General features: G+C 28.6%; 2 protein-coding genes and 10 non-coding genes across 19 annotated transcripts; 5 read left to right on the forward strand and 7 right to left on the reverse strand.

Moving 5' to 3' along the window:
* Positions 1 to 8,589: 8,589 nt before the first annotated feature.
* On the forward strand, positions 8,590 to 51,376 carry LOC132929643 (uncharacterized). Its single transcript, XM_060995142.1, has 3 exons — positions 8,590 to 9,091; positions 42,494 to 42,732; positions 50,494 to 51,376. The coding sequence occupies exons 1-3, from the start codon at positions 9,004 to 9,006 to the stop codon at positions 51,049 to 51,051; spliced, it is 885 nt and encodes a 294-aa protein (XP_060851125.1). The 5' UTR covers positions 8,590 to 9,003; the 3' UTR covers positions 51,052 to 51,376.
* Positions 12,474 to 12,544, reverse strand: Trnag-gcc (transfer RNA glycine (anticodon GCC)). Its single transcript has one exon. It is a non-coding gene; the product is annotated as a tRNA-Gly (tRNA).
* Positions 14,815 to 14,885, reverse strand: Trnag-gcc (transfer RNA glycine (anticodon GCC)). Its single transcript has one exon. It is a non-coding gene; the product is annotated as a tRNA-Gly (tRNA).
* On the reverse strand, positions 18,060 to 18,130 carry Trnag-gcc (transfer RNA glycine (anticodon GCC)). Its single transcript has one exon. It is a non-coding gene; the product is annotated as a tRNA-Gly (tRNA).
* Trnag-gcc (transfer RNA glycine (anticodon GCC)) lies at positions 19,525 to 19,595 on the reverse strand. The gene has a single exon. It is a non-coding gene; the product is annotated as a tRNA-Gly (tRNA).
* Trnag-gcc (transfer RNA glycine (anticodon GCC)) lies at positions 20,182 to 20,252 on the reverse strand. The gene has a single exon. It is a non-coding gene; the product is annotated as a tRNA-Gly (tRNA).
* Trnag-gcc (transfer RNA glycine (anticodon GCC)) lies at positions 44,092 to 44,162 on the forward strand. Its single transcript has one exon. It is a non-coding gene; the product is annotated as a tRNA-Gly (tRNA).
* Trnae-uuc (transfer RNA glutamic acid (anticodon UUC)) lies at positions 46,400 to 46,471 on the reverse strand. Its single transcript has one exon. It is a non-coding gene; the product is annotated as a tRNA-Glu (tRNA).
* Positions 51,377 to 51,571: 195 nt separating the features above from the next.
* Positions 51,572 to 111,861, reverse strand: LOC132929641 (NAD kinase-like). Of its 8 annotated transcripts, none has more exons than XM_060995136.1 (9): positions 111,356 to 111,861; positions 55,906 to 55,989; positions 55,711 to 55,840; positions 55,436 to 55,630; positions 55,068 to 55,359; positions 54,627 to 54,784; positions 52,440 to 52,522; positions 51,858 to 52,060; positions 51,572 to 51,790 (listed from the first exon to the last, which is right to left on the reverse strand). In XM_060995136.1, exons 1-9 carry the CDS (start codon positions 111,493 to 111,495, stop codon positions 51,786 to 51,788), a joined length of 1,290 nt encoding a protein of 429 aa, XP_060851119.1. In that variant the 5' UTR covers positions 111,496 to 111,861; the 3' UTR covers positions 51,572 to 51,785. The 8 variants fall into 8 exon arrangements, with proteins under 8 accessions (XP_060851119.1, XP_060851120.1, XP_060851122.1 ...); XM_060995137.1 differs by lacking the exon at positions 111,356 to 111,861 and adding an exon at positions 87,139 to 87,512; XM_060995139.1 differs by lacking the exon at positions 111,356 to 111,861 and adding an exon at positions 83,771 to 84,110.
* On the forward strand, positions 82,710 to 82,780 carry Trnag-ccc (transfer RNA glycine (anticodon CCC)). Its single transcript has one exon. It is a non-coding gene; the product is annotated as a tRNA-Gly (tRNA).
* Trnad-guc (transfer RNA aspartic acid (anticodon GUC)) lies at positions 92,210 to 92,281 on the forward strand. Its single transcript has one exon. It is a non-coding gene; the product is annotated as a tRNA-Asp (tRNA).
* Positions 93,741 to 93,831, forward strand: Trnay-gua (transfer RNA tyrosine (anticodon GUA)). Its single transcript is given in 2 exon segments — positions 93,741 to 93,777; positions 93,796 to 93,831. It is a non-coding gene; the product is annotated as a tRNA-Tyr (tRNA).
* Positions 111,862 to 117,274: the final 5,413 nt, after the last annotated feature.

Below are 117,274 nucleotides of genomic sequence, written 5' to 3' on the forward strand. Positions count from 1 at the left end.
CATAGGGGACCGAGCTTACAGCGGTTACCTGCAAAACGCAGGCTTATAGAATTTCACTGTGGAATTTGTGAATGGATAATATTATGTTTGGAAAGTTGGCACTGAGATATTTATTGGCGAAATCCAGCGAGGTTCTAAACCGGCGCGTTTCGACCGTGGTATATATAAGCATCACTGCTGAAGTGACCGCCGACCGTATCATTTACGGTATACTTGCAACGACCGGGTAACCGCAATATTTTCCGTCAGTCTGTAAGTCGCCGCGACCGTTTTCACGGAGACCGTCTGTCTCCGCCGTCCGAATCGTCGTTTCTGTGTTTTATTTTTCGTTTTTCACGGTCGCGTGTTTGGTTGTGCAGTGGTGAAACGGGTCTTGATCGCTCCCGACGCGACACGTGCTACCCGTTTCACGAAGATTGCCCGCTGGACATCGAGTCAACGTAAACGATGCTTGGATGCGAAAAATCGCCTCCAAGCGTAATTTATATTATTACCATTTATTATTCTCACGTTTCTTCTGTAGGAGCTGAAAATTGCATGCGGCTTACATACGTATATCTGTATATGCTGTATGATCTAGTGTTCGGGTATTCAGGTATTTAATTTATTATAATGAGCTAATAACAAAACATGAAAAATGATTCAGGATTATAAATCTATTCCTATTATAATATGAATCCAATTAAAAATTTCTAAAAATGTATATATTTATTAATTTTTATGTAAACACAAACAATAAGATGTCAAATTCTGACAGTTGTTCAAAATATTTTAATATTGTCGTGCTCAAAGTTCACTATATCCAAATGAAGGGAATTTCCCGTCATATTACTTTGTGATCTTATACAGTGTATTCAATATTCAAACAACGTACCCAGTAACAATATGTCTATTAAGTTGTTGGCACTGAAAAATTACAACAATAAAAGTTATAACTAAATTTGATATATTATGTTGCTAGGCCAGTTTTAGATTTTTAGGTTTTGCTACTCGCTAGTTACTCCGAGACTTAAACTTTGCAAATTAACAAACGTCGAGAATATGTATAGCCGGTACTACACTTCTACCATTGCGGGCGTGTCAACACTGTGCAGTAAATTCAAAAATAATTTAATAAAATGTACATACTCGAACGTTTAATTTTGCTAAGTAAATTTTGGAATTTTCTAGGATATCTGGCGCCTTCCAAGAGAAGTTTAAAATTTTGTCTATGTCAACTTGACGGGCATAGTATAATAATATAACAATATATTATTAGGATTTACGTACATTTTTAAATAAACACAATTATTCTTTCAAGCGAGGTCTGCGACTATTTTTTTTACAGGTATATTACCACTATTAGTATCTTAAAGGGGTCCATGACCCTAAAAATATTAAGATCTATATAAATGCATTAATGTCCATATAGTATATATTTATATATACATAGTGTTTCGCGGAATAATTTTTTTTTACACCGCTTCTTAGTACATTCACATTTATGGTATCCGTTTATTTTATACGTTTTCTATTATATGCATATTGTACTAAACGCATACAGAATAACGCATAAATCGTAAATCTTTTATTTACCGACAGTAAGTCGTTAATACTAAACCATACGGCGTAAGTGCATGTCGGCATATATTATTATAATTTATAACAATACGACCATTTTGACGGTGAAATCGAATACTGTTTCAATAAGAATGTTTAAACTTTAAAAAAACTGTTAAGTAACTGCTGCGGCTCCGTACAATTGAGGTGTCTTATGCTTACCTAGTGCGTTTATTTAGTTTCTCCGTGACATCGACAAATTAAAATGCTGTCCGGCAATGAAGATATTTGTGAACAAATTTAAAAAGACGATCAGTAGCGTTAAAATCTCCCTTTTATCGTATATTATGAAGTGATGATTTCAAATTGCAATAACTTTATCTAGATAAAAAAGATAATTGTAAATATTTTATATTTATTAGTTATCTAGATACAGCTAATCTGCAATCAAATTTTCATCTGGATTGATTGAATTTCTTTTGATTCATAAAAAGTTATTGATGATTTTGTTTTATATATTGACATAGATTTATGTAAATTGACTACTTTTAAAATTACAATTTAAATCTAATATTTTCTTAAAATGTTTACTATATGATAAGAGCATGAGATCAAAGTGAGTATGAACTCTTCCAATTCTGACCTAATGAGTTGGCCTGATTGTATCGTATCCAATAAATTTAATATTATCAATTATGATGAACGCAGATAAATATATTCATCATTTTTAAGCTGTAAAATATTATAAAGTCGTTGCGAAGAAACGAATCAACAATCCGCCATCTGCTGCGTGTTAGTTGAAGGGGATGAGGGTGTTTATATAACTATATGGGTAAATTTTATTTAATAAAACGCATATTGTTTTCGTACTAGATTAATATCAGGTAGGAAACTCACAGTGTATTCGTAAATTTCATATGACGTTCAGCGTGTCGCCTCACTCCTTTCATCGCCAAATGCACGATAATTAAGCGATCCTTTGAGGAGTGCAATACGCGTATTATATTATATTATATTATATTATAGATACCTGTGGTGTATGTGCATTTCATCACTTTATGTACTGATTTATAATACAATACGGTGAATACACACGAGCAATCATTCGACGTATAATATGACTGTATAGTGTATAGACTCTTGAGATTTTAAATTTTAGATTCTAAGTGGAGCGATGAATGTGTTGATTTTATAGTGTGTGTGTTGTGTGTGTGTGTGTGTGTGTGTGTGTGTGTGTGTGTGTGTGTGTGTGTGTGTGTGTGTGTGTGATTAGTGTTTTTACCTTTTAATTGTACTTCTCATGACTTAATGAGTCATAACATTTAATTTTAATAATTTTAATTATTTAAAATAATAATATTTGTATTTTACTTTTAGTATATATATTATACGTATTTATTTACTTAAACTAATTTTACTTCAAACAGTATCCACTATGTACAGTCGTAGATAAGTATCTGAAATTAATTTTTCTAACATGGTTTTAAGTTTTAACAAGGTTTTCTACTCATAAATCATTTTTCGAATTCAAAAAATGTTCATTTTATTATTATTTATTTTCGTTTCCACGATCCCACAATAGTTACGATAAACCTGTTGCACTATATCTTACACTGTCTGTATTATAAATTATAATAGTCTATAATTTCATGAGTTGTGTACAGGCAGATCAAATAATAATATTATTATAACAAAAAATCGATTATTTTGATTTTTTGAAAATTGGACAACATAATATACCTACTATACCTACAGTAATACATATAACGTGATATATACGCCTAAAAATCGTACACACAATGTCGACTGTCTAGAATATATTGATGTACATAATAAATTACTTGTAAAGTTAATACATTATCTATATACAGTCGTAAAAAACAGTTAAAACTGCCAAAGAGGGCTTATATTTATTTATATATATGTATGTATAAGTATAACTGCGCAGTTGTCATATAATACAATATAAACTGGCCGCGGAGTGCAGACACAAAGACCACGTAAAATCAAAATCTGTTTTATTGTCGATAAAACACGAGTAGGTAGAGATGCACTATAATAATAGGTGGTTTATATATTGACGGACAAGGCCATACCGCCATGCCTTGCTTTAAGAGGGTTCACCTTATACACTGAAACCTATGCTAAGGTACCTACCTTAAAATTTATAATAGAATACCTATTCTAAACGTGTATATGATTATTATAATATTGTTAGTTTTCAAATGTATGTAATTAGTAAGGCTGTGATTTCAAAGCTTTGTATTTTGGATTTTTTCTAATGATATTACATATGGTACTCGTTTTGGTATTAATTTGTTTGATAATGTCTTATTGAATAAATATACCGAATTTTATTTTGCATGCTTTGAAAATTTCCCTTTTTAAGGGAATTTTTTCATTATTATATAGTTGTTAGGTCATTTTTTTATATTATATATTCTACTATCAACGCAAATAATTAATCAATAAAACTTCAGGCTTAATCTTGGAGAAACCATTTATGACCAAACATTATAAAAAAAATAAATTAAATGCCTTTAGGCTTTAATATAAAGCCATGTGAATTAAGTAGGATGTTTATCAGACATTACCATACAATGAAAATGGTCAAGTTAGTTGTAAACACCAACTATATAATATACATACTCAATTACTTTAATAGTTTAATATAAGGCTATTACAGAATCTTTTTAACCCTAGTAAGAATGTAATAAAAAATGTTATTATTATTGTTTATAATGTTTGAAATGTTTGAAATAATCAAAAATATGTATAAAAAAAACTGAAAATCTGAAATGATATAACTGAAAAATATATAAAATGTATTTTTAAGAGAAAACAAAATAAGTGATCCAGTCGACCAGGAGTCCTATTTTCAAAAACAATCCGTAAGAAGCCGATTGATTTTATCGTAGTAATATAATATAATAGGTTGTAATAATTGTTGCCATCATGTCTGTAATTCATACATACTCCTAAATCCGAATTAAAAAAATCGCCACGTGACCACGCGTTTACAGAACCTATTTCTACTGTGACAGGGTACAGCAGTTTATTCGCCACTCTATATTCACAGGTTTCATTACTGTAAACAATATAAATATAATATGATTTATATTGTCGTCATCAAATGTATATGATGCATATATGAATATGATATATACACTGTAAGTATACATGATATGCTTATATATGCATATATACGTGTGTGGATAGTGCAGTACGGAGGATAGCGACGGGATATCATATCTGAGCGGCTGTGCTCGCCCGGCGAGACTGTCAGTTCGCGTTATCCTCGTGAACGGTTTTCCATCTGATAGAAAAAAAAAACGTCATTTGATACGGTGATGACTATAGGACCCAACCCTCATCGGATGATGGTAGCGGCGGTACACCTCCAATGCATACATATAACACACGTCGTATATATTTTGATATAATATTTTATATTTTATATACACACTTGCATAAACTACTTAAAATATAGTTATTTAATATTCACACACGTATACGAGTAAGTACTCAACTGTTCATACGGTCGTTATTACACAGGAATACAGGATGCGACAGTGAAATAGAGAAGCGACTAATTGATAAAAATGATTAATAAATAATTAATTTTAATAGGAGATGAAAATCATGCACGAACATTTTTTTAGGGTGGATGGGAGGCAGACAAGTATACACTTTGCAACCAATTTTTGTATCCTCTCTAATTAAAAAAAATCTGAGAATACCACTATGGGCACTGAGACTCATAGCACATTTTATTATATTATATAATGTACACATTAGTTTTGCGACGTATAATAATAGTAAGAGTGTACATGACTAGCTGTCTAAGAACGATTGTAACAAATTATTTACTTCTTTAAAAAAAATTAATTATTGTAGAGCTTTGGCCGAATTTTAGTTCGAAAAAAATCGATGAGATCCGCTGCGCATGCCTCATTGCCTCTATATAATGCGCATAATGACGAACACACGACACGCGACGATGACGTTCGTCGTCGGAAAAAAGAGAAAAGGATTAAACCTTTGTGCCGTCCCTTAAAACCACCCATTGTCAGAGTCGCACGTTGGTCCGAAGTTTTAATCGGCTCGTGTCTGCGTAGGTAATAATGCTTGGGTTTTCTTTTGATATGAGATTTCCACAAGAATGGCATTTCATTTTGAGTTTTATTTGCTTTTGAGTGATTATACGTTGAGTTTATAATATATAGGTACTAATATTATATAATATACGCGAGATGGGGTTTGGCCAAAAAGTTAAACTGTAATCCGGACTCACAGATTGTTCTTTTACCATCTACCTTAATTCTTATGACCTTATACTTACAGGCCCGCTGATGATATCTTCTCAATGATATATAGGTAAAGTAGTATATACCTATGAGTGCTACGACTCGTTTATGGGATTTATGTATGTATTCATGTATACGTTTTATAATATCTACGGGCAATCGTTTTCACCAAATGTGTATTTCTTTCTCTTTTCCATCAAACGAAATAATGTTTAATTGATTCCAGTTCCATCACAACAATTTTTATATTTATAAATATTAAATTTAGTATTATAAACATTTAATTGAAATCATGTAGGTATATACTGCAATAATTTTTAAGCGTTTTTTTTTTAAATTTTGAGTGATCTTAATTTAATGTAATTTAAAAAAAGTTTTTCTGTGTCGTTCTTCTTGATTGAAATAAGAATGAGTAACCTTATCAACAAAATTTGAAAATTCAAACTATATAATTTATACAATAACCCGTAAATTGTTTACATTATCTAAATGATTTTTGCATACTTATGCATTAGAATGAACATCAATTCATTAAATTGTATAGACAAAATACCATACGAATAACGAACTAATTAGAATTTGTTTTTCTTTATTTTAATTTATTATTTCATACTATAGTTTATAATATAATAATATTATTATACTATGATAGAATTTATTAACTGAAAATAACTGGTGACTACTAATATAGTTACACGTAATCAAATATATTGCCTATACAAAACTCCTTAAAAATAAACAAAATTTACAAGTTCTTAATAACAGATTATACTCAAAAATAGTATCAACAAAATAAAATCTAAAATTAATAAGCAAATAAGCATCAGTTAGTTGCTAAATAAAAGTTTTCACATATAATTCATTTTAGTTGAAAAAGTTGTAAAAATAAAATATTTATCTATTATATAAAATTCATTGATTTTAAATTGTTAGTTGTTATACATTTTCAAAGTTCAAGAGTGTAATTTTTTAAACGTATTTCGTAATGCGATCCTCCACTCTGGATTATTTTTCAGATAATTTATAAGGGATAACATATCATTATTATATACCCCCCCCCCACCGTCTAAATTATCAAAATAGCAAAATATTTTTTACTAATAAAATATTTATGTACAATACAATATGTATTTTGAGTTCATTAAAATTTGGTTAATTGGCACAAATAGTTTTTTAATATTGAACGGTTTTCAATTGGATTATAGCAAAGTACATTAGTTTCATGAAACTTAACTAATTAAATGAGTCAATTTGTACAAGTTTCGTATTATGTATAAGCGCTATTTTAGAAATTTTCCACCACCTGACCTCAGTAATAATAGTGATATGTTTTATTGTTTTAAAATATGGAGTGATGTTCTTTCATATATTTTAGCGTATTTGTAGAAGTTTCACAACCAACTTATAAAAAGATGTAAGATAAGTTTTTTTCAAAAAACCGTTAACAGGTAACAGTGGACCATATAAAAAAAATTGTAACTTTTTTACGTTTTTATATGCGTATATTGTTTTGGTGTCACAAATATAAAATAGTCGTAGATGTGAAGTTTTGAAATCTAAAACCTACCTTTTCAATCATATGTCTAAAATTAAATTAGAATTGTTCTACTTTTATATTGCAATAAATAATTGTTTATAATGAAAATTAATAAGCAATAACCTATTTTAACTATTATTTATCACATACTTTTTTTTTATTTGTCACAGGATAATTAAATGGTTTTTCTTACACAAAATAAGCCAAATAATGTATTAAATAAAATAAAATAAAAAAATTGTTATTATTTAAAATTTTGGGTACTTAGAATAGTTTTAGCTTTTATGTATAGGTCTAAACCAATCATCACACGAACAACAGGAAATGGTATTCGTATTTCTGTCAAACCTACTGTATAATACTTGGCGTGACAAACTATACTGCTTTTATGGAGTCACTATGGTGGAATAAAAACAATTAACTAAAAACTGTTATAAATTTAAACTTTAAATTGATTTGAATGATGTTTCTATAATAGTCTTAGACAAGAATAAAAGGAAAAACTTTTCTCTTGGTATTTTAATTTGAAAAAGTAATAGACCAAAGTCGATTTATGGAATGCCTTGTAGAAATGATAGGCTGTACCATCAATTATATCTTATACTTTAAATCTCAGTAAACATTTTTTTTTTAAATAAGTAATTTCGAAAATATCACTAATAAAAGTTAAAAAATTAGATTTATTTTGTGAAAACATTTCGTTATAATCATTTCAAGAAGTATAAAATTGTCTTAATTAAAAATTACAAAAAAAAAAATCAATAATGAAATGATAACTAATTAGTATCACGAGTAAAACGGATCGCATAATATATATATATATAAGTTTATAAACGCAAATAATAATTGTTTTTATAAAATATTGATTAATCTAAAGCAGTTTTCACACGACCCCTCTGTATAATAATATATACTAATTATTATTATTATAATACTATGTGATGATAAGAAAAACTAATAATAACTCTGCACATTATGTGGTTATTATATTACAATAAATACTATATAATATGTAAAGTAATACGTATATAGGTACACATACAATATAATGTAGCAACTGCATGCTGCAATTCACTACTCGTGTGGTAGGTTACGGCCAGGAGAGTGGGATCTTTGGCATCGAGAAGGACGTTCGACCGACCGCCACACCGGTGGAAGAAAACAACGCAAAAATAATAATAAATACATGCCTAAAGTGTTTTTAATTATTTTTCATCGTGCACATGGCACGCGGTTTTCGCGGGCATCAGTCGGACGTCGGGTTGGCGCTGCAATAGCACGATCACGCGCGCGCCGTCCGGTTTACAATCGTGTTTTTTCGTGTTTTTATTATTATTAATTTTACCATTCGCGTTCCGTTTCCCCACGACCACGTTTATAATACCGTTTATGGCGTGTCGCGATAAATATCTTAAATCGTATATTAAATTCGTTGTAGGTACCCATATATATTATATTTTGATACGTTTTTGAATCTTATTCCTGATGTGCCACCAAAACACTGTGACAAAATCATCACCGCTGTGTACACAATAATATACACTAAATCTGTTATACTATTGTAGTATATAGGCACCGCTGTTGTTGATCAATCGCGACTCCCGAGACTTTTCCGCAACAATGACCGAAAAGCCTAGGGTCGTGTCAGCGTGCATGAAACGTATCATTCGGACCAACGGACGGGCGCAACAGAGACCTTTGATATCAGGTATCTACGAATATAAAATATATATTTTATACGACCATGTAGTATCGATCGCCATTTAATATCTATTATTGTGGCACACAATAAAGTATAACTTATTTTATAATAGTTTTTTAATCAATATATAATTATAGTATATTAATATGAACGTTTAAAATATAATGAACAAAGAATAAAAATCGTTTAGGATTGTTAGGTCGGGTTTTGTGATATAATAATCGTACATCACAATACCTATGTACTGCATAATATTAGGTATAATACCTAATCAATTTTACGTTGTATTTCTTGAATGTGCGCTTACAGCGTTAGAGAGTTTCATGATAAAATAATGAATTTTTAAAAAAGACGATTGGTTGTAATAATATTGTTTGACTAGTATTGAATTAAATTTAAATAACTTTTTTGTATTTTGTATGCATAATCAAATCCGTCAACCTCATAATATAGTAGATTACTAATTTTCAGTTTTGTTTTTACATTATAAAAAATGACTGAAATTGAAATTTAACTGCAAAGAAAGTATGTATTTGTTCGATAATATGGCATTTCCTGTAGTTTCATTATGTTTACATTTTATGAAATATAAATATTGTAGAGAATAAATTCAATTTGTTCTAAAAAAAATAATTCTAGACTTTGAAAGTACTACACATTAGTGGCCTACAGTAGGTAATTAGAGCATATACCTAGGTATAATATTATGTTTAAAATATATAATAATATACGTATAATATAATATTAACACTTTTTAAATTATGAGAAGGAATGGCACTATTAGAAACACGTTGTTAGGTTAATACACTTTTAATGTTTTGAGATCCTATTTATTTCCATTTCTTTGCACATTTAAAAAATAAAAGCAATTAACAGCAAATTCTTGTATACTAATATATAATATTACGTAGATATATATTTTTTTTAATATAGTTTATACTTCATATAAATATTAGTTACAGTAAGGTTCCTATGTATTATGTTTATGTGTATAGAAATTTAAGTTTTTAGAATAATACTTTAAACATTTAAATTATCCAATATATTTAAGATTGTTAAAATTATAATATCGTATACTTGGGATACAATCGGCTAAAGAGTATAATTCGATCAGCATATTATATTAAGTAATATAATTTATATTAATAGAATAATACTAATACCTACCTTTATCTTTCAAGAAATATCATATAATTTCAACATCCAATTTACTATATATAGTTATAGTCCGATCAAATAGTCAAAAACTTTATTATTATTGTTTTAGGTAAAAATTAAATTTTTATAAACTTTATTTTTGCTAAAATGATATTTTAATCAAACTTTTTTCAAACATTTGAATTTTTTAAGGGGTAATTTAAATTGAATGAAACATTTAAATTATATTGTAATAAAAACTAAAAATTAAGTGCGGTGCCCTATGAACAAAAAACAAAAATGTAAAAAAGTATAAAATTAAATAATATATATTGTATAATTAATTAGGTAATTTTGATTTTTTTAAGAGAGTATATATATTATATATAACACAAACAATTAATATAGTATTATGTAGATTCTGCATTATAAATATTATAACTTATAAGTTGTAAGTCAAATATGTTCGGATACAATCAACAAAACTTTTTATTTTGTTACTAGATAGTTTATAGTATATACCTAATAATTAATAGCATTATAGCTATGCAAACATACCTAAGGAGGTATAGATTTCGCGTAATTGATTTATCACCATCACATATACATAATACAATATATAACCATACGGGAAATATGTATTTTAGTATTTGAGTTCGTTTTAAATGTATGTAAAATATATTACGTATAATGTATATACATATTTATATTTATAATATGAAGCAGTTAATTTAATTACAGTATCGAGTATATTCAAATCTGAATATAAAATAAACGACAATGTAACGCGCAATAGAAATTATTTGATTTTAAAAAACTAATTTGCCTCAGCTGTAGTTGGGAATACCCATCAAATTAAAATAATTAAACCAAGTACCAATAAGTATCAACATAGTATAAAATCGTAAAAATTCGGTAATTTATTAGTAAATAGATACATAGATTCACGTTATTTTAAGCGGCCACAACGAATATTTTATTATTGTGACTGGCAACTAAAAAAAGTTTGACGAAAAAAACAAACAAAATTCCAAGTTTAAATATTTTTTTACTTATATTATTTAAGTACTTATAATATGTTCAGATATATTTGAAATGCACATTTATTATTAATGGGTATTTTGACATACCTATACGGCTGTAAGTAATTTCAATTGTTGTTTTTGTTGTTGAACTTAATTATTTCATATAAAATAACGTAAAATACGTTTCGAGTTTACTCTTGGTTTGTTTGACATGTCCTTTGAGTTGAAGTGTGTGCGCATATTAGTATATACCTATATAGACGCAAGTATATAATAGCAAATTCTGTACATAATATTATGTACGCATAATATGATATATCACTAACCTTGTCCTTCAATATCAAGTTCTATTGTAGATTTTACTTTTTATGTATAATATTATAATACTACATAGAAGTTAGCATTATGTCATAGCCCTGCAGGTGGAAGATATTTATAATTCCTAAACTTCATACATGCTTCGCATTACCTGCAACTTGCAAGTATTGATGAACGCAATGCTCATATTATCCATTTATGAATGTATGATTTATAACACGTGCACATTTATATTAAACAAATTAAAAATAACACACATGAGTTAAATCTGTACATTGTACAATATATAATATAATAAGTAAAGATACCACAAAAACGGTTTATTGTGTATTATTAATTCACATTAAAGAAGTAAAAATATATAAGTGCGTAATGGATTTTTTTTTTTTAATTGTCAGCGCAAATAATTAGTATATTTGGCTATAAACGCGTGTATTATTTCCCACGCATAATGATATTTTATAACTATATTACCTGTTACTATATACACTTATTCATACGTGTCTTTGTTTTCGAGTAAAATTGTAAAAATAAATATACATAATTGGGCCCATAAGAATAATATTATGTTACTCGGGTTGAAAGGCCGATGACATCTTTCAAAAAGTTATCGAAATTATAGAGTTGGAAAGGGAAACTCAGATTATTATCTAGGCATTATAATTTATAGATGCTCGCAATTCGTATAAATTGCCTGCATACAATGCATAAATAACAATGTTATTTTTCACAATAAAAACTATTATTGTTTTTTTTTTTTTTTTTTGTATTAAAATGGGATTTATTCGTTTTTAATTCGCGCAACAAAGAATATTGTACAAAATAAAAAGTAGGTATTAAATATCATAAAAAATAATCGTCTAAATGTTAGTAAAAGGTAAAAAGGTAAAAAAGGTAAAAAAAGTAACTGCATCAGCCGGGAATCGAACCCGGGCCGCCCGCGTGGCAGGCGAGCATTCTACCACTGAACCACTGATGCTGATGCTAAACTCATCAAATTTCGATACTCTCTAACCGCAGGAACATAGATGCACATCGAGTTCAAATTAAGGTGACAAAATGTCTGTATTTTACTGCTGAATAATATTAAATTATTACAAAAACAATATGATTTTAATAAATAAAAAACCAATTCTGTAAATTCAATTGACATTCATCAATAAATAATAATATACATATGTAGATACCTATCGTACCTATAAAAGTTCTAAAATAACTTACATTCGGTTTGTACTAATATATTTTTTTTCATACTTATATATTTTTATTTTTAACATCCCAACTATGAACAATTTTTAATTTTTTTTTTTTCTTAATAAAACTGAAGTCCATTGACCAGCTGCATATGAAATTGTGTTATAAATTATAATTATAGGTTAAAATATATTTATATATAATACAAATACCTTTAAATACCTATAATACAGGTAGTAACTTTAGAATAGATACCTGACATGATCAAAATCGGGTGATCTACTTTTCCGCCAAAATCGACCTTTCCGTTTACCGCCAGTACGATAATATATATTTCCTTTTTCCGCCACCACAAATTTCAGTTTCTATATTTTGGTAACCCCTGATTGAAAGAATTAAAATATTATATACCAACGGCATCAGTATACAGAATTTATAAGGGATTCTATATTACTGATCTTATAGTTAAATTGCCTTCCTTTCGTCATTTAACAAATGATCAGCCCCCTCCCCTAAACAAAATTCTAACTACACCGTTGACCTATATGTATAGTGTATACATGACAACGTTTGTGCATGTTTTGGTGGAGCCAATAATTTGAATATTTAATGTTAAAATATAACTTATAATACCATTAAAAATTTAAAAATGTGTATCCACTTAATACATGCAGCCTATTACTCAGACTATAACAGTCCGCATTTTGTTAGTTTTATTATTAATGCCTATAATATAAACCTATAACCTATATATCAATATCAATATAAGTAATATAAATATATGATGCGTACCTAACTGTCATAACTAGGTACGGTTTTAAACTGAAATTACACTTTAATATGAAAAATATTTGTTATATGTCCTGCAGCATATAAAGGCTACTAATATAAGCAATCTAATAGTCTGCATATAATATGTGTATTTGTATATTATATAGGGCAGCAGCATATTTCTAGGCCGTGCTCAAATATCAGCTAGATCATACGAGTAGCACGTATAAATTTATATCACTTAAACCTACCTACCTACAATTATATTTTTAAGTTGCACAGAAAATAAATTGCAATGTAACATTGAAACTATTATTTTGACTTCGAAATTATTAAAATCAAGTTTGCAGACCGTGCAAAGTGTCAAGGATTGAGAACGTCACGAATGTCAAAGCGCTATCTAATTATTATTATTTTTCCATGTGATATAATAATACAATTGTGTATTACCTGTATGCTACACAGGCCACAGGGAGTGTTTAAAAATCAACATTTATGTTTCGAATATAATATAATATAACCTAACTAGGGGTCCTGACGGTCCTGTAGACGTATAATGTAGTTATATTACCTACACATTTTTAATAAATAATTTCGGCGAAGGAAGGGTTTCATTATTTTTTTCGTTAATCATCTAGCTAAAGCTATAGCTCTATAGAGAGGCAAACGTTTTGACTGCATGGTTAAGCTGCCCAATTCCCAAGACCCCTCAACTTAGTATCTTACACTCTTACGTGTCTATAATTCCAAAGTAGGTTTTTATTTAACTATATACGTATATTTAACTATTTAAGTTTATTTTGTTTGTTTATACAGTATCTTATGCTTTATATATTCTTATATTATGTTTTCAATAATAATTATACTTATTTTTCTAGCTTATGAATTCCAACATTTTTTTTTTTAATTCACCACAAAATACTGATCAATCAAACTTCTGAATTTTGCTTGACACGTTCAACGCAGGCAACGTGTTTATATGTCTTAAAAGTATTCTTTTTCAATGGGCTACTGACTCGTTTATGCATTAATTTCTTATATATTTCAGTCGTATAATAAAATATGTAGCTTTTTTTTTGTAAATATCTGAAATATTGAAGGTGCCGGCCATAAGAAACAGACATAAAAAATTGGTTTATTTTTAAATTTGAAGAATGGATAAAAAATGTTATAATACAAATAAAAATAACTCGATTCAATATTGTAATAAAAAATTAATTAAATAAGATTAGGGAAAAACAACAAAAATATCCAACATATACAAAAAGATATAATAAAAATTTCTGCATCAGCCGGGAATCGAACCCGGGCCGCCCGCGTGGCAGGCGAGCATTCTACCACTGAACCACTGATGCTTGTACTAGTACGTGTGAAAATCACTTTATTTTAAATACATATACAAACATTTATTGATATTAAAATAAATAACTAATTATTGTTATAAAATATAAATTTATATTATTGTTGAAGTTTAATTATTTACTTGCAGGACTGAGAATGGCCATAAATTAATAAAATATGAAAAATGTTTATATTGTAGTTACATACATTAACCTATTATGTTTATTATTTATTAAAATATTAACACATTGACATTACTTTATCCATCTTGTCAGTCGTCATCAGGGCTGGGTTTACGCCTAGGGCGGCAAATTTGGTAAGAAATGGAAAAAAAATCATAAAAATATTTTACGCATTTATGTAACTGCGTAAATTAAAATTATATAATATTTAATAAATGTATTTAAAAAACATAAGTAAATCCATGAATTTGACACAGGTTTATTGTTTATTAGAATTTATAATTACTTTTTTTGTTTATAATGACTACTGACCGAATTTCTTTAAAATGAAATAAATTTATTAGAAATAAACATCACTACATTTTTTTTCCTGGGGTAGGGGTGGCATATTTAAAAGAGCCTAGGGTGGCACCTGTTCTAAATCTGGTACTGGTTGTCATTAAACTCGCTTTGAAATTGTTTTAATCAACTATAATAAAAGTACAAGTACTTTTAAAAAATTAACACATATTAAAAAAAAATGTATTCATTTATTCTGAACGGACGTTTATTCACGTCAAAAATAATTTTTTTTTACCGAATATAGCTGTAAAAGCTATATATTAAAATAGATACAAATATATTATAACATTCTATGCTACGCCGTATATTTACTAAGCGCAGCAGCAAACCAAACGTCGGAAAAACTTTTTGGTCCGTTTCCAAAAAGATCCTCGTTTATTTTTAACGATTGTTGGTGTCGCTTCATACGGATCGTCGGCCGAAATTTGCATTTCTATTTTGATAGGCGTTGCACTTATCGAAATATCCGACAAGGAAACAGATAGCCTCCCTGGCAGTCCAGTCACTTCAACGGGGCTCACCACATCCCCGTTGCCTTCGTTATGCGGATCATCGTCGGGATGCTGCCGTAACGACGACGCGGGAGTCTGCGATTTAGCTTCTACGGCTGGCGCCATCACACCGGCGTTTACGATCGCGATTATTCGCAGCATCTGTGGCCCTGCATAAATGGCCAGCAGGATTGGCGATGGACGATATTTGAGTGGCGTGTCTGCAGGATTCTGTTACGATTCATCGGAATCGCCATTGCCGCCAGACGTCATTATGTTTATGTTGGGCATCGATTTAAAGAACGGTTTAGCGATTAAACCCGAGAATTCCGAGTTTTCAGAAATTTGAGTGGTCCGAGAGTTTTTGCGACTTTTTCACAATAGGAACCATCGAAGCCGATTCGATCGTAATATTATTATTATACTTCTGAACCCCTAAAGTACCAACTAGATTTATTTTCCTTTTCAAAGAGGGGCCGAAGTTAAAAATTATAGCACTATTACTACTCCAAAACGTGATGACAAACAAAAAAAAACCATACATAATAATCATAATATACATCATTATAAAACCAATACATTCATCATTCCGTTCATAATCTAAAAACGTATTAATTTATTTTGAAAAATTGCATAGGTACTTATATTATTTGATAATTATTATGATATAATTCCATGTATTACTAATAAGTAATAACTATTATATAATTTACTAATATTATACATTTATAGTTTATATTTTAATTTGAAAAATCTATACACAATTTTTTTTTAAATGTTGCCCACATAATTTTCATTATTTTTAAATCTCTAAAATTACAACTTATGAAGAATTTTATTTTAAATTTTTAAGCTTTTTGACTGGGCAAAAAAAGTTTGATTCACATTTATAGAAAAAAAAAAATAAAAATATTCAAAATGTATATGTCAATAAATAGTTCTAAATTAATCAAAATATTTTGAAAATTTCATTGCATTGTTTATAGAATATTATAGTTTAAAATTTATTTAATTAATAGTGGGAAATGTTTCAAGTATCTCCAATTTATGTTTTTTTAACATCAATAAATAAATCATTGAGGATAATTCTTTATTAAACATCTGTCGTTCGTGTTCAGATATTTGAATTATAATCACTAAAGTAAAGTATTTTTATTGCTCTAAGAGGTGACAAACGATAAAAAAGTATTAAAATTACACATCACATATAACACGTATAACAAATATATTCATCGTTATGTCAGAGTCAAAATTCATCATTTTAATTATATATTGACAAAGAATGAGGTCGTGAAGAACATATAGTCAATACAATCGATATATTATTATAATAGCGTATTATATAATTTATAGATAGCTAATCAGAAATTTAGAGCTTAAAAACTATTATTACATACTTCGTTTAATAATATCAATAAATAAAAATGCTTTGTGTTATTTAACTGTATACACCTAACAAAACCTGGAAGAGCGAAATTATAACTTTGCCGTCTTAGTAAAACTACTAACATACAATTTCGCCAGCCTCTTCGCTGTGCGTGATTTCATATTTATGCTATTGTTCAACAGCCAACGCTATATTATTATTTATTATAAATTATATTATGTGAGTATGCACTCGTTTAATTTGGTGATGTAGTGTTGTTTGCTCACAGCAGCTGATAGTGATGACTATTAATGAACATTATTCTATAAGCCGTGACCGATTATTTGTATTGAAAAAATGGAAACATCGGAAACAGTCTCTTTTAATAAAGATTATACATTTAGAGTCTAGACATTAAAATATGTCATTAGCCATTAGGTATACATTAAGTATTACAGAAGATTAAAAATTCCAGAATTGCTGATTTCTGTAATACTATTTATAATCAATGGTAATACTCAGTAAAACTATGGTTCACATATTGTCTGCAGTAATTGTGTTTAATCTGAGTGTTACAGTCGTATAGATTTATCTAATTGTACCTATTTGTTTATCACAAAAATTTAATTCTCATTTATGTACAGTTTGTAATATACGATTTAGTAAGTCGTGTGTTTATATACAAGTACTATTTGAAATAGGTAGGTATACCAAAATAATATTAAACATATAAAAATATATATTTTAAACAAAAAACATACATAGTTTAGACATTGGATCGCGTTTAAAAAGATTGGAAAAAATATATGCATCAGCCGGGAATCGAACCCGGGCCGCCCGCGTGGCAGGCGAGCATTCTACCACTGAACCACTGATGCTGATGCTGAACTCATCAAATTTCGATACTCTCTAACCGCAGGAACATAGATGTACATCGAGTTCAAATTCAGGGGGTAAAAAATTATTGGAGTTTCATATTATTAAATAAAAGACCCACGAGAGCTTCCCGCCCACCACTGATATTGTAGATACGGAAAAATTACTATTATAATTTATAACAAATAAATAGGTTAATGACTAGGCTAAATTAACTTTAATAATATTGTGTTTTAAAATTTTTTTGAATTAAAAACTAAAAACAAATATTTATATTCGTAAAAATAAGTTAATTCGACATATAAAAAGAGAAAAATAAGTTATATAATTATACAGTGGCGTGCTCAACTTTTTTGAAAGAGGGAATATTCATTTTTGACTTATCACAGACCTTAATTTTTTTTTCCATGTGGATAATAATATATCATTACAAAAAAATCCAAAAGGGGATATAACACACTGACCCACCCTGTGAGCACGTCACTGTTACTATACACTATACAGTATACCTCGTCATTAAGTAAATCATTATTGTAATATAATATGTGTTAAATTTGAATTCAATGATAAATCATTACATTCGAAAATTCGATTTTGAATTAATACTGTCTGTTATAACCTATATATATATTAGTTTATTACTTAGTAAGTTTTTTATCCACATTCATTGAAAAAAATTAAAATATAATAAAATCAAAAATTTCTCTAGCCTAAAAATAGCTCAAAAGAGACATAATAATTTGAAAATTATATTAAATTTATAAAATGCAGACATGCAGTTTTAAAAATCTGATGTAAAGTTTAGTATAGTAGGTATATCTACAGTTATTCGTTTATGAATTATGAGTTACACAAAAAAACAAAATCGATTTCGTCAAAAACTGTTGTACAGTAAATATTCCCGTTTTCCCTAATTGTTTGTTTGTATATCTCGATTGTTTTGAAAAATATTAATACATTTGGACTTGACAAATGTATAAAATATACCTATAAATCCAATTCCATTAAAAACACAGTCAAAGTTGAAGATCGAAGCATTTTTTACCAATTACTTATATTGTATACAACCACAAAAAATGTAAACATCTTCGAGTGTAACAAGCATCGGTTTTCAGTATACCCAATCCTCTTAATATAAACATAAATGTATATTTAATTCGTATAAATATTTATGTGTCTTAAAAAACTACGTGAGTTGGCCGGTTGTCTATAAACCGCATCAGTCATCACCGGCTGAAATCAATAGCAGACTAGGTACTACAGTGGAATCAAGCTTAAAAAAAAGTTGATTATTAAAATTAGTAATAGAAATCTGAAATTGTATAATAACCTGAAAAACTAATGATAAAAAAGTAAAAAAAATGGTATAAAATTAAGTAAAAACAATAATAATGACTGCATCAGCCGGGAATCGAACCCGGGCCGCCCGCGTGGCAGGCGAGCATTCTACCACTGAACCACTGATGCTGATGCTGAACTCATCAAATTTCGATACTCTCTAACCGCAGGAATATAGTCACATATTAAATTTAAATTCAAGGGATGCAAAATTATAAAAGCACCCATAGAAGACAGACCCACAAGGGCTTCCCATTTCACTCACGATTATGCTAATATTGAAAAATAATTTACACCTTATAGGTTTATTTACATTTTGAAATATTTAGTTACAGCTTATAAAGTAAAAATTAAAAAAATATATTGGTATTCGTTAAAAAAATCAATTCAACATAAAAAAAATTTTTGTGAAAATCTTGAATTGCACCGAAAATTGGTAGGTATTTATTTTTTTTTAATCATAAAAAAACCACGTGGGTCACTTAATTCTAATTTCTAGTCTATAAAAGTATAAACCACAACAGTCGCATCACCGGTAGTCCACGACGCTGGAACCGGCTGAGATCTACAGTTGCGGATTTACTATTTAGCATAAAAATATAGTTAATTATTAATATAAATAATAGTAGCTATAACAAAAAACAAAAATACTAATGAGGAAAACGGATAAAACAAAAATTTAATAATCGTAAAATAAGAATAAAACAATATTAAATGCATCAGCCGGGAATCGAACCCGGGCCGCCCGCGTGGCAGGCGAGCATTCTACCACTGAACCACTGATGCTGATGAAAACCCTTTTCAGTTTTGATGAAATTTAACCAAAGTGGAGTAAACGTGTTATAGAGGTAAGCAGTATTGTTACGCACGAAAAAATAAGTTAACTATATGCGTTGAACGTATTATATTTTAATTTAAGTCAATGTCGAGTGACATTATCGCAGTAACGTAATATGACTAGAATTAAATATATATATAATAGTATTACAATGCCATATTATATAATGCTAACAATAATTATTATTCATTATTTCATTATAATATTAAAATATTTTAGCCGCAAGTAACTAACGGTTATTCTTGTATGACTAGCGTACTGTGAAAATTGTCTAGAATCATAGTTTTGTGCCACTAAATGTAGGTAAAAATATAAATTTAAATCAGCGAACAAGGGCTGACGTATAAAATATAAATTGTATAGGTATCGGTTGTAGTGACTGTACTGACGGTACCCCATAATTAGGTAGATATAGTTTTAACGGATGACGGATGTGTTAAATTTTAATTCAATGATCAATCATTGATGAAAAAACGGTCCTTGATCGGAAACGGTCTATCATACTATAATATAGGTTCCTACTATATATTTTGCTATCCTTTTATTTTTCTTTGAGTAATTAGATTGGTTGAACAAATTTTTGTCAAAAAAACCTCATATATATTATATAATATTATTTCATAAAATATAACTTGTAATAACTTGTATATAAGTCAATTCCGATGTACCATTTAACGGTGTCTGTGTAAATGGGTTAGTTAAATAAATTTGAATATTTTGAAAATGTCATTGTATTTAGTAAATAATATTATATACTCGTATACGTAGTAGGTAACGGAATAATGCTTCAAGTCCCTATAAATAATAATTTAAAGATAAACCAAGATCGTTATGTTCCGGCTTTAAAATATTTTTAAATAAAAATCATACCTATATGTATTTTCAATATTTTTAAATAGGTTTGAGAAAAATGTATATGATACCGTATGTTATATTTTTTAAATATTTTTAATGAGCTTAAACTTGTTTATAACTTTTTGTTTATATTAAAAGCACAGAAAATATTCAAAATATTTTGAAAATTATGTCAATTATAAACAATTTAAAAATTCCCGTTTTACTTATTTTTTTTTTTTTATTGTTTTTCTCTATTATTTCTAAAAATACTGGAAAATATTTATTTTTGATTACTCAGTATGTTTAATTTTCCAATTTAATGACAGTCATACAAAACACACTTTATTATAAAATCGAATAGTATCGTTCAGAATTTAAAATGTAAATATTTATTACAGTCTATAATCTTTACTCTATATTATACCTTAGAAATAGTATGTTCTTTAAGTGGCTGTAGCACCAAGATTAGTTTTCTCCGTCTATCTCCCATCACATAATATAGGAACAAAGATATATTCCGTATTTTCACGATTACGACTCTCTGGTTTAGTTTAGGGTAAAAGCACTTATTAATTATTATACATATTTTATAAAGAAGAATATTTCCTGAGCATTGGCCGGATACATTTTTAATATTTATATTTTTGAATATCTTATGAATGGTTAAAAAAATCAAATTTATTTACATAATGCTTATATTTATAAAAAATGTAAATAAACGTTAAACATATTTATTATTGCGCTTTAGTAAAATCAACTAATCACTTTATTCATTTTAATTTTAATCTATTTTAAGTCTGAAAACATTTTTTGATTTTTAAATAAAAATGTAAGTAGTTGTTATAATGCTAAACTAATTTGACCTTATATAGTTATAAGAAGTAATCACTAATCCAAAATCAACAAGTGATATTAAGTGAGGGTGACCATAGTGTAGTTACAATATTGTTTCTACATAAATTTGGATGGTTATAAAATTATAATCTACATATACGATATACCTACTATTAATTCAAACGAACTGTACGATTCATATTTTTATTAATATAACTTATTTTTAGATTATTCAATACACATATTTTATGGAGACGAACATCAGGGAGTTAGGAATGTAATTAGTAATTACCTTTATCATATTATAGCATTTTAATTTTAATTTTTAACGTTCGCTAGTTTATTTTTTCGACGACTATCGTCAATTGTGTCTAGTTAACATTATTGTATATTTTATTACTCTTTATATGAAACTATGCGCATGATGTTTATTTAATTTTAAATATGACATCATTTTCAAGGCTGGGAGTAAACGACTTAAAAAGTTAAAGTTTAGTTACTTTTAACTAAGTATAGTTAGCTAAACGAGCTACACTTTTTTTTAGGTAACTTAACAATAAGTATATTTTTTCCCGTGATATGCACTATATGCAGTTACTAATCAATTATTGATTAATTTTATAGTCACGTTTCTTTTCCTATGTAAATCCCATAGATTTAAAAAATATTAGAAAAATTTGTTGCTTAAAATTTTTTTTCTTATAGAATAATTATATTAATAATTTATTAATTTAGTATATTATAATATATTGTAAGTAGGTACTAAATTGTAAATTGTCGAAGTGTGAATGCGCTATTTTTAAATTTTAATAGAAATCGTAAAAAATAACGTAAATATCTATAATAACAAATTTTACTATCTTGCCTAAACCTATACATATTAAATCTCCCAAGCACAACAATATCATTACTAGTATAGTATATTTGCTCGACTTTATTAATTTCTAACGCATTAAAAGAATATTTAAATAAATCTTTTCAACTAGATTAATCATTTGTTTAATATGATTATATTTTTTATAACGTATATTGTATATGTTACTTTGTGTACTAGTTTATCAATATGTAAACATTATATGAGTCATCTACTTTCCATTAAAATATACTATCTAGATAAAATCCAATATATTTATGTTATTGTTAAAATAAATGATAAAAATTTGTGATATATACTTTTGATGATAAGATATTCGTATTGTATGTATGAATAATATATCGATTTATTTGGATATTTTAATGAGTGTGATTAATAATCACTGATTATAAAATCTTAATATTATATATTGCTCAATTGACAATTATTAGTTATTACCTAATAAATTATTTTTGCATATTATTAATTATTATCATAGACAGCAGAGTGCACACGGGTTTTTATCATCATAGGGCTCACCATTGCGGGCTGACTATCTTTTTAGTTTTCATTTTGATCAGTTAACGATTGATATTCATTTTTAGTTTCAAATTTCAGTTTTCTAAAATAATTTCAATCAATTTATTCTAATGTTGAACATATTATATGTGCAAATATGAAATTGGCCAGTAGAAAATAAGAAAAGTTGTATAGGTACATAAAACAATAATGCAATACACTATGCACTCCATAAACAGATAGAAAACATGAGTAATTTTTAGGTATTTTTTTGATTCTAAAGGAATACGATACCGCCAATACCACTGGTTTTCAACCACTATATGTATAGAGACATTATGAAAACTAAGATAGTATTTCTAATTTCTATATTGTATCAAAATATTTGTTGAAATAAAGTTTGAGTATTAATAACTTTAATGACACAGCACTACAGCATTATTATAATATTTTAATGATTTTGTCTACTTTTGACTAAAAACTATTATTTTGTTGGTAGGTATATTACCATATCGTATATTATATAGGACCTATTATGTACATGCACATACATTTCAATTATATCATAGATTCATATATATAATCAATTATATTAAGTTTTAAATTGTTTTAATTAATATCACAATATCTTGTATGTTTTCCCGACAATAATTATTATGAAAATAAAATATTGGAAATGTGTTGGTTAATAGAAATCAAAATACATCAACATATTATTTCAAATTAGTTTATCTTGAAAAATGACGGATAACAGACAACTGTAGTTATTGGTAATAAATGTAAAAGCCTTCGCTTGTCTATAATAGCTTCAACTTCGTATAATATAATATATATACTTAGTAAATATATACAGACATGCAGTATATGTACGGAGTAACGTCATGGTGTCAAGTAAGGCAAATTACGTTATGTTTATGCAGTATACGAGTATATTGTCGCATTTGAAGTTTTGTGTCACGGGAAATATCAGCAATTCGACCTCGTTCAAAAATCGTTTGATGGCAATGGTACACCTGCAGGCGTCTGACAATAATATATTACAATATTATATGATATATAATATAATATATAATTGAGAGAGAAAATCGCATTACAATCGTAAATTACGTTTTGGAGTGTATTCGACACGTATATATCGCAGGACCCGACCCGGCGAGGTCGGTGAAACGCGTATTTTTCTGTTCACAGCATAAGTACCTACGCATAATAACTAAAATGACGAACATCATATAGTGTTATAGGCAGTAGAAGGCACTTATTCTATTCGAGGACGGCCATGTGTATATAGATGTAGAGATATTTAGTCGCGTTCATTGGATGAGAAATTTTGGCATTTGTCGAGAGACTTAGGAAAAATTTTGATGGGCTTAGCTCGTGATAAACTCCTCGATCTACATTTGTGGTTATATTTCAATTAAAAAATATATGCTATATTATTATTACGCACACCTATTATAATAGGTAAAATATAGTGCTGGTATTCATTCAAAATTTGTTAATATTTTATAAAAAGAAAATTAATCGAACAATACAGGAAAATACTGTATAGGTACATTCGAATTTTGTTTAACCGCTCATACTTTTTCCATTATATGATTGATACATATTTTTAAATTTAATATTGCTCCTACTCTGTTCTTATCCAAAAAATGATGGAACTAGCCACATAATTTAATAAGCTAAAGAATATGAAATAAACATTTTTTTGACGATTACGAAATGCTTAGATTTTTCATAATAATATATGATTTAATTTTATACGCAAAATAGGTAGGTGCCTTGCATATTTTAAATAGAAATATCAGATTTGAATAGACTGAATTTTTAAAGTCATTTTGATCTATTAAATATGGCTCTAAAATCAAAATTGACACAATTACAACGGATTAAAGTTTAAATTTAAATCTGACTAAAATAACGTGTTAGTAAATTAATGCATTTTTACAGGACATTTTCCAAGTATGATACTTGAAGTATCCTTTTATTTTTAACTTAACTTTAATTATTTGTATTTCAGTCAATTTTGGTTTTAGAACCATGGTTAAAGATCAAAATGACTTTAAAATTTGTCTATACAAATCGTGTTGCTATTAAAAAAAGTGCATGTTGTATAGTCCGCAATGAAAATAAGGCTATCTAAATACTTCAAAATCGCTAACAAATGTGCATTTCAGTGTTTCCTGTATAGTTTTTCTCAAAAACCCTATTTTTATTCGATGTCACTTGATGAAAATATATCATATTATGATACGAAATACAATGAAACTGCAGTTTATTATATATACACATTTGATATATTTTGAATATATACATGATGGTGCAGTAGCTATAATAACACTAAAATAATAACGTCTCGGTACATATGGTACAGAAGTGCAGCGATAAGACACCCAATGCAGTTATAATGATTATACATGTGTATCACAGTCTACTTGGCGAAGATCGCGCGTAATTGGCGCATAAACTCGTGTGATGCATGCGGCTTGGACCAACATCTGCACGCGTCGTATTTAATAATTAAATTAATGAACTATATATTATGTAAATATCAACATTTAACATAAAGCGTATGTAGGTCCGTAAATAACGGTTCAAGAGGAAATTGTTCATAATTGTAGGCATAAGGTCTTTTTCCTACACACTCGTTTAGGTTACGGTGCTTATATAATATAATATGTATACTGTATAGGTAATCGTAAGTAATCGTATATTACTATTGTTTATTATTAAATATATACTAAGTATTAGAAAAATGTTGGTTCAAAATTTGTTTTTACTAAATTCCTAATTATCCGCATTTTATATTTATGTTATTATATTCAGCATTCTTGTTTTAATTTATATTTTAATAGTCTATATTACCTATACAAAATATAAACAATTAAGATTAACTAAAATGGTTTTAATAGCTTATAAAAGTTGTTTTATTATTTTATTATTTATATACAAGTATATATAATTTTTTTTTAATTGTTCGATTCGTTCGCCCGCCAACGAATTATTAAAAAAAAAAAAAAAAATATTCTGCTATTTTTTTTTAAATTGCACATTTTTAAGTTAAAATAACATTTTAACAATAACTGTATTACAAAAGAGCTAAAACAGTAACCACGATGAAATAAATATGAGTAAATTGATTAAATGTGAATCATTTCAAAATATTATAATATAATTTATAACCATTATTAATCTTCAACCGGATGTTTCAGTTGATATTATAGGTAGAAATCTTACACAAAGAATGCATTTGGCCATTTGGGTAAATGATTTAAAAAAAAAACAATAAAACTAGGTACTAATATTACCAAATATTCGACAAAAAAACATTTTAAACCATTCACCACAAACAAGAATTTCGTTTTTAGAATTACAGCCTAAAGCTGTTGTTAATGTTTTACTTCAATAATACATTTAACATAATACCTATAAATATTTTAAATAATTAACATCTACTCATACGTGCGCTCGTCAGAAGTGCTGGGTGTACATTTTTACATTCTGCATAGAATCACAGATAATTTAACGTAATTAAATTTCAATTTAATTAATTTTATTATCAATAATAATTATAACATTCCAACAAAAATGCTTTGTGCGTACACATACATAAAATTTATATACACATCCTCGAGTAACCTATGTACCGAATTTCAAAACCATTTTATACCACACACGACACACACACACACACACATTGCCATTTATTAGTATTATAGATAAATTGTGATACGATGTATACTAAAAATAGATGAATATAAAATTAATTGCCGGCATTCGCCCAATGTAATCATTCTGACATCCGCTAAAATGTTACACTTATTCTTTAACAGTTTTAATAGACCTATATAGGCTATATATATGACAATATGACATGGTCGCGTGTCGTTATCGTATAATATCCGTATGATGTCTATACATATTCTATGCAGGCCATTCAAAAAGTTAAAAGTACTACGTGTTTAATATACGAATTACGAATATATGTGTTTTCTATAATATGATGAAGATAATAATATAGGTACTCCATATAACCGTTATGATGTTTACGCGTATGGCGTAGTAGTGTAGTACTATATAGTCAGTATATTTGTCATTATCTCGTAGTTATTACAATTTACGTTACAATATTCGAATTTTCGCCGTAACTGCAGCACTGCTGCACACACTCCAGTCCAAGGATAAGTGTTAAAGTGTCCGGATACGGTGCGTACACAGATAGGTCAGTGTAACAATATAATAATGCTTTATATTATAATGTATATATATATATATTATGCGTACACCACAGTGCGCCGCTGTGTATCCTTAAATAAATAAATATAATTATTCTTTTCGTTCATATTTTATTCGCGTACGCATAAACCTATATACCTACATACATATATATGTATATATAATGTGTGCAATAATATTATGGTAGACGCCGCCAACCGTTACACCCCATGTGCACAATATGATAATGCTTAATTTATTGTGCATATATATAATAAGAGTCCACAATCCACATGATATCGTTTATTTCGCTACAACACACAAATATACAAAAGGTAGCTTAATTTAACGTATATTATGTCTATCGTAGGTATAGCGTTTCTAGTCGAGTCGTCGCAGATTCGTCACACTGCTGAATATAATATAATATACAATGTATACACTTTCGTCTCTCGCTCGCGTTCTCGCCCACGGGCCACGGGGTCATCTCTATAACATCTGATAATTTATATATTATAATAAATTAATAAATGCTACGATAATACTGTATAATGTTATGCTGTTTATTTGCACTCCGCGAGTGACGTGACAACGAGATTACAAAACTAGTACTATCTATTTAATCTGATCGTATCATAACGGTGTGTGGTGAGCTTATAAAGACTAAGATAACATTTTCAACAATTTTGTAATATTTTTTGTAGTATTTTTTGGTACATAAAAGATAAAAGTAGGTACCTATCAAAAATGCATTAATCCGTGCTATTTGGTACACGAAAAAGTTTTTACAAGTTAAATCGTCGCAAAAGCAAAATGATCACGGAAAAAAATTGTCAGAATTTCAGATTTGTATGTGAAATATAAATAATATTATATTATGTTACATAATGCATATAAGCATATATCACACAAAAACGAACCCGTGTGGCAGGCAAGTATACCTATTATTCTTCCACTAAACCATGATAGCTGCAAATGAATATTGTTGGAAAGGAGACGGGTTTCGACGAGACTCTGGTCTCTGACCGCAGTATTAAATTTTCAATTACCAACTGAACATCGCTCATCAGTGTTTATAGGCTGTACGCAGCCATATACACATTAATAAAACATTAATTTGTCCCATACTTCTGAAAGCTTTCTCCGAAACGAATGAGTTTTTGCAACCGAGAAAGTGTGATTCTGCGTCCTGCACAGTTCCATTATAAATAGTAATTATTTTTAATCGTTATCACTGTGTTTCTATTGAAAGTCGAACTCATACCGAACTCGGTGAATTTATTTTTCTCTTGTTCATCACATAAGTAGGTACCTATACCTAAACTATTTTTGTGTAACTTGATAATAATACGAGAAATACCGAAATGTTATTATATGATTAGGTACAGTTATACAGTTATACTTACATCTATTTCCATTTGATGAACTCTTGCAGGATGCTTACATTATATATTTATGTGTATAATAGTTACGAGCACAGGGTATTTAATATACTCGCGCATTACGATGATGCTTTCCAAAAGAAATGCTAACAAGTAACAACCTAGTATGCAATTATTGAACCATTAATTATATTATTATATTTATACTATTAGATACAGTTCTACACAGACATAATATATAATAATATATTTATATTATATATAGTAAGTACCATTACTCTAAGTTTCTATATAAATATACCATGGTTTTTTCTACAAGTTATATACAAGTAATGCATTTATGTATTTAAAATTAATTAGTTACAAATTTCATAACTGTGTAGATCTTAGACAAATGAACTACCTTGTACCCATCTATAAAACGGTTAAAAATTTCTAATTTTAAGATAATATGCTCATTGTATTTTGGAAGCAATTATTTACACCAATATTATTTCTTCATGACATCGTAATGTATAATTATGAGTGGAATAGTCATTCAGTTTTCAGAGAAATCGACTAAATCCATCACATTGACTAATAATACAAACAACATTCAATAACCCATGGGTTTAGATCATAATTTATTATGATGGTTGAAAATGATTTTATTTCATACTATAAAGACCAAACCCCAAATAAAATAAATAGATAATATTATATATGAAATGTACAATTAAATGTATTAGCTAATCGCTAATGCATTACAGGTAATCCTCCTAACAGTTAATTTTATAATTTTATGAAATTTAAGCCTTAAGTTATTGATAACAAAGTTAATTTTTATCAAATGATCAATGTATAAATACATAACCTATGTCAACGAATTATAAAATAAATAAACTAATAATGAAACGTTACAAAATATTTACTATATAATAAAAGTAAAAAAGAAGAAAAAACATAATTAAGTATTAGGATTTAAGAGATTATATATAATTATACTCATATCTGAATTCTGGTTATAGCTATAGTGCTTTAATGGTTTATAACTATTTTAGTATATTCTTATACACCTATTCTACATTCGTGGCCTCGGACAGTCAGATTAATTTGATTACATATTTTATCAAAAATCTATCTCGATAATCTCGACTATCATTTGTTCTTCTCTAAACGCTTAAAATATTTCGTAAATGGATATAATATTTATAACAGGTATTAATCTGCAGGTCCACGCTCCTCACATCAAAATCTTTCAAAGCTGTTTTTTTTTAATGCGATTGCTTATTACATTATCCGTAATATAATATAATAACGTGACTTATTGCTTTCAGATTAAAAATATAATAATGCGCACTAATATCTTGCGTTGTCTCATTACCTCAAATATACGTCGAATCATACCGCGAAGGTGGCAGCGTCATTATCTGACTGATCAAACATGACATAATGTATACGCGTTATGCGAATATATAGGTGTATATTAGGTAGGTACTTATTTATGTGCACCTATACATTTAGCGTATGGTAACTGTTAACACGCGGATCATTACCACGCTGTGACGGATTTTTAAGACACGGTTGCACCAAGTGCATTAGCCATACCTCATCGGCGACGCGTGTGCCAATATAGGTGTACTATTACCTATACATACTATACTATTATCTTATAATATATCATAGAGATGCCTACCTCCACCTGCAGTTATATACGGTTTATATATATATATATAATAATACGATAAATCATTACGTATAGGTGTATTTAGTTATTTACTTATGTCTTATATATCATTTTATACGCGTGCACTGCCCTGCAGTTACCGGACGGACGGAAAACGACGTCCCAACGTCAAGGACTATGTATTAATAATAAATGTATAAGTACGCAGCCTTTATTTCTGTGCAACCTTTAATTTTTATCAACAGTACGATGTACGGTTTTATTATGCAAAATCGGTTATGTTATTTATACGGTAATCACGGCGCCTGAGTGAAGTATCCGCAATGGTTTCCTGGTCGCGTGGCTGACGTTTCCGTGTCGATTTCGCGATCCGTCCTAGAAAAATCATTTCATATGCGAACGCTTGTCGTCAATATTATACTCACACGTCATCCGTATGGTAATATATAGTATTATAATAATTAATGATGAATAGATTACTCCAAATTCGTCTAACACTCACGTTCACAAAAATACAAAATATTAAATACACACATTAATCACGAATAGTAATAAATAATAATATATATTCTTATTTATTAAAAAATCCAGTCATATACGAAACTGGATGCACGGTGTTTGGCAATCTAGAGGTAATTATCATTACAACAATAATATATTATATTATTGTAGCAATAATTATATGAATTGATACAATAACCAAAATAATTACGTATTTATAATTATGAATGAAACATAATATATACCTATGTAACAATAAGAATCAATTAATTAAGCATGTGAAATATTGTTACAATCTCGTTAAAATACGTATTGTTGTTGAAAACCTTTTGCGATGATTATTTTTACTTTTTTCTATAATATATACACAAAATTAATTTACTCACAGAGTGTGCTAACTACTGAATTTTTCAAATTTTGAAAAAAAAAGAATAACTTAAGTTAAAAATACTTATATATATCCACAACAGTACACCTGACAATCACTATTAATATCCCGTTTTGGGAGAAGTAGCAATTATAGAAAAATTCATAGAATGATACGAGTATGTCTGAAAAATAGTAAAAACAATGTAAATTATAAAGTAGTAATAAAAAATAAAACGAAATTCACCGACGTTGGCGTGTTATGTGCGTCTAAAAATGATATTGCTATTACCGCGTTTTTGCATGTACCTATATAATATTATAATAATAAATAGTATTTTTACTAATAAATAATCTTCTTCTTCTTTGGCTTTTTACAGGCCTTTTAGGTCCATTGCCGCAACAACATACTGTCTCCATTCTTCTCTGTTTTGTGCCGTTTCTTCAGCATTCCTTACTCCCAACATCTTTAGGTCTTCTTTTATTCTATCAACCCATCTCTGTCTAGGACGTCCTCTGGGCCTCTTTGCGTTTGGTTTCCATGCGGTTATTTGTCCGATTAGTCCTTTTGATCTCCATACATGCCCAGCCCATCCTATTCGTGCGCTTTTCAAGATCCCAGTAATATTGGGTTCGTTATATAATTCCTCTAAATTTTTATTGCTACGTATTTCATATTCTCCTTCACTGTTTTTGTTTGGGCCAAATATCTTTCTCAATATCTTTCTCTCAAATACTTCTAACTTTTTTTCATCTGACTTTGTCGTCGCCCAAGTACTGCTTGCATACAAAGCTATTGGTCTGACTAGAACTTTATATAATGTTACTTTGGATTTCCTTGATAATAGTTTTGATTTGAACAATGGTAATAGTCCATAGTAGCATCTGTTTGCTGCAATGAGCCGTCTTTTCACTTCTTCGTGGCTATTAGCATCCTCATTAATATCTGCACCTAAGTATTTAAAATTTCCTACCCTTTCAAATGTGTACTCATTTACTTTCAAGGAATCCGATCTGTGGTTTTGTCTAGATACTATCATGTATTTTGTCTTTGTCTCATTAATTTTCAGGCCAATTTTTTTCCCCTCCTTCAGCAATATATCTGTTGTGTACTTTAGGTCGTCAACTGTTTCGGCTAATAGTACTATATCATCCGCGTAAGCGACTGCCGTTAGATGTCGATTGTCTTTTATTTCTATGCCCTTAGATTGGGATATAACTGTCCTCATAACTGATTCTAGGGCGATGTTGAACAGTGCAGGTGATAAAGCGTCACCTTGTCTAAGGCCAGTCGTTACCTGAAACTCCTCTGATAATTCTCCTCCAAAACTAATTTTACTTTTTGAGTTATATGTACACGATTTTATTAATCTGGTTAACTTGGCTGGTATTCCTAACGATTCCATGACTTCCCATAGTTTGTCTCTGTTGATTGAGTCATACGCTGCTTTGAAGTCAACAAATAGCAAATATGTGTCTTTATTGTATTCGTGACTCTTTTCAACAACTTGTTTTACGATGTGTATTTGATCTGTTGTTGATTTTCCTAGCATAAAACCAGCTTGGTATTCTCCAATTATTTCCTTGATATATGGGTTAATTCTAGTCAGTAGTATGTTGGACAATAGTTTATATGAAGTATTGAGTAGTGAGATCCCTCTATAGTTTTCACACTCCATGATGTCTCCTTTTTTGTGTATAGGGCATATGATGGATATACGCCATGCTTCGGGTATCTCCTCTTGTTCCCAGATTGTGTTCATAAGTTTGTGTAGCTGGTTCAGTAAACCTTGGCCTCCCTTTTTTAGGCATTCAGCTACTATTTCATCATCTCCCGGTGCTTTCCCGTTTTTTAGCATATCTAGTCCCATCTTCACTTCGTCTTCTGATGGTTTTTCAAGCTGCTGTTCTACAGTAGAGTATTGAATTATTGTGTTATTTTCATTTGGTTGGTTTAGCAATTTTTCGAACATATCTTTAAATTCACACGCAATTTCTTTACTCTCTGTTAGTAAGGATCCATCATGCTTCTTCATAGCTGTTGGCCTAGTTTGATATCCACGTTTAACTTCATTTACTTTTTCGAAAAATATTCTGGAGTTGTTATTCCTGTTGTTTTCTATGGTGTGTATCCGTTCTTTTTCCCATAATCTCTTATTCCTTCTGATGACCTTTTTTGCATCCTTTTGTTTTTGTGCTAGTAGCCTTTTATTGTCTTCACTAGGGTTCTGCAAAACTTTTGTTCTTGCTTTGTCTTTTTCCTCTTGAGCTGCTTTACATTCCTCGTTAAACCATCTTTTCTTTGTCTTTTTTGATACATATCCAAGTACTTCCTTTGCTGTTATTTTGATTGCTTGCTCTACCTTTCCCCAGGCTTCATTCAGGTTCACCATTTCTTGTATGTCTCGTAATTCTATCGATATTTTTTCTTGGTACACTTTAGCTGTTATTGTCTTCAGTATATCCTTATTAATTTTTTCTTTGTGCTTATTCTTTATTTTCCATTTTGTTGATATTCTGAGTTTGATTTTCGCTTTCACAAGGAAATGGTCCGACATTGCACTACTCCCTCGCATACTTCTTATATCTTTGACACATGATTTTATCCGGTTGTCCACTAACATGTGATCTATTTGATTTCTTACTAACCCACATGGGGAGATCCATGTTTGTTTGTGTATATTCTTATGAGGGAAGTACGTGTTACTTATTATCATATTTTTGGCTGTGGCAAAAGTGATTAGTTTGTTTCCATTGTCGTTCGTAATTTCGTGAAGGCTTTCGGATCCAATTGTAGGTTTGTATATGTTTTCTTTTCCAATCTTCGCATTGAAGTCCCCTAGTATTATTTTCGGTTTATCAATCGGTAGGGTGTCATACACCAGGTCTAAGTCTTCATAAAATTTGTTTTTTATGTCGTCACTCTTATCTTCTGTCGGTGCATAACAGTTTATTAGGAACATGTTGTACCATTTACATTTGAGTTCTATGTAGCATATCCGATCGCTTATTGGTTGGAACCTCACTATATTTGTCGCAACGTTATCACTTATTACGAAACCTACTCCGTGTTCATGTTTATCTCCACCACTGTATAATATTGTATTTCCTTGAGATTTCAAGGTACCTGAGTTTGTCCATCTCACTTCTTGAATCGCAGTTATATCCATCTCATATCGCTCAAGACACGATAGGGATGTTGTCAAAGCTCCAGCCCTATACAGAGATCGCACGTTCCAGGTTCCAATGTTGATGTCCGTTAAATCTTTGTTCCGAGGCTTATTATGTTGTTGATTCTTAACATCTATTTTTTTTTATGAGGTAGGGTTGTCAGCCCTACGCTCAACCCCCAACCTGGAGGGCCAGACCACACCAACTAATTAAAGTCAGCGTGGGGCTATTGCAGCACACTTTTTGGTGTGCTGGGCGATGGGCGCGCCACTTTCCCAACGCCTATTACTAATAAATAATAATTATTTAAAATGTTGATAAAACGAATAAACAGCAGCATTTCAGTACAGTTGAAAGCAAAAATAAATTGTGTGCATAATATTTTACTTTAGGTACCTATTTATTATATAACATGGTCATAGATATTATCGCACATTTTAAGTCTATAATCTGTAACTTAAATAATTATAATTTCTATGTATCAAGTCGTCTACAGTTCTACGCGTTACTGTGCGACAATGGCAAAATGCGATATGCGTATATGCGTATATAAAATATATATGTATTTATATATTGTATCATTTTTATAAATAGCGTATAATTATTATATATAGAATATACAATGCCATATACTATACTACATATTATTATAATACTATACAGTCGTAGTGCCTGGAAATTATAATTAAATATTTAGCTATTTGAGTATACCTACGCTAAAAAGTCTTCTCGTGTTTATAGCATAGTTATATGTAATGGTACTACTTTAATATAACCGTGGTGGTTTATTAAAACATTTATAACGGTGTAATAATGTATAGCTGATGATCCATTAAACTTGAGACACTCTCACAATTTAAAAAAATTATTAGCATTTTTAGGAAAATATATTTTTTTTTACATAAATCATTAAAAACAACATTTTTCTAAAAAAAATATATTTTTAATGTCATCTTTTTTGAATTTTTTTTATGGCAACACATTTTTAATTTCTACAGTTTAATGCATACCTACTGTTTTTCGGTGTACATTGGTATATGAAAATCGAATTTTATATATTTATATTTATATAATTTTATATTTTAAGTATATATAGTTTATGAGCTATAAATATTTAAAATTTGGACAAGTGCAGGATTTAAATAATACGGCCGTACAGGGGTGGGTACCTCGCAAAATGTTGGTCTTCTAAAAATCCGGTCATCAATAAATTATAAGTTATAACTAATAAACTATACTTGTCCAAAGTTTGATTTTGATAGATCGAAGTACTCCGAATAATATTCTGCTTTTGGTATACTAAATTAAAAATGTATGTTTCCATTCAAAAGATTAACATTTTTTTAAATTATAACGATAAAAAATAATAAAAATGTTATTTCGTAAAACTAAGTAAAAGAAATATTTTAAAAATCGTAAGGCTCTTCTGAAATAATGAGTGTTTTGCATTATACATAGTGTCTGCGTAATATTCTTTATTGTAGCGCATCATCACGTTGTGTTATTATTTTTTTATACGTAACATACTTGTACCGCCAAAAAGAGAGTAATACACTAATACAGTATTATACCTATACACGATATTACGATTTAATAAAGCTATATATAATACATACCTAAATCTATACTCGTACAACCTATCTATATAGGTAAATGCTGCGATTAGCGCTAGCACGAGTACATTTCCATTTACGTATATATAATAGGTATATACTTAATCTCATGTCAAAATGAACAGCTGCAGAAATACGCATAATATATCATGTTATTATGTTATGTGTGAATTTAAAGAGCGTACCGGAATATACCCTTTCGAGGCCACTTTATATCATACGCACATTATGTATACTTCGCGGCCGTTGATATTTCGATTTGGACGAAAAAATATTACTACCGCGTAATCCTTTACCAATAACGAATTTCATCATGTCATCAGGTATATAATTATAGAGTGTATATGTGGACTAAATTGAAACACGAAATCTTTATCTTTCACATAATAATAATATAAGAACGCGCGCGCGTATAACGTCCTTGTATCTCTACTGGAAAAATATTATCAAAAAAAAAAAAAAAAATATATGTATAAAACATTAAAATATAATAAAAATTAATAATAAGCTTAAATAAGATTTTACATTTTTAAATTATGTTGAATGAAGTCATAATTTTATAGGGTATTCAATGCACTTTATTTTTCTTCTTTAGACTTAAATGCTAATTAATACAAAAATTAATTTGTTCAATATTTGATATTATGTATATGTAAATTGTATATGCATCAAATTAATGTTTTAAAAGTATTTTGTTTCAAATGTTTATGAAATTAAAAATATAGATCGCCAAATAAAATATATTCCATAATATACAGTATTCTATAATATATTATGTTCGTGTGTCTAAACGTTAAACATAAATCAAACAAACATATAGTTATCTTTTCATTTTGAGATGCGCCATTATTTCTTTGTTACTTTGCTGTACTACGTGGACCATTGCAACTAGACCGCGCTCGCACATATTTTTAACATGACCTTATACCTATTTTGTACCTATGAAGACCGCTCACCCTAAAATTATGGAGATTCTATAACATTGTTATCATGTTCAATGCTTTATATTCATACGATTTCTATTATTCATATTTACATTCACTAAGCATAAATAGTATAATTAAATAGCCAGAATGCTTGCAAACAAACGCTTGATGATGATTGCAATTTACAATTTACTCATAAACATATAATATTGTAATCGTAAAAAATGGTAATAAATAATTTATAAATGTATCAAATGTATATAATATAATAATAATAAAAAATAAATTTAAAATTTAAAAACATTACATTTGAATTCACTTCTGACTTTTTAACTTGAAAACATTTAACCTGCACCCCGCACTCCGTGAATCAATAGAATCACTCTTAATTTAAAATTGATTACAACATAAACCAGTAAAATAAATTTATCTTTTACCGAATTTTCTTTACACAAAGCATAACTTGGGACTCGGGAGTGTCTAGTATTATACTTTGTAACAGCTTAATATGTCATTCAATTCACGATTGCAATCAATAAACAATAAATAAATACACGATTTACCTACTGCAAGGGACAAGGGTTCCAATCCCGAAAACTGACATCGACATGTCTTGTACTTTTCCGCGGTATGGAATTCGACCTTTTCTCTTAACCTTGGGCTAGTATTAATATGTATATAATATTCAAAAACTATCATTTATAACTATTTGTTATTCATAAAAAAAAAAAATGCTACAATCGATTACGAAAACTTTCTCGTTTGTATCTATATGATATATTATTATGTTATAATATAAATTATAAATACCAAACATATTCTATATATTGTATTTAATTCATATTATGGGCGTGTATTGCACACAGACAAAACAGCAGATATAGCAGATATGTACTATGTATAGTACCACTACAACTATATAGTTCAGCTACTATAATATGTCTACCTATATATATCTAAAGCGCATCTAAACGGACTTAACAGATTATGATCGATTTAGCGTTAGGGCGAAATAAACTATCAATTATGTTCATAATGTATTATATTACTCAATATCCAGTATATAATATATATATATATTAATGTAATATTATGTCTATATATGAATGTTATGGTTCTAAAGATATATAGATAATATAAATAATATCCAATACAAACTGGTTCCTTGTACTAATTTATTACCTATATCTATATGAACTAATATATTATAAAAAAAAATCTAAAATATAGTGCCGTGTATATTATAATGACTAGTGAGGTCAAATTAAATTTTCTTTGCATATAATTCGTCTGTCCTGATGTAATATGTTGTATATGTTTCAACTAGCAAAAGATGTCAGGTCAATGAATATTTTTGGAAAATAAAAAAATGTTATCTTTTTGACTATTCAAAAAAAATAAAACTATATCCAGTACTGAAATATCGGTTAGACGTTTTACATTTTTCCAAAATGTGTATTTGGTACTATTTATGTATTAAAACAAACCACATTTCAATCTAAGGCCATATGTCTGAGGCCTGGATATATTCACTGATCCATATATTATATAATATACAGCTATATAAGAACGAACACACTGTATAATAAGAAAAATAAGTGAGTTTAATACATTAATAAATAATATTATGTGTAAAGTTTTGCCTTATTCGTATAGACAATAACGCGTCCGGTTGACAATGAATCGTTTTTATACAAGCGTATATGATTTTTTAATTACAAGGTGACGACTATAAAAATATGATGTCTGTATGTTTCTCTTCATTTTAATTAAATGAGTAAAAATTTTAAATATATAATATATTAATATGTATAATATTGTATACATATATTAAAGTCATATGTTATGGCGTTGAGGGAGGACTTATTGTCTATTGGACACGCAAATCCTTAAGAATACTCAAGTAAAATCCACTAAAAATTCTAATCAAGAAGAATTAAAACATTTATACTTATATCTACGATTTTGTTTCGTTTTAATTTTTTAGCTTCTCGATTTTTGTTGCTTTTTTTATTGCCAAAAATGTTGAATGTTCGCATAAAACGAATATACATGCATAATAATTTACTCCATCACTTAGAAATTTGTATTTCTTAAGAGTGACAAGATACCCACATGTGTTGTCTCTGTCTTACATACGTACGACATGGACAAAACGCGTTTACGCAGTCTGAGTAGAACTCGCTCAATTTTAGTTCTAGAGTAAAACTTTATTTATATTATAAAACTAAAAGATGACAATATTTTGGAGGAAAAGACGATGAGTTTTTTCCATTATTCCCAATATGACATTCATTATATATCGTTTAGAAATAGCGAATATTTCAACAATTTTAAATAACCTTTAACTTTTCAACATTTTAATTTTTTTTAAAGTATCAACGCGTTTTGTCTATGTTGTACGTGCATATAAGACGGAGACAACACATTCGGGTATCACGTCCTCTTAATAGATCCATAATTTATTAACTAACAAAATGTCTTAACTATAACATTAAGTTAATTTAGACTATAAATTATAATATTATACTGAATGTTCGCGATAAGTACCAAGTACGGTTTAAACGGCAGGAAATGTTTTAAATGTTTTCCTTCTATCAAAAAACTGAAATCTTCGCGCATCAAAAGAATATTTTTGAACTATACATATAATGTTAAACCATCGGGTTGTTTTTAGCGGGTCGCTATGTATGTATGTACAAAATATTAAAACAATAACATAATATTTTCGAGACTTCGGCGCGGACGGAACGTGTATACACTTAGTGATGAGATGCGATTTCGCGTAAGTGATCTATATGAAACGCGCGTTTTCTGATCGCAATCAAGACGACCCTGCAGCCTCAAAATATAATAATCTTATATATTTATATAGGTACGCGTTATATGTCACTATATAAATATACATACACACTATGCGTATGCCTATATATTTATATAATTAGATTCGATTACTGTGCTCGGTGAGTGGTAAAAGTTTGATGGTAACGCGTATTAATTAACTTCACGGATGTCAAACGAAAACGAGATTTACGCGTCAGTGCTGTAAAATACCGTTCAAGGACCCCTCGTTTAGATATATATTTGTACGTAGATACGCGAATACGGGTCGTATATTATGTATAAACTCAAAACTGTGACGTGGGTCTAAATAGGTGCGGTTCACGGAGGAAATTGAGGGGAAAACGATCGAAAATACAATATAATATAATACGAATTATAACAAAAATGCGTAAGTACTATTACAAGTATTGAAAATCGTTATCCAAGTATATAATATTATGTAGTAATTAATTAACCCGTGTAAGATTAGTCGCAGATAGTCGACGAGTTAGAGGCGCCTTGACACACGATTAACTATAGTCACTGCCGTTGATGTTACGCGTAGTCCGACGAGCGTTTTTTTTTTTATTATTATTATTATTATTATTATTATTATTATAAGCATTCAAAGAGAAGGTCTCAATCCGTTCTATGGTAAAATATACACGACACGATCGGGGACACGAAGTAATTATGAACTTGATATAGACGTTAGGAGGTGCCCCGTTTCGGCAAATTCGGCGTTTTTACACCTAAAATAAACATGTAACACTTGGTATCTATATATATTATTTATTTAAACCATAGTAATCAGAAACGGATGGAGTAGTTACTTGTTATTCGAATGCAATGTTGAATGTATTATGTAAGTGCGTAACAACCTAGAATAACCTTACTATAATATATTTTTTAGTCGCAAGTCTGTAGCGATTATATATACTTACCTATATGTATTATATATACCTCAACAAGACAACAAAAATTTAAGTTATAATTTATATACTTAAGTTACTCGTCTCTGACGGCGAGAGAGTGTTTGCGATGTATAGAATATTTCATAAACTAGATGAACTTTTTGATACATAACATTTACTTAGATTTCAGATGTATCTTTTAAACATATCATTATTTTATTCTAACTGTTAACTAACCATAAATCATAATGTATTCGTCAAATCTATGAAATTACACTTTTGGTATTTCTTATATTGCCCAATAATAAATTTGATTACACAATATACGAGTATATCCAAGCGAATAAGGACTACAGTCAAATGTTTACGATTTTACATGTCATTGACATATGGCAATAATATTATATAATGTATAGACACGGGTTAATAAACATAGTTCACAGAGGTAAGTCATAAACTCATAAGTTATAATTAAATAATCAAAATTTTGAATTATTTTTGAATTTATTAGTATAGCATAGGAACTCTACAGCATATAGTATCTAACTAATAACTATACATTCAAATGTATAGTTTGAGGGGACATTTTGTAACTTTTTTAGTAAAAAGCCTGTTAGATTTACCTCACTAGTAAAATTTTACCTCTTACATCTCTAGATTTTTTACGATTTATCTATACCAAATGACTCTATAACTATACATGATTATTTTTATATTTATAGTTTATATACTAATATGTATAGAAGCAAATCAATTTTGTGTTAAAGGTCATGTGACTTGATCGATGAACGGTTTTTTTTGTTGGTTAATAATACAAATAATAATTTTATTTTAGTTATTTATACTATGCAATAGAAATTATAGGTAAGCCGCGGCTGTACACGCGTATATATATATATAAGGTCATGACCGCTGTACGATAATAATTGATTTTGGTTGTTTGTCATCGTATTGTCGAAAGCATATAAATATTTGTACCAAGTTATCAACAATAACCTCGAGACTCGATTATGTGCTACATCTTTCAGAGTACCGGTGTAAAACCTATATTGTGTTATACTTTATTGAGTTACATAATATACTAGCTATATGGCTTTATGTGAAAATGTTATAATAATTTGAGTAGTGGAGTGTTTTAAAATTTATAGTAAGACTTTAACGTTTTTAAATATTTAATTTACATAATCTTAAGCTGTTAAAAAACGCCATTTTTGGAGAAAAAATTTTTATTTCTTGTCTTTATAATTTTTAAGTTTCTTACTCTTTTGAACGACAATACATATGAAATTAAAAATATCCAAAGTATTTCGATCTATAAAAATCACTTGTTAAAAAAGTAGTTTATTAGTTATAACTTATAACTACCTATCCATTAGGCATTAAGTCCTTAATATCAGTGGCGCCTGAAGTACGTTCAGATGGTTTAATTGAACTCCCTTTTATAGATTATATATTATAATATTGTTATTGTATCGAGTTGCATAACACGACCGTTACTGCAAATATTTATACTTATTTTTATTATTATTATTATTATTATTATAGTAACGTTGTTATTGTTTTGCGCTGCAGGCTTGGTGACGGCCACGTTGGGGGACCATTCCGCCTGTGCCGGTGCTGGCGACGAGACGTTCAGCGGCCGGAGCGTGGCCGAAGTGCGAGCCGGACACCTGTTGATCCGGTGGAACGGGCCGGCCGGTTACTGTTGGAAGCTACTGCTCCGGTACCTAAACCTCACGGCCACCGAGCACGCCACCTACGGGTTCAGTCTCGTGCGGCCCGGCTCCAAATCGCCCATCGTCACCGTACTGGTGAGTATAGTTATATGCATTTATTACAATTTTATGCTAGTTGCGTTCCGTCTATATACTGTAGCTGTTCATCTCGTATGTTATACTTCATAATATAATATTATACCGTATATTCGTACGCGAGACGAGAAGTGCAGTAAACGATCGATATTCGCTTGTCATAATATTATACTTATATATATTACTCTTAATTCTTATATATATATATATAATATGTGTCATAAATCGGTATAATAATATTATATTTAGATAAAGGCAATCGTTTTTTTCGGTCATACTTCCGGCCAGTGGTGCGCACAGTGCTGCACACTATAGAATAGGTTTGAATTTTGTTGGCTTAAAAGTTTAATGGTACCTACTTTTGTGTAAAAATGATTTACTCAAATCGACACAGACACTGTAATTAATACATTTTCCAATAATAACAGCATATTAGAAAAAGCACTAATTAACATTTATTTTTAGTTTTTGAAAGCGATTTGGTGGGTGGTTTATTTTCCATTAAACGTGTTACCCCTATTTATATGTGTGCGCCATTGGTCACGGCGATGATGAGGTCCTCGGACTCATTCAAAATAAGCTATTCTGAAAACTATTACCTAATACCTATACATCGGTAGATATTATAATTATTATTATAACAGTATAACGAATTGCCTAAGTATTAAATAATGAAGAAAATTCTTTATTTCTAAAAAATAAAGCTATCAGTTATAAAAGTTATTAGATATTTCCGAATATAATAATTTGTACTTAAAAAAAGTGACCGATTCCGAACATTCAATATTCACGTCAACGGTAAACATAACATTACTAATTACTATACATTTATACATATTACTATATTATTATCATTATTTGTAAAAAATACTATGGATAACAATAGGATTAATAATAATTATTAATTAATAATCAACATATTACATATTACGTTTACGTGAAAGTTTATTTTTCTTAGAGAATTATTTTAATTCAAAGCAAAGCATTTATTATTACATAATATCTATACTTTTTAGATACATATATGGCGCTAAATAAATAAATAATGACGATTGTATTTCATTAAAACATTTAAGACTTACTTTTTTCCTTGAATCTTGATGTAAAAAAAAAGAATAATGGATTTTTTGTTTAAAACAGTAAAACACCATTCAAATTTTATATAAAATTTATCTACCTACCTATAAACAGTAATATTACTGACACATGAACTAATTACAAAATTTTAGTATGTTACCCAAAAAAATTTGTTTAATATTACTTAAATGAGTTTAATGGTTAAATTAATATTAAATCATGCAAGTTTGAATCGGTCTAAGCTACAGTCAAATATAATAAAATTGCTCACCGTTAATACGAGCATCAGTGGTTCAGTGGTAGAATGCTCGCCTGCCACGCGGGCGGCCCGGGTTCGATTCCCGGCTGATGCAGATATTTTTTATTATTTTTTTAAATTTATATTTTAACTTTTTACATCCTCACTTATTAAATCATAAGTGATGTATGATATTATATTATATCAGTTAACACACAAATTTAAACAATTATTTTAAAGAAGAAAAACTGTTAATTTGTAAAACAACATTTGAATGGTTACTATAATATAAATATCTAAAATATTACTTTAATAATTATATAATATATCTAAAAAATAGAGTACTCTTTTTGTTAGGAATATAATCTTATAATAAGACCTCAGATATTTTAAACAAAAAATGTATGATGTGTAGCCGTATACTTGTATTGCACTTTATGTAGGATGATGGTGTACTTGGAAGTTGAATGCCCCAAGTAAAATAAAATTGTATAATCATTATTCGTGTAATTGTGTAAGCTCTGGTTTGGATATTTAAATAAATATGTACGAGTATAATACATATTAAAATGACTAATCAATTGATAAAAACTATAAAAATTAAATATGAATAATAGCGACAAGAATAAAAATAAATAATAATAATCGCTGTTAGGTATCTGGACTCTGGGTGTTGAAAAAGACAATGTATTCGTTTACCTATCGGCGTAATTTGATTTGAATTATATCATTATATGTATTTGAATATTCATACTAATAAGTGTATTCACTATATTGAAGATTAAAAATGTCGGCATTTCAAATCGAGCTGCGATTCTATGAACTAAATTTTATTTTACATGTCAGAAGGTTGAGTCATATTTTGTCATTAGTGCATATAATGTGTATAGAGTTTATAGAATTTTGGTAAATAATCAAATCATTTAATCTCTTCATTCCCGAAATTGGAATTTTTAATTATTACCTACTCACGAAAAAAAGTAATATTGTCATTTATTGTTTATCTATTATTTAATAAGCAAATTATTAAAAATTATTTAGTCAAAGTTGTATATAAATTAGTGTGTGTTTGTTGTCTACACAGTAAATTTGAACTCTTATTTCGTTATTTAATATTTTGTTTGAACTGTTCTAATTATTCTGTTGATTTTTTAATCCAAAATTTATTTTATTTACCTAATGTATTTAAATTTATTAGCAAAAACCAAAACAATGATTTCTATTGTATTGAAATATTTTGTTAACTCTTATTGAGGTTCGATTTATCGTGACTCGACTGTATTTATATTAACTGTATCAATTATTTATGATTGTAAATTATATAATAAGATTGAAGTATTTCATAGTATTATTATATGATTACTACCTATAGTGAAGTTGGAATACTTTTCCAGTATTTCTACAAAAGTAATTTTATTACAAACATCTATTTCAATATAATATATTGTTTAAAAACTTATTTATTATAACATTTTACCAAATAGCACCTAATTGCAATAACAAATCTGGAAGTACTGTTGTAATATTTTCATTCAGTTCATAAGATGAACTGTAAAAGGCTCCAGGGTCATAAATATTTTCATATTTTTAAGACCGATTTTTTTTTTTTTTATTGTTTAAATTAAAAGTACTGAACATTTTGTAGAATAAAACTTATATAACACTTCACATGAGCTTAAGAGATAATATTAAAATAAAACAATAATATTGTATTCAAAAAAATGTACAAACGTTAGATAATTATAACGCGTATATAGGAACATCTAGAAGATTATTTTTCAATTGTTGGTGTTTTTGAACTGGGGTGTTTAATTACAGCCTGGGATTGCTGAAGCGCCCATAAATCAATACCCCCCTGGTTTCCGCTATGGATGCATGTATAAAACCATTTTCCTTACACATATAATTCAGTATCTATCTAAAAATGTATGATTGTACTCTATACTCTGTATAATATGCATATACTATACTTATTACCAAATGATTTCATAATATTTATAATAATCGCATAGTTATATTGATATAGTTATATACATAATGCCTGCCAAATTTTTTATTCCTAATCTTCGCTTTGCCCTCTCCTCTTGCATCTAGCAATAATTAATATATTATCGTCTTACATCTTAACGAGTGTTAATGTTTTATGGACGAGCAGTCATCAATTTCGATATGAACAATACAAAATGTATACTCATAATGTTTACGAAATGCAGTGATAATAAAATAACATGAGATAATTGATATAAAATATAACAATGAATTTGAAGACTTACAAAAAGTATAACATATCAACAAGTTATTATTATTATGAAATGATAAATTTTGTTAGGAGAAATATTTACAAAAAAATTTTTCCGGTACCGGGAATCGAACCCGAGCCTCCTGGGTGAAAGCCAGGTATCCTAGCCACTAGACCATACCGGATCGGTGAGAAAATGTCCATAAATTATATTATTTAAGCAAAATATATAGTTTATTATTTATAAATATATTTATCTTACAGGAAGAAATACGAATTAACGTGTGAATATATTAATAGAAATGTGATACAATATTTTATTATGATGTCGGTAAGCCTTAGAATCAATAAAACGAATAGTTGAATTTTAATTGTATTTGTATATTAGTAATGATGTTGATAGTAGATAATTGGTACACATAAGTAATTATTATAATATGATCTGTCTACATTTCTGAACTTCTAAAAATGTAATAATAATGAATAAAATAATATTAATATTTAAAATACATTTAGAATAATATGTAGATATGTGCGTTTCTTACACACATGCAACATAACAAATTTATCAGAGTTTGGAAGGAACGGATTCCTTTTTAAGGAACGACACGTTGAACTAATTCCTTTTGATAGAAAAAGAACGAAATTTTCGTTCCTTTCGAGTTTCAATTTACACAGATATTTAAATAATTGAAATATATATTTTTTCTTAGTTTATGTATTACCAATATTAGTGATTGTTAGGTTATCGATTATTGACATTAATTGTTACAACAATTTACATACAATATAGACTAAATGATGAACTTTTTGAAAAAATAGTTCTTCTTAAACATAACTAAATTACATTACCGTCTAATGTTATTTAATATTCATTTGAATTGTTTAAAAATTATCAATAAAAGAAAAAACTACAATCATTATTATTTAATATTTATTATATATCCTTTAACGGCTTTAACGCCTTTAACTAAAATAACTAAATATTAACTTATAAAAATATGTACTTTTAGGTATGTATAATTAAAAAGTAAATTCAAAAATGAATAACTTACAACTTATTTAATTGGTTATTATATGAATATTTTAATTTTTTTATTTAACCAGTACCTATTACTATTTCTTTTAAGTATAACTGTATAAGTCTATATACACTAAGAACAAAATATTGATGATTAAATAAGAATTTTTATTTTATTTGGAACTAACTCGTTTCCTCGAGAAACAACCAAGGAACGAAACGAATTATTTATATTTTTTTAAAGAACGAGGAACGGAACGAATTTCTTTTTATAAGAAACTTTCCAAACACTGAAATTTGCATACAACAAAACCAGTCTAGTGTAATAGTTAACTAAGTTAACTTTAGTATTAGAATTTAGAGTGTATTTATATTATATGACTAAACTTAAAACTAAGAACATTTTCTGTGACACAAGATTGGTTCTGCTGTACGCAAATTCGATACCTATGTGGCTATGTATAGCGTGTGGATCTGAGTGAGAAATCAATATAGTATACACTGATATCAATATATCATCTTTACACATTTTATAATATAATTTATTTCTAACTGCTATGCAATGAACCGACAAAGTATCTGTAGCTATTCCTTAAAAGTACCTATTGAAGGACGCGTACAATTTAGTTTTCATAAACTTATATTATCGGCACAAACGAATAACATTTCAATTCAGATTAAAATTTTAAATGTCACGTGTAATCTGGTAATAAATAATAATATAATATTTATATATTACACCTAAAGGTGTAAGCCATTATACCCATTTATCTATAGGCTGTATTATTTGATACATATATTATGTTGACACGATTAACGACAAGATTGTAACATATATAGGTAATAAACTAATAACTAATATTATAACATAATATAGTATAGGTAGGTACATATATAATATATTATACATATATTATATATTCGATATATAAATCGATAGTACCTAAGTATTATTATTTATTTTTTATACCATGTATATTATACCGGCTATATAATAATTCTATTTTACCTAATATAATATGATAGCTGCAATATTAGAGTTAAAAATAAAATATTCGTATAATATAAATTATGTGATTGTAAAAAAAAAAATGCAGTACGTAGGTATGCATCTAAGCTCTGTTACCTTTACTACAGCTACCTATACTATTATTAGTTATTATTTATTACTTATTACCTATGCATTTGTCGAGAAAATACTATTTTCAAATCACGATTTAAACGGCGGACAATAACGTGTATAGCTAACCAGAAACTATATAATATTATGTCTTGCATAAATCACATTATTGGCACAAATGTCCTATTTTTTGCCATTCGCGTTTATTAGGCTTGGTTAATTTAATATTCCCAATAAAATATAAAAACGGGCATATGTGGCAAGTTCCGATGAATTGTTTTCCGTTTTTGTATTATCTAAGACATTAAATTTCAATAAAAACTTATTAGTAATACATAATTGGTGATATTAGAATAATTATTGGTTTCATTTTTAGACATTATTTTCATAATATTTATAAATTAGAATGAAATGATCGAATGAAAAATATTTAATAAATGTATACTTGATTGAACTTAAAGTTTAAGCAATTATTACTATATGAAGATCAAATATAATATTACCACATTGAATATATAATATGTAACTAATTTTAGAGTATGTTTTTGAATCACTGGCAAGACATTACGTCCTAAGTTCAAATAGTTGTTAAGTTTGATTTGTGCTTATTAAGTAGGTACTGACTTTAAAATGTTCGATTTAAAGTTTGTGTTATTTTTGGAGGATGTGGCATAATGGCCACTTCAAAAGCTATCGTCTAGAACAGCGTTTTTCAACCTTTTTAGTCTCGCGACCCCAAAACAGGTATAAAATATGCTCAATCTTTTTGCGACCCCCCCTTCCCATCTATATTAAGTATGAATTTGTATCATATAGTTGGGGAAGCCAAATTTCGAACAAAAGGTTCATTTTGTAAATCTGTGTTTTATTATTTTTGACCACCGCGATCCTTAGCCAAGGCAATTGCGACCCCCAGGTTGAGAAACGCTGGTCTAAATTCGTTTAGTTCTGTGTTTAGGTCGCTTCTCTGGTTAATTTTATTTGTAATATTGTGATATTTGTAAATAACCAAGAATTAAAACGATATGACTTAAAATTTATCCTATAATCTATAATTAAATTATGAAACAATAATTGTCGTGACTGTTACCAGCAAATCCATGATTACATTTGAATAGGTTTCTTTATTTTTTAATTTTATTGTTATTAGTTTTTTTACATATATTATATTAAACTTAAATTCATTTGGTTTTTTTTTTATTTTTATACTTTTGTATTTCAATAATTGTTGTTGAATTGTTATTTTAAAGTCATGATATCCAACAATTCACTCGGAATTAGTAAAATTATTGTCGCCTGACAAATGGATGCATAGGCAACACAACGACGCGTTGAAGCACAATATTAATAATATATTCTACGAGAATAAATTGTTCTATTTTGTGTATCCACTGAATAATATAATTATTAAGTATAATATCAGAGAACAATCCCTAACATTTAAATGCATACATAGATACATCGATTCGGAATATGACGTTTTTTAAACAATAATGTTGTTTAAATATTAAATTTACCTATCAATAATCGTAGCATAATTATTTTACAAGAACAATTTACTGGACATTAATATAATAGTATACTTTTGATGGGAATTAGATTAAATATATAATACTAAATAGTAAATACTAGTTACTAGTAAGTATAGCAGTATTTATAATAAATTGAAATACCTACGCATCATTCGCGGGATTCTTAAATTCCCTAAATAAAAATGCCTCTTGAAACTTTTAAAATTGTATACTTAGATTTTATGAATGATCTTGTCACTATTTCTCAGTTTTGTTATCACAATATGGCGAATAGACAAACAAATGTATTGTCTGTATCGTTGGTGAAATATTAAATATTATTTCGTTGTCAATTTTACATGCAACCACCATTAAACAATTACCTAAAATAATATTTTTATGTCTCACACTGATAGTTTTATAGTTACTTAATATACCAAAATTATTCCACGTGTTTAGCTTTTTAATATTTGTCTATGAGTATTAATGCATTGACAATTGACTTTATATGCGTCATTGACTATCGAATACAATAATAAATAATTTAATTTTTAGGTGGACACCGATACGGACTACCATCACTGGACGACGACCATTGCGGGGCAACTTCTGAGCCAAACACCATTGGACGATGTCAAGTATCTCGATATACTCGGCATTGTGACCGACCATGCACCATTTCGACGATATTCGTCAACAGATTCATTGATGACGTCTACATCTAAACATAAAAAAACCAGCTTGGATATTCAAGAAATCAACAATAATCATATGCCTTTATTTAGTTCACGTGTGTACAAGAAGAATGTTTCACATTTGCCAGACTTGATCAGAGAATGCGAACAATTACGTAGATCACCCGTCAACGAGTTTTCAGACTTAATACCAGTTAAACAGAAACGCAAGATATTTGAAGAATCAGTCACTTGTTCTTCAAAAAGTGTGGATAATTTACATGATCTTTCGTCTCACGTAACAAACATTAAGTCTAGGTCAATGAACAACTTGGATTTGGATTTAAGATCTGTGCCTGTGAAAGACATTTGTAGATATTTCGAAAGCAGATTCAATAATAATGAAACCAATACCATACAATTTAGATCACTCTATTAACTTAAATATCGTTAACAAAAGTGAGTTATAGGTGATACAATGTTTATTAGACATTATGTAATGACCTTTAGATGAAGAAAATGTTCCAAAGATTTATGAAACTATTATGATAATATATTACTTAATGTATACTCTTAGTCATTAATAAATAATTTTGTTTTTAAATAAATGAAAAACAATCAAAAATTTTGTAATTTATATAAATGTTGAGCTAAAAATAATAATAAACATAAATATTTGCGTTCTTAACAATATCAAAAACAAATTACAATTTAAATTTCATCTTAAAAATGGAAGAAATTGTATACATGGGTAAAAAACCAAATTGGAGCGCTCTAATTACCAAAAATTAATTACTCCTACATTAAAGACTTACATTTTTATTTAATGACTATAATATTTATGTTATTCTGCACATAAACTGATTATTATCAATTAAAATATACCTACTTCACCAATAATGTAATATAAATATATAATATTAATTTGTCAAACTACAGCTCCAATACAAAAACTATAATTAAATGATAAATAGGTGATTTTAATCACGAGCAGCAGAAACACATACATTTATACCTTCTAAACAAGACAATAATAATAATAATAATAATAATAATAAAAAATTTATTTTGCACAATTTGAAATCCATTTGTAAGCACCTATGGTAGTACAGGTGCTCATCGACTTGAGGATAAGGTATCTGTTGGTTAACATTGAACTTCAATTATACCCTGTTAATCTAAAAAGTAAAAAGGAAAATTAGTTTTACCAATTAAAAATAAATAAATATAAAATTGATTATTTACCCGTAACTAATAAAGTGTCTTTTGACGTTGAATTTAGTGAATCTTCATATTTGGAATGCGCCAGGTCAGACAATTCCTCAAAATGCTTTTGTCGTTTACGCACATTCCAATGTAGACATTCAGCCAATGAATCAAACCAATCAGATATTTGGTCTTGAGCACATATTGATGGTAACGAAAATATAGATGTAGTTACTCGTAAGCTGTAAATAATATATTTGTTAATCTATTAAATACAATGTAGAAAATACTAAAGCACAATGGAAAGCAAATATTCATGCAAACTGATACACATGGTTATCATTTTTATAGGTCTTAAAATTACTAATATAATTTTATTGCAATATGGTTAAATGGTTAAAACGTGCATCATAAACAAATGTATACGTGTTTAATAACTAAATTATCATATTTGCTATAATTAATAAATAATAATATATAAATTAGTGATTATTGAAGTCGGATTACATTTATTCCGGTCCTTTCCCGTCATTGATTAAATAACTTACAGGGTGAAAATCAAATTTTACTGTGCACATATTATCCATCACCAAATATTATTCTACATTTTTATTGACCGACCTATCATCTGCACACAACTCCTGTTGATTTCTGCCGTCAAATGAAACCCAAGCTGTTGATCTCGCATCCGGACTCAACATAATCTGCAAACAGTATACACATCTGCTATATCAGTACCAATACTATAATCTACTTAGAGTTAAAACACTTAATACTTAAATAGATAAAATTTAAAAAAATCTATTTTTAAGCTAATGACAATTTGATTATCATCATTCATAAACGCCAATTGACTTATATTTCAACAGACATACTATACAATATACTAAAATTTATTTAAGTTTCATGAACCAAAATAAGCATTAATTTTAATTTTTAATACTAAAATGCTAATATCTATTAATATTTTTTAACAAATTTTTCAATATTTAGATAACCATGTGCACCTCAAAAGCATTTAAACAAATACAAGCTTTGACAAATAACAACAATGTAAAATTGATTGTAAATGTATAGACAGTTAATACTCCATTTTTCTTTCCTATTATAGTATTACCTATCACCATGAAATATTTCTTGCCGATTACGACCATCAAATGAAACCCAGGCCGTATTGCGGCTATTTGGTGATACCGTTATCTATATAAAGAAACAAAACATATCCTAACTCTATTGATCTAACAACCATTAAACTATTTTATTATAACTTATAAAATACTAACAAAAATTAAAATAAAATAAAATATATAAAGAATTCCACATCATGAGTGTGAATAAACGAATAATTAAATTCTACAATTTTAAATTTATTTATTAAAACCATTAAAATATTGAAGGAATTAACTTACATAAAAGATAAAAAATAATATTGATAAATTTAGTAGAACTTAAAAGTTCAATCAGTAATATGTCTAATCTAATCTAATCCAAATGCATTTGATTAAAAGTTTTATAAAATTTAAACTTAAACTTATATAAAAATGGTTATTATCACTATGGAAATGTATCATGTTCAATTATATTAAATAAATATTACATATTGAACCATGTACAGTAAACATAGATATTTCAATATTTATATTTAAATAGCATACACAATTTGCTCATATGTAATTTCTAGTAAAATATAAAAATATAAAAAAATGTAGTATAATTATTAATTCTACAAAAAATAAAACTTAAGTTTCATAAAATATTATGTTGAACTATCATTTTTTAATTTAAATTCATTAAATAAGAATAAATTTATTTTCAATTTTTAAATTGTATCAATATCATGATTTTACAATTATTTGTAAACTATTTTAATATTATTTTCAAGATTAATAATTTTACTGTAGAAAGATAACTAAATACTTATTCAATACATTTATTTATTATATATTCAACTATATTTCAGCTTACAATTTATCTTTGTAGGTTAATCATATTTATTTTTTCAACTATTATAAAGTAACTTATAATATTGGTAGCAACTGATACAATATTACAAATTATAATGTATAGTTTTGAATATAGTAGAAAACTAGAAATAGATGGATTTATTATTCATTATATTGAAATATTAGCTTTATTGTAAGAAGAATCAACATATAAATAACAGCCAAGGTCATGATTCCCAAAGATGTCTTTATAATGTAGAATTCCTATTGTATAATATATATTACCATTAATTATAAATATTATAGTACTTATAATCAATGATATTAGTGTGTAATGTTGCAATCTGTGAATTATAATAATTACCAATGATTTGTAGACTATAAAAATATTCCTTAACTGTTGAATTATCAATATTAAATAATTTAACTATCCAGTCATATTCTTGATATTTAACAAGTTATTTAAGAAATACAGAATTATATGAATACTTGATAGTTTAGACAATCAATAAAAATTAAAAATACTTGGTTTAATCTAATGGTCCAAGTTATTTAACCAAATTCAATATTTTTAATTGTTCTAAATTTTAAATATTCAAATAATACTAAATGTATTTAATATTTCAAAAAAACTGTTCAGTAAACCATATAAATATTCTAATTGAGTATTTGATAGTTACATGTTAATAGTACCTATTAATAATATAGGATTAAATTAAATATTAAGAGACTAATTTTATGTTCATGAACAAAATGCAATCATGTAAAAAAGTATGAAGTACTTAATAATGTCAAATGTGTAATTTAAAATTGCTTAATTATTTTTTATCACCAAGTGTGGAATTCTTTTAAAATAATAATTTACTTTTAATTCAACACCGGCTGGTACTACTATTGGCCTGAAAGACAAAGAATGAGGGCATATAGGTGTCACCATGATGGCTGGAACACTTGGGTGAATCATTGATGCACCCGCAGCTACTGCATATGCTGTACTTCCAGTTGGTGTTGAGACAATTAAACCTAATAACAAAAATTAAGTTCTATTTAATAAATTACAAAAATTTGATTTAAATAGTAATTTATATATCTGGAGAGCTAGAATATAGTAGATCAATTTTGAATTAAAAAACTTAAAAACTTGAGATTTCCTAGTTTCCTACACGCTAAAATAGACCATTGAATCTTAAACATGTATGTCTTTATACACAAATAATTTAATAGCTATAATTGTATATCAATGTAAATTTTAATAATATTTTATTTAGTATTATGTATTTTATTTAGTAAAAAATATATTCATTACCATCTCCTTGGACAGATGTTATGTATTTCCCATCTAAAAATAAGTCGATGTTTGAAAGGTATGGTGATGGTCCGCGGTCAATAACCACTTCATTAAGTACCAGTAAATTTGGCTGAGGCTTTTCTTTATCTTCATTTTTTCTAACAATTATACACCTAAGTCTACTGCGTAACGTTAAAGCAGCATGTCCTTCAAGTACATTAGTCACTTGCTGTTGGAAATTGTCAAACTTAAAAGGCGTTAAAAAACCCAGGGAACCCAAGTGGAACGCCATAACTGGTGGTACAGATTGCTGAAATGAAGAAAACAACATTTCAATTAACAATAATAAAATAAAATTAAAGATGAAATACTAATTTTGAAATTACCTGAAACAAAAGACTAGCGTAGAGCAGAGTACCGTCTCCACCTAAACAAATAATGAAATCTATTTTGTCTGTTAGATCATCTTTGCCATCTTGAAAAGAGTTTAATTTCTCTCGTATTTCCATGAAGCCCGAGTTACTAGAGAGCATTGTGTCTTCCATCACAGAATGTTCCACAAATACTATCATGCTTTTTTCCTGTGAACAAATAGTAAGTTTTGAAACAACAATTGACATTATCTTCACACGAGTACCTATCCAATTAAAGATATTCGTACTTGTATTAGCCATCTGACGAGTTCTATGAATGGTGGTAAAACTGACATGTCTCTAACTTTTTTTATCACCAACACAGACAAAGGATTTTTGTACCACGTCAAGCGTTGACTGGCTGGATCTTGAATCGTCCTGGACAAACAGAGAATAAAAAAAATGTAAATACACTACGACAAATCGCCGTTTGACTGACTTACGTGATCAATGCAGAGGTTTTCATGATACGGCCGCATGGTCCAAACTGTTGGACGGGGCTGGGGGCGTTCAGCGACCGCGTTCTCCTGAAAGCAAAAAAAAACAAGTGCCGGTTATTAAACTGTGACTGTGACGAGTTATGTAACACGGATATGGTTGGAACGATAAGGATAGACGAATTGTCGTGTGGCACACGAAAAATATTTTACACGATTATGCGTGTGAGTACGCTTACGGGTCAATGTCGTCCACGACGACCGATCCCTTCATGTCGTTCATAACTTCGGCAGTGCGTTAGAAATTCCGTTTTACATGTCGGACACACGGGGCGACGGGAAGAGCGTTACGGTTTTAAAACAACTACGGACCTGAACGTCGTGCGTTTTCGATATTTTTCCACCTGAGGGCACTAAACTGGCTAACAACACACCCAGTAAGTCAACAGTTAAGAATTACTACTCTTAAGTGTAGGTACTCTCTCAAACGGAAATCGGGAAATTGTTCAATGAAAATATTATTATGAAATAGTGATAACTGATAACTACTGTGGTCGAAGACGTGCCAAACCGACGATCGTCATCGGAATATTATCAGACGGTATTGTAATATTATATTGTTATCACCGTAGTTGTCGTGTGGGTGTGTGCGCGTTCGTCTACCACCACTGCGCTGCCACCACCAATGTGGTGTAAAATTTATTTCGTTAGTCGCTAGAGCACGCTGAACGGATTTCGGCAGTCGGCGGAGGCCGGAGGGGCTTATCCGGTGCGGGAGGCTGCGTTGGTGAATAATATTAGATATAAAACTAATGAATACAATAATAATGAGTACCCGTCTGATATTATTATTATTTTTTTAATTTTGTGTTCGGCTGCGACTCGCGAAGGCCATAATTAGTCTTGCACCGAGTGATCACATTTAATAATATTATTGTTTACAACAATTATAACATTATACCTATCTGCATCAGCGGTGTTTGATTATAATGGGCTCAGTGGGAGGAGGTTTGGAGTGCCCTGATGGCCGGTGCTAGGCAAAATATATTTCACTACTTGTGATTTCAACGACGCATTTCCTATATAATATCGAGTTCTGTGAGATTTTATTTAAGATATAAATCAATGGCCTTAAGGTGGATTTAATGGGATCCTTAAGGGATCTCCAAATATCCTAATTAGGTAGCATTGTTACGCCTATGAACTATGGTATAATATTAAATTTAATAAACTTAATTTAAAATATATTTAGCCAAAACCAATAAAGGTACAGAATAGATGGTATACATATAGTTTATTATTGCACTAGTTTTATTAAATAACCTTCGAAATTAATTTTCCGTCTTTTAAATTTTTAATACTTTAATAGTGAGATGATGATTGTGATGTCCTCGAAATAATATGTGACCCAGCAAGTTGTGTCAACACGTACCTACTACAATTAAACTTAATTTAAATAATGAAATGTATTTAAAATTGCGTATAAAAATAGATATTTACATAATAATAATTATAATGTGTATATAGCATGATCAAGTTCCTTCCTTCAATAAAGCATAAATTATACATAAATTATAAATTATATTGTAATTCATTCTTAAACATTAACTATATTAAAAGTAATATTTATTTACCTGAACCTAGGGTCTAGGTACATAGCGCATACTGCTTTATTAATGATTAGTAGATACCTAATAATAACTATATATGTTACTGGACAATACATTATAAGTACACCATATCACCATGTATGAATTGATATATAATATTAAAATAATAAAATCTGGGCAGACAGGAAATATAATTTAAGAAAAAGATATTAAGTAGGTATACTGGATATTTATTTAATCTTGCTATAATTATGCTTATTTTTTCAATATTATTTTCAAGTTTTCCTGATTTTAAATCATCTAAACTTAAATTTTTCAGTAAGTACGTGGATTTGAAATTTTTAATATTTTTATATCAGATTACATTAGTTTTGTAGTAAGATTACTGAATTTTATAATTAACAGAGCACTTACGATAATAATTTTTACATAATAGAATTCTGTTACATATACTTTTGAAAATCGTATTACAATAATAGTATAAGTATAATAAAAAAAAAACAAGTACATAATTTTACTTAATAAGACTAAAAGAATCATTAATTCTATATTGATATTTTAATATCTATACTGATATACGATAATACGATATATTATATGTTGGCCTGGTTATTACATACGTATTATAGTTACTAGCTACTGTAGTGAATAGTGATACCTACATAATTCATGTTACTAATTTAGTATTTACTATGCTACGACCTAGTCAAAAAAGTTATAATTTTTCTTTTATTTATGTATAACATATTAACATAAGTTACAAATATTGAAATATATGTATAACTGTAATATAAATTAGTACAGCTTATAGGTAATTGTATTGCTTTGTTTAATGATAAATATTAGGTATATAAAACGTTTACCTAATAAAATACATATTTTTATTAAAACTATGTAAAAAAAAAATACTAAAATCTCATTAAATTCTTGTGTATTAAATAAGTTCCTCATTATATATTATACATAAGTACTGAATATTTAATTTTAATATTATCATATTCTATACTCTTACTAACTTGTTTATAATATTTGTATACCTGTACATTTTAAAATTCAGAAAACTATATGAGTATAGTAAATGGAAATAAATAATTCAACTTTGAAAACATATACACAAAAATGAGCTGTTTATAAATTGGCTATGATAAATGTTGTGAGAATTTTTACGTATAACGAAATTTTTATTTTTACTTTGAAGTTGTATGTATTTTTAATTTGAAAATATTAAATTGAAAAAAGTTATTGACGAGACAAGGGGATAAACACGGTAAAATATAAGGTATATATTAATAAAATTTGTATACTTATATATAATTATAATTTCTGTACAATCGTCTTCCATAAATTATAATGTTTAATGTAGTTGCCAGTTGGTAAAGACAAAGAAAGTTGTCTATTATACTTATACGAATTTATAATTGTATATTATTTATATATGAGTGTCAACTGTCAAGTAATATAACAATGGCTGCTGTGTATTCTGTATAAGAAAAAAGCTCCAATAGTATTTATTACTTATTAAAATGTGAGATGCATACCTATATTGGCTATATTAAATGTATTTTTATTCACTTATTTATTGGGTTTAAAAAGAATTTTAATTTTAATTTCTTATAACAATATAATATTTGTCACAAAGAAGTTATTCGTATACTTTTAGATTCAAAGATATATGTAGGTATGGACGTTATGGTTAATTTCCATTTTCCTCATTTCATTTTTTGCATATACAGTATACACTACCTATATTGATTATTACATTTCGCTGTTTTTTTTTTCAAGTAACGCTGACCATGATAAATAATATAATTGTATAATTAAGAATGGAACTTAACATTTTTTTTTTTAAAAAAAATCGACCACAAAAAACATTTGTGTACTTGAAGTTTTTGAAGGAGAAACCGAGGAAGTTTAAGATCAAGTACGTTTCGTGGTTGTATTACACGTATCTATTGTATCTATAACGGTTTTCGTGCCGACGTAATGTACTTATATTTATTACTGAAATATGTATAGTATATACTTATTTTAATGAAATTATGTTGGTTAGATTTTACCAAAATATGTCTTATAAATTAACATTCAATTTAAATATACAACAATGACAATTCGTCCTTTTGCAGGGATCCATATATGATATGTATTATTGTATTGATTAGTGATTACCTAATTGAAAACCATTTTACGTATAATAAGATGCTATCACAAACATATTTCGAAAAAGTAGAACAATCAAAACGAATAGACTCCTCTTCAGTTTTTACTAATATATACCTATTAATTATTAAACGGTTAAATAGCATCAACGGTGCGTATTGTATTCAATTTTCACGCACATATTATTACACAATACATATTGCATACGAGTAGTTTACTATTTTTTGACAAACTAATAGCTATAGACAAATCAATAATATCAGTAGGTTATATAGGTATAAAGATCAATTTTCAATCCAGATGTTAAAACTGTCGTATTTTTCTGAAAAAAATCGACCTTTTTCATTTTTAATAAAATATGCTGTAAGTCTACTTTATGTGATGTCTATGTCCTAATTATGAACCGTTTATTATCGTAGGTATGTTTAATGTATCTATATCATCTATATCACATGATTCTGGAGAGTTGTTACTTAATAGTTATATGATTTGTTTACGACTTAGTACGAGTTTTTATAATATGCGATGTAATAATAAATATATTTATGTCATAATTTTTATTGTTATGTTATCCTACTCGGACGCTTAATAACAGTGTCTATATTCAAACGGACTAAAAAACTTCGTTATTATATTTTAACCTGTAGGTAAGTACATAGTTATCGATATATTAATATTAGGTAGTATTACATATTATATATAGTTGTGTGAATGAAATAGATAAAATTATATCATTATTATCAGCATTCAGCCACAAGAACACGAATTTCCAGAAAATTCTACTAAGGTCTTTGACACCAGTGCAGTACTATTTTTTTATAATTTGTTTACGGAGTAGGTAATATTTAACAATTTATTATTATTTATGTTTTATGTATAGGTGTAACGTATAATAAAGAACTATACTGTATAAATATTTAACCTATTATTAACTGGACTTTTTTATTATATTAGTATATTACGATGTATTTCGTTTTTATTTTTGTGGAAACTCTAAGCCACTATTTAAGTATAATTTGGATTTGATATTTTGGTTAGGTATATTATATTAAAAAATAAAAATTGGATTTTCATTGCTAATAAATAGGTACGTTAAACACATGTCGTAGTGGACCGTTCGTCTGCTACACAAGGTCGCCAACACACGTGGTTTATATAATAATGGCACTCACACATCATACAATGTCAAGGTCTGTTGTATTTATTGAAATTTGAAATTACTACACTATTTTGTTTTTTAGTTTACACGCAATCGAATGTGAACACCATGTTTAATAATAAGTGTGAATGCAATATACCTATAATATCACGGTATAATTACGGGGTTAGGTTTTTGTAAATTGTCCGGTATATATTATACAAGGCGATTTACCAATTCCTACCATTTAAAGTGTTTTCACCTTTTTTACCATAAATTGTTAGGCAGTAATCAAATTTTTTAAAAATTGCGATGTATATATATTAACAATTTATTAAATAGAACATAAGTGGACTGCTCATCATGTAATAATTTGCCAATTAGACACATTTTATAATATAATTATTAAACTTAATGTATATACTTACCTAGTTACCCACAAAAACAATGACACTCAATAATGATTTTAAATCGATTAATATAAAATGAACCTCTATTCAGTCTAATACTTATTAATTTTAATTATTATACTTATTTTTACAAAACATGAAATGCAAATAAAATAAAATATTAACTATTATGTTAATATTATGTTTATATTTTTGCTTAAGAATTTCGGGAAAAAATCTATTTCCATTCAAATTTCGATTTATACCCATTTAATATCTAAAAACAGATTACAATAAAAAAAAATCTGCTTAACAATTTACAGAAAATTGCGTGGGTCTTATTAAAAAAAAAATAATAATAATAATAATTTTATAACAATAAGGATAATAAAATCTAAAAACCGGTGTTTGGTAAATCACCCTGTAAAGTTGTATTTTTAGGGCACTTCACTACTATCTCCTTATAAAAATGAGGTGGCTCGGATTGAGTTGCGGATTCATTGGTTAATAATTATTTATTATAATAATATTAATTAACTGTATAGCCAACTGCAATATTAGTTTGAAGTTACATAGAAAAACACGCACACTCGGTAGGCGTGTGTACGACACAAATCAAATACGATAATTATGTGCATGCATTATTTTTATGCTGCGGGTGTGTTAGAGTAATAATAATAATATATTTCACAATGAATAAAAAATGTGCGAAAAAACGAACGGCCGTCGATACAATAATTATTAATTAATAATACATTTCTACCTGATGGCTAAATAAATACTACAGTGATACCTATATAGTTATAAGTGATATAATATATGTTATTGTATTAACAACTGTCAATTCATTCAAAATTACATATAATATATCGATATTATATTATGCAATTATAATAGTATAGGTATATATTTTTTGATAAAATTCATCATAATTTGTTTTCTTCTACCTTACACGTCTTAACATTAATTAATGAAATATACGAGTTTCCGCAACGACCTCGCGTGTTTCATCGCGTATTTCAGTAGTTGTAACTGCATATTACAACTTACAAGTATATTATAATGCATATAAAAGTATATAAATAATATATCGTATAAATGTATAATATGATTCAATGCCGTATTTATCACTGTCGGCCATCAGTTTTTTTTAATAACTTATTTGGAAAATCATTATGTATTTTAAAATTTAAATCACTGATTTCAATTATTTTAAATAACCCGTTAATAGTTATATCTTATGACTTATATACCAGTAACTAGTAAGACTATATAGACACTGAAACACTTCGAGATTCCCTGTATATTATAGCATTTACCTGTAAAATGTATAAACAGAATTCACCAATCATGCTCACTGCTCACCCGATCACCCCGATATTCTCCTTTATTGACGAATGTATTCAAATTATGATTTTCGGAATTTTTAAATCAATTTCATTCCATTGATATATTTAAATTTAAATAATAACGAATAGTCATTAGAATGTTACTATAAGAATACATTCCAAAATGATCTTATAAAAATATGAAATAGATGTAATATTTAATCTAGTACTTATTAGATTTAGAATTGTTTTACAAATTATAAAAATTTTACCTAATAAATGAGTATCAATTAGTTGATATTTCAATTTTAAAATCATCATAGTCCCCGTATCGACTATACCGCTATTAGGCTATTGCCTATTAGTGTATACAATTAAATAACTCAAAAACTGATTGCTAACATTTTTATTTAAATACCTATATATCAAAATTTTCAAAAAAGTTATCTGCTGAATAATTTACAGGAAAAAAGTATGTTTCTTTTTTGGAAATGAGCATACTAGTTGAATCACCCTGTATATATAAAGATTATATAATATAGCCATTATAGGTATATATAAATATATTATTTATGTACGCATTGTATATTGCGTTTGAATTATTATGAATATGTGTAATTTATTAATTATTATATTATGCTGGTAGTTTGCAGTATTTCACTGTGTTTATGTTCCCATCAATAACTTTTTTTGGAAAATAAAATTACTGTATAGAGATAAGAAATATCTACTGCATCCATAACTATTAAAATGTATAATATTTTTTTGCAATTGTTATTCAAATAATTATGAGCGTTTTAAAGTTTTAGCAAGACACGGTTACATGCAGGAGTATGATATAATATTATAGGAAGAAACAATATAGATTATAGATGGTGGACAAAAAGCACGTTTAGACACACTGTATACTCAATATTCAAAGTGTGATGTTCTTTATACACACACACACACACACACGCATACATCACGCGTTTAATATATAAACTATGATATACATAGGATATATACATACGTTAACGAATTATAATGTATGCAGTTAACATATACCGTCGATGTGACGAAGAGATTAAAAAAAATAAAAAACATACAAATCGCCTTTGCCCCGATTTTCGTGACGACAGCGGGCGGTGACCTCGACTTCACTTTGACAAATAATCTAATATAGGTATAGCCAGGTAGGTACAGGTTGTAAATATAATAAGTATACGGTACGTGTAGGTATATAGTGTAACCATATGTATTATGTATTATCAGACGGTTTTTACATATATTACGTACAAATATATAGTGCAAACAATACGGTTTTAAAAAAAAAAAAAAAAAGATGTTTATGTCTGGACCGTTACGTCTGCTACATTGGACGTATAGCATTGTGTAAATCATGGCGGTGACGATGAATTTACTGAAGTTGCGAATTGTCTTCATCAGTCGATCAATACACGCGAGTCGATCATTATTATATTTTATAGATATCATAACGTCAAATAGACATATAATAATATTATTTATATCATGCTATATTATATTATATTATATTTTGTGCAGATGATGTAGACCAAGAATCGTTCACCGTATCAGTGACCAGTGTTATTATCATAGATATAGTTATATATTATCTACATCCGCCATCCATACATGCATTGATCAGGTTTTGTTAAAAAAAAGTAAATTATTTTGAAAATTATTTTAAACGGGCATTTAAATATAAATATAAATATTAAATATATTAAAAATATTTTCAAAATATACTTTTAAATTCTTACTTAAGTATATACTATACAGACATACAGTTAACCTTCAAGACCGGAATTCATCCAGGTAAGTTTTTTTTTCACATAAATAATTTATTGTATATGAGTATAAAGTATTATATTTTAATTCTTATTAATGAGTACACCGAGTGCCTTTTTATAAATGTTTATTTTTTTTCTGGCCAATTTCGATAGTATTTTACTAGGTAGCACCTATATTATATACTCGTATATAATATAAATACTTATAGGCTATAGCTATTCTTATAGTATTATATGACCGACACAGGCGTTATTACGATCGCGAAGAGTTAAAACTTAGAGCTTAAAATGGATGATAACGAGGATGGATTTCCATTTTTTTCTCATTGCCTTTTCTTTTCTAGAGAAATGAAATTTCATGATTAATAAAGATCAATTAGTTTTTGAAATTCTGACTACAGGTCTTTAATAATTAATAATATTATATTTAATATAATTTAATTTAAGATCACAGAAACGTTGCGATAAACGCTACAGCTACGGGTCACGATGTAATATAATTTATCACTATTATAGTGTCCCGATAATAAATTGAAAATTAGATTTAATTCGACAAAATATGATGAAAAGTATGATTTTTATAACAATTTCTATTTTATTTATGAAAATATATTTATATACATTAAGTATAAAATACTGAAATCTATACCACGCTTCACACACCAATATACATAATTTAGAAACGTGCGTTATCTATTCAAATAGGTACCTACTAATAATCAAATCGTTGATTTTTTGGCTGGGCAACTATAGCTATTCTACTCAAAACTATTTGTCCGAGAAAATGTTTGTATAATATCATATAGTATGTTTTAGATAAATAATCTGAAGGCTAATCCATATTGTTATTGACTATTGTACTAATATACTATATAAGTTATTTAGTTCTATCATATATCTATTATGAAAAATTGTCAACAAAAAGTAATTTATCAACTGTTATTGAATTATTTTTTGTTTTAAAAGAAGGTCTTTTACATCATATTACAAAAATCTATAAATACGACCAGGCCACCGTGATTTATGTTAAAGGTATGACGTAGACACGTAATATCAGTATTTTTAAAGGATAATAAAATACACACTTTTGTCATCTTTGACACTGTAGTGTTATGACTACATTTTACACAATTAAAATAAATTGCATAATAAACGATTGAATATTATCTAATGGGAAAATAAAATTGGCCACTCTGCTTCCGACGCCTAAGCCATTAATAAACGCGATTCTTATCTCGAATATACCTACGATGTTACATTATGCGTATGCTTATAATAGAAAAAAAGCAACAGTATTATAATAACTATCATAACATGTACATATTATTATTATTATTATTATTATGTACACTCGCAGAGTCGCAGGTGATGCGACCTTATGACTGTATATAATACGAGTGTGAGTAGCTTATCTCGCCCCTCTTCGCAAGACGAACTTCAGGCAGTACTTAACCACACGGAGTGTACTATTGTATTGCATAATAATCGGTTCATCCGTCGAAAAATTGTAATAATTGATGTACAATTCCATGAGTGCACACACGGAAAAATCAAATATCGATAATAAATAATCTAAATTTAACTCATAATATTCCACACCGTTCGATCGAGCTTTAAAAAATGTATATATTTGGCGGTTGGGGGGGGGGAGAGAGATTATAAAAGCCTTTTTCCAATTCTAATCAAAGGTATATACTATTTAATATAGGTATATAATTGCCGATTTTTTAATTTTTTTTTATTATTTTAAAGGAATTTGAAAAATGTTGATAGCCGCATTCTGCTGTTCTTACATTAAATAATAAATATAGACCGACCGTCCGAAACATAATATATTGTAATTCTACGACCTTGACATAGACTGCGTTTTTTTATGAATATTCAACGTTTTCAATTATTAGAACTCGAAGGTAAATGGCTTATCGGATCTGATCGGGTAATAACAGTTACAGCAGCTGTATTATAAATACAAATCATAATATTTGATATATTATTTAATATTATATATAATATATTATTTTATATCGGTGTGCTGATATGTCATTTTCAAAAGCGATTTACCCCAATACAACTTACCGGATGTTTTGACCTTGTTGCCCTGTATAAATAGTTTCCCGTTATATGTATATAGTATTTATATATTCAGATATTCGTATTCAGCTATTACCATTAAACACACACGTAGTACTACAATAACAATTATGTGCCAGAACAATAATGCGACACTTGATCTAATTCAGCTGGTTACCGGTCACTTCCGTTGGACTATACTCGTTTATTGATTATTATAATATTATATTATCGAGTTAGAGATTATAATGTACTTATGTACGTATTACAATATCACAGGTATATTTGATGTTTATATGGGTATTGGGTATACATACATAATATGTATACATCATATAGACGATAGACGTAAACCCATATTATATACCTATGCCATATTATGCGATGCATCATAATATGTGTGTAACGTTTGAATGTGAAATGCTGCATTTCAAATTCCAAACGGTAAAGCATTACTTGACCAAACAATGATGACAATGATAATTCGGTTTGTGTTTATTGCAGTGTGTCACGTGTTTAAATATATTATTCATACCGCACAATACATTACATATTAATGGGTATGAGGCAAACGTATAACACTCATAGACTTATAAAGAAATGGAGTGAAATAATAGTGAAAATGGGACCGGAGGTGGACATTGTTAGAAAAAGATAGCATACACGTTATAAGTTCCTTCATTTGTGTAGGTATTGACCATCTCCTTTTAACCATGTCGTCATGTCGACAACTTGGCTGGGTGTGCGGACTGCGGACCGCACAGTCCATATTTAATATGTATGTGCAGTATGTATTATAATGCGCCTTTTAGGATCACTTGGAATGGGCGCCCGGAAATTGGATAGAAAAAACGTGTCCCAATCGCCGATCGCCCCCTGGAAATAGTGGGAACAGTTCTGACTTTCTGAAATCATAGGGTTGCGGTGGTTGTGAAGATTGGAAAAGGTATATATATCATATATGTAATAATGGCTATATAGTATATTATACTATATATTTGAGTCACGTATATTGATTAATGATTTTATCGATTCGTCTACGATAGATATACGGACATACAGTGTATTGGACTATGAAAAATGTCAATTCGAAATGATTGGTAACACGCAAACGCAATCAACTTATTAAAATTATATTATATAAACGCGAAAAATGTAAAAAAAATAACAAACTACATTTACAAACCTTAGATGTTGAAAATTTGTCGTTTTTGAACGATAGAAGTTAAATACCAATAATTTTTTAATAAATTATACTTTTGAAATTGGTATGTATTTATATGTCAATGGTTAAAAGTTCAATTGCTATAACCTTCACCATTTTGGTTGAAAATGAGGTTTGAACGTAGTATAAAATTACATATCATTTTCTTGTGTCTTATAACCAATTAATTGTCATAACCCACGATTCAATTTTTAATGTTTACCTACCATATCATTTTTATTTTTCCCTTTATTTAAATATACACCGTGCAAACCAACGATTAATTTCTTTAGCCACATCTAGACCTTAAACAAAGTATAACAGTATTTATAATGTCTACGAAGCCACATTTAAATTATTATTCTTGCCATTGCTATCAACCGAAACGTTTTGTTTATTTGCATTTTGAAACGCTTTCAAATAAAACAATTCATAAAAAAATTAGATAATACAATATTGCATCATAATAATATGTATTATGCTGAACACAGTAAACCTTACATAAATCACTATAATTAAAAATGTTTTTTAATTATGCGTTCAAATAATGTGTAACCCTCGGCCTCGGCTAGGTTATAAGTAAAGATAATTTTTAAGATGTTGAGAACAATTTCCAACTCAATTTTTTAAGATAATTGATTCAACAATTAACACAGAATAAACAAATAGGGGCATATTTATTAATTCGCTCAAAAACAATAACTTATGGAGGTAGATATCAATGATATCATGCACTAAGTGTTTTCTGTAAAATTATTTTTTGTGAATCACGATAGTTAGCCTTTTAACCATCGGTATGAGTATATGGCATATCGCATAAGTACTCTAGCAATGACAAATTAGTAATTACTGTCTTTAGTGTCTTGTAGATTCTTACAATAATTATTTTAAAATAAATACGTTTAGTAAATATTGTGGTGAATGTATTCTAAATTATTGATATAATTCTTTGGAAATTAATTAAGACGATTGTAATTGTTATGTTACATGCCAATTTATGAGTTTAACGTTGTAAGTAGATACTAGTAAATATGTACACATTTTCATCAAATATCTATTGAAATCCTACGAGTGTAATGTTAAATTAACAGTAGTTATAAATGGTACAAGTAAAATTATAGTATGGCTTGCAAGTATTTATGTATGAACTGTCTACGTCTCACAAATTAGTATTTAAGTGAAGGTAAGTTAGTTTATAGCTATAGGTTTCGTGGTAGACCATATGGGTATTTCAGTATTTGAAATAATTATTAATTTACTTCGCTTTTTAAACGATGCAAAAGCAATTTATAAAAGATTAAACATCAAAACATAAAATCTACGTGGATGCGTTTATTGAAATTTGTCAAATATGTATATTCATGTTATTTGTATTAACAATTAATTTTTTTGAATCGTAAATATATCGGAATTGCAATAACGTTATTTGTTGTTTGGGCAGTATTAGTGTTGTACTACAATATTAACGTACCTATACGCGGTACAGGATCAACAATTAATAATAATTATAGTTCTACTCGTATAAATATTGATTATTATTTGGGTTTAATGGCCGTTTATTCATTGTTTTGTTAACTCGATGAGACCAGGAAATATGTGCACATAATACGATAATGTTGTTAATGCAAAGCAATAACAATGCAACTGCAACAGGTCGAAAAACTTCACAAAAATAGAGACCTACTATTTGCCAATACTTTTAGCAACATTTCTTTGAAAACAATCAAAATATATAATAGTGTAAGTATATTATAACATTTTAATATTATAATCTACAGAATATTTCTCTACAGCAAATTAAATATAGCTTTGTTAAAAAAAGACATTGTTAACGATTTAATTTGAAAATAGAAATAATAAGTTGTTATTCAATCGTGCTAAAATATTGCATTATTACGTTATGCCACTATACATACCTATAATTAATTTGATGTATTATTAATTATTATGATAATTTTTATTGTATTTGAGTAAGCATCATTTATAGAAACAAATCCTATTTATTTCGTAATTTAAATGTCGCGAATAGGTAACAATAAATATATAATAATATAATAATCAATAATGAGCATTATCGAAAAGTTTCAAATAGTTATTTTATCGCCAATTAAATAACTATATATACACTATACAGTATACACATTTAGTTATAATGTCATCTATTTATTATCTATATTATGTATAATGATGCGAATAACTACGTCCGATTAATAAAATGACTATTGAAGAGTTTTACAATATTAAAATCAATTGATTATTTTTGTTATATTATTTAGTTCAAAAGATGACTCATGACCATACTGTTAAATACAATGCTGGGTATTCTATATTCTATAGTAAATACTTAACAGTACACATAATTATAATTTACATTATTTTAGGATTGTTGAAACCCATATGATATGTAAGATATGTTCAATAAATAAATTGAAAATTCACAGTGTCAAATCTCAATGAAGTTGAAGTACAGTACTTCAAATTTTAATAAATCGTTTGGTATTGTAAGATATTTGGAGACGAATCGAACTAATAAGAGTTCAATTATTATGGTTAAGTTCCAGATTCACGAGGTTTCAGTAGAAGTAGTTACGTCCGTTTCGTCTCGAACGGGAAATGACAACGTGTATATAATGGAATCGAATTTTTTTTTTAAAAACAATTACACGGAAATAGAATTGTGTTTTCTTTTACAGATGACATATTTTATACGATCGGGTTAATATTGGTACCGCATATAGCAACGTCGGAAAAGACGCGCGAAGAGTAATTGTTGCCAGGAGAAACGACTATAATAGATATGTGTATTTAGGTACACTTTGTACTTAGGAAAATCAAAAGTATAATCATTGATCAAGTGTGGCATATTTAATTCTACACACTGCGAGTGCATATAACGATATATTTTTTAAATCATACCTATACCTGTCGTAATCCGTTTCACTCACGACTCACAATCAATTTATTTTATATAGGATTAATTTTATAAGCTACTATCTACTATATACTGTATGTCTGTATAGCAGCTACTAAAATTAATTATTTAATACCAGTGAAGAATATAATTTTGCATTGGGGCTGTGAAAGTTAGGTTAGATTTAAAAATAAAGATTGTTTTAAATATTATATTATACTATAACCTATAACTAAACCTATAACTAAACTTAACCTATACCTATATAACTAAATTGTTTTGTAGATTTTCACTTAAAACGAGGCATGTATGTATTTAATATTTATAGTTTTAAAATATACAATGATCAAATCTTTGTTTCAAATCGTACATGCGTTAAGCGACATAATATTATCAACTATCTAGCGTGACCATACGTGTATGCATACTATAACGTTAAACATACAGCTAGGGTAGTTCTTCGGCATACTCGATACTCACCCCTAATTTTCTTTTAATAATAAATTTATTTGTATTTTATATTTATTATTTTTTAATTTTTATTTATATACTAAGATTATGAGTTTTTAAAGTTTTAAATATAATCAAAGGCAATAATTGAAAAACAGAAGTTTTATTTACATAAGATGCTCTAGTAATACATAAATTCTCATGAATTTAAAATGTGATCTTTAATTATATTTAAAAATTCCAAAAATCAGATTTTGAATATTTGTATTATTAAATGAAAAAAGGGGAGTCAGTATGCTTGACAAATCACTCTGTATAATCTTATGTAGGTATGAAATACGTTTAACGTTTAACGCTAATTGATGAAAATACTAACTTTATATAGGTAGATAAAATATACAGGTTGCAAATGACAAATGGTGGATTTCACATAATTATAAAAACTCGATTCTTTATATATTATTTTAAAATAACGTCCTCGGTTGTTGTAAGGTAGAAAGTGTTTTTTATTTAGTTCCAATTCAACATACAATATAATACTCGTTTATTCGTTAATATGTGTACCTATTTTATTGCAAATCGTAAGTATGCTAGGTAGGCTCAATATTCATATAATCATATTATACAGAATAATATACGTTATATTATAGTACAACAGGTACGAAAATCGATTTCAAATCGTTCAAACCTATAGGGATATTTATCATAATATTAAATAATAAATAGAAAATTGTCGTTTAACTGTGCACCACTTGAGAGTTGAAAACGATAAACGATCCGAACACCCGTTGTCATTTTACACTGGCTTTATACAGATATCCGCTATAAAATCGTATTGCCGGCTTCGGCAGTGCGTTAAGGCATGTAAACTACTTAAAAATTAAAAGTACATGTTACGCTCGTCTAGTGTAAACATTTTAAAATAATTAATATTATTTATTTATTCGATTCGTAAACAGTAAGTGGTATAGGTTCAATACAACATTATCGTTTGAAATACATCTTAATAAAAATATTTAAATAATGGATTGATTAGTTAATATGTTTTTTATAATTATGTATTAAATAATTAAATATTTTTTGGACTCCTGTAATGAATAATTCTTACGAAACATTCGCACATTATAACCCGTTAAATTTGAAAATAATAAATGTACGTATCGTGATGTATAAAAGTATGAATAAAATAAAAATTATTGTTTGAAATCACAACAAGGTATATTAAGAATTGTTTACCTATGTATTTGAAACTAAAATCTTATATATTATTACAAAACATGCTTTACAGTATGAAATCTTAAAATATTGTAAAAAATGTTCTTATAAATCCAAAAACTCAAACTTTATGGCTCTTTACAACTTTTTAAATGAATACAAGACTGTCTGTTTGAGATTTGGCGGTAAAATATATTTGATAATCTGATTAATTGGATTGATGAAAAAAAACGTATTTACTGCCATAAAATCAAGTATGGCTCTGTAGTATTGAAAACGAGCTAAAAATTCAATACCTCATTATTAACACATTTTTGGCACCATAAAAAATGATATTGAATGTAGCGTTTTTGCATTACACAAAACTACTTTTAACTAATCGAAAGTAATCTTAACTAAAAATCGATGAATTTTGAGTTGTGGCAGTGTTGTTCTAAATGTGCGAATTATGATGATACAAAATATGAGTTAGCTAAGAGTTCAGCCAGCTAACTCGCGACTTTTAACCCTGTGTAGCGGAAGACGGTCGTATGCAAAGGCATAAAAAAAGTCAATATATCATATACATCACGACAGCGCCCTCCGATCTATAGTTCTAGGATTAAGGTTTTGTCAACGGCCAAGACATGATATATCGCACCACCTACCCCTCTCAATCGAATCACCTCTGGATATGCTATACCCTATATATATATATATGTATGGCTCCTAAATATTATATTTACACCATGAATAAAATGTCACTTACGGCCACGATCCGGACCGTCGGCGAGGTTTTCGGACGCGCCGCTGTTCGGCCGTACAGTTCTGACAGTCGTCGTCGATACGGCCGACCGCGGTGGCGGCGTCACTGCGATCGAATGTGTCGGTCACGGAGACGGACGAGGCTTTTGCCGCGGACCGATCGCAACACGCCCTGCTGTTACCGGTGCAGTCTTCGCGGATCCGGCATGACACCCGAAAAGCCGCGGACATGTCGCTCGCACCGCCGCCGTAGCGTCCGGCCGACGAGCCGAACGCTTCCTCGGCGTGCTGCACTTTCATGACGGTTTTCGCGGCAGTGCAATATGACAAAACAACGGAATCAGACGCGACCGCAGTCGTCTCTCGACACGATGATATTATAATATGATTATAATTAATAACCCGTTACCGGCCGGCGTTATTTATTTGTGACGAGTGTCGCGGTTTCGATCGGCCGATATCCCTGCGAATCAGATCGCGATGACCGCTGTTGCACCCGACGAGAATCTAAATAATATGCACTTACGGACGGTGCGCCGACGACTGCAGCACTGCCGAACCGACTTCGGAAGGTGGCACGCGATGCGTCGCGCCGCCGCCCCACTTCGACACGTCGCGAACAGGCGCCCCCACCGCGGCGATGCAGACGAGTCCGTCGCACATGCCGCCGGTGTCATCGTGTCAATGTAATAATGACATCAAATAACTATTACGAATAATGCCATTCGGTATTTACTCACACGTTGCATTTTCATAATAGGTTATTATATTATATTATAATATTATGATTTGGCGATGAAGGGATGCGATAAAAAATCAATTACATTTGAAAATTGCGCGGCAATCAATATATGTGCGAAAATTATAGTTATGTAACCAATATACGGCGCATTTATATCGACGCATTACTACGGTAGTGATAAACCTGCAACTATATTATACGAATCGTCGAACACACGTTCACCCTCTCACTATATTTCTTCTTCAATAATAATGATGCGGTTATTCAACATTTTATTTTTGGCATTTTTAAACAATACACGTACAAAAGATAGTATTTTGAAATTTTTGAGATTTTTGTAGTAACCTAGTACCTAGTACTGTTTATAATCAGGCACATAAACATTTTTAAAAAAATTATCCACTAAATAAAACGTTAAAATGAGGGTTTCTATTTGAAAAACACAAGTCATCTGTATTTCCACATCAGGACACTACTTAAGCGATATGAAAAATCTCGATATTTTGAAATATGATCTTCTTAACAGTTAACATACATTTAAAAATTCTAAAAATCAAATTTTGAACAACTATGTTATTGAAGAAGAAAAGGGGTGCTTAAAAATTTATGAATCATCCTGTACAGCACGCGATGGGTTCTTCGCGCGCCATTGCGCAAGCTGTAAGACCTTCGGCGTCGTCGAAATTTGCGCAACGGCGCCCGAGGAAGTCGTCAGACGGGGCAAACTGTGATATTATATTAAATAGAGGTATATACTTATGATATTATATTTTATGTTATGTATGGCGACGCGAACTGACCTTCTTTTCAGCGGGCTCAATCCGCCGGCGCCGTCCGAAACAGATGCGGTGGTGCAAGTCCACGCCGGTGGCCGTTGGTGCTCGTCGTAATAATCGCTGTTACTCCTCATCGTGTTCCGGCCGTTGTTCTCCTATCTCCCCTATCACCACCGATGTATTTATATTGTGTACGTATAGCTAATAATATTATATAATTTATTATCGTTTTAAACAACGTTTTTCGGTTCTTTTATAATTTTTGTTTTTTTTTTTCACTATCCGTTATTATTTGGAAAAAAAAATAAAATAAAAATAACGCCGAACGAGATCCGATCCGATCCGCGCAGTCTTGCCCACCGCACTACACCTGCAGCAAGTCGTACACGATAATATATATTATAGATTTTATATAATAATGATGATATTATTGTAACATGGTGTTATTGTCGCACCGCGTCAGTCACGGTACGTCCGGCACACAAGATGTACGTACAATATAAGACGTGGTCGAGGTGCATATATACGTAGGAACGGCGTTCGGGCGTAAGTGCGCGCGCCCCCTCCGGTGTGCGGTGCGATTTCCACCTTGCCGTCGGCCGATCAAGCATCGTCATCGCCGCCGCCGCCCGAACCCGGGTGTCCTTGCCAGAAAAATTCAAATACCGAAGAGAACCTTTCACGCCACCGCGTGTCTCCTCGTGTCCGCCGATGGTCGAAAATATTCTATAGCTCTACAGCCCCGACCGTTGGGAGTTATTTTCGTAGAAAATGCACCGGTGACCGCGGGGCCCGGAATTCACAACGGTCCGGCCGATTCATAGAAATGTATTTATTTGTCGAGGAGAACGAGCGTGCCGACGCAATAGAGTGACAAACGTGCAGAAAAATAAATAAATCGATTCGCTTAAAGATCGGTCTACAGTATATTATAGTCAGTAGCACTCGCGAACAACGATTATTGTTTCACGATGAATGCCCGAGTTGAGTCATGGCTTTTATTTTTACTTCGATGAATTGGATGGGTTTGAACTTGAAATTCGATTTCCGATCGTGGAAATTTTTTTTCAGTGCAACGTTTCCGAGTATACCTTTTTAATAACTGTCATCGATACATCATCGATATTATATATAACTGCGTTTTCAAATATTGTTCGTTATTACATATAACATATAGCGATAAAAATAGTCTTACGCGTGCGTATAGTAATATTATAATTATTGACATTGTAAATACTAAATAGTAATTACTAATTAATGTAGGATTTTCGTCTGGATAATTTATATTATTTCTTGGTGTCTAGCAAATCATACATCGCCAAGTATTAGCGGTCAAAAACTACAATTTGTATGCTATAAAAATATCCGTTTTTAAACACTTTCGTTGAAAAATGATTACAAAGGAATTTAAAAAGTTCAACGCAGATAAAACACGAATAAACAGGTACAAGAGATGATTATTTATACCATTAAACATAGGTAATATATTTCACTCGATAATAATAGCAATACTATTATATATCGCACTACCATCACGTCAGTAAACATAAAAATAAACGATTATTTTTAAAGTATTAAGTATATATTATTTTACTTAGTAAAATTTCGTACAAAATTACCTTGAACAATTCCGGCGGAACAATAATTATGACGATCTCGATGATGGTATTATATTATAATTTATAATACCGTAAAATATATTCAAGGGCTTAATAATATTCAGTTTTTCTGTCTACTTCTACTAATAATAATAAAAAAAAATAACTATATACTTATATACTTTAAGTATTAAGTATATAATAAAAACAATGGGATGTACAATTAATGACAAATATATATACGTTTTGTTTTTTAATTTATTTATTAATTTACTTTTTTCGTTTTCCGTATTTCCTAAAATTATATTAATACAAGTACTACATTGTACATAGTATAGATCTAGGGAACTAAAAAAAATCTGATGTAATTGGTTTGTAAATTTACATTAATTTAATTTTTAAAGAAAATGCAATACGCCAATACACCATACTTGTACATTATAAGTTTTAAGTTTTAAGTGTGTTAAATATTTATAGTTTTTTAAATATGTGTAGATCTGTGTATTATATATATATATGTGTGTTAATATGTTATTATATGTATTACGTGTATTATATAACGTATATTATTAATATAATAAGTATAAATATAATTTAGTATATTAGTATATATTATATTATATATATTTATACGTAAGGCTTAATTCGCATAGGTAATACTTTTCCAGAATTTTACGATTTTATTATTGTTTTTGGTGTACAGAAATCTATCACTGCCGGAAAGTATGATTAAATAATATTATAATCATCAATATAATATACTGATACTATATCTAACCTACATGATCTACACGACCGGAAAAGTCGGAAATTTCCACCGGGAAATCGGATGAGACCGGTTATTGTGACGCGTCACGCGTAAATTATTATTATGATTTAAAAAGAAGTGATGGCTGATGATGACGCACTTGTATTCGATAATATTGTATACAAACGACTGGTTTTAGAATTTGTTTTTATTTCTATTAATTCTTCCGTCGCAGAAGATTTCGTACTTTATTTTCGTATATATAATATATATCTGCGTCACAAATCACAGTACGTCAGTACTACACAGTACACGTAGTGACTATACCTTTATAATATTATGATATGAAAACTGGAGGAACTGATATAATTTATATATACATTTATAATGATATCATATTAATATGATTAAACAGTCTCGGAATGTGCCATGGAACGCGGCACGACCTCGACCATTATTTTTTTTACAGTTTTGGCAAAAATATTTTTTTATATTATGCATAATAATATATATTACATAATTAATTATTATAAGTGTATTACGATGCGGTGATGGTATTCGCCAAAAATTTCAAATTTTTACCATACTATAAAATCGATAATCATAATCTAAAATAAAAATTTAATTTTAAGAAAACATATTTGTAAAATATTTTCTCGAAATAAATAACAGTTGGAGTTTGTTAATAAAAAAGTAGTGCGTCAGACTATAGGTCATGAGTATCGTGACCTATACCTGCCACACGCGATGACATACGCGACACGTCGATAGTCATCGATACAGTCACTATAAGGTCTAATTAAAAAAATACACATTTCAAAGGCAAGTGAATTAAACCAGGGATATTTCGAAATATATAGAATCAAATATTATAATGATTAAAGTCAAAGAATCTAATGTATTTGTATTTCATAAACAACAAAATATAATATAAAATATACTATATAAATATATTATAAAATTAAGAAAATAAAATAACAATGATGGGCTGCAGAGTGATTGTACGTTTAATTTTCACACTAAAATGTAAAAATATTCACTACTAATTCGAGTTTTACACTTTGATTCAATATATTTTTCGTTAAAAAACGAGTGTTCAGTGTGTGGATACTGTATAGGCAACACACTACGATTAATAATAATAATAATAACTGCGCGTCGCGCGACAATCGTATTAACTCCTCGTTCTAAACATCCCGTCAGACGGTCAACCGTTGCCGATAGATGGCGTTGGCGGGACGACGGTCTATCGACGGTCATCCAGCGAGAAGCGTCGTAGTCAGTTTCGGGAACTTTCGTCGCAGTCACCCCTCTACACCGTTAACTATTACGACTTTAGACGTCTTGCCGACCCGCCCGAATCGCTGGTCACTGTGTGTCGATTGGCGAAGGCCACCCGATTGCTGATGACCAAAACGCCAAGCTGATGTCGACTCCTGGAATAATATTGCACAAATAGCCTGGCGACGAGTTATACATTTGCATCAGTAGTGGTTACAACTTAACCATTACATTTCATATGATGAAGCAACTTCATGATCTATACTGATTAATTGTGTTGCACCAATGGGAACTTCTCCAGAGGATCCCATTGGAATTCTGATGCCCCTCCAACTACTGATGCCAAAATTTATTATTTATGCCTTTTTTAAGTAAACCTATCACCGAGTTTTCACTCGAAAATTTGTATATTATTTGAATGTTAGTTAATCGGATTTTCTACAGTCCTATTGTTAACCTTACGTCCTTAAAAGTTTAATTCCTTATTAATCTATCCATTATATTATTGCAACTATAATGTTTATGGGTTATAATTTTTTAAATTATAAAAAGTGTTTTGTATTATTTTCAATTTTATTTCTTATAAACTACTGCTATTATTGTTCATAAGGTTATTTATTTTTTTTATTTTGAATTTTGTGTAAATTACAGTTGAAGTATGTTACCTATTACAATGTCGTCTACAGGTCATGTTACTTATTTTATGAGTTTTAAATATTCAAATCTCTCATAAAATAGACAATAGTTTCATACAATTACTAAATATATATTTTTCAAATTGACTTTTTGGCCAATGGGCAATTTTTTAAAAAACTGATTATAAATTTTAATTTCCTTAAATATTGTCGACCTACACTATTCGATTATTTAAACATATATGTATATATGTATACATATATTGTAACTGCAGTTTATATTATTATATGAATACAATATCGTTTTTAATAATGTACTTTTATTTATAAAAATGTATATATATATATATATATATATATATACATAGTAATAACTCAAAATTGTATCTACATACTTATTTTTTTTGTTTATTTTAATAAAATAAGTTTTATGTTTAAATAAAAATATAAATTAATTTGACTCATTGCATTTAAGACATACAAATAGATACAAAAACATATTCCTTATTAGTTATTAATTATTATATATAGTAATATTATAAAGGTATTATTATTATTTTATTACAATTTTCAATTTATATCATTTCTAGATAATATGAAATTCACTGTTAACTGGCTGTAAACAGTGTAAACACATAATAATATTTCATGCGAGTTTATCAAACTGTAGATTAATATAATATACTTTTTAATCATCTATTCATAATTCAAAATGTGTTATCAAATTCAATATTAATAAGAGTTGATAAATGTTTTATATTAAGTATTAATCGTATAATAAACAATATACAATTATGGACCGATAGCAAAAATATAAAGCTCTCCTTCAAAAATAATAAATTTAATGAATTATCTAAATGTAAATCATCGGTATCACGGTCGTTTATCTTTTTTTTAAATTTTTTTACGCATATAATATTTAATATAATATTATGTATTGTGTATATTCATTAACCATAAAATAAAAACGGATAACAGACAACAGTGTTCAAGTATTGGAGTTTTACTAAGCATATTCAAGGATAAAATGTAAACATGGTCACAAAAGTTATGAAGTATGACTGAGTTCTCATTAGTCATTATCTAGTGCTAAATTATATATTTATATATAAATATAAATTACAAATTAATATGTAATAATTAATAACCATTTTTACACATTTTTTTGTGAACTGTAGGTATATAGTAAAATTTCGATGTTCAAGAGGTTCTCTCTTTTTTTAAAACTATGTATATAACATTCATGACTGTTGTCTGTGGCACTAATAAAACAAACAACAATAATCACAGAATCGTTATAAATTATAATTATAAGGTACATATATTTATATAGTAAATATATACATATGATTATGAACCGATTTAACATCTCGATAAGAAAATTACATACCTAAGTACATAATGTGTACATATATGACCTTAAAAGATATTTTTATACCTAAACAACTATGTTTCATTGTATTAAATATTTAAATAATTTGTAAACAAATTATGTACTGATGTGCTGGATGATCATCATTCATCGGTGCCCCCCGTGGTAAATACAAGAATATAACAAAATACAAATACCTATACGAAATACCTTCTTACATAACGCGATATCCAGTTTGTAAATCTTAATTGAACGTAAAGTATTTGTAGTATTTTCAATCTAATTAATAAAACGTACCGAAATATACCCGATGATAACAAAATAATTAACTCAATAACTACGACAACAGACCCATGATACTCCCTCCCTAAATACAGCCAAACAAAATTGTGCGGTAGGTTAAGTTATACATATGTCATATATCATATATGTTACTATTAAAAATATTGTGTTTAACTTGTAAGTTATATCTAACTTGTTTACTTTTTGTATAGGTTTGAATAATATAGCATAAGATGTCAATATTTTTGTCGTCACAACAAACAAATTTTACCGAATAAATATGTATATATTCAATGAATTTTCTAACGAAATGAAATTATTAGTTATTTATACATTGATAACCATAATTATTACTATAAGACATAAGTATATAGTTTTTATTATTCAGAAATGTAGAGATAAAACGTATAGGTAAAAATGTTATACGAATATCATCATAGATTCATATTGGTATTATAATATGAGTACCCGCACCATACATTTTATTTAAATGTTATGTTGAATTGTGTATTAATACGTCACCTATTGTTATTACACGTTTAATATAATCAAAAAAATCTACGCGATAATTCGATTGTTTTTTTAATTATTTTTCCTAACATGCAATTTGTTTATATTAATAATTGTTAAAGTGTTGAATGTTTGAGAGAATTGACAAAAACTATTACCCATTAATTTTATTATGATATATTAGTATACAATATACATATAAGGTTTATAATTTATAGAGATATATCATTGCATTGCAATGCAAATATTTATATAAAAATATTATTACTTACTAACTGTTAAATATTATCTCAAATATGTGTGAAAAATATAGTGTCTAATTGATTTAAAAATGAAGCTTACGTCAGACAGAGACCCAGTATAATTATTAAACGTATATTGACTTATAATAGTAGGTATGAAGTATTATGATAAGGTCTATAATATAGACTCTATATGAATATTATGTGTTTAAATTGTTTGATCTAATAAAATACTCTCGAAATGTTTAATATAATCATTTAAACTTTTAGACGTTTGAAATATTTTAAGACATAAAAATATAATAACAAACACAATACAAAAGTTTAGGTACAATTATTATATTATACCTAACTGTCAACTAACTAACTATTATGAAAACTGTATATGATTAAACTTTACACTACAATTAATATTATACTGATTATTATGCATTATTGTACAATACATGACTATTATAGTAGTATAAATAGGTATATAAGGAATAAGGAAACTAACTGCAATGGAAATAATAAAACCAATTCAATCGTATATATCTATAATAATCGTAATGTTATGGCTAATTCAGGAAGCCCATTAAATAAATTCTTTATAAAAAATATGGACTAAGATTTTTCGTCGTATTCAACTGGTTATAAATAAAGGTCTCAGATTTTAATGCTTTGAAAAACAAACCATGAAAAATACTGTAAGAAAACTGGTTTGGTATTCATACACAAAAAGAAATTTTGATGTTTATTGCATTTTGTGTTATGAAGGAAAGACTTTATATTTTATAAAAAATAAAGACCATTTTAGAAATTGTATATTAAATTACATGAAATACTAACTAAAATTAATTTTAAAGCAATGTTAAAATGTAAATTTTATAAAATATAGCTTAATGTTTATATTATTTTTATTATTAACTAGACAGATTTTAAACTGTTGAAAATTATTTTACAAAATATATTCATTTGGCGTGACAAAACGTCAAAATACCTATTCATTAAAAAGGTAAAAATATAAGAAAAATTTCGTAATTTTACTTGTAAATACTAGTAATTGTGTTATAAAACGTAGGCAATTTATCATTTAACACCTAAAACACCTATTTATAGAATGTACGTGTAGACTATATGGGATTATATTTACAATAAATTTATTATTTTTCCATGCAAGTATTGGCATTAATTTTATTGTTATTATTATATTTTATACTTAGCAAATGTTAATATATGTAAGATTTGAAAATATTATATAAATACAATACAAATAATTTAAAAAATATATAAATACATGCTACAAGTAAAATATTTAAAAGCTATGTTTTAACCCTATTCATATATTTTTATATTTTATATACCTTTATTTATAAAGATAATAGGTCAAGCTTCTATGTAGGTAAATTATTTAAAAATTTATTACACCTTAGATACTATTGTATGTAACTGTGTAGTGCGAGTGCAATACTGTGTTATTTTTATTCTAGCATGTAAAAATATTCACGTATTTAAGTTACTTGATAATAAAACTTACTAATAAGTATTAAGTAATAACAATAAATTATTCTGTATTATGAAAAATAAGTAGCTGAAACAATATTAAATGTGTAAATTACGACCCTAAGTTCCGAGAGCACCGCTGGTGTAATGGTATCATGCAAGATTCCCATTCTTGCGATCCGGGTTCGATTCCCGGGCGGTGCACTTGTTTTTTATTTATTTTTTTATTTTACCTTTTAGTTAGAGTACCTAGCTTAAACAAACTAACTAACGAAAACAAAAAAACAAGAACAGAGATAAAATTAATATTGTTATATCATTATTATGAAATAGTAACTGAAAATATTTTAAATGTCATTAGGAAAAACAAATATATTATAGTTAGTTACAACATTGAACACACCACTTACAATTCATTCTATATGTATACTATATTGTAGTTACTGATAAACTAGTTGAATATGTAATCAGTTAATACTTAATAGCTATAACTTGTAATTTAAGAGATTGAAAATTGTAATACTCATAAAAATAAAAATAAAATATATATTATTGCTATAGCTATAGCATCTTTATTCTTTAGTATACTTTTTGTCATTAAAATAGTAAATAAATATAATTTTCTATGATCAATAAATTCTGGATATGAGAGTATTACAGCACATACCTACTTCCCAAAATTTGAATTTTTTTTTCATTAATACGTTATAGAAATACATTTAAGTCTTAATATTCACAACGATACAACGCATTCGTGTTGTAAAGTTCTACACCTATACACGTACTTTTTATATAAGTAGTAAGTACCTATATATTTTTTAAATGTTTGGTTTTTGTCTGTAGATCTTTAAACTGTTTGCGGTATGGAATTGAATAATTAGAGTATCAACAAATTTAAAAACAGTTCTATATTTGAACGAATTTTAATTTGCAATTATTTTATAGTAAATACTTAATGTAGTACAGTACTAAAATACACCAATTTAAAAGTTTGTTTATGGCATTTTAATAATACTCTTATATACATGTTGTGTAAAATCACTAAAATCTATGCATTTAGACTATGCTAGTTTTAAACTAATGTATAACACTATATAACCTATGTACACACAATATAATATAATAATCATATGAAAATAAATAATAATTTATTACAATGTATGCATGACGTATTGCCTATAAAACTAATCTAACCTATTCGAAAGCCACGTTGACGACGTTATCTCGACGATTCCCCTGCTCCTTCGACTCGTCAGTCCGGTCATTCTGTTCCACTGCATGCTCATTATTGCGCGCATTTCACGTGTTTTACGTGAGCTAGCACTGACAACCGATCGCGACGGCGGACGCGGTTAAGACTTGTGTGTGTGCATGGTATTATAACAAATTATATGACGTATTCGGCGTTTAGACATCGCGTATTGTGTGCTCATTCACGCGTGTGTGGGTGTATATAAAGTTTAAAAAAAAATATTATCAGCGACGGATAAACGAACGAACACGATTGTTTTATAAATTATAATACACAGCTCGTTTTCGTGTTTTGTTTTCCCGACAATGATGCTGTTTGTTGCCCGACTAGTACACAACAATAGAGATAAGAACTTACACTTTAATCTAACTTCACGCACACGCACGCACACACACACACACACACACAAGAATACTATTTAATATGATATTAATAGCTTGTTATTGAACATTAAAAAGCTGCACGAGTACGGATTCACTGCAGTTGCAGAGGCGGATGTACCAGACAGAGACGACGATGATGAGCGTCAGAGTTCCCGTTATTATTTTCTTTTAATGTTTTTGCTATATAGAATATAAATATATCATATATTCGTTTACATAGCCTGCACATGGGTATTCGTAATATGTATCGAAGATAATTTTCTAAGTACTATCAACTGCAGGTGTATGCGCAATGCGTATAAAGCTTACGTTTTTGACACAGTCGCCCATTTATCGGTCATTGATAAGGAGAAGTGTTTTTCGATATACCTGCGTGTTGTATATTATGTGATAGTTCTACTCTACTCACATTATCATGCAGCACGCACTGCACACTCCGAAGATTTTTTGAATTACCCAGTCTATCTTATCGATAGACCCACTTATCGCAGTGCTCGGTGTTGAGAGGCGGAGTGGTGTGTGATAAAGGGGATTTCGGGATTTCACAGACGACGCGACAGTAGCATTATCGATTTCGAAGAGGTGATCGAGCAGTGTCAGACTTATTTTTTTATCTTTGATCTCATCTGCAGTATTGGAAACATGTAGTTGAATCAATAAAAAATATTTTGTACTTTATTTTCCCAATTGAAGTTTAACGCGTGTTTATAATTCGAACCTCTCATTATTATTATTAATATGATCGATTTATATCGTATATGCATGCCGAATTTATTACACAACCATAATTTATATGTATTATATCTACTAGCTAAGTATAATACCTAAACATTGCGTAAAATATTCCGTATAATATTAGTATACGATTGTACAAGATAAACGGATAACCAACAAATCATTGATTGGTTCAAACCTATTTGCCAACCGCGCCAATTGATGTGCTGTGCTGTACATTCGTACTTAGTACTTACTATAAAGTTACAATATAAATAATAATATACAACCACAACCGTAAATGTTATAAATTGCAATGCGTCAATACATTATCTTCGTATTAATACTTATTAATGTTAATTAATGAACAATCGTAATAGTGTGTGCTGAGATTTAAATTCGAATTAACTAGTAGGTAGTTTACTGACTTACTGAGTAGTAATAATTGTTAATTATTTTTAAGTATAATAATATGTTTATGTGTATTATAAATTATAATTATGTGTATAAATGTGTATAAATGTTTATAAAACGTATTAGGTGTTCTACTACTCATATATGAAGTATATATACTATAATATATACCTATGTATAAATTCGTTATATCCATCGCGATGGTTCGTTTGATATCAATCAAGGTTATCGCCCATTTAAGGCAATTAATTATACATATTTTCATAGTAAATACAATATATTTTTTCAGACGTAGGTATTTGCAGTAGGATATACAAATACAAATAACAACTTTATTTAAATATTTTATAAAAAGTATACACATTATTATGAATCATACAATTAAGGAAAAATTTTAGTATTAATATTGTTCAATGTTGCAATATTACTGTATATGCACATGTATTTTTACAAATCGTTTATTGTTAAGTGTTTGGTTTTTACAATACTACGCGATACAGACAACTAATAGTATACATATAAATAATAGTGAGCACAATAATAAATTTTGTAAAGTATAGAAAATTTTATGTTGCATTTTTTTCTGAGAGGTTATAATTTAATATAATAATATGTTGTAATATAAGATATGTTGTAAAATGTATATGCCATCATGAACGAAAATGTCATATGTCATAATAATATTCAGACAATAATACAATACTCACAGTTATATTGTCTGTTATTGCTATAAAGTTTAATTTATAAAACGCAATACTAAATACCACAGGTACCATATATATAAATATATATTTTGAACTGTATATCATAGATACATATGCGTATAAGACTATATACAATGTGTATATGTACCTATACATACGAATCGCAATTGTTCGTCAGTAGTTGGGTGAAGGTTGGTGACAAAATGATTGTCGTGGTACTTATATTCACGTGCATATTAATAATATAGTATTGCGTAAAGTCGTATAATATACGCTTTATACCGATGAGAATATTATTATGTATATGTCATATGTGTATAGATATTAATCGAAATTGTAAAGTTTTTCCATCACAGGTAAAGGTAAACGCGTCCTAGCTAGGTTAGGTGCCTATATGATAAAGGTAGGTATTGATTATAATATATACGCGTAGTTACGTTAATTATACATCGCGTACTATAAATATAACGAACAGGATTATGATGAAAAAACTGTCACAAGGAAAGTGACATATATAATAAATACATAAATAATTTAAAATCGTAGTTAGAGTTCACACATTATTGCGTGGGTAGTATGTAAAAACACACAACTATATAAACATATAAATCTTAATATATAAATAATACATAATATTCTTAGCGCGTGTCAGCTAGATAAATTACGTATAATATACTGTATACGCATCCAATACGCATTATATTCGTAAGGAAAATTTCAATTTTTGTCTATATCTCTCCACAGGGGAGGGGGTGGGACAAAACGAAGCATGCATGAAACTGTGACCAGACGGTCTCGGGATGGATGGGCTGTACTACAAAACAATGCCAACGTGTTTTTTGTTTGGGAAGGGGGATTGATTTGAGTGATTTCAGCCCTTCCTAGTACTTAGTAGGTATCCTTCTTTTCCCCTATCAAAATAAAAACCGTCTAAGAGTATTTGTATTAATTATATATATTTATACTTTATACCAGTAGTTAGTTTCTTAAACAATATATAACGTATATACTGTACTATACACATAATATATATTTAAATAGCTCTACAGCGGCATATACTCTTCTGTATACTTATATAAATATAGCTAGCCTTACCACATCGAGACCAGCGTCTTGAGCTCGTCCAGGTTGAGGTTTTCCAGCGACAGTTTATCGTCATCGTTGTCCGTCTGTTCTTCGGGTCCGATTCCGCTCTCCTGCCACGAATTCATCGCGTGATGGATATATTATAGTATGTATATGAACGATGAAATGTTATATTATACAACCGAATACAGCCTTCTTCGCGTGGTTTCAACGAAAACGAATTATAATATATAGTTCAACTTAATCGACGGGATCGAGTACACATGCAACACACGGTCAAAATAGCTATACACGCACACGTATAATATAATATTTATTGTGATGTGTATACGAGAGAAAAATCGACGGACGATGTGGGCACGCGGCGCGAAGTAATCGGCGGCAGGCGACGGCGCGAATTGCGACAAACGGCGGCGGCGGCGCTCGTCGGAGAGTGAAAGCTCGCCCGTATAATATATAACACGCCGAGTTTATAATATATATAACATTATAACTGCAGTGTCGTATGTAGGTATATACATAAAAAAAAAGTAGCGGCGGCAGCGATCCCGATGTCTGCACGTTAAAAAAATAATATATTACACATAATATATATGTAGATATAGTATATAAGTATAGGCGTGCGAGGTCTGCGGGGGACAAGTGACCAGTTTATCCGAATCGTATTCCCCCCACCCACCGCCCACCGGCTGACAGGCCGACCGACCGAAAATAATAATAATAATAATAATATGATGTTATGATAAACGGTATTTAATTCGACTGCCATCACGACCGTTTGCTGAGTATAATATTAACCTGCTATGTGTATAATACGTATGGTGAATTTTCGTATATGTGCGCGCGCCGCGAAGAAAGCAGAAAGCCATCGGGGCTATAATGAATGTAATATATTATTATACATATATATATATAATATACACATAATATATGGGTACGTACGTGCCGCCGCCACGACTATATGTATATATTACATGCATTATATACCTATATACTACAGACGGAGAAAGGTCTTGCGCGTTATGTATATATGTATTGTGTATAATATGTATATGCGTGTGTGTGTGTGCACGCGTAAAACAGTAATATAGCTAATAATATTATGAACACGTTAAAAATTCCCACTGGACTATAATATTATGTATGTAATATGTATAATATAGTAAATTATATTGTGATTGCATTCCTGCGCGGCGACCTAGAAGACTGCAGATTTCTCTGTTGAAGTCTCCTGCAGATATAGGTGCGCGCTAGTCGAAAATTCGACCTTCGGATTGTTTTTCATATGTCATCACGCTCATCATCAAGGATAAACGTGTGAAGAAAAAAAAAAACCATTTGTATATCATAATATTATAATCTATCGTTTTCTACTGGAAGACTATAATTCTATTATTATGGTAATTAAAAATCGCATTTAAACCTACCTACTGTATAATAACGAAATATGAGTCACTGTCCATTATATGCAATTCGTTAATCATAATATATGTATATTATATATTATAATACTGTACGCAGTAAATTAAAATAAATTAATATAATAGTCTTTTCGACTTCCTAGTGTATTGTGGAGCGCATATTCAAGAAAAAAAAGTAAAAAGTTATAACTATTATACGCCGATAGATACTAATAATAGGTAGCTTATTATTGCCTAAAACACTATATGGGGGCGAGCAAGAACAGTATAATACCTGTAATGACGACACACGTCATATATGTCTGCCTACGTATGACTCACAATATAATAAGTATAAATTTAACTGTTATATCGTTATATGTTAAATACATTTTCACATTGTGCCACTAACACAAAATATTACTAATTAGTAATTACATAGATAATGTCTGCATGATTGCCATTTGTTGATAATGTGATCAATTAAAAAAAATGTTAAAAATATAATAGGCATTAATAATCATATTTAATTAAAATATCATCGTACATTATTATTTATAGTTACTCGTATATAAGTATTTTTTTTAATTCTAAGCGGAACAATAAATAATTAATGTATTGGATATTTAATGATATGTATTTTTTAATTTTTTCTAGTGTTTGAAGTCACTTTTTATAACAGTTAAATTTAAATATCGAGGGTAGTCTATAATAGCGAAACGATCAACTCTGTATGTTTGATGATGTGGGGAAGGGGTGTCAGTGGTGTCACTCTTAGTACTAAAAAAACCGTGAAAGTCGCTCGGTTGTATAGTAAGTTTCGACCGACCGTTGGTCGTCATTGAGCAAGGTCACTGTAATGGATGTGTTAAATTTGAATTCAATGACAACTCTTTGCATACGTACGAAAAGCGATACTGACAGTGTGTCAGTCTCTATTTCTTAAGATATTTATTTTTATAATTTCTTTTTCTTTTAGTATTAGGTATGGTATGTTGATCTAATTTGTACCTATATATAAAAAACATCGCATATTATATTAAATTATAATATAATATATTAATATTATGTCATAAAATATCGTTGTTATATTAACTTATAGGTAAGCCATTACTATCTACTGTAAAACGATTTGTATAGGTTTATGGTAAAATTATCCTGTATTGTCTATATTCTATATAAATATCCTTAGAAAAATTCATTGCGTATTACAGAAATCAATAATATATACGCGTAATAGCAATAGTGAAAAGCTTCAAGTTTCTATATGATTAATATTTGTTTAACTACAGAATGATAATTAATAACTAAAGTTATTTGAGAAAAAACTCTTATGATTATTTTAAGTATTTACAATATTTTGTAATTGCTTAAGTTCTATGAAATGAATTTATTTATATTTAATGTTTAAGCATTTTTACTAAAAATACTAAACAAGATAATTGAAATCAATATTTATAGAAAAAAATCATGTATTTTAAATGCTTATAATTAGCTTAAATTTAGTCTAATTACTCGTATATTGAAAATCGCGTTGTGTATAGAAATTTATAAATTTACCTGATCACTTATCCTTTGTCCGATCACGCATCCGATCGGATGCATCATTATTGGATAAGGAGTCAGATGAGGATGAGTGATCGGATCAAGAAGCGGTTTAAAGTATACCAAATCATCTTACTTACTATGGTAACGACTAAAAAATATAGGTTAGGTAAGTATAAAGTATTTATAAACACGGAAGTGTCACCTATAAAAAGTATATTGTATGAAAATAGAAAAAATATAATAAATTTTGAAAAATATTTTGCATTCAAACATTATACAAAAATACGATTAGTGACAAAAAATGTCGAGTTAAATATGATTGTTTTAAATTATTTAAATAGCTATATTTATGGTTCTATTACATCTATTTATTTAACTTGTTTGATATGTACAATACCTTTATAGTAGTTGATTATCATTAAATTTACTAAAAATATTATTAACCACGATTCCATAACCTGTGTATTAGGTATCGACTACGTATAATATATTAACCTTGTCCTTACAATATTTTTATAATTTTATTTTATTTCTATGTCTGTATTCGAGTATACAACAAATAAATCATAATAATCTAACACCTAAATACAAAAATTATAAATGGTTAGGCTACATTCATTGAAGCGTTATGTTAAAACAATGACTAAATAAAAAATAAATATTTATTTTTTTGTTTGGCTATTTCAATTACGTATTATATTATGTACAATATATCTATATAGGTACCTACTTATTATCTTATTATATGAGTTGTACCAATATTCAATAGTACTATAATATAGTCTTCTATAATTTGACAAATAATTTAGGACTTTAGGTATAGTATTAATTTATTGTAATAGGTAATTTTTTTTATTTTTTTATCTATTTTGTTTTTTTATTAATTTCATACACAATAATATATTATTAATTATTATAAATGACTTAGGACCGTTAAATTGTTTATAAATAAAATAAATAAATAATATTATTAGTATTATATTATACCTATTGTACAATCCAAAATGCGGGAAAGTAGTTTTCAAGTAGACTTAGTGGCAAATTTAAATCTGTTTTGAGATTTTTTATCGCTTCATGAGATCAACGGTACGTTTGGTACACGTCTAAATGTCTTATGTTCCGCGTGTGTTAGATAAAGATCAAAACGGTCGGTATCGAATGCTATATAATCTTCAATGGGTACCAAGTAGATGGAGTTCGTAGTAACATATCTACTTAGGTACTTGAAGTCTCAAAATAAATAGATTTTTATGAGCTATAGCAGTCGTAACATTATTTTAATTTTATTTGAAACATCAAACCACAAACAACTTTTACTTGGTGCTTAGACTGCTTAGAGCCTTAGAGGCACCTAGTCAATTCTAAATAACCGAGAATAATTATAACTATTGTCTATTTGGTAATAAAGTAATAAACCTAGCATTTTACACCAAGTGTTTTAAATTTGACAAGTTTTTTTACATTATTAACTTGGACATAATATAATGACCTACCTACCTAAATAAAATAAATAAAATATTCCATTATAGGAAGAAAGTTATCAATAGTCAACAGGCGCGGAACTAGAAATTAAATGAGGGGGGGGGGGGATAAATACAAAATGTACTCCAAGCACATAAAAGCATAGGCATTGAGTTTAAATTTTGAAATATTTTAAGTAGGTACCTAAGGCCTAAGGGAGGGGCCTGAAGCCCACATAACCCTCCTTGTATCCGCGCCCGATAGTCAATATAATATACTAATATAGTATAAAATATTAATAGCCATTAGGTAGGTATTATAAAATCTATATTCTATTATATTAATTATAATTATTTGTACATTTGTACGGTAGCGATTAGTGACTATAAAAGAATTGCATGTGTAGATATTAATCATTTAACCTGTATCAGTATTGTCTATAGAAAGTAGAAGGTATACCTACTTATTACTAATTATGTATTGGCTATGTATACATTTAATAATAATATATATTTTAGGAATGAAGTTCTTTTTAATTTGTGATAATTTACATATAAAATAAAAAATTAAATAAGAAATGAATCATATAAATACACAATAACAAATTAACAAATAACTAAATACAAGAAAGCTGAGGTTAAATAATGTAAAAATCCATCGACTAAGCATAATCCTCGGTAGTATAGTGGTAAGTATCCCCGCCTGTCACGCGGGAGACCGGGGTTCGATTCCCCGCCGGGGAGGAAAACTTTTTGCATTTTTTAGTTGTGAAAATAACAATATAAGCCAATTATAATAAATTTTATTACTATTTTTTTATTTTTATTAAGCGCTTATGAAGTTTGAGGAATCGATTGTTATATCAAACTATCGATTTTATTCGTCAATAAATATCACCGTCAAGATAATTTTATTTACAAAATTAATGTGACTTATTGGCTTATTAGAATAATTTGAATACCTACCTACTCATACATTTAATGAATGATTAATTGGGTTGACTTTAAAGAAATTGTAATTATAATTTAAATTTGTAATTTAATATGTTGTACAGCAATACAGCATTAGTGCATTACATTTTTATAATCATACGTAATATATTGTGTGTGGTTAATGCTATTTGTAGTGCAGTCATTAGTCACCAATAATAATACTGCAGGCTAATACAGTAATACTGAATTTAATATCTGGGAAATATACATATTACCTGTTGGCCGTAAGCCCGTAAGGTAACACTAGTAACATAATAGGTACATAACCCAAGTTCCTAACTTAAAATTTATTGTAAACTGTTATGCATAATCGTCTTTTGACAAACATCAATAGATTTATTGATTAGTACATTTACTTTGTTAATTTGACAATCTTATTCATTTCATATTAGTACTCAATAAAATTAAAAATTTTAATTAAAGGAATGAAATATCAAAGTAAGGGGTAGCCTACGACATTTAAGGTCCGTCAATAGAAAACAGATTCGCTCGTTAAAATACTGCTGTATGTGTACGATAATATTTCATTAAAAAAATAGGTAATTTTTGGAAAAATATTATAATTTTTATGTATTATTATAATAATAATAATACGTTGGGGTATACCTTAAATTTTCAAACAATAATCTTTAAAACAATGAATGTTTATCGTGGAAATATTTATATAATATGTTATTTTAAAATTTTATAATAAATAACAACAATATTAAAACATATTAACGTATTAAACTGTAGACCAGGGGTCCCCAATTAATATTTTTGAAGGGCCACATTAAGGATCTGAAATTTTTTCACGGGCCATCAAAATTCTAAGTACATATTTACATTATTTAAAAACCAATAATATTTAATAAAAATAATAATTTACAATAATAAAACATATAATGTTGTCGTAATAATGTGTTATTTATTATTTGTCTGCGGGCCAGATAAAATGTGTTCGGGGGCCCGCGGGCCGCCATTTGGTGACCCATGCTGTAGACTGTATCCACGATTTAAGAATTGAAAATATTTTAAATGGTATTGTCAATTTAATCTGATAAATGTTTGAGTTCCAATGATTTAATATAATGAGCGGTACCTGTTGAATTGTTTCGGACTTATGGTGGTCAACTGTTGCCACTAGATAGCGTACGATTTACTGTTTTAGCTATTTTATCTCCTACCAAAATGCGTTTAAATATCATGAATTTAACCGATAACAGCATGGCCTTCGGTAGCTCAGTTGGTAGAGCGGTGGACTGTAGCTGGTAAAATCAACAGACATCCATAGGTCGCTGGTTCAAATCCGGCCCGAAGGATTGATACTTTTTGCACTTTTTTTTTCATCATTGGATTTATTGATTTTCTATGCCAATTATCCCGTAACATTTCTACTCATTTATTTGGAAAATTAGTGGTTAGAATTCACGTTCCTTTTATTGTTTATCAATCAAATTAAAAATAAAATGTAATATTCTTTATGTTTTTCATAAATCGTTCAAATTTTGAAGTAGACTAGTGGAGCATAATTTTTCGGGTTATTGTGCTATTTTTATAAAAATACTTCCAAAAATGTCAATAGGTAGGTACTTTAATTTCGAGTTAATAAATTTTCATACAAAATATAATATATACGCATTTGAAATGTAAATGTTTAAAGTTTTTTGAACAATTTTAATATTTTTAAATACAAGTAAATACATTTTATTTTTTAATAGAATACACAATACAATGTATGTTTGAAAACGTGAGTACATAACTACTCAAGTTATTAAATTATTTGATTTCTAATTATACATTTATGTGTAAATATTTTTAAAAGAAACATTCATTATCTTGAAAATAGAATAATTATATTAACGTTTTTCAAAATAATTTTTTACAATATTATATATTATATAGGTTGAAGTCATTACAAAATATTATATTTTTACAATTTATAATTTTAACTAGTGTCTAGTGGCGAAACATGGAACTTAGTGGTCCTAACTCCTAGAGCATATAAGTGGTAAGGCATCTTTACGGTATAATAATTAAATTATTCAATAATGCTGCTAGAAAGAGTCTTTTGTTATAGAATTTTTTTCGTATTGTAAATTAAATTATTTTTAATATAATTGTGATTTTAATGATAAAAAAAAAATGTACAGTGTTTTTTTAATGTAGCGATAAAGGTTCTGTACTTCTCAACTTGGGCGTACATTTGCGGCCCACATAGCCCAATAAGTCAGTGATTTTAACTAATAATTTTTAATTTTTAATAATAGCATTAAGTTTTAATTTCATGCTTTTCGTGTTTTGTTAATTTTGAAATTTTGATCGTATTAAAATGTTTGATGTAATTTTTGGGAAAGAGTATCTTATACAAAGTTACAAAAATTGATTTTACGCTCACAAATATTTATACAAATAGCTTACATCATTTTGACGCGGTTAAAAACTTGTATAAATGACAAAACCACCAGGTCGTGTTCCACGGTGTAAACTTTTGCAGATTAGTGAAAACTGCTGAACTTATAATTTATAAAGTTATATACATAAAAAAGCTACATATAAAATATTAATTATTAAGAAAAATTAAACTATAAATGTTGAATTGTATACTAATATATTATGAGGTGAAGGTACATTTTATTAATCATAGAGCTCAAAACAGCCAGAATTGTTTAACTCTCAAACCAATTGGTTTAGAAAAAATTTTCTCAGCCTATTTTGACGTAGACATAAATACCTACTGAAAATTTAGTATACTACTTATTTAAATGCCTGTATAGTGCTCTAGCGGCCTAGCGCTTCAAACAGAATATGATTATTTTTCGTAAGGGTTATGGGCTTATATGACAATCAGGTAATGGGCCTACTTACGGGTTAATATAATATGACCAATAACATTTTTTTAAATAAACCTACAGACCACAATAGTTTATTTTTTTGTGCGTTAAATTGTGTTGTTTTGGCATTATGTTGTATTCCGTATTATAAGTATAAGAAGATAATAAAGTGTAACTATCCACGAGCATCTAAAATCAAAACCCCAATAAATAACATCGTTGACCGTAAACAAATTTACAATTTGACTAACAAAAGTTAACTGCGAATTTCAGACAGCAGTATGATTTAGCGACCATCGAATTCGTTATTAATACTACGATGTTTATTTAGTGCGTAGGTCGAGACCGGACATCAGACCGCGAAATGTTTTGAACTTGATTTGTTCATAATAATTGGGCACTACAATGGTTTCGGGTTTTCGACTATTGGATGGTTTTTTTGTTTTTTTTTTTTTAGATAACTATATTATTATAAGTGTACAACTATCGATTGAACTTATTTTTCGAGATGACTAGTGCGCGTATGGCGTATGTATTTTGAAATACATCAGTCGCTAAGAAAAATGAAATAATAATAATATTTGTACGTCAAATATAAACAAGACAAAGAACCTTTTTATGGAAGTAGACGTCGAGCATGCACATTTGTTTTACGGTGGGATCATTTTAGATTTAGCATATCACGTTCGTAGAATAATATACGTTTTTTATGTCTTTTTATATGCACTATAAGAATAATATAATTATTCCTTTTTTAGACGGTTTTAATTATAAATACCTTTATATTATAATTTATAATGATATAGTATCCTTGAGATTCATATTTTCAGTTTCAAAACTGTGTGCACGATATTAGTGTCTGTTCGTGTTTTTCATTCTAAATATTGTAATATTAGGTAGTAAGTACCTACAACTACAACACAAGTCATTAGTTTCGTTGACAGCTCATTGACAAAATTATTTTCAGCGAGTGAGTGCAATGTTACAGGATAGCAACCAGTAAAAATATTAATAACAGCTACAGAAATTAAATGGTACATAATAATATTATAAATCGTAAATAATATATAATAATTATATAACATTGTATAAATTATTGAACACGCGCGAACTATTTTAAATGAAAAAAAAATATACATAATTTTTATTTATAAAATGTATCATGATGAACTATCGATTTTTTATATCTGTTTCACCAGCACTGCCACTTTCGAATTTTAATATCGAACCTCGACAGTATTATGCACTTTTTTTTGTACAATTTTTTACAACTAAAACAACATTTTGTACAACCTGCCCCCTCACACACGACCAAAATCGTTTTTCCTACAAAATTTTACAAAAAAAAAAAAAATACATAATACTGTATAATTTAAAATTGAATTGTTTTCAATATTTGACAAAGGGAGTGCTGGGGAAACGTTTTCCCAGCATGCGCATAGGAAAAACGGTTTTTAATCGTGTTTGGAGGAGTATACAAAATTTTGTTTTAGTTGTACAAAGTTGTACAAAAAAAGTACACAATAGTCATAATACTGTCGAGGTTTATTGATATAAAAATTCGAAAGTGGCAGTGCTGGCGAAACGGACCTCTTTTTTTTTAACGTGGTTTAAATATAGATATTTTTTATTATTATTATTTTTAGAGTTTAAAATAAGGAGGAGGAAAAGAGTATGAAAAAATTTGAGTACCTACCTGAATATTTAAATATCTTATTGATTAGGGTATAGTTATTTTTTAAAAAATAAGCGGGATTCAAGATTCAATCTTCCTGTGTTTTCCCTCAATTCAAACACTAGTTATTATTATACATAATATTATATGTATTAATATGAGTTTATAATTTTTTTAATTGACAGTAAAAATCTAAGTTGTTACAATGGATGTTTTGACTAGTAAAGTATTATAAGTTAATACATTACTAATTAAGTTAAAAAAAATAACTTTTAACTATTTAGTCAATGGCAGGCCTTTGTATAATAAGTATACAAATTGTGGCTATTTACGAAAGGATACCTAGCTAGTGCATATACATTATAGTTTTGAAATTGTAAAAATATCGATTCGTGTGCATCTGACGTGAACCTTGGAATGTCAATTTCCTATAAGTTGACAGTTTTTTTTTCAAACAGTTATTACACGCATGGTTTACGCAAACCGTTGAAACCAAAAATAATACAAATAGCAATTATTATGCAACAACTATGTTTTGTATAACAGACGGTTTCTTATTGTTGTCGTTGGTAAATATACGAAACATTGATGTAAGTACCTACTGCATGTTTGCATATATTTAGTTATACCCGTATAGGTATACAAAGGATTTTCAACAGTCAATTAAGTATGGAGATAATGTGATTACAGACGAATGTCGAACCGAGCCGAACAGTAAATGATGTATAGTGTATTATTATTTATCGCATACAGTAATTGAATAATACACTTTAATATGGTGTAAATAGTAAATATAATGAAACAATATATAAAGGTACCTAAACAGTTTGTTTTTTTTATATCGCGCACGCCTACAACAAAACTATTAGAATGGCAAAACTATCGTCGTAATAAATAGCTCTACGAAAAAACTTAATCATTATGTTTGTCTTCATGCGGGTACGTTTTATAAGGATTTTTAAGTTACCTAGTTAATTTAATTATACCCAATACACTATTATAATGCGTAGCGGCATTTGCATGGGTTGTCGTATGTTGTTTGACGGGTGAAATAAAATATTGTCACGACGAAAGCGAATCATTATTATTTTTTAATTTAATTTTTACATTTTTAAACTATTCGTTCCAATTTGATCTCTTTGAAGACTTTTACATCAAGAAATTTAAGACTTTACATGTTACGTTTTAAATTCGAGCCATCGTGTTAAACCTAAACGTGAATTATGAACATAATAATTGGTACCTAGAGGTAAACATCTTATGCCCTATTATTAGCCATCATACTTTTTTAACATTTTAATAATAAAAATATATTGTAATCGTTAGGTAGATTTTTAAAAGGTATTTTTAATTAGAGACTTGGGCTTTTGATGCACGCATATGCTCTTGTAGTTCTAGTTATCCGATTGCGGATACACAAGAAGTGGGTCAGAGGGTTTGATGACTGACAATAATAATAACGATTATTATATTATAATAATTTTATACCAATGTATACCCAAGTATCACTGTATAATATATAGTAGATACCACACGATGGAATGTAAAGAAAAGTTAACTCTATATCATATATATATATACGTAAATAAATAGTAAATCTCGCGTACATATATACATATGTAGGTACGCGGGATTTACTATTTTTTTTTTTGACTGTACGCGTTACATCATTGTAAACGTTTTTTTTTTTTTATAATACTATTTTTCAAACGCATAACTGCGGTGGTCTTGACACACGGGTCGTGAGTCTATTCATCGACAAAAACAACGTAAGTATCTATACAGACAATATATTCACAATAAATATACATATTACAATATACGATCTCTCGATTCACGCAGTACGACAGTATCGTTGTACGTTATTATAACTAATGATAATAACGCGGGTAAGCAGTATATTATAATAATATAAATATACGATGTGTCATATATTGTTTGCACACTGTACACACACACACTCGCGCACACACAAACATATTGTATGTACACTGCAGTTCAGCGGTTGCCGAACGATTTATGATCCAGAGTCATATTATTGTAATGACGTATAGGCGTATAGCATAATATAATATTGCATAAAATATCAGACCGAATCAATAGCCTCGCGGGGCGCTCGTGATTGCTGGAGTACATGTATAATAATATTGTGTACGTTGCACGCGTCCTATAGTGTATTCGATAGTTCGATATGCGATGATATTATAATGCAATATAATAACTTTCGGCATCGGCCTCGAGGAAAAAAGTTCGCTTTTGTCATGAGTAGAGGGGACCCGCCGATCACGGTTTCAATGTCAGTGGTTTTCGACTAAGCAGGATTTGATTTTAAATTTTACAGATATTGCTAGATAGGTATACATATTAGCATATTATAATAATTATTAATATGATATAATTAATTGATAATAAGCGGGTCATGTTGTCCATGACGTACAATATGGTTTTAATTTTAAAAAGCTTCGTAAAATCTTAATAATAATAATTAAATATGTACCGATATCCATTTTTGAAAATGTTTACTGTTTTTATATATTATAATACATACACAACATCAACAACTATATACAATTATTCGAGCTTTAATCAACTATATACAATACACTATTTAGATAAAAATAATTTTTTTTTTATAATATTTTTAATTTTATTGTTGTTTGTCTAGAAATATTATATGTGATTAGGTTCCGAAATCCCTTCGTCAAAATAAACACATATAGAATAGATTTGTTTCGTATTTAAAATTGTATAACTAATAATGACCTAGTTGGTAAATTTTCCCAACCCCAAAAGCTTTAATGATAACAATTAATATGTCCACCGTATTATTTTTTTCTATTTTGTCTAGCAACAATGCAACATATATTTAAACTTGAAATTGTTTTTATTTTTATTATTAGAACAAACAAGAATATATATATATATATATAATCTGTAATAAAAATGTAAATAATAGAAAATATGGGGATTGGGGAGCGAGGGTAAAGTATACAAAAGTTAATGGCTTGATAGAAGGAGCGAGGTCCCCTGATCCTACTTCACAATTTTAGTCTGTTTTTTGTTTATTTTTTTTAGCTTATATTTTCTTAGTTTTATTTTTTTTATATAATAATAATAGGTTAGGCTAGGTTATCTTAATGCGACCGCTATTACTATACTATACATTTGGGAAGGGGGTGTTCAGAGGAGGGCTATAGTTAAATTCGAAAAAAATATTAAAAATTTAAATATAATTATATATTATCTGTTAGGGTTTAAGTTGGACAACAAACCAATCAAAATACAAACCACCAAGTGGCTACTTAATATATTATAATATACTACATAGTGTATAATGGGGATGAGACAATATTACATTAAAATCGCATTTTAATGTGTCAGATTATTGTGATACACTGTATAATTTTACGAATTTTAATCCCACGACTACTTGTCGTCGATGTTATGATATAAATGATATTGATATGTTCTAGTCGTAAATTATTATTATTGAGTCCTGTGACATTTCGATTTATTCTAACTATATATTTTATTGATCGATTGTAGGGAAAACTTTTGATACATATTATGTATACATTATATTATATTATGCGTTATAAATTCGGCGGCGGCGTGTCGATATGTCAAATTAGTATAGGGTTTTTAATATTTCATACGTTTCAATATGTCAACTTGATTAGGTACTTCGTGACGTTCACGAAAAAATCTCGATGAAATATCATCTATTTCATTCGCAGCGATCTTACTATAGAGCCCAGCGGTATTCAGTGTTGTAATAATGTAATTTGTTGGGTTTGTGTCGATTTTAAACATTTACGTGCATGTTTGATCGATTTTTGTGGTGCCAAAAGTAATGCAGTGCCAGCTAGTGTATCGAGTATATTCGAGTGTGCCGAACAACGTGCAGACAAGGCCGTCCTTGTCATTAAATCAGACCTAAAGGACATTTAGGACGAAAACAATATAGAAATATTCCAAAGTCAATTCGTCCAGATATTTTCATTTCGTGCCGCCGAAAGAATTCACTTGCACGTCAATCGGCCAATATGTACCTATAGAGTCTTTTATACACGCGTATAGCCTTGTCTCGGAAACGATTCAAATAAGATTTGTCCAGCGGCAACGAGTGCACAATAGAATCAGACGTTCTTTGTACGCATTTTATTGCAAACCCGATCGGGTTTATAGCAGCAGCCACTATATATATATTACATATTTCCACACGGCCCATACACTATGACCGTTTAATATTATGATACGATTTCAATCGTTTTATCGCCTGAAAATATCTTAGAAAATATAATATTATGTACTCGGAATCGTTTTTTGGATTAATAATTTGCCACAGTTTAACCGACTTGGAGATCAAAAAAATAAATATCATATTCAGACACATTTTTTTTTGGTGATTACACACACATTTACATCAATATTAAATTTCAAGCACAAGTACACGTCGAATTATGTAATTATTTTTATTTATTGTTTTTTTAGGCGATTATAAATAGAAGAGTTGATGGTCGTCGCAAAGACTACTCTAATGAACATTTTTTTCAATCAATTCGAATCATTTTTTATGCTAATAATCATATCGAGTGGGGAACTGTGCATATGCTTAATTCCGCGATATCTATATTTAGATAGACAAGTGCAAGGGTATTTTCATCATTTGAATAATGTTTTTAATTAAAATATATTTTTATTTAGTTAATTATGTAGATAAAATCTAATACGTTGGTATGAAGTATATATACTTCATTGCGCATTGAGTTTTAATGGAAACATTATAAATATGCTGTATGTTGGTTTTTATAATATTTAATAACGAATTTCATTATTACATAATATATTGAACAGTTTTATTTTATCCATATTGATTCAATCTTGTGTATACGTTGGACGTAATTTATGGTCTTATTAATTTGCTTTAGCCACCAACTCAATTCTGCACTGTGTGGTGTGAATAATATCTTGTTATTTAATTAACATTTTTACCACGCGGGATATTATTTTTATAGCCAATTAATTTTTGTTGAACATTTCCATTTAAAGGTTATAGTTTTTTTTTATGATCCCTATATAATACATTATCGAGATGTTTATTTTACTCGTTAGTTGTATTGCATATAGTATTATATTATATTGAACAAACATTCTATTAAGAATTAAATCTTTAAAAAAATATTTTATCTTTATTTTGGAGTCAAAATCAGAATGTCAAAAATCATATATATCTACCTACATGATTGATCAGGGTTTATTTCAAGTATAACAAACAATTTAATAGCATAACAATTAATTATCAAGTAGATACGTGTAGAAATGTTATGTCATATAAAAAAAAGAACACGGTGTAATTATATGAATCATGTGATCTATGATGATAATAGAGCGGTATAAGTGGTTTATTTTAATAAGTAGTTTTGACTGTATAAGTCTTCTTGTGAGTGAATTGTGTTTTATAACGCCGTTGTTAAATAAAGTCTAAACTTCGTAGACTTAATGGTAATAACATATAGGTATTATTTAGAATTTTCAATAATTTGTTAAAAAATTATGTTTACTATGAAATCAATTATTACCTATCATTATGCTATCGAACTATTTGTATCTAGTTAAGTATTAGCTACCAGATATTTAAGTATACAGTATATACTGTACTCATAGATGTCTCCATAATAAATGTTATGTATTATTATAGTAAAATTCTTTTTTTTAAATGTTGTTGGGATACAATAATACATTAAGATACATTGTTAGTTACATTAAAATTGATTAACAAACGTTCCTCAATAATATACCTAGTAGAAATATATTATATTGTAATTTATAAGTGGATTATACTATTACTATTACATAATCTAATATGGACTTGAAATTTGAATGTAGAAGATATTCCTTTATATAGTCATATACTCATATATTATAATATATACTCATACCATAATACCATAACAATTATATCCAGTAAGTTTTAAAAACCTCTACACGTACATAGTTTTATGGTCACTAACTAAATTTGGCTTAAAACTTTTTTTGAATGCGAAAATTTATCATTGCTTTTAAATTTATTGTAGCAAGTATACTCATCTACGTTCATCCTTCTATGAGCAATATTATTATTATTATCTTAGAATAAGAACAAAACGATACTATACACTCACAGACTAGAATTTTTCAAGTTGGTGTATATTAAACCATTTACAAAATCTTTTAAATACTATATAATACATAATATTATAAATGTTATGTTAAATGAATGTAAATTTTGGAAGTTGAAACGCATTTATTAAATCGTTAGTTGAGTTGTTTTTTTAGTTTTTGCAATTTGAATATTCTTATATAGGCTTGTTATGCTCAGTTGGGCCGCACAAATCTCGGAGATTTCGATCACATCGTGGCTCTACACGCGCTTATTATTATTGTTGTAATGTACGTGACCGAGTCGAAAATTAAAAAATATAATTTAATTTTTTTGGGCACCACTGCTGATCAGGTCTTTTTCGTAAGGATGTTCCTATTTCGTGTTCGATATGGTTTTCATTTTTTCATCTTTGTACGGTGAAGAAATGTCAAAATGCGATATTGAAACCGGACGCAAAGTACCACGACGCAGTAACGCACACATGCAAGGCTGTCAAGTCTAAGACTTGCGGCTATTGGATAATAATATACAGGATGATTCGTACTATCGAGTTCTTAATCATATACACATCCGACCGCGTATTAGGTTAAATAGTGCTCTACCACCTTATATTACCTAAACTAAATATTGTGCTTAAACGTCCATATAACACTGCTTGGCTATTTAATTGGAAATTATATAGTGCGTAATTCAATTTAAATTATGTTAACGTAAATTATTTGAATCAATTGGTATAACAGTATTACACATTTTATAGTAATATTAAACGAATGTTTAACAAATAATAATAATTTTTCGAAAATACAATAAAAAGAAAAAAGTTATTGCTGTTTCAATAATTGATATACATATTTCAGAAAAACTAAACTGATGAGAATTTTAAAAACAAAAAATACCTTTAAGGGCTTTTTAAAGTCCAAGAATACTCATTTTTTTGATTCAAATGTAATTTTTTTTTTTATTTATACGTATGGCAACAATAAATAACACCGAAGAGGTTTAAATGTCTAGCATAGATACTTTTTAGTTTATAATAGAAATCGATTACATAAAAAAAACGGGTGTGTCATAAATTGTATCGATTTTCTGTGGTATTTTCTTATGTACCAGTATAATATATAGAAATAAAATCAAAAATGACTCGAAGTTTATTATTTGCAACAAAAATTATTACCGGTAAGTATTATCATACTCGGAAATTGAATTACTCCTATACATATCGCTGGAAAATTTATCACAGACATGAACAAAAACAACGTGACGTTCAAAACTCATAGGTTCACTAACAACCTAAAAAGTTATTATTGACTATATAACGAAAATTGTTGACCGCAGCACGCATTGACGGCAAAACGAGGGCGTTTACAGGGGTATATACAGAGTGATTTACTAGGCACTGGCATGCTCACCCTTTTTTTCTTCAATAATGCAGTTATTCAAAATATGAATTTTAGACCAGATTTTCAAGTTCTTGCGATTTGTTTTTCTTCTTAAGGAGTATCTTGCGGAGGTATAAATTTCTATTTTTAAAACGAATACTCTTTTTTACAGTAAATTATTTAGCGGATAACAGTTTGTATTTTATTAAGTACATTTTATAAAATTCCATAAATATGAATTTGATTAAGTTCATTATGATAAGAAAAATTTAGGGTTAGCATGTTTGGTGAATCACCCTGTAAACATAATAAATAATAGTAAATAGGCATTCGCATTGACGTTTAATTAGTCCCGGTGGACGACCAGAATATGTTACACGGCGCGTGCACTTGACCCCTTCTCGTAACTTGCTAGTGCGTCTGCTGCTGGTCCTCCATCATGTGTATAATATTATCATGTATATATATGCCTCATGACGTGTAGATACACGTATACGAATACAGTTTGTGCGGTATGTACTATTACCGTCTACCCGTGCAAGTACAGATTGATATTAGACGGTATGTAGTCACGAATTTTATTCCAAAGCGCTCTGCCTGGGCTGTTGCGTTATTTTTACTCGGAGTATAGGTAATAATATAATAGCAGCCGGTCTCGAGATAAAAAAAATAATAATAAATAGTGGTCGTCCATGAGAGCCGATATTTTATTAGAATGTTAAGAGCACTATACTAGCGCATATCGTATTGTAATTTATATCACGTGTGAACGATTACCTACTTTTTTCTGTACCGCACACTATATATACCTACACTTCCCGGTCGAATGTTATTGTGCTTTTACAATATAATCATAATATGATAGATGGTCGAAAATATCGTTTTCAAGGCGTCCGTATATTATATTATACCGTAGTGGCAGTAATATAATCGAAACTTGCATAAAATTCGCGCACCTTTGGTACCTACAACACTGTCACAACTCAAAATTCTGTTTTTTTCGAGTTACGGATTGTGCGGTTAGGTACATGTCAATAGCCATAATTTTAAAATCTACAAAATGTTATTGCAGGTTTCCGCCAGAAGTCGGAGACCAACTGACGTTTCCGTTATATACCTATATATTATTATACATTTTTGTCGGTTTATTAAATTTATTAACTTTTGTGGTTAAAAATAAAATTTTACCGCCACATTTTGAAAACTTTCTTTGTCGTGTAGTTGTATTATGGTTCTTTTGCAAACAAACATAAGAAATCGAGTCTACTTCATTTTGGTTTGAGGCGTACAAACATAGTAGTTCTTTGCAAATAATAAAATAAAAAAAAAAATAAAAAACAATTAATAAAATGGCAGAAATGTGGATTAGCGATAAGCATTAAGTCACATACACAATTTAAAAATACTAGATATATAATTTAAATTTTAAAACCAATCATTCGGATGAACATATCCAATTAAAAAATCTAATTTACTTAAAACTACTTGAGTTGAGATATTCTGTGCCAAGGGATCGAACATTATTCGTATATTTTTTATTTTATACGTAAGCAGAGGGAAAAGGAAAAAGGCAGCAAAACCGTTGTTTTTCGATATTGATTGCAAAATAATTGAAATTCGCCTAGAACGCGAAGGGGCACGTGTTGCACCGCGATTTACGTCACGGCAACTTTTATTAAATTAAACGGGCAAGAATAATAATAATAATAAAAATATTACACAGCGTTTTGTTTTAATAAAAATAATAATAATCGTTTCACGCGGCCAAATCAATCATTATCATCGACTAGAATCTCATCAATTTGCATTAATTTCTAATATAACTTGTATTTACAGGGTCGTCGGACTGACGCGGTTGACGTACTGTGTTGCCCCAGAGCAGTTATTATTATTATTATTTCTTTATCCCCTTGATTTTTATGACCTAGAAGACAGCAAACCTTGATTTCGTGTTCGCGCAATGACCCGAAACGCACTGCAACAGCCAACATTACACTGCAGTACTGCATGTATATGCACGTGCATATTAGGCAGTTCTAGGCACATGTTATATAACATCCCCATACGGTCATATCATATTATCATTGTTAATAAAAATGAGTTTATTATTATTAATAATGATATTTATGTGTGTCATGTCATGTAAGGTGAAACAAATTGACTTAAATTTTCTTGTTAAAATTTATAAAAATATAGATACTTGTATGGTGCAAATTGCATGCAAAGAAAAATAAATACGAAAAAAAAGAAAATCTCGATCGCATCTTAGGCTATATAATAATTATTGATGCATACATTTGTTTTATTTGTCATAAATTGCATTACATTTTTTTACTGCAGATTCAAAAAATATATTGAGTTGTTAAACTCTCAGTCTTGCAGGGTTATAAAATAGGAAGTCATAATATTATGTTTTTGTTTTAAATACAACATTTTTTTAATAATTAATTGGAAAATATGCTACCTTTCGATTTCATTTACATTTTTAAAAAATAATCATCTTTATTTTTTAGGAAATTTAAACTTACAAATTTATTTATACTCATTTTATTATGTAATTTTAATTTTTATTAAAGTTTTTAAATAGAAACCAAATTAAATTGCATAATTTTTAATATTCAAAGCATATTTTTGTATTTTACCCATTTTTAGTACATAATATTGCCTAACAGTTTTTCAATGTATCACTAGCCCGCAGATTATACGTATAATGTAGTTAGTATCATAGCATTGAGTCGGCTGGTTGCAAAAGTCAGTATGCCCATTTTCACAAAATTGAAATTTAGCTATAGTTAAACATTTATTCTTACTGGCCATTCTTTCTGCTTTAAAAATATTAGGTATTAAAATGCAATATTTATTTTATTTAATCTCTAATGTCAAACGTAAAGTGCAGAAGTGTATAATTGCAAAATGGCATTACTACATACTACCTTTTACAACCGATTAACTCTTAAGAAATTGTCAGCTTTTTCTCTGTTGTAAATACGTGTTTACACGATGTGAGATTTTTTCAAAAATTAACATCAGTTACTGATAAAGGAGGTCAGAAATTGTACTGAAACGTAAAATAAAAATGTTGAGTTCATCCAAGTTTGCAAAGCAGAAAAGTTTATAACGGACAATAGTACACTATCATTAGAAAAATTAAGAGTATAGATGATTACATTTTGATGCACGAAGTTCTTTTTATAATTTTTATCACTTTATCAGTACCAAGATCAGATTTTTTAAAAATGTTGTATAGCATAGAGCTAATAATTAAAAAATCTGTTATATTTTATGAGAGAATATTATTACTTACAAGTAGGGTCCAGATTTGAATGCAATGATTTTATTTTTTAAGTGCACTAAAACAGTGCATTTCAAGTTCATAATTCATTTCATGTAATAGATATTACATTAAAATGAATTTTTTTTCTATTTTCGTCGTTTCTTTTTCAACATTTATAGAACTTCTTAGCATTTTCAGGTAATTTCATTAATTTTAAGTACATATATAGGTATTAACACAATATTATACGATCTTTAAGCTTAAATTAGGAAATTAAAGTGTTATATCAAGAAATATTGTTTTAATAGTTTTTAAGTATTTTTATACGTTCCAAATGTCAATGTATTGTTTATGAATTCGATAGCGTCTTTTTCTATACAGATTATCAGATGTCTTACGTGGACTCAAACAACTGGAGTTAAAGTGTGATCATTTTTTTTTTTTTTTGAGTTTAACATATTTATATATTATGCGTACCTGAGTTTGGTAAATTTATTTTGTATTTTTGTTAGTTTAGTTAAGATAAAAAAAGTGATAAAAATACTCAAATTTAAAGCTACGTGTTCCCCTCACTCGATTACCTACTTATCAACTGCCAATCAAAACAATTTGGATAATTTTTTAAGGGTATTCAAATCCGGGCCCTATATACTAAATAATTAATAATTATTACTTTACACTAGGAACAGTAGGAATCGCGTATTCTACAGTTCGAATTCGAAACGTTGCTTCATGCAGTTGTACACAGCACCCGTTAAATCTTAAATAGCGCGAATATCGTTGTAATTAGTTTACGACGCGCAATAACTTATAGACAATAGGAGTAATTTAAGTATTTTCACGGCAATACAGCGGTCGGCAATTGGTAACGAAACGTATGTTCATTAATATTTATATTGTTCGTGTAATAGTACTATAGTAGATATATATAGTAGGTATATAGTTGGCGTGCTTCTGACGAATACGGGTTTAATGGATTAGACAAAAAAAATAAAAATAAATAAAAATAACAAACAAACGAACCGTGAAATCTGTAAAACATAATATTCACGCGTAAACCAGCCTAATATTATATTATCTATTTTGTCACCGTCGTATAATGTAAAGGTACACCTCCGCGTTGTGGACTACCAATAGTGATCATAAAGACGTCCGTCATCATCATTTGAGATTTTAACCACGCACACTACCTACGTACGCAATAATAACCGTGTAAAATCGTCGCAGCATTCTACCGGGTAAATATATTTATTTACATGATAATATATTGTACGCCATAAGCGCAATTAGTTTCAAATAGGATTCATAATTCTCCCCGACACCCTCCCACCAGCCAACAAAAAAAAAAAGAACAAATAACAGTCCAAATCTCCCTAAAAAGTATCGGTATCTGCTCACGGAAAGCCTCTCAAACCTATAGGAAGTACTAAATATTCATGTGTTTTTTACTGCACGGACGCGTACTCGAATTACTTCGTATAATATATCATATAACATCGATCGATGTATTTTATCGTATTATCCGATTACAAGCTTACTGAGTATACCAAAAAGTTATAGAGAACTAGAATATATAATTGTTTTGATTATTTATTTATAAATATAATTTTAAGTATTATGAATTTCGAGTTGTTATCCATCGCAAGTAAGCTTTGAGTCTATAAGCTTTAAAAAATTAAAAATTAAAAAAAAATTGAAAAATCGACTCGTATGATATCGGTATTATAAGGAATTCTATGATTGAAAAATAAAAGGGGATTCGAGCTACTATATTAAAAAGAAAAATCAATTATGGGAAACGACTCGAGTGCGCTAATAAATATACCGATCATATTTAATCCGATACCCCTCCAAATCGTTATCCTATAGTATTATAATAATGGTAAACAGTTGCGTCACAACAGTGCCGTTTATAATAAATATAATATTGTTTAAGATAATATATCGATCGACGATGGTGGCACGCAATCGTACGGGTCATTGAAAATCAAATGGTCTAGGAAACCTTAGGAAATCGCCCGCTAAAATACCGCTGTCGGTTGTAGTCACGGACAATTGATGAGTCCGAAACTCCGTACGGTTACTATTATTGTAGTAGGTATATACTTTATTATGGCGTGACAGCCAACGCGCGTGTTGACAAAATGAAAATCGCTAGACTCGCGAGTAAAATAATAAAATAATTAAATCATACACTGTTTTATTATACAATTTTATCGTTGTACGTCTGCCGAGAGGAACAGACGACCGGTTCATGCCGCTTTGCCAGATGTGTGTCAAGGTTTCGGCATTTCAGACGAAATAATTTTAATTATAAACACGTACATATAAGTCATAATTACATTAGGTATTAGCCATTAATATGTGTATATTATAATATGTACATCCCTTTCGTGTCGAGATGATTTATTATAATATTTTTTATAGCTGATAACGACATACCGTTTATAGTATTTATACTTAATATTAAATTATACAATACGATTTAACATTGATATAAATTATTATTTATTAATGTCCTACAACCAAGTATATTTGTGTATTATCACTATATTTAGGAATACTTAAATAGTTATATGTATATGAATTAAAAAGTAAGGATGTGATGTACAATACAAATTTTCTGATCTTTTTACATTTACGTATAAAATAATAAACAATAAAGCTACAAAAGGTTCGCGTTTGCACTAATAAATACAAATATGCATAACGCACGAATAGATACTATTTACAAAATCTTACTATTTGTATAATGTTTATCTTGTGTTTAAACTTTAAAGTAATAAAATATTTTGTTTAAATGTTTTTTTTATTTAAGTTCAAAATTAAGTATTCATCATCATCGTCATATTATGTTATATTATAGAATATGTTTGTTATATAGTTCATGAGTGCAGTAAGCTTTACAACAGTTTTTTTTAAGGGTGGAAGGGGTTGCTTAATGTTTTTTCAAACAGTTCATAGAATTTCGATAATTTTTAATCATTAACGGTAAGAACTGTGTTCGTAGAGAAAAAATGCACATAAACACAAATAAAGTTCTTACCATTAAGTTTCGTGATAAGTCGATTTTCCTTAATATTAAAACATGAAAGGCAGAGTGTACATTTGATTATTGTGAACATATTCGCAATTGGCAATTGTACGACGGAGACAGCAAATACGGATATAGCATATTTTTAAGACACTACCACGAATTTGGCAACTCGGGTCTAATTTTTGGTTTATTTTGACTCCGAGGGGGAAGGGGGAGTGTAATAGTATTACAGCAATAAAAGATCTCTGATATACCGGAAAACACGTCATTGTTATCATTGATTTTTAACTATTTAAGAGGCAATTTGACAAGCCTCAAAACGTAAAAATAGACATAATACATTAATCTAATAATTATCTGTAAGTACTTATTTAGTTGGGCTTAATTGAAAACTGAGAGTGAGTTCGGATACCTGTAGCTCGCAGCTACCCCTTTAAACGTACACGCTTATCTGCTGGGTACATACATATCTATACAAGTAATCATACAAAAAGTATCGTACCTGAATCCCTGCAGTTTGTCTTGCATCTTGATCTTGCCGACCACGGTCATATCGGACTTGATCCCCACCGAGTACAACTCCTCCTCGTGGATGCTCATGCTAGCCATTGCTCTGGCCATGTGCAACGTTCCCTCGTCCATGTCACGACAAACGATATTACTATTGGGTAAATCGCTTACGAGGGTTGTATACGTATAATAATAATCTATAGAACTGTATTATTGTTATAGACCGGACGGACCAGACGACGATCGACGAACACTGCGGAGGAGTGGACAGTCGTCACCAGTGGCGTGTCGCTGACGAGTGTGGTGCGATGATATTGTTTTTTTTATTTTTTTTATAATTTGTTGTGTATAATATTATGGTGGTTACGCCGAGACGTACACGACCCGTGCAATGTGAGTGTATAGCCGAAGTGACCGAAAACAACCGTGTAAACGTGCGATGGAAATCCGTCACTGTTATAGCGGGCTCGTTGCACTGTCAAATACCGGGTAGCAACTGAGTACTGACCGTCGGCGGCGGCGGCGGCGGCATCGGCGGCAGCAGCGTAAACCGTGCTCCGTCGTAAGCCGGTACAGAATCTGCCGCCGTTCAAGGTGTTCGTCGCCTATTGTTGTCGGACCGCCTTTACGGCTTGGGCGTCGTGCAGATAGCGCCAGAGTTATCGTAACACGACAATATTATTTAATATTGATAAAATAATAATTATTTAATATTTTATTTGCCGAGTGGTGACTTCCGCAACGATGATACATCGTAGGTCCGTCGGTTTGTTGGTATATCTTTACGGTTGTCGTATTACATAATGTACATATCTGTACAAATAGTATGTTGAAAACGTTACGTTGAGATTTTTCAGTTAAAATATCAGGAAAGTGATACGAATGTCCAGGGATTGAAACTGTTTAAATTTTTAATGGTTCCGATTTCAGTTTTGAGAACGGTTTTTGAAATATAATAGTTTGAGTTTGAGTTTTTAAGAACAATTTTTTTATTTGATATTTTTTTAGTTATAGAATAATAATAACAATATCAATACTTTTTAATATCGCCATTTTTGTTAATGAACTCCTTCTCTTTGTACGAAAATTGCTTATTTTGACTAACTTATACTTTATAGCCAAAATAAGTTATTTAGAATATCTTATGTAGAATTATTCGTGTCACCTTTGTCGAAACATAAACAATAACTAACTTAAACACAATAATTTATATTAGGTATATTGTAATATAATATTAGTTACTTATACCTACATAATAATATTATACTTATTCTTTTTGTATTGTTGTACGACTGTATGGGACGACAATGGTTTAGCACGTGCTATCGCGTGCGTCGCATCAGACACGCTTCGGCAGAACTTCAACGATAATATTAATATTCATATAATAATAATAATAATATTATTATTATTATTATTATTATTATTATGTCCGACGCATTTCGATACTTATCGGTCCCAGACGACACTGGTGTTCGAACGAAACGCACGTGTGTGTTTCGATGTCGTCTACGAAGTTACTATGCGGTGACGATGACAACCACAACTTATTCACGAAAACTATAGTGTATTACTGTATTGTAATACGCAGTTTTAATAATATATACCGACGCCACGTATTTATTACTACCGTTTTTTGACGATTTTCGAACCCACGCGAGGATTTAAAATTGTTGTATTATAGATGTATACCTACGTAGAAATGAAAGTCACTCGAAGTTTCAGAGTGGAAATAGATAGTACGCATTATTTTAAAAATTGTAAGAGATCATACGAATATACGAAAATCGCAATTAGGCATTATATATATACGCGACTCATGAGTAAAATTGTATTATCATATCATTCATATCACAATTTCTTTCCTTGTATTGGGATTAGTCAAATCGTTTTTAGAAGATTTTCCAAAAAAAATAATGTATATATTTTACTAGTAATTATTCTGATTGTTATAAATTTATAATACTTAGTAAACAAAAATGCAAATGACGCATAACATCTGGAATTTAACGATTTGTAATATTATCGATACTACCAATATAATATTAGACGTATGTAATCAATATTTTAATTGCGACCACTGAGTCTTTTTGAACATGCATTATTGTATAAATCGTGTTGTAATTCCCGTTGAATAATACGCTCTGAATCCTCGTTTCAACGTGTATTAAGCGCGTTTTAATGTCCGTTGTTTATGCATTGAACATAAGTTTTGGTGGTGCGGGATCAAATGGACTTTATTGAAAATTAGAATTTTTGTTTAATTATTTGTCAAACAAACGTTTACGAAGAAAAATATAAAAATATACTATTTATACAGATTAAATAGTTAGTTAGGATGACGAATAATGACAGGGTGTGAATAATATGACTTTCATAAGATAAAATTGAATTGGTTCGTTACTTTGCATAACTAAATTAAATATTTTATAAGTTTTGTGAAATTTACTTGTTTTTTTAATTGTTATTATTTTATTTTTACAATATAAGTTATAATAGTTATAATACATTTATAATTGTCATAAATTCGATTATTTTATTTTCGAACATTTAAAATATTTTGAGTGTTTATAATTAAAAAAAAGTTGAATACTGCACGACATAATGATGAATTAAGATATTTTTTCAAGTTTCTTATTGAAGAAATTTGTTGTCAAAAATTTAATATTTTTAGTGTTAATAATGCCTGTTATTGTTGTATCGTATGTTAGTGATTTGTTCAAGGGGATGTGCGTGATCTGAAGCTATATAAACAGGACGAATCACCACCACTCAACTCCAACCTAGAATATTGTTCCAAATTAATTTCTTGGTAGATATATAATGTTTTGAAATATATGTTGTCCAAGTACTTTTTAAAAGTATATACTTTTTTCTCTTCCATATTCTTCTTTAGTACTTAGATAAATTATTTCAATTTATACGTGTCAATTATTATATAATTTCTATAAAAGTGCTCAACGCCCTATATTGCAGTACTAAATGTGCAGGGAATAAAGTTATGAACAGCTCCAAGTGCCAGTAAAGAAATTTTAACTTATTTAAGTCTCGTAATTACTAATCTATTTCTTATAAATTTAAAAAAATAATTAAAAATTTCTAGTACTTATACGTTTTATTAAATAATATATTATATTATAATTTAAGTAAAAAATACATTATGATGCCTATCAGACATAATTTCATATAATGATAATACATTTCAATAAAATGTTATAGTCTCATTTGATTAATATTTTAGGTTGTACAGAAATAAGTTTTTTTTTTATTGTATTATAAAATGTATTTATAATCTATACAAAAGTATAATATAAGAAAATTAGATAATTAGAAGGTGACACAACAAATTTAAAATTATCTTTAATGGAATTGTGAAGTTCTATTACTGGATGGATTCTCCTTTCAAGACTACAGTCATTACCATCCTTATTCATCGCTTATACTTATTGTAAAAATATGTATTTACTGTATAATAAATCTTTGAAAAAATAATTTTGAATGAAAAGCAAACAGCATTGCCAACCAACTATGTTTTTTGTTTCGTTGAATATATTATGTAGAATATAAAACAGTTTTTAGGTAGATCACATATTAACATACCATATTACCCTAAAAATTTGAAGAAGTTATAATTAAATCATCGTATGTTTTTTTTAATCAACTATCTAGTAAAGATAATGCAATTAGCAGGTATATTAGTATATTACTCATTTACGCCGCAAATGATACATGTGTGCTAAACTATAATGCTACAAATAATAGAATTCCAAATATTTTATGAATATTAAGCATATTTTCATAGTGAAATATTCTAATAAATATTTTAAGGTAGTTTCAAATCCACTTTAATGTATTTAATATTTACACTTTATATAGGTAACTTTATAATAATATGATCGTTGAAGTCTGCACGGTGCGCACTAATACAACTAATAAATTATGCATACAATCATACATACGAACTTGAAATATTGCCTATACCAAACTCCTTAAAAACTACATGTATCCTGCAATTTTTAAATTTAATAATCATTATTATTTTCAGATGTCAATAAAACGCTGAACCAAATATTTGTGTGGCATTTGAGAGTATAAAATATGATCTGCCCATCTCGGTGTAAACTAGAATAAGTACAGGTATACCCGACGATTGTGACAAATTAATGTAATTAACATTATGTTATAACGTATACCTATACGTCGTCGATAGGTACGACGATGTGATACGTGTTGTAAGAAGGCATACATCAACTGTTATTGTTGTTGTTAGCTGTGCACGATGAGTTTAAGAAATACGTAGTGATACAAGATTGTTAAAATCTATTGATATTAAAAATTTAACAGCATTCATTATTAATTAAATATTTTATGCATAAGCGTATTAATTTATAAATGTTATTACTTATATAGTACAGTATACACTATACACACTATAATACTTACATGCGTAAGACATAAATGTAAAAGTTTAAATTTTAAAACGAATAATACACTACAATACATACATGTTTACGGTTCAAATTTTGATTTTCATTAATTTAACTCTTTCGTTTGTACTTTAAAAATGGTTATGCAAATAGGTCAATGTAAATTTATACTATAAACAGTGTAAACTATAGAATTATAAAATGCACCAATTAAAAAACAAAGAAAAATACTGACTTTTCAATGGAAAATTATGATTCTTTAGTCATCATACAATATATTATACACAAAAAGTGGTTAAAAACAAAAAAAGTAAATTTTATTAAATACTACCTACCTAATTAATCGACAAGCATGCAATTTAATATTGGCTGGCAAATTTAAAAGTAATTTATAGATTAAATATTGGATTGAATGAGTGCTTTAATGCTTACCAATAATTAGGTGAACTATTGGTGCTGTAAACACGTTACACAGATATTTTAATCATTGTCCTAACTTAATATACCGTTTATTATTATTTAGATTTTCTACAATAGTAAGCTGGTTATCATACAACACATTAAACATCTTAATTACATGTTAAATACTGTAACACATCTTATATATTGTCAATACTTGAAGAGTGCAGATATCTATAATTTTTAATCAACATCGTGTTACGGTTATTAAGATAAAATTATTGAGACACAGTATAATATTATAACAAAGTGCTACAATAGAATTGTATTATTACTGAGATAGCAGTAACTGAATTTATAATGAGTAAATATAATTTGTAATTTGTATTATCATTAGACGTAAATTCATTCGTACGTCTATAGACCTTTTATCATGCAATTTATTTTTGCTAGATCACAAATGTTTACACCGGTTGCCATTAAAACTGAGCAAACACAAAACTATATACGTTTTATTATAAATAAAAATAAAAATAATTAATTATTCAATATACTTATAAATAATGTCAACGGGAATATAGCTAAATACGATTAAAGCTTCGTTTAATACACATTCGCGGTTACAATTCACAGCTGGTGTCCATTGTTGAAAATGGATCGTTTTCTCCCGTTGCGCCAATAGAATTTTTTGACTTCCGGGGAACGCCACTTTAAAATTATTTGACTGTTTAATTTTCAGTGTTAGTAAAATATACACCACCGTATACTATTATTATATTACACGTAAGTATACTGCAATGTATCTGGACCAGACGGACCAGTTGTGTGAATATATAATGCCAAAAAAGGATAAGTTGTCGGCCGGTAACATAAAACGAGTCAGATCCATTTTCGTCGACCGCATTAAATTGTATTGTATTATACTCATCATTACAATATTATAATATTTTGTGATGTTATGTGCATTACCAGCGACCACTCACGGTTATTATTATTTACGAAAAAATAAACAAACATTGCTTAAAAGTTATTTGTATGCAAAACAACGTACCGACTACTTATTTTGGCTCAACACTATGTCATTT

This window comes from Rhopalosiphum padi, chromosome 4 (genome assembly GCF_020882245.1).
Source record: "Rhopalosiphum padi isolate XX-2018 chromosome 4, ASM2088224v1, whole genome shotgun sequence".
Lineage (NCBI taxonomy): Eukaryota > Metazoa > Arthropoda > Insecta > Hemiptera > Aphididae > Rhopalosiphum > Rhopalosiphum padi.

Bases quoted from the DNA above. Each gene is read 5' to 3' on its own strand.
- LOC132929643 (XM_060995142.1), top strand. From the start codon at position 9,004: ATGACCGAAAAGCCTAGGGTCGTGTCAGCGTGCATGAAACGTATCATT. The intron at 9,092-42,493 runs GTATCTACGAAT...TTTGCGCTGCAG, and splicing joins ACAGAGACCTTTGATATCAG to GCTTGGTGACGGCCACGTTG. The intron at 42,733-50,493 runs GTGAGTATAGTT...TTTAATTTTTAG, and splicing joins CGCCCATCGTCACCGTACTG to GTGGACACCGATACGGACTA.
- LOC132929641 (XM_060995135.1), bottom strand. From the start codon at position 73,208: ATGAAAGTGCAGCACGCCGAGGAAGCGTTCGGCTCGTCGGCCGGACGC. The intron at 55,990-72,912 runs GTAAGTGACATT...TTTTGCTTTCAG, and splicing joins CGACGGTCCGGATCGTGGCC to GAGAACGCGGTCGCTGAACG. The intron at 52,061-52,935 runs GTAATACTATAA...TATTATTTACAG, and splicing joins GAAATATTTCATGGTGATAG to CTTACGAGTAACTACATCTA.